Source organism: Schistocerca serialis, chromosome 1 (assembly GCF_023864345.2).
Source record: "Schistocerca serialis cubense isolate TAMUIC-IGC-003099 chromosome 1, iqSchSeri2.2, whole genome shotgun sequence".
NCBI lineage: Eukaryota > Metazoa > Arthropoda > Insecta > Orthoptera > Acrididae > Schistocerca > Schistocerca serialis.
Genome location: NC_064638.1, coordinates 1170967713 through 1171079693, shown reverse-complemented (window position 1 = coordinate 1171079693; position 111981 = coordinate 1170967713). Strand labels below are relative to the sequence as shown.

The following is a 111981-nucleotide window of genomic DNA, read 5'->3' as shown; positions in this document are numbered from 1 at the left end:
AGATTCTTGGGAATTGGATGACAATAGGATATGATCACAAGCAGGATCAGTACAGCTGAAAACGTCTGCATGCCAGGAAGCAAAATTTGATCACTCATAAAAAGCCCTGTGCAGGGAGCCGTACTTTAATTAAACTCACTGGCAAACATCTGGACAAGGAGACAGTGAAGATCCTTTGTTAAATGACTTAAGTTCACACCCACTCTAGAAATGCTAGCAATAGCACATTCTGTCAGCTTCATGGAGCACATTGTAGCTTCTCTCCCACCGAAAGCCGTAGATGTTCACCACAAAAGTCATAGAGCACCTACTAAGGTGCCAGTGCTAAGATCAAAATGGTACAAGTGAGAATGAGTAGCACTGAGAAATCTCAGAGAGGACAAAGAAACTACAGTTCTGCCAGCTGACAAGGGCAATGCTATGGTCCTAATGTCACGAGTGGACAATAATATGATGATTTTCGATCTTTTGAAGACATTGCATACAGACATAGATGCTGATCCTATGAATAAAATCAAGAGGAAAATGATGACTCTTCTCAATGAGTTATGCTTGCCATGTAGCATCATTGAAGGTTTTTAAATACAAGCAGCAGTGCCACCACAGCTATATGACCTTCCTAAGGTGCACAAGGGAAGAATTCTCTAAGACTCATAGTAATATTGGTGCACCTACATACCAGCTGTCAAAATACCTAAACTGCATTCTCAGTAAATGTGGGGAAGTGGGAATACAGTATCTGCAACTCTGATTTTTATACACCGTCTCAGTCAACTGTAGTTCCAAGATATGGATATTATGGTCAGTTTCGATGTTTCCCTCTTTATGTGAGTTCCACTTTCTGATTCCTTGGAAATAAATGCAGAAAAGATTGACAGTTGTTTTGCAGAACTTTTTAGGCACATTCTGACATCTACTTATTTCCTATTTGACAGAAAACATTATGAACAAACCAGTGGTGTGGGTATGAGTAGTCTTTATCACTGGTCATGGTAAATCTATATATGGAATGCTTCGAAGAACAGGTTAACACTTAACTATATCAAAATGTAATGCATACAGTTTGTGACATAGAAATCTTGCAAAAGTGAAATTTAAGTGTCAAAGTAGTGAAGTCTACCATTTTAAGTTCTTCGGACTGAGAGCAGATGTAAGGCTCTCCTGGAAGTATCGTATTGTGCAGATATTGAATGCACTGCGTCCGACACAAACACAAGGGTTTGTTTACTTTGCTTACTTTCAGTCTTATCTCGTACAGTGTATTCTTACGAGGCAACTGTGTGTGCTCTCCAAGGATGTTCTTAGCCCAGAAATGGACGGTCAGGCTGATCTGTGGAGTCAGTTCGTGAGCCTCATTTAAGATGCATTTCAGGTGCCATGCAATTATGACTCTGCCATCCCTGTACATTCAGGGTCATAATTAAAGTTCGTTACAAAATGCTATAAAAAAAAAACTGCTGCTCAGAATGACATCAAATTTGAATACAATATTATCAAAGAATGGGGAAATGACTGTGCTGGTGCTGATGATGATGATGCGGCAGCCTTCATTCCAAGGACTGGTTTGATGCAGCTCTCCATGCTACTCTACCCTCTGCTATCCATGTCCCAAGGAATATGATTATTCAATGTGTAAAAAGGCAGATGCATAGTTCTCACTGGCAAAGTGTGTTCCTTATATGATACTGTGTGGTTCTGTCCCATTTGTCCTACGTGCGACTTTATAACAGTTACTGCAACACATTTTGTCACTGATCGCATCAATGGTGAGGAAGTATTAGCAGTACACTGGTTTTCTGCAGATGATTATCAGTCCTAAAGCTTGTCTGAATGCTTGTGTTCCTGAATATTTTCGCTACTCTGATGTTGTCCCTATACATGGTATCACTGCACATCTAGACTTCTGTTTTGCATGTTCTTTCTTCAGTACGATTTCAGATGCAATTATGCAATTTTCTTTGCGTTTAGTTGAGTGTAATTTGCTAACCATATGTCTGCTTGTGTCTGTATATGTGCGGATGTGTTTGTGTCTATCTACCAACACTTTCTTGTTAGGTAAGTCACAGCATCTTTGTTTTTCAGTATATAATTTCCATTGTTCTTTGCTAATTCTTACATTACTGCTAGTTTATCTTTTTCAATCACATGATCTTGAGTAGTCTATCATGGAATGAAAGAAGGCCTTTTTGTGTGTTCCGGATGGCACAAAGTTTTGTGGATAACAGTGTCTGTTGTTGTCAGATTACAGTAGGCGACAAACTGGTGTTTGTGGTCCCTGTATGTTATTCGTTTGTCTAAAAAATTTACACTCTTCTCCTTGTCTATTTCCATTACAAATCTTTTTTTTGGGATGCATATTGTTGAGCAGTGTTAACATCATATTCACTTCTTCAAGAGAGCCATCAAACAGAACCAAGGTGTCATCGACGTAGCTTTTGTAATATACAACCTTATTTGGTGTTTTTTGATATTTCTCAAAAAATACTGATTCTCAATGTAATTTACAAAAATATTCCCTTGTGTACCAGAGAAGCAACTACCCATTGCAAGGCCTTTAGGCTATGAATAAATCTCTCCTGTGAAGATAAAACAATTGAATGATAAATAATAGTGGTACTAAAATTAAAATTATCTGCTGCTTCTCTACAAATTTTCTTATAGTTAGAAAAATTATCTTTGATGACTGCATTTTGTGCAATTGTGCGGGGCAAAAAAAAAAAAAAATAAATAAATAAAAAAAAAAAAAAAATAAATAAATAAATAAATAATTTACACACATTCTGGTGGAAAAAGTCATTCTCCAAACTCAAATCTGTGTATGATGTAACACATTTCTCTCCTTCAGAAACCTTTTCTTGCCATTGCTAGTCTACATTTTGTATCCTCTCCACTTCGGTTATTATCAGTTATTTTGCTGCCCAAATAGCAAAACTAATTTACTTCTTTTAGTGTCTTGTTTCTAAATCTAATTCCCTCAGATTTAATTCAACTACATTCTATTGTCCTTGTTTTGCTTTTTGTGTTCATCTCATTCTTCTTTCAAGACACTGCCCATTCCAATCGACTGCTCGTTCAAATCCTTTGCTGTCTCTGATAAAATTAAAATCTCATCAGCAAACCACAAAGTTTTAACTTTTTCTCCCCCAAACTTTAATATGTACTTCATATTTTTCTGTGGCTTCCTTTACTGCTTACTCAAGGTACAGACTGAATAACAGCAGTGAGAGGTTACAACTCTGACTCACTCCCTTCTGAACCACTGCTTCCCTTTCATGTCCCTCGGCTCCTATAACTGCCATCTGGTTTCTGTTTTTAAATAAACTTTCACTCTCTATTTTACTTCTGCTGGCTTCAGAATATCAGTGTATTCCAGTCAACAATGTAAAAAACTTTCTCAAAGTCTTCAAATGCTATAAACATAGGCTTATCTTTCCTTAACGTCTCTTTATAAAAGTTGTAGTTTTAGTATTGTCTCGTGTGTTCCAACATTTCTGCAGAATTTAATCTTCCCCACCTGTCTCATACATTTTGCACAGCAGATGGAATAGTTTTGTACTGGATGGTTCTCCAAAGGCTATCAGTAGTTTTGACAGAATGTCGTCTACACACGGGGTCTTGTTTTGACTAAGATCTTTTAGTCCTCTGTCAAATTATTCTGGCAGTATTATATCTCCCATCGGGATGTTAGGTCTGCCAGTTATGCAAAACACCATGTTTTCCAAGTACTCAAACATGTTTCAGCACCACTGTGCCATCATCAGTGTGTTTCCGTTTTATTTAATCTGTAATGTGAACTTTTTACTGAATGATTACAAAATTTGTGGATATTTAGTTCAAACAATAGTACTCACTTTTTTTTGGGTTAATACCACTTGGTGTGCATGATTTTTCAGGACCACTTGTGTATCATTTATTACAGGTAGCTTGTCATCTGTAACCAAACAATGTTGATGAGAAATTTTGTTGGGAGTTAACCTATCATCTAAATGTAATTTAGTTTGTCGCGATATTTCCTGCCTTTATTTGTTTTTACTTGTTTTCGTGTGGCAAGCCCTTCTATTCTCAGCATCGTGGTGAGGTATCGTGATGCACTCGTAAATATAACAACGTATTTTCACAAATAAGGTCATAAAAGCAGTTTGCACTTCATCAAGGTCACACAAGTTATCGTCCACTATCGAACACGCAGCGAGTAAGCAGGAACAAAAAGGAGTGATTCGATTTTTGGCGGCGGAGGGAGTTGTAGGCTGTGAAATGTATCAACAGATGAAAGCTGTGTATGGTGAGTACAGTCCAAGTCATTTTAGTGTTGTGGAATGGCGCAAACGATTCCTTGAGGAGCCAAGTCACTGGAAGACAATGCTCGTCTTGGACAGGCTCATCGTGTCACCACACAGGAAATGGTTGTGGAAATGAATGCTTGCTTTAGTCTTGGACAACCACAGTATCACTACGAACGAGATCCATTGGTTACTGGGTATTAGCATGGGCACCACCCACACCATAATGCATCGACACTTGAACTTTCGAAAAATCTGTGCACAGTGGGTTCCCCACCAACAGATCGCTGAATAGTGCAATACTCGAATGGCACTGTCATTGAGTCATCTGCAATGTTATCATGGGGAGGAGTACGGCTTTCTGTCGCATATTGTCACATGTGACAAAACATGTCACCATTTCGAACTGGAAAGCAAATGTCAGGAAACCACCATCAATGCCCAGTGTTGTCAAGCCACTTTACAGAGCCATACACAAAATATCAAGTTGAAACGCTGAGGTATGTTGTCCAATGGCTTTATCCTCCTGCATGATAATGCCCGCCCACACACGGCCAATGTGGCGAAGACGACATTGCAGCAGTTGAGGGAAACAGTTGGAACATCCACCGTACAGTCCCAACCTTTCCCCATGTGATTTTCATGTGTTTGGACCTCTAAAACAAGCTATTCTTGGACATCAATTCGCAATGGACGATGAAGTGTGTGACTGGATCCGACAGTGGCCTCATAGCTTCTTCTAGGATGGATTCAACCAGCTATTGTCACAATGGGATAAATGTGCCAACAGTTTTGGCGACTATTTTTGAATGTGCGTATTGTGTATAACTACAGTTTTCGAGTTAATAAAATCATTACCATTATTTTCCACTAGTGACCATGTTTCATTTGAATGCCCCTTATACCAAAACATTGTGCAGGAGTTAATAAGAGTGAAAAACTAAGTGCATTGTATGCAAAAGAGGTAGGAGGTGGGAACAGTGAAAAATGGATAGGTTAGAAAATGAAAGATGTGGGAAACTAAAATTGAGTGAAGAAAGGAGCAGTTACTGTGAAGAAACGCTGAGAGAGGGAATTAACGAAAATTAAAGCTACATGGGTGGTGAGAACCAAGGACCTATAGCGCTAGTTCCCACCTGCAGAGTTCTGAGTAACTGGTGTTTTGGGGAAGAATCCAGATGGCGCATGTGTAAAACAGGCACCAAGGTCACAACTGTCATGTTGTAGAGCATGCTGTGCTATACGATATTGTGTGTTGTCAGTAGACACCCTCTGCCAATGCCCATTCATCCTGACTGATAACCAGGTGGTAGTAATACCGATGTAAAAGGCTGAACAGTGTTTACCCAAAAGTGAGTATATGATGTGTCATTTCACAGGTGGCTCTCCCTTTGATAGCATGTTTTGCCAGTTACAGGGCTGCAGTAGGTGGTGGTAGGGTGCATAGGGCAAGTCTTACAGTGGAGATAGTCACATTGGTAGGAGCCATAAGGTGGAGAGATGGGTGCAGAATGAGCATAGGGCCTGACGAGGATATTGCAGAGATTGGGAGGGTGACGAAAAGCTGTTCTAGGTGTGGTGGGTAAAATCTCCGACAGAATGGATCTCATTTCAGAGCATGATTTTAGGAAGTCATGGCCCTGTCGAAGTACCTGTTTAATACATTCAAGATGAGGATAATACTGAATGACAAGTGGTGTGCTCCAGAGTCGGTTTTTGGAGGGATCAGCAGTACCAGGATTGGATGTGGTGGCCCAGGAGATCTGCTTCAAAATTAGGCTGGTGGGGTAATTACACTAATTTGATCAAAAGTATCCAGACACCTGGCTGAAAATGACTTAGATGTTTGTGGCGCCCTCCATCAGTAATGCTGGAATTCAGTATGGTGTTGTCCCACACTTAGCTTTGATGACAGCTTCCACTCTTGCAGGCATATGTTCAGGTGCTGGAAAGTTTCTTGGGGAATGGCAGCTCATTTTTCATGGAGTGCTGCACTGAGGAGAGGTATCGATGCCGGTCGGTGAGGCCTGGCACGAAGTCGGCATTCCAAAACATCCCAAAAGTGTCACGTCAAGATGCTGTGCTGGCCAGTCCATTACAGGGATGTTACTGACATGCAACCACTCCATCACAGGCCGTGCATTACAAACAGGTGCTGGATTGTGTTGAAAGATGCAATTGCCATACCCGAATTGCTTTTCAGCAGTGGGAAGCAAGAAGGTGCTTAAAACATCAATGTAGGCCTTTGCTGCGACAGTGCAACGCAAAACAACAAGAGGTGCAAGCCCCCTCCATGAAAAATACGACCACACCATAACATCACCACTTCCGGATTTTACTGTTGGCACTACACACGCTGGCAGATGACGTTCACGGGACATTCGCCATATCCACACCGTGCCATAGGATTGTCACACTGTGTACCATGACTGGTCACTCCACACAACATTTTTCCACTGTTCAATCGTCCAATGTTTACGTTCCTTACACCAGAGCGTCGTTTGGCATGTACTGGCGTGATGTGTAACTTATGAGCAGCCGCTCAACCGTGAAATCCAAGTTTTCTCACTTCCCGCCTAACTGTCTTAGTACTTGCAGTGGATTCTGATGCAGTTTGGAATTCCTGTTTGATGGTCTGGATAGATGTCTGCCTATTACATATTACAACCCTCTTCAACTGTCGGCGGTCTCTGTGAGGCAACAGACGAGGTTGGCCTTTACGCTTTTGTGCTGTACGTGTCCCTACACGTTTCCACTTCACTATCACATCAGAAACTGTGGACATAGAGATGTATAGGAGTGTGGAAATCTTGCGTACAGCCATATGACACTAGTGGCACCCAATCACCTGACCACGTTCAAAGTTCATGAGTTCCGCGGACCGGCCCATTCTGCTCTCTCGCAATGTCTAATGACGAGGTCACTGATATGGAGTAGGTGGCAGCACAATGCACCTAATATGAAAAACATGGGGATGTCCGGATACTTTTGATCACATAGTGTATGTGCAGTGAAGTCTGAGGTGAAAATGGTGGTGTATTGCTGAAAGAATCTGTATCCAAACAAATATATTTGCCTCAATTGCCAAGCAAAGGCTTTTTTTGTGTATTCTCCTGCCACTACTAGGTTAGTTATATTATAAAGTGCAGTATTTGTTATTCACTCAACCATGAACAAAAAAAATGACCTAAGGGATTATTGATGAAATATCATTCGTACATAGCTTTCTGCATGATGACAGATTTCCACTTAGTGTAGATTAGGAATTGTCCATCCCGCAATCAGCTCCTTCTATTTTGTTTACTTAAGTCATTCAGTGTTCCAAAGTAATTGATAATTTCCTTAAGAGTACAGGAAAAAACTGTAGAATTTAATAGTATTCATGTTTTCATTGCTTCATATCACTTAAGAAATAGTGTGATGGTGTATCACAAAAATGTCTAGTAGTATACTTACCACGCTGCTTGTGGTAAAAATTGTAACTGCTTGAGATTTCAGTTGTGTAAATATGAATTCTTGTACCTTTTACATGTAATTACTAAACATATATTTTAGAATGCGAAATAGAATACAAACTCTGGAGGGGGGGGGGGGGGGGGGGGGGCAGCAAATCTTATTTTGCCTCCTGCTACAGAGTCATAAGAACATTAACTGTTTTCATAATTGAAAACTTCAGACTTGTTCCGATATCAATGGCAATAAGAAAATTTTGGAATAAGGATCAAATGTTTTGCGAAATGATTTGTCTAAAAGTAAAATATAAAATAGATTACAGAAATACATGCTTTCTACATTGTGTCCAATGAATAAGTTGCATCAAATGTTTGTCTAGTCTATTCAATCTCTTACTTTATACAAATAATTTGACAAAACATTTTGACAATTTCTTTCAATTTTTTAAATTTGATTTACGAGTTTTGCTCAGAATAGATGAAATATATTTAAGTATTGGTCAGGATTCCATTATTATTAAGAGTATGTAATTTGAGAGAAACCAGAAAAGTTTCAGTTTGTGCTGTTCTTTGAAATTTATTTTATTTTTCAACAGGGAAGAATGTTATTTGCAGAGAACAACTTTTTGACACTTCATTTACATAGCTTGCAGCACCTGTTCATGAATTATTTGTTTTCCTTCAAATCATTAAGTTTTTCTTAATTACCCTGATTACTTTCAAGTAATTAAGAAAAATGTTGTGCAAAACCAGGCATTATGTTCATGAATTCGATGCTCCATTTCCCATTTTACACTCTTTGTTAGGCTATGAAAATTTGGACTTTAATCTGTTGCATAATTTCTAGGGAATATTGCTTTGCACCACTCAAACATATGACCAGAAACAATATGCCTGCAAGGAATTAAATACAGACTGTGAATGTCTACATTGTATGACTTTATATTTTTGACCAAACATTACGATAACTGAAAGAAATTAAACTGAAGGAAACGTCTGGTAGAATGTAAATAATAACTCACCAAATAGCAGACATGTTGAGTTGTCGATGGATAAGCACAAAAAAAGGAAGAAAACTTGCTAGCTTTCGGAATAAATCCTTTGTTGACCCCTCCACACACACACACACACACACACACACTAACCTAGTGCCAGGTGGACGCACAATACCAGGATCACAGCTTGCTAGGTGGACTAGGATTGGGTGGGAGTTGTGCCAAGTGGGTGAGTGGAGGGGGGAGAAGCAGGGTTGGGTGTGGCTAACTAATCGTCTCAGAGGGAGGCAGTTGGCTTGATGGGTAGCAATGTGGGAGGAGGTGGTGGCAGGTGCACGGGCGAGAAAGTAATGCATGGGTACTGGAGTCGGTGGGCAGCGGCACACGATGAAGGTCATGTTGAGACGTGGTTTGGGAGAGGGTGAAAGGATATGGGAAGCGGAAACTGTTAGGTGAAGGGAGTGGTGACACTGAGTTAATGGATATTGAGGCCAGAAGGGTTGTGGGAGCAGAGAATGTGTTGCAAGGATCCGCATAGTTCAGAAGAGCTGGTGGTGCAGAGAAGGATCCAAATGAAAGCAGCCCTTGAAATTGAGCATGTTATGCTCAGCTGCATATTGTTCTTGGTCACAGTAAGGTGGTGGCTAGTCTGGTGGACAGCTGGTTGGTTGTCATACCTGCATAAAAAGCTGTGCAGTGATTACAATGGAGCTGGTATACAACATGGCTGTTTTACTGGTGGCCCTGCCTCTGACGGGGTATGATAAATCTTTGACAGGACGGGGGAAGGAAGTTCTGGTTGGGTGAATTGGGCAGGTCTTGCACCTGTGTTTTCTACAGGGATATGATTCTGGGGCAGGGGGTTGGGAGTGTGAGTGGCACAGGGATGGACCAGGATGTTGTGTAGGTTGGATGGGCAATGGGTTACCAGTTTGGGAGGGTGGAAAGGATCTTGGGTAAGATGTCCCTTATTTTAGGGTATCATGACAGATAATAAAAGCCCTGGCAAAGATATGGTTCAGTTGTTCCAGGGTGAAATTGGTTGATGAGGGGGAGCTCCCTTGTAGCTGATTCTTGGGGTAGTGAGATTAGGGGTGTCTGAGGACGTAGCATGGGAAAAACGTCTGCAGCCTAGGTTTGGTGGTTAGTGCCCTGTGTGTGTGTGTGTGTGTGTGTGTGTGTGTGTGTGTGTGTGAAGATCCTTGTGAGACCTTCAGCATACTGGTTCAGAGAGTTCTCATCAATGCAGCCATGCCTTTCATAGGTGGTCAGGATGTTGGGAGTGATTTCTTTTGGTGTCCAAGGGATGGTTGGTGGATTTAATGTGGACAACACAACAGAGATATGGGTGAAACATCAGAGAGGTGGAGGTCAATGTCCAGGAAGGTGGAACATTGGGTTGAGCAGGACCAGGTAAAATGGATGGGAAAGAAAGTGCTGAGGTTGTGGAGGAACTGGGGATGCGTTGGCTCGGCCCTGATTGACATCATCAATGAACATAAACATTGGAGCTTTGAGATTATAGGAAAGTTTCCTCTAGATGACCCAAAACAGATTGTCATAGGAGGATGCCACATCCACTAACCATCAACAGTACCTTTATCTCAGCAGCTGTCATACCTTCCACACCAAACAATTGCTACCATACAGTCTGACCAACCACTGCCGGTGTATTTCCAGTGATGACAGCTCTCTGGCCCAGTATGCTGAAGGTACCACAAGGACATTCTCACACAGGTACTACCCCAACAACCCAATCTGCAGACAGATTTCCCATGCCACATCTTCGCACACTCTTGCACTCTCAGTTACAAAGGAGTCCACCCCCCCCCCCCCCCCCCCCCATTGTCACAAAAATCATCCTCAACTGAAACAAAATGGCCTTTGCCAGGGCTTTTATCTTTCATGAAAAGAGGGACATCCTACCCAAAATGCTTCCCACTCCTTCCAAAGTGGTATTCCATTTCCCACCCAATGTGCACAACAGCCTGGCCCATCCCTAAGCCACTACAATCTCCAATCCCTTGCCACAGGGATCATATCCACATGGAAGTCCCAAGTGCAGGACCAGCCCAATCCTCTCACCCAGCACTTTCTATTGAGCTCTGCCACAGACTTATCAACCCCAATCATGGTAGGGCCAGCTGTGAAAGCGGCATGCCATACACCAACTCTGCTGCAATCACTGCACAGCTTGTTACGTCGGTAAGACAACCGACTGTCCACCAGAATTAATGGGCTCTGCCAAACTGTGGCCAAGAACAAACTTTACCATCCAGTGGGTCAACATGCAGCTGAGCAGAATGTGCTAGATTTCAATGGCTGCTCCACAACCAAGGTCACTTAGATCCTTCCCTCTGCCACCAGCTTTCTGAACTACATAGATGGAAGCTATTCTTGCATGCAACACATACTTTGCTCCCATAACCGTCCTGGCCTCAATCATCATTAAGTCATTACCACCACACCCTTGACTCAACAGTTTCGCCTTCCTCTGTCCTGTCACCCTCACCCAATCCACATCGCCATCATCTGGTGATGATGCCCACCTACTCTGGTACCTGTGCATCACATACCTCTCCCCATTCCTAAACACCAAACTGGCAGCCTCCCTCAGAACTGCTTGGTACCCCCCCTGAATTCCACTTCCTGTCTCCTGCCTCTCTCTCCTTCGAGTCACCATACTTGACAGCCCCCCCCCTCCCTCCCCCAGTTCACCTGGTGAACAACAATCCCAGCATTGTGAGTCCAACAGGCACTCTGTGGGAGCACTGTGTGTGTGTGTGTGTGTGTGTGTGTGTGTGGGCGCGCGCGCGCGCGCGCGCGCCTGTTAGTGATTCAAAGCTTATGCTATTCGGCGAGTGGTCTCCTTTACTCCTAAATTATTAACAATTAATAAAAAAATTATTGCAAAAAATCATGATTTTGTGACAGCCATTTTTCATGAAGCCAAGTTTAGGCATTTTCCACAGAAACATTAGAATAATATCCCCTTATTACAGTGTAATATTATGGACTGGAACTCTGGAGACCACAGAATGTTTGCTTTGGTAACAAAGTATGAAGCTGTTTTACTTCTCATTGTGCATGATAAGTATTAGAGATTTATATGCAGGCTCTGACTTTAGATAAGAATCAGTCACACACAAAACAATGGAAGTCCAGGATGGAATAACAGCAATAATATGGAGAGGAGAGATGGCTATTCACCATGTACAGGAGGTGGTGAGTTGCAGACAGGCAAAGCAGAAAAGGAACACTAGAAATATTTCCACGTTTCAACAAAGTACTTCTCTGGAAGTGGAAAACTCTCACACACACATGGCCACTCTCCGGGCACTAAGGCCTGACTGTGACTGTGTCTGACATGACAGTGTAGCTAGGGTGGGTAGTCTAGCAAGAAAGAGATGTAGGGTGGGCAGGGGGAGGGATAACAGGGTTGGGTGGGCAAATTGCTAGTGCTGCCTGTGCGAGCATGCAGTGATGTGGTGGGGACAAGATAGGGCTGCTAGAAGCAGTGTCTGGAGGCTGTGCTGGAGGGGAAGTGGGATTGAGGGGGGGGGGGGGGGGGAGAAGTAAGAAGATAGGACCATGCAGGTGCATTCACAGGATAGGAGGCATGTGTAGCACTGTAATACTGAAGTGGGAGCTGGCTAGGGAATAGGCAGGTGGAGACAGGACCTAGCAAAAGATGACGCCAGGGGGCTAAGGGAACGGAGGATTGCAGGAGGTCATATGTTCATCAAAATGTCTCTGGAGGGGAAGGCAGAAAGATCAGTATTACAGAATCACACTCACATGTAAAGGAATCTTAAATGTTGATTCTATATAGATTTAGAGGGAAAGTGGCATGGTTATAGCAGAGTTGAATTGTGGCTGAAATCATTTATCGGTTCAAATGAATCTTCATAAACCATGGCCTTGTAGCAAACTGAGACTGAAATGCCACATAATATCCATCTACAGCTCTTTGACATTGCTAGTTTCTATGACTCTTGACAAAAATTCCTGTACAGAAAAACATTCTGAAGCATTTACGAAAATGGAACAAAGGTGCAGTGATTTTTTAAAATTTATTGGAATTAAGTCTACGATACAGTAAATCACTTATTTTTATAGACTAAAATATGAATAGCTTTTAGATTGTGATTTCCAAAGAGTTAAAACAATACTTTATGGAGTCAAGGAAACACAAAAATGTATCGCTTATTCACCAGTAGTTAACTACTGTACAGTTTTAAAACTAGCTGGATAATATACATATAAAAAATATCTCAAGTGGTAGCTGGCTGGAGGGGAAGGCAGAAAGATCACTATTACTCGTCCACAAGCTGAAGTGTGTTGATGTGTTCCATCACTTTTTCGACCTTTGTAGTTCTGCAACAGTTTGTCGTAAGTGATTGAATGCATGGATCAGCTCCCGTGCCTTCAAATAATGAAAAGAAAAAGGTGAAAATAAAAAGAAATTCATTGCAAATATCGCTAATTACTATGTTACTGTAATGCACATTAAGTGAGCTATTTACTTTTGGTTCTACGCTTTACTTTAGTGCTAGGAAGAATTCAGTTTGTAGAATATCACTCACGAAATGCAGAGATACACTTACAATTCTTAGCATGGAATGAAGGCATACACACTGTACTCACTCGATAAATAACATATCATATTGGTGTAATGTTTGTTGCCAGAAATGATAGTGCATATACATATAATTCATACATTGTACAACATTCAATGAGGTGTAAAATGCAACATTGATTTTGCAAGGGCATGGTGCTTTGCTGTCATTCTCACATATAATGTAGCCAACCCATTTCCTGTTAACTTTTTTACTATAGAATTCACAGTCTTGCAAACATTCACGCAATTCCTTTTCTTCTCTCATATATATATATATATATATATATATATATATATATATATATATATAATAGAGGGAAACATTCCACGTGGGAAAAATATGTCTAAAAAGAAAGATGATGAAACTTACCAAACAAAAGCGCTGGCAGGTCGATAGACACACAAACAAACACAAACATACACACAAAATTCTAGCTTTCGCAACCAATGGTTGCCTCGTCAGGAAAGAGGGAAGGAGAAGGAAAGACAAAAGGATATGGGTTTTAAGGGAGAGGGTAAGGAGTCATTCCAATCCCGGGAGCGGAAAGACTTACCTTAGGGGGAAAAAAGGACAGGTATACACTCGCACACACACACATATCCATCCACACATACACAGACACAAGCAGACATTTGTAAAGGCAAAGAGTTTGGGCAGAGATGTCAGTCGGGGCAGATGTACAGAGGCAAAGATGAAGTTGAAAGACAGGTGAGGTATGAGCGGCGGCAAATTGAAATTAGAAATTAGCGGAGATTGAGGCCTGGCGGATAGCGAGAAGAAAGGATATGCTGAAGGGCAAGTTCCCATCTCCGGAGTTCTGACAGGTTGGTGTTAGTGGGAAGTATCCAGATAACCCGGACGGTGTAACACTGTGCCAAGATGTGCTGGCCGTGCACCAAGGCATGTTTAGCCACAGGGTGATCCTCATTACCAACAAACACTGTCTGCCTGTGTCCATTCATGCGAATGGACAGTTTGTTGCTGGTCATTCCCACATAGAACGCTTCACAGTGTAGGCAGGTCAGTTGGTAAATCACGTGGGTGCTTTCACACGTGGCTCTGCCTTTGATCGTGTACACCTTCCGGGTTACAGGACTGGAATAGGTGGTGGTGGGAGGGTGCATGGGACAGGTTTTACACCGGGGGCGGTTACAGGGGTAGGAGCCAGAGGGTAGGGAAGGTGGTTTGGGGATTTCATAGGGATGAACTAAGAGGTTGCGAAGGTTAGGTGGACGGCGGAAAGACACTCTTGGTGGAGTGGGGAGGATTTCATGAAGGATGGATCTCATTTCAGGGCAGGATTTGAGGAAGTCGTATCCCTGCTGGAGAGCCACATTCAGAATCTGATCCAGTCCCGGAAAGTATCCCGTCACAAGTGGGGCACTTTTGGGGTTCTTCTGTGGAAGGTTCCGGGTTTGAGGAGATGAGGATGTGGCTCTGGTTATTTGCTTCTGTACCAGGTCGGGAGGGTAGTTACGGGATGCAAAAGCTGTTTTCAGGTTGTTGGTGTAATGGTTCAAGGATTCCGGACTGGAGCAGATTCGTTTGCCACGAAGACCAAGGCTGTAGGGAAGGGACCGTTTGATGTGGAATGGGTGGCAGCTGTCATAATGGAGGTACTGTTGCTTGTTGGTGGGTTTAACGTGGACGGACGTGTGAAGCTGGCCATTGGACAGGTGGAGGTCAACGTCAAGGAAAGTGGCATGGGATTTGGAGTAGGACCAGGTGAATCTGATGGAACCAAAGGAGTTAAGGTTGGAGAGGAAATTCTGGAGTTCTTCTTCACTGTGAGTCCAGATCACGAAAATGTCATCAATAAATCTGTACCAAACTTCGGGTTGGCAGGCCTGGGTAACCAGGAAGGCTTCCTCTAAGCGACCCATGAATAGGTTGGCATACGAGGGGGCCATCCTGGTACCCATGGCTGTTCCCTTTAATTGTTGGTATGTCTGGCCTTCAAAAGTGAAGAAGTTTTGGGTCAGGATGAAGCTGGCTAAGGTAATGAGGAAAGAGGTTTTAGGTAGGGCGGCAGGTGATCGGCGTGAAAGGAAGTGCTCCATCGCAGCGAGGCCCTGGACATGCGGAATATTTGTGTATAAGGAAGTGGCATCAATGGTTACAAGGATGGTTTCCGGGGGTAACAGACTGGGTAGGGATTCCAGGCGTTTGAGAAAGTGGTTGGTGTCTTTGATGAAGGATGGGAGACTGCATGTAATGGGTTGAAGGTGTTGATCTACGTAGGCAGAGATGCGTTCGGTGGGGGCTTGGTAACCAGCTACAATGGGACGGCCGGGATGATTGGGTTTGTGAATTTTGGGACTGGATCAGATTCTGAATGTGGCTCTCCAGCAGGGATACGACTTCCTCAAATCCTGCCCTGAAATGAGATCCATCCTTCATGAAATCCTCCCCACTCCACCAAGAGTGTCTTTCCGCCGTCCACCTAACCTTCGCAACCTCTTAGTTCATCCCTATGAAATCCCCAAACCACCTTCCCTACCCTCTGGCTCCTACCCCTGTAACCGCCCCCGGTGTAAAACCTGTCCCATGCACCCTCCCACCACCACCTATTCCAGTCCTGTAACCCGGAAGGTGTACACGATCAAAGGCAGAGCCACGTGTGAAAGCACCCACGTGATTTACCAACTGACCTGCCTACACTGTGAAGCGTTCTATGTGGGAATGACCAGCAACAAACTGTCCATTCGCATGAATGGACACAGGCAGACAGTGTTTGTTGGTAATGAGGATCACCCTGTGGCTAAACATGCCTTGGTGCACGGCCAGCACATCTTGGCACAGTGTTACACCGTCCGGGTTATCTGGATACTTCCCACTAACACCAACCTGTCAGAACCCCGGAGATGGGAACTTGCCCTTCAGCATATCCTTTCTTCTCGCTATCCGCCAGGCCTCAATCTCCGCTAATTTCTAATTTCAATTTGCCGCCGCTCATACCTCACCTGTCTTTCAACTTCATCTTTGCCTCTGTACATCTGCCCCGACTGACATCTCTGCCCAAACTCTTTGCCTTTACAAATGTCTGCTTGTGTCTGTGTATGTGTGGATGGATATGTGTGTGTGTGCGAGTGTATACCTGTCCTTTTTTCCCCCTAAGGTAAGTCTTTCCGCTCCCGGGATTGGAATGACTCCTTACCCTCTCCCTTAAAACCCATATCCTTTTGTCTTTCCTTCTCCTTCCCTCTTTCCTGACGAGGCAACCATTTGTTGCGAAAGCTAGAATTTTGTGTGTATGTTTGTGTTTGTTTGTGTGTCTATCGACCTGCCAGCGCTTTTGTTTGGTAAGTTTCATCATCTTTCTTTTTAGACATAATATATATATATATATTATTCTTTTGCTCTGTCTCTGATCAAGTGGTTTAGAGCATCTAAACAAATAAAAAAGGACAAATTTTTAATACAAATTGTGATCTATATTGATGAGAAACATGTACTCATCACTTTTCGGAGAAACTATTTTGTTACTTCAATACCTGACAACAGGTCATAGATAATTCCACACCCAATCGAAGGCGACCCTGAGCTCATGTACTGTCTCTAACCACTTCTTTCTTGATGGGGTGTATAGTGCCTCACAATCCTTCCTCTATTTTTCCCCAAAGATATCAGTTTATAGAGAGAGTGTAAGGGACACAGAACGGAACGGTTACAGCAAGGACTGGGAAGGGCCGATCAGATATCAACATAGCACCACATAGTTGTGCATTAGGGTTAATATTTATAAACATTGCTGCCCATTCTATTCTTGACTTTTTGTGTTTCTGTAGCTTTTGGTTGACTGTGCATTACATGTGAATGCGCATCATTCTGTAAAATCAGGTCACTGTCTCCATGGAAATTTGCTATCACTACGGTCCAAAAGTCTTTCCCAGAACTGTGTGTAGTAATAGCATCATGTGTGAGCACATATTCAGGCATGATTCACACCATACTGAATTGTCTCTTATGTTAACTAAGAAGTACAAATACAACTGATCTCTTGGTTTATAGTTCATTTTCAGTAAGCATCTGAACACCACCTGTAAATAAATTTGACTTCTCGTAGCCACTTTACATGTATGTTCTTGGTCTATTGTGGTGCATCTGCATATTTTTGACCATGTATCTGAATGTTTCATTAACTGGAGTGAAAGGCATTCCGCATTTCCATTTCCTGGGTGAGGCATTTTGCAGTAACAAAAAGTACCTCAAATACCTGAAGATCGCTAGACTTGCAGTCACCTACTTAAAAAATCTTCCTCTCTCTTCAGTTGTGTATTTTAAATGCTCATCTTGGCGTAATCCCTTTTTGTTCAGGAATGTAGGTCACGCAAATTGGTGGTTTTAACTGCACACACATTTGGTACCACAAGGACATAAAATAATACATATAACAACACTACAGAAAGACTATATTGCTACTCACCACATAGAGCAGGCATCTAACCACAGGCAGGCACAGTGAAAAGAATACTGTAACTATATGAGGGTTGTCCAATAGACAAGTTTACACATTTATGTCTCCACAAATTAAAATGTGCACGTGACATGCGAAGGGCTGGCAAGTTCAACTGATACTGTGGACAATGCTTACACTTGCTTATGCTGCATACTGCAGTATCTCGCTAACACACTGCCAGCTAGCATGGAGTTACCATTACAAAGTGTGTTCACTTGTGAGCTACACTCTGTCATTCTCTCCCCCCCCCCCCCCCCCCACACACACACACAAAAAACCTACGGCCTCCGGCCACCAAGGCCCAAACTCAAATTCATGTTCAACATGAGCAGCAATGTTCTTGGGTGGGTGATGGGTGTAAGGAGAAGGCACAAAACTGGAAAGGGGAGGTATAGCATGGCAGGGGTGGGGAAAGATGCTAGTACTGCCTGTTGGAGTGTGTAGCATGGTGGGAACAGAATGTAGCTGCCAGGTGCTGCACCAGAACTGTGCTGGGAGGGGGGGAAGGTGGATGGGGAAAGGGAGGGGAGAGAGGTAGAAATAGAGAAGAGGAAACGACTTTTAGGAGCATTGGCAGGATAGGAGCTGTGTGCTGTTTGCAGTGGGAGCAAGAAAGGGCATAGGTGTAGTAGTACAGGGACTATCAAGAGTTAAAGCTGAAGTGTGGGGAGGGGGGTTTACAGGAACAAAAGATTTGTTGTACGAAGAGTTCCCACCTATGCAATTCAGAAAAGCTGTTAGTGGGAAGAATCCAGATGGCACAGGCTGGGAAACAGTCAATGAAGTGAAGCACACTGTGTTGGGCAGCACATTCAGCAACTGGTTGGTCCAGCTGTCTCTTAGCTACAATTTGGTGATGACCATTCATGTGGAACACAGCTTGTTAGTAGTCATGCCCACGTAGAACATATAGCACAGTAGTTGCAGCTAAGTTTGAAGATCTCATGGCTGCTTGCACAGGTGGCCTTGCCTTTGATGTGGTAGGAGATGCCAGGGATAGGACTGGAGTATGTGGTAGTGGGAGGATGTATGGAACAGGTCTCACATCTGGGTCTATTGTAGGGATATGAGCTGAGCGGAAAGTGTTTGAGAGCAGGGCTGAAGTAGGGATGGACAGGGATATTGCATATATTGGAGGAACAGTGGTATACCACTGTGGGCAGGACAGGGGAGGAGGAGGGGGATATTTCTCATTTCAGGGCAGGATGGAAGATAGTTGAAACCCTGGTGGAGAATGTGACTCAGTTGCTCCAGTCTTTGGTGGTACTGAGACACAAGAAGAATGGTCCTTTGTGGCCAGACTGTGGGTATAAGGGGATGGCAGGTGACTGGTGGTGCAAGGTATGCAGAACTGTTTCTGGACAAGGTTGGGAGGGTAATTTTAGTCTCTGAAGGCCTCAGTGAGACCCTCAGTATATTTGGAGAAAGACTGTTTGTCATTACAGATAAGATGACCACATGTGGCTAGGGTATATGGAAGGATCTTCTTGGTGTGGAATGGGTGGCACCTGTCAAAGTGGTGGTAGTGGTTGGTAGGTTTGATGTGGAGGTGAGGTACTGATGTAGCCATTTCTGAAGTGGAGGTCGACATTGATGAAAGTGGCTTGTTGGGTTGAAGGGGTCCACGTGAAGCGAATGGGGGACAAGACATTAAGGTTCAGGAGAAATGTGGATAGCACATTTTCACCATTGGTCCAGATCATAAAGATGCAATCAATGACTTTGAATTAGGTGAGGGGTTGGAATTTTGGGTGGTTCGGAAAGATTCCTCTTGATGGTTCATGAATAGGTTAGCATAAGATGGTATTATGCAGGGGTCCATAGCTGTGCTTGGGTTTGCATGTAAGTAATGCCTTGAGAGGAGAAGTAATTACGGGTGAGGATATAGTTGTTCATGGAAACTAGGAAGAAAGTTGTTGGTTTGGAACCCGTCGGGTGTTGGGAAAGGCAGAGTTCAATAGCGGTAAGGTCATGGGCATTAGGAATGTAAGTGTAAAGGGAGGTAGCATCAACAGTGACGAGCAGGGTACCATCTGGTAAAGGAACAGGAACAGTAGAGAGTCAGTGGAGGAAATGTTTGGTATCTTTTATATAGGAGGGAAGGTTCCGGGTAATAGGCTGAAGGTGTTGATCTACAAGAGAAGAGGTTCTCTCAGTGGGGGCACAGTAACAGGCCACAATGGGGCATCCTGGGTGATTGGGTTTACGGACATTAGGTGGCATGCAAAAGGTAGGAGTGTGGGGAGTGGTAAGGGTGAGGAGAGAGGTGGACTCTGGTTCTGCACTTTGTTGGTCTACTTGGCCATTGCCCACAGTTTAGTACTGGACATTAGACTAGATAGTTTGTTCACGGCCATACTCATTCACACTGGTGTGCTGTGCTTGTAGATAAGTTAATATATGATGTTGCCAATTTGACAGTCGGCTATGCCTTCAATGGGACAAAAAATGCAAGTGACAGTTCTGGAACAGGAGGTGGCAGTCATTGGACATAACTGAAGGAATATTGATCTATGGGGCAGGAAGGGACATAGCAATGTATAAGGATACTGTGTAGTGTGTAGTTTGGATGGAGAGGGAATACCACTTTTCGGGGTGGAGGGCAAGGTGGAGAGTATTTAAAGCATGACAGGGCATGATGAGAGAGAGGCCAAGCCCAAGAGGAGAACATGATTTAATGGTTTCAGTCTTGGGTGGTACTGAGTGACAAAGGGTGCACTCCTTTATGATTGGACATCAGGTGTAGGACATGAATGTTAGTTGTCTTTGATGACAAGACACAGTGTATCTGTTTTTGGACACGGCTGGAAAAAGAGGACTTCTTTTTAAACAAAAGAATTTAATTGTGATAGCATTAAAAAAATAAGCCTTTAAGTAATATTTTTTGCATTAAATATTAATTGAATGAAGAGAAGAATTCTAGAGATACTATGAACAAAGAAAGTATTATACATTTTAATTTATGATCATAACAGAGTGCCAAATGTTAGAGTATAGTGTTACAAATTTCGAAGTGCACTAGTTCTGTGACTTTTATTTCTTCAAAATAAATAACTTTAAACGAACCTGCAGATTTCCTACCACACACACTGAATGAAGTCTCTTGAACACGCACAATGCGTGCTGATCTTGACCTCAAACAAGTTTTTCTGCCTAGTTTCCTCCTATCACACTCAGACAAATACAGCTCCCACTTCAGAATCACACCCCGCCATCCCCATCCCCCACTTGACTTTGAAACAAACTACAGAAGAGGGCCTTTTAGATACATATATAGCTTACCTCCTGAATGATTTCTTCAGATTCCTTTTCAATTTTCAGCAGAGCATAACTTTGTTTTTCCTCCTCCTTAGTAATTTTGACTTTATATTCCTCAAGTTCTTTCACACTATTTTGCTTTGTATGCATACTGTCTTCTATGTTTTTAAATTTTTGTGCAATCTTCCTAATACAAGAAAAATATGTAATGTTAAAGTTTTTAATAAAAGCACCTTAACTAATGGTGAATATTAACAATTATAATAAAAATGTGGTTATACATTAATTTCAATTAAAATCTGAAAGACAATGTTAATAACAGGATTCATTTTTCAAACATTTCCCAAATTTGTAGCCTTTAAAGCAGGCTGTTTCAACACTGCGTAACAGGGTGTGGAAGCCTGTTAGAGATCAGAAATAAGCTCCATACACGCACTTTAAACTCTCGCCAGCGATCCTGTAACGTCAACACCTAATTCACCGTTTCCGCCACTGCCTGTTGACACACACACACACACACACACACACTTTTGTCAAAGTACTGAGTCTGTGACAACAGTACAAGAAAACATGACACGAGGATGAAGTGCATTCTCTAAATGGTGATCAGGTATTTTAAAAAATTCAAACCTGTCTTCAAAAAAATTAGAGAAATTAACAAGCTACACAACTTGCTGTTAGCCCATATACCTAAGATGCCGTGACCAAAAGAATACAGAAATAGCACGCATTTTGGTTGCAGGGACTTAATGGTGACACTGGTCTGTGTCCAGTTTTTGCTTAAAACAGCACATATGTTTCTTCATGGTGGAGGTGGAATAAACAAGAATACAACAACTTTGTTACATTGAATGAAATTTGTATGCTTTTTTTCTAAACTGTGGAGCATAGAATGGAACGTATTCCAGACATCACTTCTCTTATAATGGGATGCATTTGCAACTTTTTACATGTATCAGTTTTCATCTTACATCCTCCACAGTCTCACAAAACACAGCCTTGTTAAATGCCATCTGATCCTGACAGTCTGCCATTTTTCCATGTCAATGCTACTTTACAACAGCAAGATCATGTACTCAACTTCTATAATAAGTCATGACTAGCCTTAGTGTCTAAGACAGTGCTGCATATTATGCAAGGAACACAATGAGATGAATTGCCTCAAGTACTGTTAGCACTACAGGGAAGGCAGTATTGCATTCACGGCCGATCATTGGACAGACACCATTCACTACCCTCCTTGCTCATTACAACTAAAACAATCCTGCATTTCAAAATTACGATCACAAATACAACAAGTTATATGAAAAAGTTAACTAGTGCCAAAAAAGTCACAAAATGATAAATTTACTGAAAAGGTAGAAAAAACAATCACAGCAGTCTGAAATGTCACCTAAAGGTGACAAAATAAAAATAATAATAAATATACAATTCTGGCACAATCATACCACAATACATAATCAGAAAAGAATAAACTTTGCAAATTAATACTTCAACAACATAGCTACCAAGCTACAAAAGTAATTTGACAAAATACAGCTTACAAACACCAGAACCATGCCAAGACCCACCACTGCGGAAGAACTAAGCAATGTTGTGCACCTAAAACATCAAACTTCAGCTGGCGTAGATAAAGTGTCTCTATAATCGCTCAAGGACTGTACAGACAATATCAAAGACCCTTTAGCACAGATCATAAATGAATCCTACACCACAGTTTGCTTCCCGTGTCACAATAGCATGCAAAGGCCCTGCCTTTACATATGAAAGGTGACAGAGAAAATTACAGGGTAATCCCTTTACTCTCAATTTCAAAAGTAATGAAAACTGTGATGAAAAATACACTTTTGGGGTATTTTGCAATGAAAAATCTGTGTAAGGAACAGTGTAGCTTCAGGTCTCATAAAAGCGTGGAATTAGCAATAGATTAATTTGTATATGTTCCATAAGTGCTAGACAAAGGAGAAAATATAACATATCTTCCTTGACTAAACCACTTGCTGCAGTAGACCAGATATTGAGAAATGACTGATGAATCTGTGAAACATGCTGGCGAAATTGTGCATGCAAGTCATCTGTCCACAATTTCCGAACAGTCTCAAGATTTGCCTTATATTTCAAGGACAGCCTACTTAATTGTCATTTAGAGTTTAGGTTACTGTAAGTTTTGTAACTGTAATTAAAAGGAAAGTCTAATCAGTGTTCACAAAACTGAAAGAATGGGCTCAGTTTTGACATTCAATGCTACCGTAAAGAGGAACTTCTGAATAGGATCGTGACTGGAGACGCAGGTGGAGAAGGTGAACTCTGAAACAAAGGAGCAGTCCAAACAGTGGAAGCACACTCATTCTCCTAATAAACCAAAACATTGCTTCAGATGCTATCAAACAGCAAAATAATTACAGTTTTTTGAGATCAGAAAGGAATTTTGCAACTGATTTGATAAGAGTAACATCTAAGAATATTGTGAAATCACAGGTCTATTGTGACACACAAAACTGCAAAAGTCAACTAAAAACAAACAATGTGGGATGATTACCAAAGGAATCATTCTTATTCATGACAATGCATGACCCAATCCATACAGTGAATCAAACAAAGAAAAAACTCTAGCTGGGAGATTTTTCAACATCCTCCCTGTAGTCGGAACTTGTCATCAAATGACTTTCATCTCTTCCCCAAGATGAAGCTCTGCTGGTTACTCAGCACTTCATGAATGACAATGAGCTAAGGACGGTTTCAACAACTCGTTGAAGCATCGGGCACCAATATTCTTTGGGAAAGGAACAAAGAACCTGTTGTCATAATATGATAAATGTTTGAATTTGGGTGGCTGCTTTATGGAGTCATGAACATCTAAGAAGATCCTACATTAAAAAATTATGTATTTTTTTCTTTTTTTAATGGCTAATTGGAGGTCAATTTATGAAAAGCCCTTATCATATAGAATGGTACATGAAAAACCAGCCTTGAATACTAGACTCTTCATTGTCGTCCGCCAATTATCATCTATTGTTTCAAAGCTGCTGCAACGTTTTGTATTGTAAGTACGAAAGCCATTGTGATTTGGTTAAGATGTGTGAAGCAAACATCTCAGCGAGATGTATCCCCTCCAAGAAAAAATTGCAATAGAGGATGTGTACACCCCTGTCTACCAGTTCACGTAAGGAAACATGTGACATTTTTGCAAAAACACTTCCTGGCCTTTCCATTCCAGCAGTATACATGATTTGGTGACAAAGTGGTGTACTATAGGGTCAGTTGCAAACTCACAGAAGAATCGAATCCTATCCATTCGTATATATACTGTGATCACAGATATTCAAGCATGAATGGTCCAGAACACAAAGAAGTCAACACATACATTGTCGGAAGAAGTGGACATTTTGCTTAGTTCTTGTCATCTTGTTTCACACCACATAGGGATGAAGCCCTACAACATGACATGTCCAAGAACTGAAGGAGGAAGATAACTCAAAATGTGAGAGTTACTTTATATGGCTATGTCAATGAGAATGGAATGATGGATCCGCTGCTGTATTTAATGAGCGATGAAGCCTGGTTCCATCTAACAGGACATTTGAACTACCTGAACACCAGCCACAGGTCAACAAACAATCCCTATACAATTAATGAGGAATCTGTTCATGGTGAAAGAATCTGCATGTTATGTGTCATATCAGCATGTCAGATTGTGGGTCCCACTAGTTTCAAACAGGAATTTTATGCGTAGTTGACCCCCATAAACATATGTATGCTGTCTTTCAACAGGATGGGGTGACTTGTCACATTTCACATGAATCAATCTCTCAAATTTATGAAAGATTCATAGAAAAATGGACTGTCAGCAAAGGGCTGTGGTCATCAAGTTTGCTGGACCTAACCAATCACGACTTACCTGTGAGGCAGTCTAACGGAAATAGTGTGAACAAATAACCCAATAACAAGAGGAGACTGTGGACAATATTCATAACCATATTTTGAGAACTATTGTGGCAAGAGTTGTACAAAGTGTATATCAACATGTTAGGGTGCACGCAAAATTGCATTGAAGCACAAAGAGGTCATTTTCAGCACCTACTGTTATGTAAAAGACAAGATCAATTCAGTGAAAGTAGACCTTTGGATTAGCTTATCGTTATTTCTCTGTTGTCTAATTATTAAATGTGTATCTATTTGTTGTTGTATCTGCTAGGGGTGGGCAACAATTCATGCATAATTGGCAAGCAGTCTGTACTTGGATCGGTTTTTTGTGTCACACCTTGTTTAAGGAGTGGTAAGACAATAACACCAGGAGCACTGCATTTCTTTGGTGACTGCAACTGCCACAAATGCATCATCTGACTGCCATGTTTCTGCCAACATACTCGGGTGCATCATCATACTTGACAAATGGCAGTCAAGATGCTATAGTAAACATCACGTCATCAGTAATATCTACAACTATTGACTGCAGTTGCTACAATCTGGGAACCCATAACATTTTTCACAATGAAGGACTTCATTTCAATATGATATCTCTCCACTTCTTGCACAGGATATACTAGTGAGAGACAAGCAAGCAGTACCTCAGACTGACATAAGACACTATTGTCCTTATGGATCATTCAAATCTTGAGCTGTTTCCTTTGCAGCCCATGATGAACAGTATAATGATAAGAAATTGTATCATACTCTAACAGTGAAATCAATGCTAAATATTTACCATAGCCTCTGAAATGCACTGGCCAGAAATGGCAACAAGACACTATTAGTGATATGTCAAATGAAAGAACATCTCTTGACACTGTATCTCTCTCCCTTTTCTACCTTTGTACACACATAAAAAGAATAAAAATTAAAAAATTAAAAAAAAGGTTGCTTCACCCCAGTTCCCAGAACTCCTGAAGCGTTCAGTTAATGTGCCACAGCAATGCCTTTGCGACGCGCATGGCGTCGTCGCTGGCGGCGCAGCGTTCCTGTGTATAGATCTTTGAAGGCAATTGATATTGACTTGGCTGGTCAGTTCAATAAACAACAACTGATTGGAGGTCCAAATGTGTTTCGAGGACTCCGCCTGAACTTTACATGTGGCGTACAAGCTCTGTTTGGAGGTAGTACATGGCTTACACTTGCTGTTGTATGGGGCAGTCATGCAGACTATGGTGGCCTTGAAGCGTTTCCAGATAATAACATTCTCGCATGGAAAACATGGAGTATAGCTGAGACAATTTACGGTGGATATTGTATCACAGACAGTGTCCCTTTGACTGTTCAGAGATGTCACTAAACCTGTTGCTTTTAATAGAATCTTAACTTAAAGATAGACAACAATGCACAGAAGTTGTGTATGATAATGGAGAGGTAATCGAAAAAAGAAGATCAAAGATAAGGAATATAAATTTTGGTGTGCCACAAGGCTCTATCTTGGGCCCCTTCTTGTTTATTTGCTACGTGAATGATTTCCCAAAAGTATTAGACACCAGTCATCATATTACTATGCATGCTGATGACACCTCTGGGGTTTGCTGGGCACGTAGTAATGATGACCTAAATTCAGTGGTAAAGAATTTTGTTGAAAAAGCCCAAACACATTTTGAAAAAGAAAACCTGAGGGTCAATATTAACAAAACTAATTTAATTTAAGACAAGTAGTTCAAATAAAAATACTGTTGTAAATGAGGACATTCAGGAAAATACCTGTTCAGAATGTAAATTTCTGGGGATATATATAGATGACAGACTTCCGTGGAATCAGCAAATAGATCATGTCTGTGGTAAAATAACATCTAGTCTGTATTTACTAAGGAGATTGGTTCAATACTTAGATATCGAAGCAATAAAAATAGCGCATTTTGGGTTGGTGTATCCCCATCTATCTTATGGAATTGTATTGTGGGGTGGGTGTAGCCAATACAATATAAAAAGGGTATTTGTATTGCAGAAAAGAGTAATAAGAACTATGGCAAAAGTAAGACCCAGAACTTCATGTAAAAACCTGTTTATTAAGTTTAATATTATGACTATCTATGCAGTATATATGTTTCAATCAATATTATTAGTGAAAAAAGACAAAAAAGTGACAAACAGGAATATGGAAATACATGATTACAATACAAGACAAAAATCAGACTTTCATATGGTGAGCAGACGATTGAATCTAACAACAAATACCCCATTCATTAAGGGAGCAATATTTTATAATTCTCTGCCAAACAACCTGAAACAGCTTTCGGGAAGAATTTTTAAAAACGAGTTAAAAAAATGGCTTATATTGAAGTGCCCATACAGTATGGTGCTGACATGATTTGACCTCAGGATTGCTATGTTAAATATACTTAAATGATATTTTACTTAGCAGCATGTAATCTATTTATATTGTGTATCAATAATCTAAATGTAATTATTATAACATTGCCCATGCATGTTAAATACATGTTTCGAGCTGTAAGATAAAAAAAATAAATAAATAAAAAAACCTGCCCAAAGGTGTAAACAACCATGCATGAGCATCGCCTATTACACATAGGGGGTCCGACAGCTGATCATTTCCAGTCATTCCATCAGGAAGAAGGTACATGGCTCGTGTTGTCTGTAGTTCAACCACGCTTAGACAGTCAATACCAGGGTTCTATTGCATCTCCATTGTTGCTTTGTGCCAGGAAGCACTCTCAACAGGGGAAGTGTCCAGGCGTCTCTGAGTGAACCGAAGCGATGTTGTTCGGACATGCAGGAGATATAGAGAGACAGGAACTGTCGATGACATGCCTCGCTCAGGCCGCCCAAGGGCTACTACTGTAGTGGATGACCGCTACCTAAGGATTACAGCTCTGAGGAACCCTCACAGCAACGCCACCATGTTGAATAATGCTTTTCCTGCAGCCACAGGACGTAGTGTTACAATTCAAACTGTGCGCAATAGGCTGCATGATGCGCAACTTCACTCCCGACGTCCATGGCGAGGTCTATCTATGCAACCACGACACCATGCAGCGCGGTACAGATAGGACCAACAACATGCCGAATGGACCGCTCAGGTTTGGCATCACGTTCTCTTCACCGATGAGTGCACATATGCCTTCAACCAGACAACTGTCAAAGACGTGTTTGGAGGCAACCCGATCAGGCTGAACGCCTTAGACACACTTCCAGCGAGTGCAGTAAGGTGGAGGTTCCCTGCTGTTTTGGTGTGGCATTATGTGAAGCCGACCTACACCGCAGGTGGTCATGGAAGGCGACGTAACGGCTGTATGATACATGAATGCCATCCCCTGACCGATAGTGCAACCATATCGGCAGCATATTGGTGAAGTATTTGTCTTCATGGACTACAATTTGTAACCCCATCGTGCACATCTTGTGAATGACCTCCTTCAGGATAATGACATCACTCGACTAGAGTGGCCAGCATGTTCTCCAGGCATGAACCCTATCGAACACGCTTGGGATAGATTGAAAAGAGCTGTTTATGGATGACGTGACCCACCTACTACTCCGAGGGATCTATGCCGAATCACCATTGAGGAGTGGGACAATCTGGACCAACAGCACCTTTATGAACTTATGGATAGTATGCCGTGACGAATACAGGCATGCATCAATGCAAGTGGATGTGCTACTGGGTATTAGAAGCCCTCGTGTGTACAGCAATCTGGACCACCATCTCTGAAGGTCTCACTGTATGGTGGTACAACATGCAACTTCTTGTTTTCATGAGCAATAAAAAGATTGGAAATGATGTTTATGTTGATCTCTATTCCAATTTTCTGTACAGGTTCCGGAACTCTCATAACCAAGGTGATCCTAAGCTTTTTTTTTCATGTATGTATGTTCGCAATGATCTAGTCCCATAATTCATATTGCATTTGTCTCATCATTATTCAAGGCACATAATTTAAGCATTTTCATTGATAACTGCAATTTTTGTACTATAGTGTAAGATATGATAGTTTTCAATTTCCATTTGTTATATTTTACATTTTCTCATTAAATACAAAAAGCAGAGATGTTCAATTAAATTCACTTGCAACTTTTGGAAAACTTACTTGTCAAGTTCCATCACTTTCTCTTGAGCTCTCTCCATTTTTTCAGCTAAATGTTCCTTCGAAGCTTTAATTTGTTGTTGAAGTTCCACTGCAGTATGCTTTATCCACCCTATTACTTCTTTTTTAATACTTACTTCTTCAGTCAACTTTGTTTTCTCCATTTCTAACCGTTCCAATTCCATCTCCTCATTTCTGTTAATACAAGAAAAGGATGGGTGATTAAAGACTAATTTAATATCACAAGAATAAGGAACAGTTTCGTACAGTGAACAACATTAGATTCTTCATTGTCTCCCTAGGAGCATAAAGTATCCTGCTCAGTTCATTGATGGAAGTGAATTTCCTCTACTGAACTGCAGCTGTTATTTTATCTCAAAATAGTAAAAATCTTGACCATGTTGAGCACCATAGCTGAATTCACTCTAATTTTAAGGATTAATGAAAACCACCTTGGCTACATTATTACACATTTATTGTGTTAGGAACAAACATTCTTAGAACATCTTAGGTTGGCAAGTTATGCTAAAATCATCATACACACTGTCCAGTCACATTAATGGCACAACCAGTCAAAAACTGGAGTCACCACCTTCGCAGCATGGACCGCTGTGAGATGTGCAGGAAAAGAACCAATGCATTTCTGGAAGGTACCAAAAGGGATGCGAAACTATGCCGAATCCAGTGCCACGGCCAGCTGCACTAGGTTTTTCAGTCGATGATCCGTGGTACAAACAGCCTGATTGAGTTTGTCCTACAGATTCTAGATTGGGTTTCAATCTAAGGAGTTGGGTGGCCAGCGGAGTACAATAAACTCATCCTGGTGCATGTCAAACCACAAATGTAAACTGTGAGCTGTGTAACATGTTGCACTATCTTGCTGGTAAATGCCATTATGCCGAGGGAAAACAACCTGCATATGGGGTGGACGTGGTCCGCAAGGATAGGTGCATACTTGTGTCGAGCCACTGTGCCTCCCAGAATGATGATCTCACATGGTGAAAGCCACGGAAACATTTCCCCAGCAGGTTGTTTGCTTTCAGAAATTTCACGCCAATGGAACATAAAACATGGTGCACCTGGTCAGGTAATCTCTCACCACTCAGTTGATGTCCAGATACAGGCCTGGCACACAAATTCCAGCCTGCGTCACTGATGATCCAGTAAACAAGTGCGCATGAACCAGGTGCCTGCTGTGGAGGCCCATATGTAGCAACATTCGCTGAACAGCTATTGAGGAGACACTGTTGGTAGACAGTTGCATGTCCAATCGCCAATGCACATCTCCACAGCAATCTTTCACCCCTATCATCTATGGCCTGTGGTGTAACACAGATGCCTCGAGGCCGGTTTTAATAGCACCATTTTGCCATGCACATTGGGCTTTAACCATGGCACCATGCGAACAGTTTAAAACTTAGCCATTTCAGAATTGCTTCCAACTTCAGCCTGGAAGCCTACAATCGTGTGCTTTTGGATGACAGATAAATTGCTCTGTTTTCACATTACAACAACTGCACTGTTTTCCTGCCCCCTGGACATGTTTCATACACTCACTAGTGCCGACTGCTGCCATTTGTGAGTGGTTATTGCACACTGACGTCAAACATAGGCACTGGTCACATTAATATGATTGGACCATGTAAATGGGCAGTCATATAATAGACTACAATACACAGCATGCTATGTCTGTGCCAAGTGGTCGGTAGAACGTTTGTGATTTACTTGGTCTTTAACATTACATACAATAACCAGACCATTTATATTATGGCTTTAGCACAACTTGGCAACCTGGAGCAGCTCTAAGAATGAAACTGGTTGCAATACAAATGTGTAATAATTCAACTGTATCACAGTTTTCATAATCCGTAAATAAGTTGTGTGGGGATTATACACGAGTGAAATATTAAATGCAATGAGATGTGAAAAGAGCAGCATCATCTTTTAGTTCTACACACAATTTTTTAATGGCAATTTGCATTAAAAATTGCTTACACTATAGCAACAAAATAACACCTTCTTGATTCAGTTTTGCACATATTTGATCACTGATATACCAAAAATGTAAAGCAGTGTGCAAAATATGACTAATACTACATTCAGTAACTGGTACCATGTCGTGCAGACTCAATCACTGATCTCACAACACGAGCAACAGTAGTTGCATGTAAGCGTGTTGAGGGCAGCAGGCTGCAGTTGCCACCACCGAGTTTTACTGTACGGCAGCACAAGCTACACAAAGGCTTGTTACACAGCAGGTTTCAGTCTAAAGACCATCCTTCAAGCATTCACCAACTGAACAACAGAAGCTTTTTTATCAGCTCGAGTGATCCTGTCGTTCAGCTGTAATCATTTGAGAAAGGCCTTAGTGCTGAAACCAGTAGTGTAAAAAGTTTTGTTGCAACTAGAGCTGTCATTCAATAAAAGTAGTACCGACAGTTGTGGTGCTGTGTGTCAAAGAAAAAACTGTTGTCCAAAGTAACAATCACTGAGTTTTTAACAAATACTGAATAAGAATGAATTGGTTGCAGTTAGGCTGTGACCAGTACCAAGTCCTTGTAAGAAAACAAAATAAAAGAACTTGCATACTCATACAAAAAAAGACTGGAAAGCCAAAGCCAAATTAACCATTGAATAACAGTCTGATAGTAACTAGAAGAGTTGTGAGGATTCTACATACGCCCATGATGAAATCTGTATTTTGTGACCACTGCCGTAAGTTCATCGCAGATTATTTATTGTGCTACTGAAGCTACCACCTGGTTAGCAGAGTCCACCATTTTTGAGTAACTGCTGCATGTTGACAGTGCATTTGGATCTAGCAATTCATGAAATGTATTCACAGTTGCGAATATGGACAACCATCAGATGTATAATGGAATGAAGACAATGAAAATTTATGCCAAACCAGTACCCGAACACAGATTTCCCAATTACTGGAAGCACAATCCAGGTTCGAATTCTGGTCTAGCACAAATTTTCATTGTCGTTGTTCCGTTACACAACTGATTGTTGTCCATATTTGCAACTGCAAATATATTTCATATATTTCATAATGGCTGAACCGCCAGTACTCGTTTCTTCATACATCATGCATGTCCAAAAGAACTTTCCATCGTATTTCTCATAAATGTGGACACTGCAATATTGAGGCATCTAGTGATTTTTGTTGCTGGGGCATGTGCCTGGTGTTGCAGAGAGAGTACAGTACAGACTGTGTGTGAGATAGCACCGGCTTGATGTGCTTGCTGAATGTGATTACATGAGACATGCAGTTTTGGAAGTAATGGATTCCGTATAATTATTCACACTGTATTCTTCATGTTGCAGTGTCATGTTACTCAGGTCACAAAGTAGTTGCAGGATAGAGATTAATAGATTGTCATTATCTGGCTGCACTTGCTAATGCATTTTGGTGCTAATAATCTGTGCCATATTCTGATGGTGATAAAGTTTCAGTGTGAAGTGATTGTATTGTGGCATGCGGTACTTTGCTAAAACTGAGGGTATAAGTAAATTATTTGAAATGTGTAATAAATTCAGTAATAAACCTTACAAAATGCGATCCACTAACAATTGTTCTCAATCAAAACCAGTCATTGTCCACTTCCTAATAAAGTACCAGCAAGGAATAAATATATCATTAGCTCCTTGAAATAGAGCGAAGCAGCATTATCATTTAATATAGCACACCAGCTGGTTGTGTTACAGAGTCCAGGTACAAAGCATTATTGCTATTGCATTGCTAGAGGCTTCATGCAAACAGATGAACTATCTGTCGCTTGTCGTGAAGCTGATTTTGTAGTAAATATGGTAGCCCCTGCCAGAGTGAGATAACAACAAAGCACCTCAAACCTCTAATTCTGATCTATGGAATCCTTACAAGCAACACAGTTTGGCAGGAATTAACCATCTCCATTTCTGTGTCACTGCTTTAAGTGGATACACAACTGTGGCCAGATAGCAACTGATAACAGTAAATGGAGAGAGCAAAATCATCTCGTTGCAATTCGGAGGAGATAGGCCATACACAATATTCACAGGCTAAAAAACAACAAGGCTCCTGGAGAAGAATACATGTTTTACATAAAACTGTAACAAACATACGGCTCTAAATAAGCCTCAATTCATCTTCTGCATAAGAGAGAAAATGCTATAGAGAAGATAATTACCATGGCATCTCATTACTCCCAGGAATGTACAAAACCTTGTCACCATTTGCCTTAAAATATCAGAACAAGGAGTTGAACATAAACTAGAATAATATCGCATATAATTCTGAAAATTTCAGTCAACTACAGAATAAATAATGTATCTCAAAACATTAATAAAGTAATATATCTTCAATATCCACTGTTAGTCTTTTTTTTAATGAGCAATCTCCTTTGCAGACTGGGTGCATTTTTTGCAGTATCCTACCAACAGGCTGAAGTCTGCCACCCACTTTACCTATGACTGAACCTACATCATCATTGTAACAATATTATGAAAACGATAGTTGCTACTCACCACGTAGCAGAGATGCTGAGTCAAAGACAGGTACAACAAAAAGTCTGTCACCACAGTCTCTGGCTGCTGACACCACCCTGTAAGCAGCAGCACATTGTGGGAGAACGAACCAGGTGGTGGCGGTAAGGAGCAGCCTGGGGCGGGGAGGGGGATAGCTGGGTAGGCGTGGCGGAACTGCTTGTAGGAGAATACAGGGACAAGATGGAGAGGGGGTAGGGCAGTTTGGTCCAGTCGGGAGGTTAGATGGAGGGCAGGGGTGCGAGTGGTGGGGGGAAGGGGGACGGTTAGCAGAAAAGGAGATAAATAACAAAGACTGTGTGTGTGTGTGTGTGTGTGTGTGTGTGTGTGTGTGTGTGTGTGTGGAACAGAGGGCAGTGTAATGCTGTAATGGGAACAGGAAAGGGGGTAGATGAGTAAAGGACAGTGACTAACCAAGCTTGAGGCCAGGAGGGTTATGAGAATGTAGGATACACTGCAGGGAGAGTTCCCACCTGAGCAGTTCAGAAAAGCTGGTGTTGGTGGGGAGGATACGGAAGGCAAAGGCTGTGAAGCAGTCATTCAAATGAAGAGCATCGTGTTGGGCAGTGGACTCGGCAATGAGATGGTGCAGCTGTTTCTTTCCCACAGTTCGTTGGTGGCCATTCATGTGGGCAATTAGCTTGTTGGTTGTCATACCCACACAGAATGCAGCACAGTGGTTGGAGCTTAGCTTATAGATCAAATGACTGATTTCCTAGGTAGTTTTGTCTTTGACGGGTTAGGTGATGCTTATGACTTAACTGGACTAGCTGGTGGTGGGAGGGTGTACGGGACAGGTATTGCATCTAGGTCTATTACAGGGGTATGAGCCACGAGGTAAAGGGTTGGGAGCAGGGGTTGTATAAGGATGGACGAGTATATTGCGTAGGTTCGGTGGGCGGCAGAATACCACAGTGGGAGTGGTGGGAAATGGCAGAGAATGTGATTCAGTTGCTCCTGTTCTGGGTGATACTGAGGCACAGTGGGACTTTAGGAGGTGGGGGGTGGAGGGGAAACATAAGGCACAGGACATCTGTTTTTGTACAAGGTTGGGAGGGTAATTATGTCCTGTGAAGGCCTCAGTTACATCCTCGCTATATTTCAAGAGGGGCTGCTCGTCATTACAGATGCAATGGCCTTGGGTGGCTAGGCTGTATGCAAGTAACTTTTTGGTGTGGAATGGGTGACAGTTGTCGAAGTAGGCGTATTGCTGGTGGCTGGTAGGTTTGATATGGACGGCGGTACTGATATAGCCATCTTTGATATGGAGGTTAACATCAAGGAATGTGGCTTGTTGGGTTGAGTAGGCCCAGGTGAAGTGAGCAGGGGAGGAAGAATGTGGATAGGGTATCCTCACCCTTGATCCAGATCATGAAGATGTCATCGATGAATGTGAAACACGTGATGGGTTTGGAGTTGTGGGTGTTTAGGAAGGATTCCTCTAGATGGCACTTGAATAGGTTAGCATAGGATGGTGCCGTGTGAGTGCCCATATTTGTACCCTGGATTTGTTTGTTTGAAATGCCTTCAAAGGCGAACTAATTGTGGGTGAGGATATAGTTGATCATGGTGACTTAGAAGGAGTTTGTAGGTTTGGAATCTGTTAGGCATTGGGAAAGGTAGTGTTCAATAGTGATCATGCCATGGACATTAGCCCTTTCACTGCACATTTACTCTGTAAGTATTTTTTATAGCAAATAGTGTAGATACGTCTGGAGCACTGAAACAATTAGCATATATTTACGTCTGGAGCAGTGAAAGGGTTGGGAAATTAGTGTAAAGGGAGGTATCATAGCATGAGCAGGGCACCATGTGGTAAAGGAAGAGGAACTGGAGAGCTGATGGAGGATATGGTTGGCATCTTCATATAGGAGGGTAGGTTGCGGATAGTAGGCTGAAGGTATTGGTCTACGAGAGCAGAGATTCTCTCAGGAGTGGCACAGTAACCAGCCACAATGGGGTGTCCTGGGTGGTTGGGTTTATGGACTTTAGAAATCATCTGGAGTGTGGTGAATGGTAAGGATGAGAAGCGAGATGGACGCAGGAGATATGCTCTGGAATGGGCCTAAGGATTTGAAGAGAAACAGGATATTCTGCTGGGTTTCTGGAATGGGGTCAATGTGGCAGGGTTTGTACGTGTATGATTCTGACAGATGGCAGAGTCCTTCCACCAGGTAATCCTTGCAGTTCGGAACATCAGTGCTGGAGCCTTTGTCAACAGGAAGAATTAGAAGGTAGGGATCGGCTTTTAGGTGGTGGATTGCAGTTCTTTCTGCTTAAGTAATATTAGCTTGCATGTTGAGGGATTTTGGGAATGATGGTAAGGCAAGGTTAGAGGTTACGAAATTCTGGAAAATTAGCAGGTGGTGATTTGGGGGCAGTGGGGGTGGATAACAATTGGGTGGAGGTGTAACTGAGTCAGGCAGAGTTCAACACTGGTCTTTGGTTGATTCTGATTGTGTTTCAGGTCTGTTCAGGTTCTGGATTCTGTATGGTGGTGGTGGGAGGTTTTTGAGGGTGAGGTAAATGTAGTATCTCTGGGAGGCAGGGATCATCAGCTATGAGGAGATATGTGGGAGGTTTGGAGGTGATTGTAGAGGTGGTGGATAGTTGTAGTCCAATGTGGGAGGAGGAAGTGAGCAGTGTGGAGAGTTTTCTGATGTGGCATTGTGCATGTTGTTCTAGTTCCTGGAGGGAAAGTGTTACAACCTGTGATACAGGATCCACGAATTTGGGATTGCATAGCACGAGAATTTTACGGATGGAGAGGTGGGTTTGCTAGGAGGTTGGAGCCTGATTGATATGGTTTTGCAGGACTACCTAAGTGAGGGTTAAGGACTAGTGGAATGTAAACAGATGGTGGTCATTGTGGAAGAAAGGGTAGTAGCCGGAGCTGGATAATTCGATGGTAAGGCCTCTTGGGGGGTTTCAGTGAGCCAAGCAACAATGCAGGAATAATATGTGGCACTGGGTTCTGTATTGAAGAAGCAAGGATCCAGGGTGGAGGATAAAGACATGTCAAAATACATGATTAGATAAAAGAAACAATAAGTAAAAAGAATCACAATTATAGCTTTCTCCCATTAAGGCCTTCGTCAATAATAGACACACACACACACACACACACACACACACACACACACACTCTAAACTCACACACATACACACATGACTGCAGTCTCTGGCAATTGAAACCACACTCAAACTATAATTGTGAGTCTTTTTGTTGTCCCTATCTGCAAATCAGCATCTCTGCTATATGGTGAGTAGGAACTTTCCTTCTCATTAATATTGTTACATTCCATCCTGGATTTTCCATTGTTTGATTAAACAATAAATAAAAAGATTGTAATGAGAGTTGTGGGTGAATAAGTGTGAAGAAGGGGGGCGGCAGATGTTACTTGATTAAGTGAAGTTAGTATGTGCGAACTGGAAGAGAGAGGAGAAGGAGAAAGTACAAACGAGGAAGTGCTTGCCCGCAAGAGAAAGGTTCTACAACATCTGAATATGAACATCATCCAGCCCTGTAGCGGAAGATCGAGATGAAGTGAGAGCATTATCTAGCTCCCTCATAGTAAAGGCGGCATTGTAGCATTCACGATTCTGAGAGGAGAAGGGTATCACCACTCACTTCTGATGGAGGGAGGCAGGGTGGTAATGGGTAGATCTCGAAAACTCTGCAAAATAGCAGCCTCAAGTGTTGGAGATAGCAATGGGGTCCACAACGATATCTGCTATGGTCAGGTTGGAAATTGGGAAATGGACTTGATCCCAGAGAGCCATCGGAGGTTGGCCTACACGACAGAGGAGGGAGTGAAACTGTTAAAATAACTAATAAATGAACTCCAGCTAACTTCTTTTCATGTCCCGAAGAATGCAACAACATTGCGCACACAACTCTTTAAAACAAATACAGTTTATCATAATAGAATGACTGCTAAAAAGGTGAAGAGAATGTCTCCACACAAGAATTGCACTGCCAATGGGCCGGGACATGGTAAGGTAAAGATGAAGTACAAGGTATGGAATGTTCTGTGGCAGTAAGGATAACATTTACAAGGTACTCTTTTTGGTCATCATAATTGGGGAAATGTTCATCGAAGGTCACCAGGGAGAATTAAAGCCTCCAGTCAGCCATAGAAAGCTGCCAATTGGGTTTACACGTAGGTGGGGTAGGGTCAGCAATCTGGTAGCACAAGGGAAATGGTCGCTCGAATACAAGTCAGAGGGAATGGACCACTCGAGATGACAGGCAAGCTGGGCACTGCAGAATGAGAGGTCCAAATGGAAATAGCTGTGCTTGGATATTGAAAGCAACGTGGGTGCTCCAGTGTTAAGGCAGATAAGGTTGAGTTGATTGAGGTCAGTCAAGATGGCACATCTTGGACAGGTTCTGGAAGAGCTCCAAAGAGCATGGTGTGCATTATAGTCACTGAGCAGCAGAAAGGGGGTGAGGGAGCTGACCAGTAAGCTGGAGGAAGTCTGCACTCGTCACAGTGAATGACAGAAGGATGTAAACATTGCAGACAGAAAAGGTGAAGCAAGGAAGGAAAATGTGGACTGCAACAGCTTGCTTTGAGATGGTTTGACAATGAATGTCATCTGGATGAGCAGCATGACTTCCCCATCAGATTGAATGCCATACTCAGAAAGAAATGCGAGAGATCAAAGCAACTGTATGTTGCATGGATGAAATTTTGTTTCCTGGAGGCAGAAAACAAGAGGACACTGTGATTCAAAGAGCAGCCGTAATTCCTCCTTATTAGATTGAATGCCACAAACATTCCTTTGGAGGAGAGTCATGATAGGGAAAGGGAAGGAGGGGAAAAAATGAAAGGTTGTTACCTCGGCAGCTGCCGAGTGTCGGCCTTTGAAGACTCACTGCTGCAGGGTGCAGAAGCTGGAGGATCCTGTTCCGTGAGATCTACAGAGGTGAAAGCAGTCACTGGGCCGGCCTGCGAATTCCAGGGCAGAAAAACAGTTGGCAGTGCACACTGGCAAAACACAGGTCGCAGGGTGAGAGTATCACATTGTGACACCATTCAAGAGAATCTCCGAGTAGATAAAGGAGAAGACCATTTGTCTTTCTTTGATTTCTTTGAGCCTTTGCAGTTGGGAGATGAAGGCTCAGATGTGTGTTGGCTGGAAGGACATGTGAAGTTTTCATGGGAGTATTCCTTCTTTCATTTACAGTGTGCCGGTTTTGTAGCAGGTGATTTTGCTGCCAGAGTCATAGATTTGGTGACTTGTTGCACAGCCAGAGGAGGAGAAGGAGCTGCCATGCTGAATTTACAAGTCTGCCTGGCCAGTCCATCATGGAGTGAGGCATAGCAAGAACAACACTGTATTTGCCAGATGATAAAATGCAGGGCTTTCGACTAGTGAACAACTTGTGAGCGACAAGGTACGGCAATTTTCCATCACCTGGATCTCTTGGATGGCCCGCTCATTCAGGTACATGGGCCGTTTTTGGGATGAGGCTGCATGGTCGCCATTGCAATTGGTACAGTGGGGTGAAAGACGCAGGCAATCCCCTTGTGAGCACCCTACCACAAGTTTGAACAGGACATTCGAGTGTGGTTATAACATTGACAACGGTAACAGCGCATCAGTTTGGAATGTATAGTCGGACTGTGATGACTTCATAGTTTGCTTTGATCTCTATCAAATGTGAGGAAAAGAGTGCATGTAGGCACTAGGGTTGCATTAACGTTTTTCATTACTTGATGGACTACAGTGATGCCCTAATCAGGGAGGTAAGTTTGGCTTTCTCAATTGGTAACCCATTGAGCAGCCTAGTGTAAATAATACCATGCTAAGAATTCAGCATGCGATGGACCTCGACATGAACAGGATAGCCAGGAGAAGTGAAGTTGCATGCAGTTGTTGGGCTTGAAAATCACAATTCATCTCCAAAAGCAAAGTGCCAATGTTACTTAAATGAGAGGAGGTTTTTACAGGGCCTGCAACTGCATCAACACTTTTTTAAATAACAAACGGTTTAACCATAGCAAAGGTCTGACCGTGCTCCGTATTTGATACAATGAGGAACCAAGGTGCAGCTGCGAGATTCTTGAAATCTTTAGCCTCATTCCATTTATGTTCAGTACATATTGTCTGAGATGCTGATTGGCTCATTACAAGAAAATCCCGATGACTGCCAGCATCTCTTATGACATGCTGCTCCTACCTGCCCCCACCCCCCACCCCCTACCCCCTCCCCTCAGAGGAGGGCTCACCTGCCTCCTGAACTTCTGACAGAAGGACCAACTGGCAATTTGGGAAGGTCACAGCTCAGGCAATCACCTTTCCCTGGGCCGGGCCTGTACCAGAGGGTACATGCAAACCCAACCTGTCAACCCGCAGCTGGGAATTACACACTACCAAGTCACTTACTATGTGTCACATGCTTGGGCTGGCCTTCAAGAGTGCACAGGGAGGAAGAAAAACACAAAAAGGAACCTTAAACACAGAAATGGAGGAAGGATAGGAGATGGAGAATGAAGAAAGAATGAAAGAAAAAACAGTGGAAGGACTGTTCCAATGTCAGGCTATTATAACTTTACAACACATTCCCAAAAATATCCCAGACATGTTCCCCGTGGGAGGGGAAAAAGAACAGCAGGGGGACAGACATAACAGCATGGAAAGGGGAAAGGTGCTGCACAGGCTGGGGCCCCACAGCAGCCAAGCACGAACTCATCAAAGAGTGATGATTCCCTCGGGGGAGAGGGGGGGGGGGGGCACTCACAAACATGGAACTAGCATAACTCCGAGAGGCATCAAACACCTTAAAGAGTTACCAGTTTCTAGCTCACCATGTTATTACATGGATAGTCATTATCTCAAGAGTGGCTGGTGGGGAAAATGGTGGGAAAGAGTAATGGGCATTATAAAGTATTGTCTGTGAAAGGTGTTGGAGCTCTCATGGCTCCGTGAAGAACCACTTTGATTCATACTGAAGCAGCTGTGACCTCTACCCCATACTAAGGCAGGGAACCTGTACATCTTGGTAGCAGTGGATGCCACTTCACAGTTAGTGTGGTTGATACCAAGTAGGTCGGGTACTACGGTGTGACTCCTGGCCACTTGACGTGTATATTTTCTACGTTTGGGACTCCAAAGGCTCTGGTTAGTAATAATGCACCAACCTTCTTATTCTGCGAATTCAAAAAATTCTGCTTCACTAGTGCCACATCATACATTACAACCATTCCATATTATCCAAAACCTTTTTTTCTTGAGCAGGTCAACCTAACCTTAAATATGGCCTGGTCATCTTCCAGGTTGCATACTCAAACTAAGTGGGATCAGACAATTGGATGGCTGAACTTTGCTTTCAACACTGCTATAAATGAAGTACACAAAACCTCTCCAGCTAAATTGATGTTTACCTCCCCATTCAGCACTGTCCAATCTGTGGTCAATCAATTATATCTGGCTGGAGGATGATGATTCCAACATCATTAGAATAAACTATGAAGCAACACATAGTAATATCCAGCTTGTGTACCATAGGAAGGCTTCTTGCTATAAAAAAAGGTAGGCATCCTACCACACTGCAGTTAGAGGATGTGGTTTCTCTCCAAAAAAACTTCAGCGCGCAGTCTAAAGGGGTGCAAAAGGTGTCACACACCCCTCAAGAGTGATGTCTCCAGTCAGTCAGCTTCCTGATCCAAGACCAGTCCATATGGAAGTGCGTTAGTGCACACATTAGTCAGCTAAAGTTGGGGACTGGTTACCAGGATGTTGCTAACTCTTCAGGTACTTCAGCTAACCATCCCCCACCTGTTCCACCATAAGTGGGTGGAGAATTGTGCCACACGCAGGATGTATCAGAGACTTACTTTGCTACTGATATAGTCACTTGGCAGGAACCTCTCCAACAATGGCTCTGAGCACTATGGGACTTAACTACTGTCCTCTCCAACAGGTCGGCTGCCAGCTTACAGAGAAGGAGGCAGCGTCCACCGTAACAATACCTCCGCATAAAAGAAAATTGTGTCACTGTTTATTTTAAAAGATTAATTTTATCATTTGTTGTTTTTGCCTATTTTTAAAGTTTTATCAGGTGTATTATTTAAAGAAAATAATCACTTATTGCTAATATAATGTAAATGGACAGATAAAAATTCTACTCACCAAGTGGCGGCAGGGGACCCAAATGGATTTAACTTTCACAAGCTTTTGGAGCCAGTGGCTCCTTCTTCTGATAGAAGAGTTGAAGCGGAAGGAAAAGGGGCGAAGGGAAAGGATTGGAGAGGTTTAGGGGCCACTGGCTCCAAAAGCTTGTGAATGTTAAATCCTCTTGTGTCTTCCCCTGCCCCCATTTGGTGAGTAGATTTTTTTATCTGTCCATATTATTTACAGAGTTATTCCATCATTAATTGTTTCTGGTCTACTTTAAAATTTAATTTTGTGGGTTATTTTGAAAAGTTAATTTCATTCACTTCTGTGTTTTAAGTGAATAGTTAAAAGTCGCTGATTTTTTCTTTTTCTTCCTTTCGTTTTTTCCCCTAAAGGGCTCCGGGACATTGTGGTAATCACTTTTCTAAACTTATTAATGCATTCTGGAAATTGCTTGAAATTACCTGTATGTTGAGTAGTTGACAGTTTTAATAAATTCTTAATTGATTCAAACTGTTGTGTATCTCTTGTAATGTTTACACTGAGTGTGTTTTGGTTGATTAAACTGTACTGTCAGTTTCATAAAAACTTCCACAAATGTTTTATATTTATGTATTGTGTAAAGCCATCTTTTGAGTTTATAAATAAATTTTGTTAAACCTAATCAAGATTTTACTGGTCCAACAACTTACCACTCTCACTACCGCTTCAGTAAGCTTATGTTGGACAGGCATCACATTCCATCATTTACTTCCAACAGCATAGCACAAATGTGAAAAAAAAGGAATGGGGAAATACACAATGTGGTCAGTTCTATTTTGAAATTCTACTTGTCCAGATGACTCAAAACAAAAGAGTGCAAAAAATTTGAATCAATATTTTTTTTTGTAGGTCACTGAAAAGACCTGAAACAACTATATGTGATAAACAGGTTATAAGACAGTCTTCATTGTTATCCACATTCAAGAGTTGCTCCTCCTGAAGGCATCATGAATGATACTCAAAAAAATCTGCACCTGACTGCAGAAACAAGTAGCAGGTCCACAATGAGCAGAAGGTTAATGAGGTGCAGACCCCACAATAGCACATTAATCGAAAGTAAAGAGGAAAAACATTTGATCATGACTTACAAGTTAAGCTTTCTTACCTGTAAACAGATATTAGAAGAAGGAGTGTAATATTTGCATTGGTTCTCACCTAATTTCATCAATTAATTTATTTATGTCTTTTATTTCTTCCATAACCGCATTTGCCACTTGCACACAGTTAGCCAAGTTTTCAAAATGGGATTTCTTCCGTTGCAGTCCTTCACTAATAGCATGCTCTTCTTCTTTCTTCTGCTGTTCTGTTGCCTTCAGGTTTTCTAGATTCTGTACTAATTGTGCTGGGGAGGATACGATTTGATTCTTCAGATTCTCAATTGTCTGCGCCAGCTGAAATGAAGATAGGTGAATGAACCTGCTGATATATGTGACATGCCACTATAGCATTGATAGCAGTTGTCAACATTCAAACAGGACAGCATCTGGCAAAACACATCCAATTACGAATCATTAGCAGTGACCTATCAAAACTGATCACAGAATGTTGAATAAAGATACAGAGAAACATTTTAACAGAATTAGGAAACAAATATGTTAATTACTATGAGCTATCAATTGTTACTTAAAGTAAACAGAAAAGTAAAGTAATGGATACTGAAGGCTATGATCCTGTCGAATACAGGCAAGAGCTATAGGGAACTGCTGATTATATATTGTAGTCCTATGAAGCTCTACGAAAGTTTTTCCCTGCCACGCACTGTAAAATCCAAAATACAGCCTGTTCCGCAGCTGGTGATGATGACATTGCCTTTAATCTAACAGATGATCTTTAAATGTACTGCAATTGCCAGTGACAACTGGGTATTTTCATAAAAATTTCTTACACTGATTGCATCTATAAATCATATAATCATGTAATATATGTGAAAACATTGTCTGTGGCACGCATTAGTAAGCGATACATATAAGGCAAGTCAGATTATGTGTGTACCGGCAACAATGAAATTTCACCTCCTGAAGTTAAGTAGAGAACATACATTGGTACAATTTGTAGAGAACATGTTTCTCTCAAACACACTCTTCCAGAAGGAAAAAAATAAGAAGAGAGAGTTGGCAAGGACAAAAGTACATAATTTAAATTTAGTATATTTATGAAGCAATAATGAAATATTACAGAATGTGGTGGTTTAAAGCCACTTAATATATACAAGTAATCATAACTTAAAAACTGAATACAGAAGCCAAGCTAGAAAGAAACAGACCCATCCAACAGGAAGTCAGTGATCTAATGCATTCAAGTGAATGGGTGATTGTTCATCATCTATGCATTCCTGGACCATCCAGTTGCTGAACATACTGCTTGACACAATGTGCTTCACTTCAATTACTGCTTCACAGGCTGTGTGGATCCTTCCTACCAAAACACTTTTCTGAATTGTGCATGCGGGAACAATCCCTGCAATATATACTTTGTTCCTGTACCCCGCCTGGCTTCACACTTCGCAAGTCCTATCCTCCATTTACCATCCCCTTCACTGCTCCCACTGCAGCACAATAAAGCCATCTATCCCACCAGCTCAAGCACTAGTCTTTTCTCCTCATCTACTTTTCTCCTTCTCTGCACGACCCCCGCCCACCCTCCCCCCACACACTCAAATCCAGCCAATTGCACCTAGCAGCCCTACCCTGTGTCCACCATGCCCCTGCACCCACAAGCAGCACTTCACCTTCTCCCATCCCACCCTGCTATAGCCCACCCCGCCATGCCACACCTTTTTACTCCCACTAACCACATCAAATTGGTACTCCCATATTTTATATATATCTAAAAACAAAGATGATGTAACTTACCAAAGGAAAGCACTGGCATGTTGATAGACACACAAACAGACACACAAAATTCAAGCTTTCGCAACCCACGGTTGCTTCATCAGGAAAGAGGGAAGGAGAGGGAAAGACGAAAGGATGTAGGTTTTAGGGGAGAAGATAAGGAGTCATTCCAATCCCGGGAGCGTACAAACTTACCTTAGGGGGAAAAAAGGACAGGTATACACTCGCGCACGCGCACACACACACACACACACACACACACACACACACACACACACACACACAGATATATATCCATCCGCACGTACACAGACACAGACAGACATTTGTAAAGCCAAAGAGTTTGGGCAGAGATGTCAGTTGAGGAGGAAGTACAGAGGCAAAGATGTTGTTGAATGACAGGTGAGGTATGAGCGGCGGCAACTTGAAATTAGCGGAGATTGAGGCCTGGTGGATAACGGGAAGAGAGGATGTGTTGAAGAGCACGTTCCCATCTCCGGAGTTCGGATAGGTTGGTGTTAGTGGGAAGTATCCTGATAACCCGGACGGTGTAACACTGTGCCAAGATGTGCTGGCCGTGCACCAAGGCATGTTTAGCCACAGGGTGATCCTCATTACCAACAAACATTGTCTGCCTGTGTCCATTCATGCGAATGGCAACAGTTTGTTGCGAAAGCTTGAATTTTGTGTGTATGTTTGTGTTTGTTTGTGTGTCTATCGACCTGCCAGCGCTTTCGTTCGGTAAGTCACCTCATCTTTGTTTTTATATATAATTTTTCCCACGTGGAATGTTTCCCTCTATTATATATATATATAATGGCGCGCGCGCACACACACACACACACACACACACACACACACACACACACACACACACACACATCCGGACATATACAGACACAAGCAGACTGCACTCCCCTCATTCTATGCTTCCACAGTGACGAACCTATTTTCCTTTCCCAACCTGACACCGAGGGGCCAGCTTCTGGTGGCCTGTACTCCCTCCACAACCCTGGCCCCTAAAACTGCAGTCACAGTGATGTGGCTGAGTTGTTTCCCTGTCTCCACTTCGTCCCTTGCCCATGTGTGCCTTAGGCCCAGATCTGGCAGGCTCACTGGACTGACGAGCTCAAATATGCCCTCCATTTCCCTGTAAACTAGCAAACGATGCTATCCCTCTCCCTCCTTGCCTATCTTTCTGGATGTCTACACAATATTTGGGGCCCACCGGTTTGGGACTATAGACAGGGCCAAACCAAGGTGATCGTGTGACCCCAGCAGAACCACTGAAGCTCAGCAACAAGCATGACCAAATGTTTTGATTCAGTGAATAGAGAAGGAGTTGGTAATCACAAGGCTATTACAAGTTACAGGAGAGTTATGGAAGGTAGGGAGGTATTTCTAGTTTACAAGGTTGACAAAGAATCCTTGTCTGATAGGTCTGAAGACATTTTAGTTAACAAAATGCAATATGTTGTTCTTAATGAAGAGACATCGTTGGATGTGAAAGCAGTGAACAAACATAACAGTCCTGACAACAGGTAGGTCACTTGCAATCTAGGGACCCTCCTTACTTTTCCAATCAAATCCCTACCCCCTACCCCTGCCCTCCCAGGAAGGAGGAACCAGTTCCGAAAGTGTGGAAAGTCTTTTCTACATTTGTGTGTTAGTAAGTGGAATTTTGTCTAAAAAAGGTAAGTACTGGCCACCTTTTATTTTACATTGTTCTACACTGAACTTCCTAGTTAAAATATTTACTGTGTGTGTGTGTGTGTGTGTGTGTGTGTGTGTGTGTGTGTGTGTGTGTGTGTGTGTGTGTGTGTGTGCGCGCGCGCGCATGCGTTAAAAATCACCATAAGCATTTTGTCATGTTTGGTGCACTTTGTAGTATAACAGCACGTTTTATTAAATACTCTGATCCACTACGCGTATTCATAGCAGCTAAAGATGATGGTGATAGTAGATATTTGTTAAGCAGTGAATACGAAAGAAGCAGATACTGTGTGTCCAGGTCTGTGTTTTTACAGATGGTGCATGTGCCATAACAAGGGCAGTGGCAAGCAGTCATGTGATGTGCAGCATTCACTTGCTGTATGAGATTTTATACGTATGCTTTGGCATGCCCAGTTGGCACTGTCATGAACAGCTCTGCTTAAGAGGGTTGCCGGCAATGTCAACGGGGACCCAAAACAGATGAATCACTTATGTTAAAGGGAACTTCGATGTGTGGCCTAAGGGTCAGACATTACGTACCAGAATGTTTTAATGTTTGGCTAAACTATTTTCAGATAGAACCATTGTGATCTGTCTTTGTGAGACACGAAGATTTTAAATACAAAGAGGTGCAAAATGAGAGTTTGGAGTTTATTTAGTAGCTCAAAGGAGTCATTGTGACCTAACATTTCTGTGTAATTCAGAAAGTATTGAAGTCCAGAAGAAAAAGAAATTCGTACATAGAAGTGGGTTGGAGTAGCTGGACCACCAAAACAATTTCTAAAGGTGACCAATCATCAGCAAGACTTATAACAGTTAACTGAAACACCCAACACAGTGAAAACTTACCAAGTGCAAACAGCAGCTGAAGTAAACCATAAAAAACCATCTTTTTTGCCATATGTGGTGACTGAACAGTGAAATAAAGCAGTGATAACGAGAAAATCACCATTTACTGAATAAAATACAACCAAAAGATGTCAAGAATTCTGAGGAGACATTAAAAGAATTATTACGTTGCTCCTGGTAACCAATAAACAACAACAGAGCTTCAGGAACTGAACACTTAAATTAGTCTCAAGTTTTCGACAACAATATTATCGAGATTGACTCAATCATTATTTAAAATTGTGAATAAACAATTTTCACGCAGAAGGAATATTTTATTAATGGAATATCAAACACCCAACAACATAAGACAAAGTACTTGCATTGAAAGCACAAAGCAAGACCAGAGATGTCTGTGACACACAAGAGATCACGGTGGGTTTGCCAAGGAAAATAACCAACGTGATTGCAGCCAGTAGACAATGCATCAGTGGTCATCACACAGCCGTTGACTTCAAGGCTGCATGCAGCACTGTTCTTGGTTACACAGCAGTTGCGTCGGCAGAGACCTACATCCAAGCACCTGTCGACGTCACATCGGCTACGCAGTGGCAGTTTGCAGCCAACCCATACCTAACTTTAAAACAATAACTGTCGAGATGTATACATTTTTCTTTACTTCTAATCCTAACAGTTGCATGTAACTAACCAGACAGTGATATATAAAGAGGGTTAATTTTATTGTTAACTACAGAGTAGTGAGTTATTATAATGAAGTGTAACTTTATGCCCTTGTTAACTCTCTAAGTGACCGCCAAGGCATAGAAACTTGTTATAAAAACATATTTGCGAAATTCATGCACAAAAATAAAAATTTAATGGACAATAATAGAACCTTATTTGAGGAAATTACTAATAGTAACCAAGAGGAAAATAATAAAAATAGCATTAACAGAGGACAGTGTTAATAGCAAGATTGAGGAAATCGTTAATAGCAAGCTGGAAGGTATAAAAAACAAGACTGAGGATACTATTACAGTACAATGGACAAAAATATGAGAATGTTGAAGGGAAACATTACTAAGAAAGTAGACAAGACTATTAAGACCAAAGTTATGTCAAAGTTTACAACACAGGGCAATAAAATAATAGATTTCGAAAGTAAAGTTGGTGGTTTAACAGACAATCTACCATCAGAGATACATACAGTAGAATGAGATTTTCACTCTGCAGCGGAGTGTGCGCTGATATGAAACTTCCTGGCAGATTAAAACTGTGTGTCCGACCGAGACTCGAACTCGGGACCCTTGCCTTTCGCGGGCAAGTGCTCCACCAACTGAGCTACCGAAGCACGACTCAGGCCCGGTACTCACAGCTTTACTTCTGCCAGTACCTCGTCTCCTACCTTCCAAACTTTACAGAAGCTCTCCTGCGAACCTTGCAGAACTAGGACTCCTGAAAGAAAGGATATTGCGGAGACATGGCTTAGCCACAGCCTGGGGGATGTTTCCAGAATGAGATTTTCACTCTGCAGCGGAGTGTGCACTGATATGAAACTTCCTGGCTGATTAAAGCTGTGTGCCCAACCGAGACTCGAACTCGGGACCCTTGCTAGTTCTGCAAGGTTCGCAGGAGAGCTTCTGTAAAGTTTGGAAGGTAGGAGACGAGGTACTGGCAGAGGTAAAGCTGTGAGTACCGGCCCTAAGTCGTGCTTCGGTAGCTCAGTTGGTGGAGCACTTGCCCGCGAAAGGCAAGGGTCCCCACATTATGTGAGAAAAGAGATATCATACAGAGCATGGGCAAATATTAATGATTTGCTCACTTTCATTGAAGGATTAAATACACTGAATACAGGAAAGAATGAGAGTTTCCAGGATGGTGAGTAGGTTAACAGAAATAAGGGATGGAGGGAGGCAGTTGGAGGAAGTGTCTAGTGGCTCGTGGGAAAGTGGGGAGCTGCCTGTGGGGTGCAGATAGAGGCAGCAGGTGGCAGATGGCTGGGCATGCTATTTTCCTGGCTACAGCGTGAGATAGTAGCACACAACTAGCTGACAGAAATTGGATGGGGGTATTAGGACAGGGGATGGTGTGCGAACAGACACGTGCACACACATGGGGTGACAGCAAATTACCTTAGGTTTAGATCAGGGAGGTTACGCGAACAAAGGATGTCTGTAAGGATGGCTCCCATCTGCCCAGCTCAGAAAAGCTGCTGGTGGTGGTGGTGGTAGTGGTAGTGGTGGTGGTGGTGGTGGTGGTGGTGGAGGAGGAGGAGAGGATCTAGATGACACAAGTTGTGAAGCAGCAATAGAACTCTAGTGTGTTGTCATCTGGTACATGTGTCACTCGGTAGTCCATCTTGAAAAAGGAAGTTCATTCTGAAAGATGGCAAAACTCTGTACATTTTGCTTGTATACCTATTGTTGATGCAACACTTCTGCCTTTCAGTGAGTCGTCTCCTTTATTCGTAAATAACACGTTCCCACCCGTCTGCCACCTGCCACTCTACCGCACCCCTAAACAGCCCACAGATGGCTCCCCCACTCTCCCACGACGAATTGAAATGCTGTTGAATTTTGTTTCATATTGTGTTCTCCATCAGGTATTTTATGTGAAAAAATTTCATACATTTTATGTGCAAAGTGTAAGAAAATATTATGTTAAACATTTATTTACAGATCAGTATTGTAACCATTTTGTATCAAGATAATGTGTTACTTATTATTTTCAATTAACGAAATACACATATATGAAATGGTAAAAAAAGAGGAAGAAGAATAACATAAAACGTAAAATAACAATTGAAGACATGCGCGGAAAAACAGGCTAACCCTCAAATGTAGAAACTTAGAAATAAACGTTGCCATCTATTGCTGGGTACAGGAACTATCAAAATAGACACTGGTCTCACCCTTAAATATCACTAATATTGACACCAATGTCAATTTTGATAGTTCCTGCACCCAACAACAGATGACAACACTTATCTCTAAGCTGTTACCTTTGAGGGTTAGCCCATTTTTTCGCACATCTTCAATTTAAAACATGAAACACATATAAGTAAAATAAATAAATAGACTAATAATGAATGTTTAGATATTTTAATTGGGTACGTTGAAAATACTCTGACAGCACATTGTGTATAGCTAATTTTCCAAAAATGGTACTTCAGATACCAGCTTTATTACACATGGATGTAAGTAGCTTGAAAGCTTCTTTAATTTACGTTGTAATAAAAGTTTTCAGTTTTCAAAATAAATTAATGTTGGTGAGCTACTTTGCAAAATCTCCGATTATTACAGAATTCTACTATACAGCTTTCAAGAATGTTAATTAGATATCAATTTTTATATGAGAAACATTTTTTATATATCATCATTTTGAAGATATTCCCTTTGAACACAATGTGCCAAATTACCTTTTGGTATGTGTTTTATCCCTTAGAAGTGAAACTGGGCAAACACAAAAATATACATAAATGCATTATTTTGCCCCCTCTACACACCCACTAAGTTTCAAGATTTTTTATTGACACTTGGGAATGTTTCCTTGTAAGTTACATTTACAGGCTAGTACTAAAACATTAACTATGACAGTACAAAATCTTTACAGCAATTGTCCCTTGATAATATATACCAGAAGGCATACAAATATAATCTGTTAACAGATCCACTAAAGGACGACTTATATTGAATTTTATTTACTTATGAAGGAGTTTTTTTCTGACAAATCAGGTGCCATAGATGAATAGATATGCAGTTTTAAGATCAAAAACAAAGAATCACTCTTTTGTAAACCCTATCCAGTACCTATAAGTTTGAAATCAGTGCTACAGGAAGAAATAAACAAAATGATAGACAGTCAAACAAAAGATCATAGTTTAGGTGCCAATAACAATCCATTACTGGATTGATACAGGTGGGCTTCACCTCCTAGTGAATGCACACACTAAATAGGCACATAGAAACAAAACGTGATAGACCCATGAGTATCTAATGAATGACTGCCACAGTTCGAACAAGTAAGATATTTTGGGTTGATGGATTTGACAGAAGGCTAATGGAACGTACAATTAAATGAGGATTCTAAGCAATATGCACCACTTTATACAATGGAAATTCTTATGAATTTAAGGTATTACCTTTCAGACTGAAGGACAAATGAAGCGCCATTTGTCTGAACACCAGATGTGCGGACATAATAAAACAAGCGTGATTCTTTAAGAAAGAGTGCGCCAAGGCAAAATCAAATTCATAACCAGGAAACTGGATATTATTGAAACATGAACATGTATTATAAGTATGTAAGGATATGAATATCACCAAATTGGAATAACATAAGTTATAATATAAATTTTTCCAAGAAAACAGTCTAGTTAAGAGCACAAGCTAATATTGTCTCACAGGTACTAATGACTAACATCATTAATAAAGAGTTAATCAGATGTACGAAACACTGCAAAATGAGGAAAATGTTATTCCTTTCTTATTAACACCCAGTAGAGACGTTTTCCCATTTGTTTTTAAATTAACGGAGCTGGCTGTGATGCTCTGAGTATAAGAAATAAGAAACAAAGTTTGGCTTAACTTCAGTGCATGAGCCATGGTAGGTGAAACAAAAGCAGATACGAAGCTTCAAGCTTTAAGCAAATAGGCAGGCCTGAGAATTACATGTGTGGATTTGCTTTAATACATGGAAGTAATTAGAATATAAAGAAATGTAAAATATAAGCTGAGGAGTTACATAGTTGATATCCGGGTAAGGTCAAGTATTAAATGGAGAAACCTCTTCGAACTGATGTGAGGAGAGAAGTAGAAAAAGATGACAGATGCTGTGCAATTGGTTTATAACATAAGGTGAAGTGTCCTCATATTAGGAGAATGTAGAAATGGGACATGTATAGAGAGATCCATGAGAGAGACTAATACATGCCATGGGTTGTGTACATTTATGAATGGAATGGCCTGTACCATATATTTGTAGAGAATTTGTATGGGGCATTTACACATGATTAAAACACAGTTTACAGTATCTACTCACAAAAGTGGACAAGTTATTCTTTCATGAAATTATTTACATGGTTGCAGTGACAGCTGATCACATCAGGGAAGATGTTTCCTAACCAGTTTAGACAGAGGTTTTCCTTAACTACAGTGTGGTGGGACCTTTTACATCTTCATGCATATAAATATGGAAGTTTTTCAAATTTTAATGTGTACTAATAAGAAAGGATCTACGACTCCCTTGAAAAAGGTAAACATAATAAATTAACTGATGATGGTCGAAGTAGAGAGGATATAAAATGTAGACTGGCAATAGCAAGGAAAGCGTTTCTGAAGAAGAGAAATTTGTTAACATCAAGTATAGATTTAGGTGTTAGGAAGACATTTCTGAAAGTATTTGTATGGAGTGTAGCCATGTATGGAAGTGAAACATGGATGATAAATAGTTTGGACAAGAAGAGAATAGAAGCTTTCGAAATGTGGTGCTTTAGAAGAATCCTGAAGATTAGATGCGTAGATCACATAACTAATGAGGAGGTATTGAATAGAATTGGGGAGGAGAAGAGTTTGTGGCACTACTTGAGCAGTAGAAGGGACCGGTTGGTAGGACATGTTCTGAGGCATCAGGGGATCACAAATTTAGCATTGGAGGGCAGCGTGGAGGGCAAAAATCGTAGAGGGAGACCAAGAGATGAATACACTCAGCAGATTCAGAAGGATTTAGGTTGCAATAAGTACTGGGAGATGAAGAAGCTTGCACATGATAGAGTAGCATGGAGAGCTGCATCAAACCAGTCTCAGGACTGAAGACCACAACAACAACAACAACAGGAACCAACATGTAAAGGAGTTAAATGTTACATAAGTTTAAGCAAATCTGTCTCTTTATAGAAATAATAGTCTAACAAAACAAATGATACACACCTACAAGGAGAACTCTTCAGTATTTAAAAATAAGAGGGTACACACATTATAAAAAGAGCCGTGAGGTGGTGTAACGTTCAAATATGACAACACTTACAATGAATGAAGCACATTTTATAAAATATTATTAAACATGAGCTGGAGTTATAGTCACTAATGATATGTATAAATGATGTACCTGTCAAGGAAATGAAAATATTGATGCATATGAATAAGCAATTATGCATGACATATTTAGCTTGAGTGTGGGATATGTAGTGTAACAGGGCATTTCATGAAATACCCTGGTCCACTAAAGATGATCATGATAGCAGATTTTTGTTAAATAGTGTATAAGAATGGAGCAGATACTGTGTGCCCGCGTCTGTGCTTGTACAAATGGTACGTGCACCATAACAACAAGGGCAACGGTGACCAGTCGTGTGATTCATTGCATTCACTTGCTGTATGAGGCTATATGCATGCTCTGACACTCTTGAGTTGGCGGTCTTGGATGACTGATTAGGAGGGCCATCGACAATGTCAACAGGGACCAAAAACAAATGTATCATTTTTATTTTAAAAAGAACTTTGAAGTACAGCCTGAAAGTGAGACATTATGTATCAGAATGTGTTATTGTTTGGTTAAACTACTTTGAGTTATAATCATTGTGATCTGTCATTGTCAGACTTGCAGACTTTAAATACAGAGTTGTGCAAATGAGAATTCTAATTTATTTAGCATCTCAAGTCCAAAAGAAAAGGAACATCGTACATAGAGGTGGGACGGAGTAGCTGGACCACCTAAACAATTTCTAAAGGCGATTGTCCATCAGCAAGATTTATAAGAGGTAACCGACAGATCCGAAGTGGCAAAAACATACCCAGTGCAGACAGCAGCTAAATACACCACTGCAAACCTATCTTTTCACCATACAATGTATGCAACTTTTTTACTTTCCCATCGCCTAAACTGGTAACATTTACTTTTCAAATAAAGATTTGCTTAGACAGTTCACCAGTTCTGTTGCGTGCTTCTCACAAACTCTTTTACTGTAACACTCGCACCCTCATATCACCATATCCTCATAATTTATGAGTATCCTCCAAATTCTAAACCATGTATAGTGAGGTTTTTTTTTTTTTTTTTTTAAAAAAAGTATAACATGTGATTATTATTGAATTTCAGTTGCAAATATAAGACTTCTACTATTAAATGAAAAATTATCCAAAACAATAACTTACAAAAGCAGTGATCACTATTTACCTTAATACCTTCAGTCTCAAGCTTGCGGATTTCATTATCGTACTCAGCCAGAGTTTTACTCAAGGGCTCTATGGATTCTGTAATGTTTTCTCTTTCTTCAATTAAAGTGAAAATTCTCCCTTCTGCATCATTTATTTGGTTCTTCAACTGAAAATGAATCAAATTATTAATACTTATGCCACTGAAATTATTTAACAAAAGAAGACACACACACACACACACACACACACAGAGAGAGAGAGAGAAGGAAAACCTTCCCAGGTACATAATTGATTACAAAGATCAAACACCATCTTTAAACATATTCCTTGTTACACAATTCTGTGTAACAGGAAATTTAAAGGATCCTTATAGTAGCAAACTGCTAATTTTATTAAATGCATCAATTCCAACAATGTCAGATTAAGAATGTTGACTATTACTCATTGCAAATTTAACACAAAAAGTGTGTACCTGTGCCACACTACAGTAATTAAATATGATACTTTTAGAAATCTGTCATTTTTACTCTGTAAGAATTATTAGTTCTACAAACTGTTCTTCAATGAAGAAACTGAACCTAACTGGGGATAAGTTGTTGACTACACCACATGACTGCTACGTGCACCTCATCAGAAAGATGTTTCTTCTACTTCCAATAAACTGTGACATCTAATAGTTTCAAGCATTAAATATCCATTTAGTCCATAGCAACTATGTCCAATGATGAAATTTTGATTATTTTTCAAATGTCCACAACATCTTGATAAAGTGAAATAAACATTAAATATTTCTCAAAAAACTGAATGGCCAAGAAATTGTATGCAACAAAAATATTTCTCTATGAATCATAATTCATAAGTACATTGTCACTACAATTTCAATCAACAATTTTTCCTTGTTTTACATAATATCCTTCTCGTAATTCACAACTTCCTCCTTCCACATTCAAGACCTACTTTTCATCCTGTTCTAAAATGTCTACTCTGTCCCATCTCTTATAGTTACGTTAGTTGCTCAACTAACTGCAAATATTTCTTCCTAAAAATTGCAACACAATTAAAGGATCATGTTTTTGAAAACCTTTAACTGTCTCCCATTGTGACACGTAAGTTTGGAATTGCACTCAGAGCTGTCTACAACCTTCCACTGTAATGCTGCAAAAGCATGGCACTCTGAGACGTCAGGCTCAGGCTCAATGATGCGTCAAACTTCAAACAGCAATGTTTCGACACACGGGGAAAAAAAAAGGGGTCAGAGCTCAGAATTTCATGTGACATGTAGGGTAGATTAACGATGTCACATCAGCACTAAATTGCACCACAATTCTGCCCAGTGCCACCATGGACCTGTCACGTGATGGGAAGGTCATCACACCCCTTGTTACAAAAATTTCACTTTTCCTTTTGATGTATCTGTGACAGAGGTTAGAACTGAAACACGCAGCACTGGAATCTTTTTCTTGGGGGTGACCGAGATAAACATTTTAGACACACTGCCCCTCAGAAATAGCATTGAAAGGCCTTACAGGCAGGCATAAAAGGTGTCAATGACATCATTCATTTCCTTAGGGCATTGATTCTCTCACATTTCATGCTTGAAAACACGAGTCCACAGTGTGCTGAGCAACAGGATGAAGTTCTTGACAACCATTGACACTGCTGACATCCCTGGCTGTTTCAACCCTTCCCTAAGGATATTGTGAGGCTACATCCCCATTAAACGTGATTTCTCCCCTTTGGAGTGCAACATGACTGCAATTGTTGCTCCTGTGTACAGAGTGGAACCACTAGGGACCACTCAAAACCATTCATTGAAATTTCAACATGATCCAAAGCAGCAAAAGGTGGTTATGCTTTTTCAGCCCTCCTGTTTTTCACCCTGCTGTGGCTTGGTCAGGGAGGGGAATGGGGGGGGGGGGGGGGGGTTATGACATTAACACATGCATGAATAAAATGGTAAAGGGCCCTCTTAGGACCCCCCCCCCCCCCCCAGTTCGGCAACACCCTTGGTGGCACCCACCCATGTTTACTGAGAATTTTTAAAATGCGCACTTACAGAGAAAACCTGTGAAGTAGCTCTAGGTGCTTGCATGCAAGTAGGTAGGTAACCACCTGACACCTCTACAATGCCAGCTGCCTGCCTACAAGTGCCTAGACCATTTCAGAGATTTTCTCTGTAAAGGCACATTTTTAAAATTTTCAGGAAACGTGGGTGAGTGCCACCAAGGGTGTTACCGAACTGGTGGGTCTTACAGTAACTCTTTGAAATTTCCACTCTGAATTGTGTCAATGCCACCCCCCCACCCACGCACTGGCCCGTAATCATGCCACAGGAGGGTGCAACAAACAGGAGGGCTGAAAATGTATATGCACCCTTTGCTGCTTTGAATCACGTTCATATATCTTTGATCGGTTCTGAGTGATCCCTTGTAGTTCCACACAGTAAAATAGAGCAAAAATTGTGGTCACTCTGCTCTCTAAAGTGGAGCAGTCACATTTAATGGAGATGTACCATCATAAAGTCATTAGAGAAGGGTTGAAAAGTCTGGGAGTGTCAGCAGTGTCAAAGGATGTCAAGAACATCGACCTACTGCTCATCATAATGGGAATGCCCATTTTTCACCATGAAATGTGTGGGAATCAATGATACAAGGAAACAGGTGGTGTCATAGACGTCCTTTATGCCACCTGTCGAGGCTTTTTCATCTCAATACTGAACGGTGGTATCTCTGAAATGTTTTCCTTAGCCACCCATAATAAAACTGTGTGATTTCAATGCTGGGCATCGTGGGGGTGAGATGCGAGTAAGAGGGAATGTGGAGACCTTCCCATCATGTGACAGGCCCACAGTGGCCCTGTGCAGAATAGTGGTGAAATTTACTGCCAATGTGAAATCATTAATCCGCCTAAAACATCTCATGAACTACTGAGCTCTGGCCTTTTTTTCCCCACATGTGTCAAAACCTTGCTGTTTGAAGCATTGTTGAGCCGACGGTGAAGCCGCAAGGTGTCACACTTTTGCATCATTACAGAGTAAGGCAGTAGACAGCTTTGAGCACAATTTCAAACTTATGCATCATAATGGGAGACAATTACAGAGTTTCAAAAAAGTGATCCTCTGTGTCCCACAGTGAATGAATCTAGTTTAAGGTACTTATTTACTGAAGTATCCACACCACACGTAACATCAGTTTATTAAGACTAATTACAAATACAAGAAACAAACCTGTTCCTGTTGCACTGCTAATTTTGCTGCATATTTTGACTGACAATTGATGTCATCCCTAAGTTTTTCTTTAAGAACTGCCAATTTTCTGAATTTTTCAATTTTTTCACTTGCCTGTTCAACTATCTCATCAAGTACTTCCTTTCTTGAATTTCTGAACAGGATGACATTATGGAGGATAACAACTACAGTAAAAGTCCGAGCGAGACCTGTGGAAGGCTAAGAAATTAATCTGGTGACACTATAGTAAGAATAAAAAAAACTAATTTAAAAAAATGTAATTTCTGAGCACACAAAAATTAATGTACACTATATTGGGAATGACAGGTGTATCTACAACCACTCATCACAAAGAAGCAGAAATGAGAAATGTGTAGGCAGATTTGTGTGTGTGTGTGTGTGTGTGTGTGTGTGTGTGTGTGTGTGTGTTTGTTTGGGGGGGGGGGCCACACACACGTGTTTTTGTGTGTGTGTGTGTGTGTGTGTGTGTGTGTGTGTGTGTGTGTGTGTGTGTATTTTGTCCTTCAACCCCTACTCCATAGACGAATTGAATAGGAATAGGAAGTAGCCCCAACAACTGGTACAACAGGAAGTACCCTCTGCCATACACTTTGCATGGTTTGCAGACTATCTTCATCCACTACTAGTTATCATCATTGTTGTTGTTGTCATCATCACCGTGGTAGTCAAGTATTCTGAATCGCAAAGCTCTTACTGTTGCGTTACATAATACACGAACTACCCTGTGTCAATAGTAAAATGCAATCGACAGATGATGTAAGGTTTATTTATTTATTCCATGTGACCTGATGGTACACAGTGTGTTACAGATGTCGGAAAATATCAGATAACATTGTTAACATTTATTAACATATAGTATCCTAATGTATTATATTGCAAAGATTGGTTAAGTTTACTTCACTCCATTGCTCAATGTTTTCAATTTAACATAAATAGCAAGATTACTGTTCTAGGTATTCGTTTATAGAGTAAAAACAGTGACAACAAATATGACTTCACATCTTTGTAAATTTTATGTTGTCTTCGATGGACTTAATACTAGTGGGAAGATTGTTGAACAGTTGGAGGCCCATGTGGAAAGCTCCCTTTTTACACAGTAGACGTTTGTACATAAAACATGCCGATTTGAGTTTGTCCTGGTGTTGAGTTTATGTATGTCATTTTTTACGACTCTGGAGTCAGTTGGCACTATATGGTTTCTGAAAAATTTTAGAGTCTCGAGAATGTATAGGCAAGGCAGTGTAAGAATTTCCAACTTTTTGAAGATGGGTTTGCAGGAGTCTCTGGGTTTGCTCCCAGATATAATCCTCATTGCTCTTCTCAATTTTGAATGTGCTCAGGGCAGTTGGAGAATTTCCCCTGAATATCACACCATATTTTAGGTGGGCTTGTATGTAAGTGTAGTACGCGCTGGTTAATGTTTTCGGGCTAGCACATTATTTCAGTACACTCAATGTATAACAGCCAGTATTAATTCTGGCATTTACCTTTCCTGTATGTGTATTCCAATCAGGTTTTCTTGAACCCACAGACCCAGGAATGTGAAAACAGTGTCAGTATCTACTGGCTGGTTATTTACAGTGACAAGTGGCTGAGAGTAATTTACATTTTGTGTTGTGTGAAAGTTCATAGAAGCTGTCTTTTTGGTGCTGATAGTTAATCTGTTGATTTTAGCCCAGTTGCTGGATTGTTCTGTGGCCAAGTTTACAGCTTTTTGCACAGCCTCTGTATTCTCCCCTCTGAGAAGTACAGTTGTGTCATCAGCAAATATTATTGTTTTGTATGCGTCTACATTCAGGCTCAAATCGTTAATATACAGGAGGAAAAGTAGAGGCCCCAATACTGAGCCCTGTGGTACATCTCGCTGTACATTTTTATTATGCGGTAGGATTTCGGTTATTGAGTTGGTTTGTCTGTTAGGGTATTTCATGTTGACTCTCTGCATCTGACTGGTTAGGAATTAAGCAATCCAATTGTTTGCAATCCTCTGATACCATAGTGTTCTATTTTTTCCAGCAATATTTTGTGGTCAACAGTGTCAAAGCCTTTGACAGATCCAGAAATATGCCTGTTATGGGTTGTTTCTTATCTAACAGATCTAATGGCATATTTATGCAATCATATACTGCAGTTTCAGTAGATTTGTTGCTTCTGAACCCATGTTGAGCTAAACTTGGTAAATATTTTTTTTTTTTTTCAATGAAGTCCATCAGTTTTTTGTACATTATTTTTTCAAAAACTTTGGAAAAGCAGGATGAGATTGAGATAGACCTGTAGTTATTCATATCTTTATTATCACCTTTCTTGAAGACAGGAATTACTTTAGAAAGTTTCAGAGCTTCAGGGAAAGTACCTGCCTGGAAAGAACAGTCACAGAGGTGAGTTAATGTTTAAGCAATTGTGTGCACACAATTTTTGATGACAGCTGCTTGATACCATCAATTCCAGCTGAATATGAATTTTTAACTCTGAGGGCTTTTGCAACATCATTTTCAGGGACTTTTGTAATGAAAATTGACTCTGCACATGTGTGATATTTTTGGTTTGCTGGTTGATAGTTTGTGTTAGGATTATTTTTGATCAATTTTCCAGCTATGCTCGTAAAGAATTTGTTGAAAGAGTTCACCACAACTTCGGGATTAGATATAGATTCATTGTTGAGTTTGATTTCTATGCTTGTGTGTGTAGTTTTGATTTCCCCTCTTTCCCTTTCTATAATATACCACATTGCTTTTACTTTATTGCTGGATTTGTCAATGTACTCATCATTTTGCATCCTTTTTGCCTGTCTTATCACTCTTCTTAGGATACATGTGTAGTTTTTATAGTATTCTGTTAGTTGGGGGGAAGTCACTACTTTGTTTACCTAGCATGTGGAGTATTCTTTTATGTTTGCAAGAGATTTTTATAGCTGGTGTAATCCAAGTCTTGTTTCTCTTATTATTATTTATTCTTACTGGTTTTTGTGGAAAAGCCTTTTCAAAGTGGTGGATAATTGTTTCAATAAATACGTTGAATTTCATGTTGACATCATTGGCTGCGTACATCTCTGTCCACCTTTGTTTACTAAGGAGGGCATTTAGCTTGTTCAAGTTATCTTGAGTGAAAAACCTTCGTAAAGTTTTAGGTGGGACTGGGTTTGAGGTATCTTTGCTAGCATCGACCTTTAGATTGACAGCTTGGTGGTCGCTGAATCCTGCACTGTATACTTCTATTGTTGGGTTAAGTTTATTTCTACTTGCAAAAATTTGATCTAGAGCTGTTTTCGATGTGAGTGTTATTCTAGTGGGCTCGTTTATAAGGCCATGCAGATTATAAGTTTTTGCAATGTTAATCAATGTCTCCCTGTTTCTGTTGTGGGTGAGAAAGTGTGGTGTGCGTACTGTAAGACCTTCGGTACACACACCATCAGATTATATGACTTGTCCTTCTAACGAAGTAGGCGAGCATCAGCTATATGTCTCGTGGTCTTATCGTGGCGTTTTTATCTTCTGCCGTTAGGTCAGACGATAGAAATGCCACTTGCACGCTTAGAGTAGCAGATTGACGGTGACCAACTTTAAACAGAACTTGATTAATTTTCACACACATTTATTAAAATAATAACAAGCATAGACATTGCGTAACTTGATTCTGGATGCTGTTTACAATTGACAATCTGAAGTTCCTTTGGTCTTGGTATGTTAATCTTATTCTCACATGTCTCTGATACTTGACAAAGTGTCTATACATTTCTCTTCATGGCTATGTGCAGGAATATGATAATCTTATTAGGCGCAGACTGAAACTTGAGCATAAACTGGTACAGACAAATGCAGACTAATGAAGACTGGTGCAGACAAATGCAGACTGAGTAATCGGAGGTCTGTACACTCGTTATAATACCTCGCGCGTTCAAGTATCACTGCGCGAGTGTGATCCGCGAGGAGAAAAGGTTCTATGTTAGCAGCAATCTCATTGGCTGCGTTACATATTAATACGCTGATCGGCGGAAGCAGAATTTGGTCCGTCTCTAAGGCAGCGCCATCTCGTAGTGCGGAGACGGACGAGCGCTGCGCCTATGCTGTTGTGCTTGGTGGGGCGTGCTCTAGTGGAAAAGTTGTGTACGCGCTGACTACGCGGAACTATGTACACAACAGAAAGTCTATATTAAAGTCATCACGTATAATTACATCTTGTTTCCACTGAGTTATTTTGGATAGAAACAAGTCCATTTGTAACAGAAAATCATTAATACTACTAGAGGGGGGACGGTAAATTGCAGCTACAATTAGATTTAGATCTGTAAGCTTCCTGGCTGCACATTCAAAGATCTTGTCTGCTCCTATTTCCTTTAGGGTAGGAAGTGGGCTATATTCAATCTGTTGTTTTATGAGGATGGCAACCCTACCATATCCATCATTTGATCTGGAGTAGTGTTCACACAGTTTGAAATTTGGTAGTGAGATTAACTAAACCACATCAGTGCAGAGCCAGTGATCTGCTCGACATACTACTGAGATATCACTGAGTTCACAGGTCAGCAAAATGCTTGTCATCGGTTTTGTTGCTTAAGGATGGACATTGTGATAATAGATTTTCAGGTCTGAGTGGGGTTTACTCAGGGGGCTCGAAGTCATATTTACTGTGTCACTGACCTTTAGTTTAAATTGTGCTGTATTCCAGATATGTTGACTTCTGAGCAGTTGTGCTATCCACATACACATCACATCACACTACTGCGGCATCACATTGTCATTTTGGAGGGCTGTCTCGATAATGTTCACCATCACATTATTGATCCTTTCAGGTTCTTGACCTTTTTGAGGGGTCAGGGGGTTTGTGTTTCGTCTCTGTGACTTCGTGACCCATTTGTCTAGTGTAGTTTGCACAATATGGCCACTATTACTATTTTTATTTCCCATCTTGTTTGTCTTGATCCATTTGCTTATAAGCATCTGTTTATGGTTTATGACTTTTGGTGTCTTATTGCCTCCCATAGTTGTCCGGAAGGCCAGTTTATTGCAGATAATCTCCTTGCCGCATTTGTTTAGGTGGAAAGCATGTGTTGTGAAGTGGTTTCTGGCTAGTCTCTCTATTTCAAATTCCCAGCAATTCTTTTTTTGTATGCATGTTTTGCTAAATTCAGTGCTTGTATCAGGTGAAGGTTTGCAGTATTAATTTTACTATTTAGATTATGAACATCATATCTCCCGGGTATAGGATGGATAATGATATTCATTTTGTGACTTAGAGCAAATATTGGTTCCAATGGTCCTACCACATGTTTCATCATTAGATCAAGATGTTTGTCTGTGTCGTTAGAACCCCCCATTACAATCAAAGTATTATGTGTACTGAAGCTTCTTGTCAAATTTTCTGCGTTTTTTACCACCTCTTTTAGTGGAGCACCAGGTTTTACTTTGCTTTTTACCTCGTATGAGGGCCCTAGTTTGTCTTGCAGTATTTGAGCACTGTCTCTTCCACGACTGTCACTTAATATTAGTACTTTCATTTTTTCCAAGATTTTCTTGCTATGTAACGTTCTGGAATTTCTTTCGTTTTTGTCCTTCACATATATTGGTGATTGAGCAGTTATATTCACTGGCGGATTACTCATACACTGTGTGGTGGATTGTTCACTTTGGGTTAATTTTTGCGTAAGATCTTGTGCAATGTGTAAATTGACCTTGCTAGCATCTTGCACCAGATGGTTATCAGAAGTTACAATACTATAACCACTTTCTGGATCCATTTCATGTACGCCTACCATCATGTTAGCTTTGTTTCCTGTGGCAGTTTGTTTACATGCAGATTGTGCAGGGCTACGATCCTTGGGTAACAGAAGAAATATTGAATTGAATTGATGAAAGGAGAAAATATAAAAATGCAATAAATGAAGCAGGCAAAAAAGAATACAAACGTCTCAAAAATGAGATCGACAGGAAGTGCAAAATGGCTAAGCAGGGATGGCTAGAGGACAAATGTAAGGATGTAGAGGCTTATCTCACTATGGGTCAGATAGATACTGCCTACAAGAAAATTAAAGAGACCTTTGGAGATAGGAGAACCACTTGTATGAACATCAAGAGCTCAGATGAAAACCCAGTTCTAAGCAAAGAAGGGAAAGCAGAAAGATGGAAGGAGTATATAGAGGGTCTATACGAGGGCGATGTACTTGAGGACAATATTATGGAAATGGAAGAGGATGTAGATGAAGATGAAATGGGAGATACGATACTGCGTGAAGAGTTTGACAGAGCACTGAAAGACCTGAGTTGAAACAAGGCCTACGGAGTAGACAACATTCCATTGGAACTACTGACAGCCTTGGGAGAGCCAGTCCTGACAAAACTCTACCATCTGGTGGGCAAGATGTATGAAACAGGCGAAATACCCTCAGACTTCAAGAAGAATATAATAATTCCAATCCCAAAGAAAGCAGGTGTTGACAGATGTGAAAATTACTGAACAATCAGTTTAATAAGCCACAGCTGCAAAATACTAACACGAATTCTTTATAGACGAATGGAAAAACTAGTAGAAGCCGACCTCGGGGAAGATCAGTTTGGAATCCGTAGAAATACTGGAACATGTGAGGCAATACTGACTGTATGACGTATCTTAGAAGAAAGATGAAGGAAAGGCAAACCTACGTTTCTAGCATTTGTAGACTTACAGAAAGCTTTTGACAATGTTGACTGGAATACTCTCTTTCAAATTCTAAAGGTGGCAGGGGTAAAATACAGGGAGCGAAAGGCTATTTACAATTTGTACAGAAACCAGATGGCAGTTATAAGAGTCGAGGGACATGAAAGGGAAGCAGTGGTTGGGAAGGGAGTAGGACAGGGTTGTAGCCTCTCCCCGATGTTATTCAATCTGTATATTGAGCAAGCAGTAAAGGAAACAAAAGAAAAATTCGGAGTAGGTATTAAAATCCACGGAGAAGAAATACAAACTTTGAGGTTCACCGATGACATTGTAATTCTGTCACAGACAGCAAAGGACTTGGAAGAGCAGTTGAATGGAATGGACAGTGTCTTGAGAGGAGTATATAAGATGAACATCAACAAAAGCAAAACGAGGATAATGGAATGTAGCCGAATTAAGTCGGGGAATTAGATTAGGAAATGAGACACTTAAAGTAGTAAAGGAGTTTTGCTATTTGGGGAGCAAAATAACTGATGATGGTCGAAGTAGAGAGGATATAAAATGTAGACTGGCAATGGCAAGGAAAGCGTTTCTGAAGAAGAGAAATTTGTTAACATCAAGTATAGATTTAAGTGTCAGGAAGTCTTTTCTGAAAGTATTTGTATGGAGTGTAGCCATGTGTGGAAGTGAAACATGGACGATAAATAGTTTAGACAAGAAGAGAATAGAAGCTTTCGAAATGTGGTGCTACAGAAGAACGCTGAAGATTAGATGGGAAGATCACATAACTAATGAGGAAGTATTGAATAGGATTGGGGAGAAGAGAAGTTTGTGGCACAACTTGACCAGAAGAAGGGATCGGTTGGTAGGACATGTTCTGAGTCATCAAGGGATCACCAATTTAGTATTGGAGGGAAGTGTGGAGGATAAAAATCGTAGAGGGAGACCAAGAGATGAATACACTAAGCAGATTCAGAAGGATGTAGGTTGCAGTAGGTACTGGGAGATGAAGAAGCTTGCACAGCATAGAGTAGCATGGAGAGCTGCATCAAACCAGTCTCAGGACTGAAGACCACAACAACAACAACAACAACAACGATCACACGTGGCGCTAGACAACACACGATTTCTGTTAGGCAGCAGCATTGCATTCTGAGCATGATTTACAACTTGACTATTTCTCGTAGTATGCTGTCCCGTCAAGCGCCAGTTTTTGTTACCGATATTTACGTTGGGGTTGCGGATAACGAGTTCATTGTTAGTCGATTTATTGGCTACTGCCAGTTCAAATTCATTACACTTCACTAATAGTTCTTGATACTTCACCAATAGGCTTTCATGCTTGAGGCTGAGGACCATTATTTCTTGTTTCAGTGACATAATTAAGTGATCCTGCATTTAAAAAAGTATTGTTTGCTTTGGATTCCATAGCTAGTATGATGCATTGGCGACATTTCCACTGATCTTCACTGTTAAAGTATTTCAGGTTAACTCTGACATATTTTTGTGGTACAGTTAACACACAGAATACCTCGTATAATTCTTTTTGAACATATTTTGCACTTATTACGGTCGAAATTTGTTGGAACTGCTATTTGTACACTTTTACCCAGCACCATCTTGAATTTGAAACATTGCTGTAGTTCATTAATCTCCCTGTGGCACCATTTGTATCACTGTCACAGCTCAGCATGCAGAGTACACTCCTCATAGAAGACTGGGAATCTGATGACAGTCTATGGTTGTTAACTTTAATAAAAGGCATTTTACTGTTGACTGTATACTGTTTTTTTACTATTGAAAGCAGTGATGCAGGTGGGCTTTTACTTCATCTGATGCCACATTAAGAGCATTGCCATACAGGCTTCTGTAAATAATTTCATTATACTTAATGATATGATCGAAAACTGTAGCTAATAAATAATTCTTCATCAGCAGGTGGTTCCGAAATATGATTCTTTTTCCAAATATCTGCTAGCTGTTGGACACTAATTGCACAAAATATTTTGCTATGTTTCTTTCTATGACTGTTATAATACATGAAAATCATACTTCAACTAATTTTCTCTTAAAATACAACCGGGACCTTCTAGCCTCTTGATAGGTTTAAAAATTAAATGTGAATGACCTCCAAGTCAAATAAAATTAGTACAAGTGGACTTTGAAATTATCTTCTTTAATGTTCAAATAACTCACGGGAATGGAGCCAGGTGACATCAACAACCACCAATATTTAGACAGAAGCACTCCCTGTCATTTTCAAGGCATAACTGCAGCAAGTAAGGCACTGTGCAAGCGAATTCAAAACCTTTGATTTTCAGAAAAACTCCAGGAAACACACACACACACACACACAAACACACACACACACACACACACACACACACACACACACTACCACCACCTCAAACAAAAGATGACAGACATCACAAGTTATCGATAGTGAAATTAATAATCAACGGGTGAGGCAGCATAAACTGTGTATATCTATTTATTTGCAAGCCAGAGAGCAGGATTCCATAAAGAATATAAACAAAAAGCACCATCTCTATTTATAAGTTCACTTGCTAACTTAATTTCAACAGCTTTCTCGACAACACTATCCCAAGAGATGGACGTGCACGCAAGAATTTCTGTGTTGTTAAATTCCATAGGATGACCAGTGCCAAGACAATGTTCTGCACTGGTCGATTTGCTAAGCTGTTGTAAGCATGTGTGATGTCAGATGCCAGACTAATATCTGCCAAAAACCAACAGAATTCTTCTCAAATGTAATGTAAACAGTGCTTTCTGCAGAACAAGCAAGGTTAAATTTCCGTTTTGGAGTATAAAGGATGATCTGGGCCTACAGAAAACAAGCGTTTACCACATACCATGTCAATGCGGTGTCTCACATCAGCCAGACCACCAGGACCGTTGTCATCAAGTGAAAGGAGTACAAATGGCACACCAGACTCAAACCGACTTCCAAATCAGATATAGTGGAACATTGTTTGGAGCTAAATCATTTAATAAACTATGATGATGTAAAGATTCTGACACAAACACACACACACACACACACACACACACACACACACACACACACACACACACACACAAAACAGCTGTTGAACACTTCGACAGCTGCCACCCGTTCCATACAAAGAAGTCAGTCCGGTCACTAGCCATCCGTGGTCATTGCATCTGCAGTGACGAGCAGCCCCTCTCGAAATATGCTGAGGGTCTCACCGAAGCCTTCACTGACTGTAATTAGCCACCCAACCTTGTACAAAAACAGATCTCCTGTGCCTTATTCTTCCAATCTCCAACCACCTCCCAAAGTCCCACTGTCTGGCCACAGAGGAGAATTTCCCTCGTAACTCAGTACCACCCAGGACTGGAGCAACTGAATTACATTCTCTGCCAGGGTTACGATTACCTCTTGTTGTGCCCTGAAATGAGAAATGTCCTGCCCACTACCCTTCACACCCCTCCCACAGCAGTATTTCACCATCCACCAAACCTACACATTATACTCGTCCATCCTTACAAAACCCCTGCTCCCAATCCATCCCCTCATGGCAGAGAAATGTCCTGCCCACTACCCTTCACACCCCTCCCACAGCGGTATTTCACCATCCACCAAACCTACACATTATACTCGTCCATCCTTACAAAACCCCTGCTCCCAATCCATCCCTCATGGCTCATACCCCTGTAATACACCTAGATGCAAGACCTCCACCTCCCATCACCACCTACTCCAGTCCAGTCACTAACATCACCTGTCCCATCAAAGGCAGGGCTACTTGTGAAACCTGTCATGTAAACTACAAGCTAAACTGCAACCACTGTGCTGCATTATATGTAGGCATGACAACCAACAAGCTTTTTGTCTGCATGAATGGCCACTGACAAAGTGTGGCCAAGAAAGAAGTGGACCACCCTGTTGGTGAACACGCTACCAAACATGATATTCTTCATTTCAATGACTGCTTCACAGCCTGTGCCACTCAGATCCTTCCCATCAACACAAGCTTTTCTGAACTGCACAGGTGGGAAATTTCCCTGCAATACATCCTACATTCCTGTAATCCTCCTGACCTCGACCTTCATTAGCCACTGTCATCACCCATCCAGCCCCTTCCCTGTTCCCATTCCAGCACTAAACAGCCGTCATTCCACCATCACACCCAGTCTTTTTATTTCTCTCCTTTTCTGCTACTTCCCCCCCACCCCCTCCCCATATCTCCCCTGCCCATTGTCTAACCTGCAGCATTTCACTGTCCACCACCCCCACCATACTATCCCTCCCCCTCCCTGCCCCAGCCTTCTCCTTACCCCCACAGTCACCACTTCCACCATGGACTGGTGCTGCTGCTCGCAGTGGGGTTTCAGTTGCCTCAGACTGCAGTTGTGTTTGCGAGTTGCATTTGTGTGTGCATATCGTCTATTGTTGACGAAGCCCTTAATGGACAAAAGCTTTAATTGTGAGAGTCTTTTTGTTGTGCCTATCTGCAACTCAGCATCTCTGCTATATGGTGGCTAGCAACTTTCCTTTTCAAAAATGTTACATTCCATCCTGGATTTTCCATTGTTTGATAACATCCACACCAGTGGACAGCTGTTAACATTCGCTTTCTTGGTATTTTCAATCAATCCTGAGGCCGCAAGTGCACACAGTCCACTGCAGTGGGCACTCCCCATTGTGGTGGTGTGTTCTGCATACATTTGCAGCCTCATGACGAACTGAAAATGCCAGTGAAGTGACCATTAAAAACTGTCCACTGCTGTGAAAAATCATGCACCTAAAGGGTTAAGTACTGTCTGAAAAAATCTGCACCTATATCCAGAGATGATGATGATGATTATGATCATGGCTTTGGATGTGGGGCACTCAACAGCATGGTCATAAGCAACCTTAAAAAAGGTCAGCATGTCATTAAAGTCTACTTCCCCTCCCCAACAGTACCAATAATGGCGAGGATGGTAGACTGTTCTTCAGCCACACTGAGGTATGCCCTGATGTCCGTATATAAGACATACTTAGCCAAAACACACTGAACCGAAAATGGCACATTGCAAACTTCACAGAGCAGTGGATCTTCCTGGTGGATGAGGAAACCATGTGTTTAAGGGTTGTGTCTTACACGCAGTACGGTGAGCAGCACTTACTTCCATAAGAGCGATGGGCATGAAGTCTGGCGTGCCTGTGTGGTCAATGTGAGTGACCACAGTTTGTTTTCAGTCACCTCCAACTGCTCAGCTGCCCATTGATGCAAGATTCACACGTCACATAATGAGATCACAGTGTGCAAGGAAATGACACATTGATGTACAACACCATTCCGCCATGCTTCTGTGGCAGCTTTGTTGGTATGTCATTTCCCTCTATCCCAACATGTCCAGATACCCAGTAAAAGATCACCTCTTTGCCACAGTGTTGGCATCTCTGTAAAGAGTCGTGTATGAGTTGAATCAACTGCTCTCTGTTACACATTTGATGGACAACGTGTGATGCACTGAGTCAGAACAAACAAGAAAGCTTTTATTGTGATGCCTATGAATCCACTCCAGGGTCATCACAATGCCGCACAACTCCACATCTTAATTTGTGAATTGTTTTGGGAGGCAAACTCTGAAAACCCTATCAGGGAAAACAGCTGAACAACAGAAGGCAATCACTTGTTGAATCCATCTGTATAAACAACGATAAAGCTGTGGTATGTACTTAAAATTGAAGAAAACAGAGTTGTAAAATTGTAGTCTGTAGTACAAGTTTTCTTTTTGCTGCATCAAGCTTACATTTATTTTGGAAGTCTGAAGATGCCAAGGCAGTAATTTGTTCCGTCCCTGGCTGTGTGATAGATCCAGATGCTTTGAGGCAGTCAGTAGCACATTCCCGAATGGATTTGTCGCATGGAGCCAATTCCTTAACAACTGTTCTTTTCAAGTCCTGTCGAGTCAGAAGGAGGTGTCACTGAATCCAGAGAGTCGGTTCACCAGCCTCTGAACACAGACTCTGAACTGGGCTGTCAGACTCCATGATTAACAGCATCCAACATCTCATGGTAGGAAATACGGGCTGATCCATAAACCACACTACCATAATCTAGCCATGATCTGACAAATGCCATGTAAAACTGCAGGATGTTGGACCTCCCCACACCTTTTCACTGAGCCATTTCAAAACATTCCATGATTTGAAGTCCTTTGTCCGCAGGTTTTTCAGGTGCAGAAGCCAGGTTAGTATAGAGTCAAATAGTAGGTCCAAAAAGTGCACAGCATTCTTAAAATGTAAAATATTGTCCCCCATTGTGAGCTCTGGTTGGTCAAACTTCGACAAGCATGACTAAAATTACCACACATATTCTTCTTTGATGAGAACATAAATCCAATTTTATTGGTCCAAACTTCCAGCCTCCTGACGGATAACTGCAGTCACCTCATTCGCACTGTAAGATCAGAGGAAGAGTAGAAAGCTGCAAAGTCATCCACAAACAAAGATAATTTAACAGGGCTCCTGACTGTGGATGTGATGCCATTGATAGTGACTGCAAACAATGTGACACTGAGTACACTGCCTCAAGGGACTCCATTCTCCTGAATGCAGCAATTAGACAAGGCCTCACCATGATGATATCAAAAGCACCAGTCCTCAAGGAAGGATTGGATAAGAAGTGGGAGAACTCCACATAGTTCCCATTCATGAAGTTAGTGAACAATCCTGTACCTACAAATGATGATGTATGCTTTTTTTGAGGTCAAATAACAAACAAATTAAGTGGCTTCAGTGTAAGAAAGCATCCTTTACCACCATCTCCAGTAGAATTAAGCTATCAAGGGCAGAACGGTAGTGCCTCAAACCTGACTGGGAGCAGCACAGCTGACCTCTGGATTCGAGGAGCCAGATGAGGTGGCAGTTGACCATGCTTTCCAAGAGAAGGGCTACACTCTGGTTGCTGTTAGGGTCATAAGTTCCTTGCCTCGTTTCCATAATGGAATTAATTTTATTTTTATTTATTTATTTATTGTTCCGTGGGACCACATTTAGGAGAAGTCTCCATGGTCATGGAACGAGTCAATACATGAAATTATAACACGATTGTAGAAACAGATAAAATGAAATATAAGAAACATATTCAGGCGACAAGTCGTTAGTTTAATATTGCCTCCTTCCAAGTCATGGGGTACTGTCCACCAAACCAGATCTGATTGAAACAAGATAGAAGGTGGCCTTTGGTTTCAGGGCAAAGATGACAGAGCATTGCATAATTAATCTGATCAGGCCTTGAAAAAGCATCTGGCCACGGGCAGAGCCAATTCCATTTCTCACATGGAGACTGGGAGGTTTTAGATCATCTCATTACAAGAGAAGAAGAGGAGAGCTGCCTCATTTCCACAGTCCTAGGGATCACATGGAACGCAGGGGTTTGTCTCAATGACACAGCGATGGTTGGTTGGTTTAATGATTAAAGGAGTCAAAGTAAGAAGTCATCAGTCCATACCACATGGAACAGACAAGTCAACAAAACCACATGCTGAAGACCAGTCTAGTTGCATGAAACCCACAGAGAAAAAGCGCAAGGTCTATCGTAGGTCAACAAAGTCTAGAGAAAGAAAGAAAGAAGAAATGGGGGAGAAGGAAAAAAGGTGGGTGATGTTCCCACTTACCAGAGGCACCACAGCCAACAATACACATGAAAGACTTGTGACATGGACAGGGCACCAGAAACACAGGAAAACAAAGAAAGACCACCAAGTCAAACAGAATACACAACCAAACCCAGACAACTGCTACCCATTTGGGATAGAGGAGGCAATAGGGCATCCTCCCAAACCCTCAAGTGGCCAACAAGGCTGAGAAGCCCTCTCTCAGAGAGAATGGCAAAAATCCTCATCATGAATAAACTGTAAAACCAGGTCAGCAACTGAGGCATCATCTGCCAACACCAGGCATAGCGAGTCATGAAGATTAAGTGTCTGCCACAGGGCGGCTAGGTTAGGACAGTCCAGTAAAATGTGGACCACCATCAAATGAGCACCACAGCAACAATGGGATGGATCCTCACGATGAAGGAGATAGTCACGAATCAGCCAAGTATGGTCAATACGGATGATGGAGTCCTTGCGAGACCCAACCAATTCGTGGTCTTCCCTTATTGCCTGTACTTTGTTCAGCAAAATCAGAGTATGCCATTCCGTATTCCACATCCTTGGAACTTGATGGCGTTATACTGATCAAGGTCCGATTCCAGAATATTGATCTCAAGATGTTGCTTGGTGGTAGCCAATTTGGCCAACCTGTCAGTGAATTCTTTCCCTAGGATCCCAATGTGATCTGGACCACTGGAATCTTGGATACTATGGCCAAGGGAAGGCAAGGGTAACACTGGTCAAGAGCTTGTAACTGTGCAAAGAGTCACTACAGCTAAAGGAAGCAGGAAGCAAGAGCACAAGAGATAGCTACCAACTCCACAGGGACAACACTCCAGCCATATGGAAAGCAGTAGAGTTCATTACATTCTGTGTGAACATAAGCAAAGTCATCATAACCAGCACTCATCAAGCCATCAGTATAGACTAATTCTTAACCCCTTAACATGCCAAGAATGGAGAAGAATTGGCAGCAACGAGACTCAGGGCGAGTCACGTCTTTTGGATCATGTGATTGGTCCAGACAGAGCTGTGGGTGGGAGATACAAAATTGCGGTATTCATGAGCAGGCATGGCGAGGAGGTTGTAAAGGGGAAAGGTGGAGTTTATGAAAATGGTATCTGATGCAGATGGTGATGGTAACCCCAGACCTGGGCCGCCATTGGGGTGAGGTGAATCTCCAAATCCGGAAAGAAGAGATGGGTGCTCCAGAGAGCAGTGGATGCGTAATGCACAAGCAATCACTGTTGTTGGCGCAGAACCCGCACTGTGGAATCCAGACTCTGCTAGGAGGCTTATCACGGGGCTAGCCCAAAAGGCCCCAGTTGCCAGTTGCACACCACAATGGTATATCAGGTCCAGAAGGTGATGCTGAGCCGTATGTGTGACTCCCATATTCTAGATGAGACTGGACCAATGCTGTGTAGAGTTGTACCAGCGTAGAGTGGTCCGTTCCCCAGCTGGTGCTGCTGAGGCATCGAAGAGCATTGATGTGCGACCAACATGTTTTCTTTAGGTGACGAAGGTGAGGAAGCCGTAACAACTGGGCATTAAAGATCAGTCCCAAAACATGATCTTTGCCCATACCTGCAAAGAGGGAGTATGTGACCCTATGGCAGTGAGATGTCATTCCCAACACATCTGTTTCTGGCATTTAATATGGGAACAGGCCATGGCAAGAAGCAGTTTGAAAGCCAGGAGTTGGCCAAAAGGTGGATGCCGTTTGTAGCATTGAAGGACACGATGGCGTGCTTTAATAGCATCAGCAATTACAGGTGTCCACCAATGGACCGTCTTCTGTCAGGAAGAACCTGAGCAAGAACTAATCACCATAGCAGATGCTGAAAGGATGGAATCAATCAAACTCCACACAGACTCATCAATTCTGTCACGGGGTGGAGTGGTGGGATGGCAGCCTAGGAAAAGGCCTCCTAATCCGCATTAGTGCTGCAGTGGTAATACCAGTTTCCAATCAGATCGTCGAAGTTAAGTGCTGTCAGGCTTGGCTAGCACTTGGATGTGTCACCCTTTGGGTCTGCAGAGTGCTGTTGGCAAGCAGGGTGCACTCAGCCCTTGTCAGGCCAATTGAGGGGCTACTTGACTGAGAAGTAACGGCACCGGTCACAAGAACTTACAACAGCAGGAAGAGTGGTGCGCTGACCACATGCCCCTCTGTATCCGCATCCAGTGATGCCTTAGGGCTGAAGATGACACGGCGGCTGATCAGTATCATTGGGCCTTTCGGACAGTGTTTGTTTGTAATCCACATCAGTAAAGGCCCACCAGGGAGGGTGTCCAGGCGAGTGATGCTTATAAGATAAGACAATCGGAAAATAATCGTCATTGCACAAATTGTCACGAACTCCCTATTGAATGGAGAGAAGGAATCTGGGGCTGTAGATGGAAAGAGCAATGGCTGAAAAAGTGCTGTCTGCCACACTAAAGCGTGTGGGAGCTCCAGTGTTGAGGAGGCAAAGATCAAGCCCTGCCAGCTGGCCTTCACCAATTCTGCCCCAATCAGGGCTTGAAGTACTACCCTAATGAGCATTATCGGCATTAAAATCCCAGAGAAGAAGGAGGGGGCCAGCTGTCAAAGGAGGGCAAGAAGAGTAGGAAGCATACGAGGCCAGTCAGGGGAGATGAAGATTACATATCATTACTGCAGTGTCTAAACAGATCCAAACGGCACAAATGGTTATAGGTTTGTTTGACTCACAGGAGGGCATCACAAAAATGCTGACTGACTTTGAAGACTGATGCCAAAAATTGTGCGAAAGCTTACTTGCAATGTTTCAGGAACAACAATTAGAGATTTTTATGCAGGCATTCTTCCCTTGCTCCATACATGAATTGAATGGAAAAAAATCCTAACATGTGGTACCCTCTGCCATGGACTTCACAGTATGCAGATTATGTATGTAGATGTATATGTGCCAACAGTACAAGATGTACACATTTTTTAAAAAGTTGAAATCTGTTCAAATTCAGCCAAGAAGCACTCAACACAGATTAGCAGACCCATAATGCATGGAAAAAGTTCTAGGGGAAGTGCTTCACTGATGCTTTCTTCTGATATGCAGCGAAGTGTCAAATGTTCACTTACATGAAACTTCCTGGCAGATTAAAACTGTGTGCCCGACCGAGACTCGAACTCGGGACCTTTGCCTTTCGCGGGCAAGTGCTCTACCAACTGAGCTCGGTCGGGCACACAGTTTTAATCTGCCAGGAAGTTTCATATCAGCGCACACTCCGCTGCAGAGTGAAAATCTCATTCTGGAAACATCCCCCAGGCTGTGGCTAAGCCATGTCTCCGCAATATCCTTTCTTTCAGGAGTGCTAGTTCTGCAAGGTTCGCAGGAGAGCTTCTGTAAAGTTTGGAAGGTAGGAGATGAGGTACTGGCAGAAGTAAAGCTGTGAGCACCGGGCGTGAGTCGTGCTTCGTTAGCTCAGTTGGTAGAGCACTTGCCCGCGAAAGGCAAAGGTCCCGAGTTCGAGTCTCGGTCGGGCACACAGTTTTAATCTGCCAGGAAGTTTCATATCAGCGCACACTCCGCTGCAGAGTAAAAATCTCATTCTGGTTCACTTACATCTTTCAAATAAATAATGCACAATATCGCAGTGTTCCACTGTTAAGGGTTAGTATGGCACCAAACGAAGGGAGAGGATGCAACCCAGTGCCAGCATATAGTCTAAGCCTCTCTCATAGCACCATTGAGTATTAGAGGAGGTTGCCTCTAAGTTGAGCACCTAGTGTCATTGGTGACATCCACAGAGACATAGATATGCTGGCGTTTATGTCTGTGTGTGCAGAGTGCGGAGGGGGGGGGGGGGGGGGGCTGAGAGAGAGAAACAGACAGTGAAGCTCCAAGAATGTGAAACAAGTCAAGCTATGCATTACCAGGCAGAAGCAGCCACTGTAAGGTACCTCCGTAAGATATTAAATGAGATATTATGAGAGTGTGCCTTCAAATTTTTTATTGTTTCCAGTGTCGGTTGAGGTATTCCATGTCATCCATATTACTTGGACAACTTTCCCACTTTTCTGATGCAAGTTGCAACCCTCTGCCACCAGAGGGGCCCTAATTGTAGTGCACAACATCGTGGTGTCTAACGTAACTGTATTGGTGAGTGAGCAATAGCGTGCTGTAATTGAAAACACGAATTCAAAGAGTTCGTCCACACATGGTGCACCCTCTTCTTCAGCATGACAATGCCAGACCACACCTGAGCACTGTGATATCTTTGATAATCTGACGCCTTAGGTTCACAGTTATCATTCATCCTCCGTACAGTCCTGACTTAGCCCCATCCAATTTTTAACTGTTTCCAAAACTGAAAGAGCACCTCTAAGGACTTCATTTTGATAGTGATGAAGTGGTGCAAGCACATGTTAGGTTGTGGCTCCATCAGCAAAGTCAAACATTCTACAGTGACAGTATCAATAAGCTGGTCTCTCATTGGGAGAAATATGTTTGTCATCAGCGTGACTATTTTGAGAAATAAATATGTAGACATGAAGAATAATAATAATAAATAATAATAATAATAATTCAAGAAATTAACACAACTAATCGAAATATCCATACCCAATACAACAAATATACAAAAGAAAACAGGAGAAAAAATTGAAAAATACATCCAACAGCAAGCATTACTATTACTATTACTATTATTATTATTATTATTATTATTACTATTTCTTTCTTGTCTCAGACGTTATGTCTGGTTAAAAATGGAAGGTGACGAGGACCTTGATCAAGCGTGACTTCCTTTTAACTGTACGGTATATGTTACATTGCATTTAGGAACTTTCGGGTAATTGAACATGTGTCAATAATTACAGATTTCTGTAGCTGTATATAGAAGTTTGGATGTAGCTGTATTGCATTGATGTACTGGTGGATATTGTGTGGTATGACTCCTGTAGTTGATAGTATAATTGGTATAATGTCAACTTTATTCTGATGCCACATGTCCTTGACTTCTTCAGCCAGTTGGATGTATTTTTCAATTTTTTCTCCTGTTTTCTTTTGTATATTTGTTGTATTGGGTATGGATATTTCGATTAGTTGTGTTAATTTCTTCTTTTTATTGGTGAGTATGATGTCAGGTTTGTTACGTGGTGTTGTTTTATCTGTTATAATGGTTCTGTGCCAGTATAATTTGTATTCATCATTCTCCAGTACATTTTGTGGTGCATACTTGTATGTGGGAACATGTTGTTTTATAAGTTTATGTTGTAAGGCAAGCTGTTGATGTATTATTTTTGCTACATTGTCATGTCTTCTGGGGTATTCCGTATTTGCTAGTATTGTAAATCCACTTGTGATGTGATCTACTGTTTCCATTTGTTGTTTGCAAAGTCTGCATTTATCTGTTGTGGTATTGGGATCTTTAATAATATGCTTGCTGTAATATCTGGTGTTTATTGTTTGATCCTGTATTGCAATCATGAATCCTTCCATCTCACTGTATATATTGCCTTTTCTTAGCCATGTGTTGGATGCGTCTTGATCGATGTGTGGCTGTGTTAGATGATACGGGTGCTTGCCATGTAGTGTTTTCTTTTTCCAATTTACTTTCTTCGTATCTGTTGACGTTATGTGATCTAAAGGGTTGTAGAAGTGGTTATGAAATTGCAGTGGTGTAGCCGATGTATTTATATGAGTGATTGCTTTGTGTATTTTGCTAGTTTCTGCTCGTTCTATAAAGAATTTTCTTAAATTGTCTACCTGTCCATAATGTAGGTTTTTTATGTCGATAAATCCCCTTCCTCCTTCCTTTCTGCTTAATGTGAATCTTTCAGTTGCTGAATGTATGTGATGTACTCTATATTTGTGGCATTGTGATCGTGTAAGTGTATTGAGTGCTTCTAGGTCTGTGTTACTCCATTTCACTACTCCAAATGAGTAGGTCAATATTGGTATAGCATAAGTATTTATAGCTTTTGTCTTGTTTCTTGCTGTCAGTTCTGTTTTCAGTATTTTTGTTAGTCTTTGTCTATATTTTTCTTTTAGTTGTTCTTTAATATTTGTATTATCTATTCCTATTTTTTGTCTGTATCCTAGATATTTATAGGCATCTTATTTTTCCATCGCTTCTATGCAGTCGCTGTGGTTATCCAATACGTAATCTTCTTGTTTAGTGTGTTTTCCCTTGACTATGCTATTTTTCTTACATTTGTCTGTTCCAAAAGCCATATTTATATCATTGCTGAATACTTCTGTTATCTTTAGTAATTGGTTGAGTTGTTGATTTGTTGCTGCCAGTAGTTTTAGATCATCCATGTATAGCAGATGTGCGATTTTGTGTGCGTATGTTCCAGTAATATTGTATCCATAATTTGTATTATTTAGCATGTTGGATAGTGGGTTCAGAGCGAGGCAGAACCAGAAAGGACTTAATGAGTCTCCTTGGTATATTCCACACTTAATCTGTATTGGCTGTGATGTCATATTATTTGAATTTGTTTGGATATTAAGAGTGGTTTTCCAATTTTTTCATTACTATGTTTAGGAACTGTATCAATTTAGGATCTACTTTGTATATTTCCAATATTTGTAGTAACCATGAGTGGGGTACACTATCAAAAGCTTTTTGGTAATCAATGTATGCATCGTGTAGCGACCTTTGTTTAGTTTTAGCTTGATATGTCACCTCTGCATCTATTATCAGTTGCTCTTTACATCCTCGTGCTCCTTTGCAACAGCCCTTTTGTTCTTCATTTATAATTTTGTTCTGTGTTGTATGTGTCATTAATTTCTGTGTAATGACTGAAGTTAATATTTTGTATATTGTTGGTAGGCATGTTATGGGGCGATATTTAGCTGGGTTTGCTGTGTCTGCTTGATCTTTAGGTTTCAGATAAGTTATTCCATGTGTAAGTGTATCAGGGAATGTGTATGGGTCTGCAATGTAACTGTTAAATAATTTAGTTAGATGTGAATGTGTTGAGGTGAACTACTTTAGCCAGAAATTTATCTTTTCCAGGGGCTTTCCAATTGTGAGTAGTATTAATTGCTCGAGTGACTTCATGTTGCAAAATTATCACTTCAGGCATTTGTGGTATCATCTTGTACGTATCTGTTTCTGCTTGTATCCACCGTGCATGCCTGTTATGTTGTACCGGGTTTGACCATATGTTGCTCCAGAAGTGTTCCATGTCTGTTATGCTTGGTGGATTGTCTATTTTAATGTGTGTGTTATCTATTGTCTGGTAAAATTTCTTTTGGTTTGTGTTGAATGTTTGGTTTTGTTTCCTTCTATTTTCACTTTTTTTGTATCTTCTAAGTCGTTTGGCCAATGCTTGTAATTTCTGCTTCTTTTCATCTAATTGCTCTATCACTTCTTGTTGTGAGATTTTACCTAACCTTTTTTGTTTTTTTTTTCTGACATTTCATTTCTTATAAATTGTGTTAGCTGTTCGATGTCTTTACTCAGTTTTTCTATTCTGATCTGTAGCCTGTGTTGCCATGCTGGTTTTGTGGGTTTCTTCTGTGTGTTGGTTGGTTCAGATCTCTGCCTAGTGTGTATATTTAGTGTAGTGAGTGCTCCTATATAAACCAGTAGTTGTAACTCTTCCATAGTTGTGTTTTTGTTTATTTTGTTGTGTATGATTGTGTTGATAGTTTTATTGTTGTTTCGACTTGTGGGTTATTTGGCGGTCTATGCAAGAATGGTCTGTCTGTATTTGTGTCTTTGTATTCTATATATGTCAGCTGAAATTTTTCTTCTGTATCTAACATGTGTGTCACTTCCTGTTCTATTTGTGCTTGTTCTGGTGGCTGTCTTAAGATTTCGTTTTCCTCTGACTGTTTAATTGATGCATGTTGTTCTTTGTTTGTTTGCTCTGGGATGTTTGAGTCCATTACTGTATTTTCTTCTTCTTCTTCTGATTGCACATTATTTTGTTCCAGTATTTGTTGTACTTGTTGTTTGATGTTTTCTAATTCTGACTGGGGTATCCTGTTATTTTTGATTATTACACGGATCTGATCAGCTAGTCGTTGTTCTGTTAAAAATTTTAATTCTGGGTATCTGATAATAAATGTTGTGTATACTTGTGATCTGTATCCAGTTGTGTTGGTTCCTAAGTTTGTTGCTTGGTAATAACAGAACATGAGGTGTCGATTAACTTCATCTGACCATCTCATCCTCTGTCTTTGTTTTCCTTCTAGGGTGGTTGCAGGAAGCATATCCTGCAAAACACCTCTATTTGGATTTGAATCATTTTCCAGTTGGCTAGCAGTGTCGTTACCATTGTGGGCGGGCATAGGGTTCAAGCGTCGTCCCCAACCATGACGGCGCTTGTCCGAGGCTTCTTTAGTTCTGTCCTGAACCAACTAATCACACTAAAAGGGGGGTTAGCCCTATTAGTGGTTTGTTCTTTTCGTCGCCTTTTACGACTGGCAAAACATACCGGAGGCCTATTCTTTTCCCGGGCCTCCACGGGAATTATTACTATTATTACTATTATTATTATTTCAAGAACGAGCAGAAACTAGCAAAATACACAAAGCAATCACTCATATAAATACATCGGCTACACCACTGCAATTTCATAACCACTTCTACAACCCTTTAGATCACATAACGTCAACAGATACGAAGAAAGTAAATTGGAGAAAGAAAACACTACATGGCAAGCACCCGTATCATCTAACACAGCCACACATCGATCGGCTACACCACTGCAATTTCATAACCACTTCTACAACCCTTTAGATCACATAACGTCAACAGATACGAAGAAAGTAAATTGGAGAAAGAAAACACTACATGGCAAGCACCCGTATCATCTAACACAGCCACACATCGATCAAGACGCATCCAACACATGGCTAAGAAAAGGCAATATATACAGTGAGACGGAAGGATTCATGATTGCAATACAGGATCAAACAATAAACACCAGATATTACAGCAAGCATATTATTAAAGATCCCAATACCACAACAGATAAATGCAGACTTTGCAAACAACAAATAGAAACAGTAGATCACATCACAAGTGGGTGCACAATACTAGCAAATACAGAATACCCCAGAAGACATGACAATGTAGCAAAAAATAATACACCAACAGCTTGCCTTACAACATAAACTTATAAAACAACATGTTCCCACATACAAGTATGCACCACAAAATGTACTGGAGAATGATGAATACAAATTATACTGGCACAGAACCATTATAACAGATAAAACAACACCACATAACAAACCTGACATCATACTCACCAATAAAAAGAAGAAATTAACACAACTAATCGAAATATCCATACCCAATACAACAAATATACAAAAGAAAACAGGAGAAAAAATTGAAAAATACATCCAACTGGCTGAGGAAGTCAAGGACATGTGGCATCAGGATAAAGTTGACATTATACCAATTATACTATCAACTACAGGAGTCATACCACACAATATCCACCAGTACATCAATGCAATACAGCTACATCCAAACTTCTATATACAGCTACAGAAATCTGTAATTATTGATACATGTTCAATTACCCGAAAGTTCCTAAATGCAATAAAACATATATCATACAGTTAAACAGAAGTCACGCTTGATCAAGGTCCGCGTCACTTTCCATTTTTGACCAGACATAACGTCTGAGAAAAGAAAGAAAGAAAGAATAATAATAATAATTTATTATTATTATTAATATTAATATAAAACATCCAGCATTCCACATAACACCTTCACACTATGTTTTTTTCCTTCTTTTTTCCTTTCCTAGAAAAACTTACCCACAAGCTATGCATAGCACAATACTAACACCTCTTCCTCTTTCTGAGTTCAACATCTCACTCATTATAGAGGGATGCTGACTCAGTTTTTTAGAATAGCAAATGGGAAGTTGCAGTAGAGAAAATGACCCAGAGATCACCAGTGTGAGTGTGTGTGTGTGTGTGTGTGTGTGTGTGTGTGTGTGTGTGTGTGTGTGTGTGTGTGAGTGTGTGCGTGTGTGTGTGTGTGTGTGTGTGTGTGTAATGAGTGAAGTGTTATGGAACAATGTGTGTATAGTGTGTGCAGTGACTGATAATGAGATATGAGTGAACAGTGTGGCATTACATTATTTCATAAGTTGTTTGTAAAAAAAGAAGTATTGTATAATTAGCTTATTTCAAACTGGTCTAAACTTGTAAATACTTTGGCATGTTCTATATCCCTGTAAAAAGAGATCTATGGATGAGCAAAGTAGCCACTGCTGCTGCTGCTGCTGCTGCTGCTGCTGCTACTACTACTATCACCACTAAAGATGTAGACTGTTAACAGCGTTTACTTTATTTAAAAAGCTTTTAAGAGTTTTCACATAAAAAATTCGGAGTCATTACTTTACAGCACACCCTCATATTAAAGGTTTTCTGCAATTTAAATCTACAGTCATAAACAATTCTACACAATTACCTGGCTTTAAAATATCCATCAGATCAAATTCAAAGGAAGAAGCTTCTTTCAAAATTACGGCAATTGCTGAATAAAGTTTCATAATGAACCTAAAATCTGTATCGTAATGAGACAAATGAAACTGAGTTTCACTTTTCAATGGCTTCCTTAAATTTCGAATGTCAACTCCCAAAGGCTTAAGTAATTCCTGATAAATAAAAATAACAGTGTCAGTTGACAGTTTGTGCAGATCTCGAGCACATATTGCCGAAATCTGATAATTTTTTAATATCTCAAGTAGCTTTTCCGCACACTCGCTGTCTGGCATCTGAAAAACAAGAAGGGAAACTAAGAAATATCGTGTACGTGTAATGAATAATCTGCATCATTGATAATGCACTCAAATATGAGTTTTTAAGACAATTCTAAAATGGGCAAAATATATCAACCAGATACAAACATGAGTATGTAACTAGCTGTTCACCAGCATTGCACAATTATTTATTTATCGCTATTTTTAGACAGATGAAGAAATCAAATTCATCCATAGTGCAAAATCAAAGTACAGTAATTTTATGGATTTGTCCACCCATCCATCATGTTTCAACGATCACATCAACAAGGAGAACCTTCAGGTATGTGGAAAGAGTAAAGTTAAATTAACACTACAGAAACAACTCTCAGAAATTAATTTCTATGTTCATTAAAAATAACTTTCACTACATTACTTAATACTATATGTGCTTATGCTAGTCAAATCAAACCTAGTAAATTAGTAGGAAAATTAATATTTTGTCAAAAGCTGCTGGGTCCTCAGTTATATTGTATAACTTCTGTTTATCTCTGACTGTCAGCTTAATAGTCACATGAATACAATGGTATTTCTCAAAGAAACTAGTTACCTATAATTGTACCAACAGAGTGAGTTAGCTACATGTTCCACAGATCATCTGGATTGTCCTTTTATCCAAATGCTGTGCAACAAGTCAGTTTGCATGATATAGTAACTGGCTCTTTCTAACACCCAGCAGACTCATCTCCTAATATAAATGAAAACTTTAGAGGAAACCTCAGTTCACTCATACTCAAGTTCCTCTGTCATACTGTAGTCATCGGTGGAGGCTTCAATCATCCAATTGTCAATCAGGAAAATTAAATTGCTAGTGAAGCATTATTAAAAGCCCTCTCTGAAAACTACCTAGAACAGATAGTTTGGAACCCCACTCACAACAGAAATATATTAGATCTAACGTCAACAAATAAGACTGACCTCTTTAAGCATGTCCAGATCAAAACTGGTATCAGTGATCATGACGCAGTTGGAGCAACAAAGATTACCAAAGTACAAAGGGCAACTAAAATAAGCAGAAAGGTGTGTAAGTTCAGTAAACATGATAAAATGCCAATAGTGTCATATCTCAATGAGGAACTCAAAACTTTAAGCACATGGCAGGAGTGTGTAGAGGAACTATGGCCCAAGTTAAAAAAATAGTTAACCGTACACTGAATAGATATGTACCCAGTAGAACAATTTCATAATGGGATGGACCCTCCACAGCACACAGTCACTGTAAAGAAAGAGAGACTACTGCATAATAAGTGCAAAACAAAGCATAGGACTGTAGTCTGAGAGACCCTGAATGAAACACGTATGGCTGTCAAGAGGGTGTGCATGAAGCCTTCAGTGGCTACAGTACCAGAGTATTGACAAATGATATTTCACAAAACCCAAAGAAATTCTGGTCGTACATAAGGGCTGTTAGTGGTACCAGAGTTAGGGTCCGATCCCTAGACAAGAATTGAAATTGAGGGTAGCAAAGTAAAGGGTGAAATATTTAACTAAGTTTTCAAATGTTCCTTTACAAAGGAAGACCCAGGAGAATTGCCCCAATTTAATCCTCGTACCACTGAAAAGATGAGTGTATCATATCAGTTTCAGAGGTGTTGAAAACCAGCTGAAAACATTAAAATTGAACAAAGCTCAAGAGCCCGATGAAATCGCTATCAGATTGTATATAGAATTTGCACCTGACTTAGTCCCTCTTCTAACTACACTTAAGCACAAAAGAAACTGCTATAGGCACACGTATTCAAATATAAAGATATGTAAACAGGTAGGATACGGCACTGCAGTCGGCAATGCCTACATAACACTACCAGTGTCTGGCGCAGTTGTTAGATCGGTTACTGCTCTACAATGGCAGGTTATCAAGATTTAAGTGAGTCTGAACATGGTGTTACAGTCGGCACACGAGCGGTGGAACACAACATCTCCAAGGTGGCGATGAAGTGGGGATTTTCCCGTTCGACCATTTCAAGAGTGCCATAAATATCAGGAATCCAGTAAAACATCAAAACTCCAACATCGCTGCAGCCAGAAAAAGATCCTGCAAGAACGGGACCAATGACAACTGAAGAGAATCACTCAACGTGACAGAAATGCTACCCTGCTGCAAATTGTTTCAGATTTCAATGCTGAGCCATCAGCAAGTGTCAGTGCGCTAACCATTCAACAAAACATCACCGATATGAGCTTTTGGAGCCAAAGGCCCATTCGTGTATCCTTGATGACTGCACAACACAAAGCTTTACACCTCGCCTGGGCCCAACAACACTGACATTGGACTGCTGATGACTGGAAACATGTTGTCTGGTCGGACGAATCTCATTTCAAATTGTATCAAGCAGATGCACTTGTAAAGGTATGAAGGCAACCTCATGAATCCATGGACCCTGCATGCCAGCAGGGGACCATTTGAGGTGGTGGAGGCTCCGTAATGGTTTTGGACATGTGCGGTTGGAGTGATATGGGACCCCTGATATGTTTAGATAACACTCTGACAGGTTACATGTATGTAAGCATCCTGTCTAATCACCTGCATCCATTCATGTCCATTATGCATTCCGACGGACTTGGGCAATTCCAGCAGGACAGTGCAACACCTCACACATCCAGAATTGCTACAGAGTGGCTCCAGGAACACTCTTCTGAGTTTAAACACTTTCATTTACAGCCAAACTCCCCAGACATGATCATTATTGAGCATATCTGGGATGCCTTGCAACATGCTGTTCAGGAGAAATCTCCACCCCCTCATATTCTTACAGATATATGGACAGCCCTGCAGGATTCATGGTATCAGTTCCCTCCAGCAGTACTTCAGACATTAGTCAAATCCATGCCACACCGTGTTGCGGCACTTCTGTGTGCTTGCAGGGGCCCTATATGATATTAGGCAGGTGGAATAGGTTCTTTGGCTCTTCAGTATATAATCTATTGTAGATCCCTCAAACAGAAAACCGTGCCAGGTAGTTGGAAGAAAGCTCAGATAACACCTGCCTACAAGAAGGGTATTAGAAATGATCCAAAAGACTACTGTCCCATATTTTTTATGTTGATTTGTTGTAGAATCTTAGTACATATTCTGAGCACTAACATAATGAGGAATCTTTAACAGAATAGCCTCAATGCCATACAGCACACATTCTGAAAACATTAATCATGTGGAACCCAACCTGAACTTTTCTCACATGTCATACTGAAAGGTTTGGAACAAGGTAGTCAGGCAGATGTAGTATTTCTCCATTTCCAAAAAGCATTTGATGCAGGGTACTGTACCTATGTTAATTGTAAAAAGTTAGACCATTTGAACAAGTGAAATTTGTGACTGGATTAACGACTTTTTGGTAGGAAGGATGCAAACCCTTTGGGTGTGCCCCAGGGAAGTGTGTTGGGACCCTTATTGTTAATTTTGTATAGTAATAACATTGTGGACAATATTAATAGTAACCTCAGACTTTTTGCAGGTGTTGCAGTTATCTATAATGAACGCCTGAAAGAAACTGCATAATGATTCAGTCAGATCCTGATAAGATTTCAAAGTGGTGTATAGATTGACAACTTGCTTTAAATGTTCAGAAATGTAAAACTGTGCACTTCACAAAGTAAAAAACCTGTAATCGGCCAAATCTTACAAATACCTGGCACTTTGGTTAATTAGTAGAAAGCTGGGGAAGTGCAATCAGTCTACAAAGGAGATTGCGTACGAATTACTTTTGTGACTGATTTCAGAATATTGCTCAAGTATATGGGACCCATACCAAAGACGACTAAAGGGGGATACTGAAAGTATACAGAGAAGGACAGTGCAAATTGTCTCATGTTTGTCTGACACAGGTGAGAGTGTCATAGAAATGCTGAAGAAACTGAACTGGAGGACTGCTGAAGATAGACGTAAACTATCCCAACAAAGTCTGCTAAGTATCAAGAACCAGCTCTAAATGATGACTCTAGGGATCCATATGTGAATGGAACGGGAAGAAACCCTAATAACTGGTACAATAAGGCGTATCCTCTGCATGCACTTTGTGGCGGTTTGCAGAGTGTGGATGTGAATTTGTATACATTTACTAACATTAATGAACACATTATTATTTTTCATCCTACTCAAGCCAATACTTTTTTTGGGGGACTACCAGTTTTTAAGTACTAATTCATCAGTTGAATGCACAGAGTTGTCCAGAAGAAATGGTTTTAAATTTGTTTAAAACTTGCTTCACTATCTGTCAGAAATTTTATGTTACTGGGCGAATGATCAAAAATTTTTGTTGGTGCATACTGAACTCCTTTCTGAATAACTAACAGCTTTAACAATAGGCAAAAAAGGTCATTTTTCCCCTCTAGTGTTGTAGGCATGTACATCACTGTTCTTCCCAAATTGTGATGGATTATTTATTACTAATCTCCTCATCGAATAACTGTATTGTGACAGTGCAGTTAAAATACCTATCCCCTTGAAGAGGTAGCTACATGATGTCTGTTGGTGAATACCGCATATTATTCTTACTGTTTGCTTTTCTGCAATCAATACTTTCTTTCTAAGTGATGAGTTACCTCAGAAAATTATTCTGTATGACATTATTGAGTGGAAATATGCAAAAAAAAGTAGCTGAACTTAATTGTCTGAGAAGCTCAGTAACATGCTTCTTCCAGTTCAAGTTATCAATGTGTACACCAAAAAATCTGGAACATTCTACCCCACTCACTGATTCCTGCTCATGTGCTACATTAATGGTTATTATGACTATTCGTTGTAGAGAATTAAATGTAGTGCATCTTTTCAAAATTTAGGGAGAGCTCATTTTCTGAGAATCACTTAACAATTCTTTGGAAAATATAATTTATCAACTCTTCTGTTGTTCTCTCTGTAATGGGAGTTATTAGAACACTAGTAATGTCAGCAGGAAGTATGATTTTTGTATGTAAAGTGTTAAGTGAAAGGTCATTCACATATATAAGGGATAGAAGTAGAACAAAAATTGATTCCTGTGGGACTCAGTTTGTGATTTTTTCCCCTCCCTCCAATTACTAAAATTTTCTCCATTTCTGACATTGTATTATTCAGCACAATCTTTTGCATTCTGGTTGTCAATTATGATTCAAATCAGCTGTGTGTAAGGCCATCATTTCATAAAACTCAAGTTTCTCTAACAAGGGAAACTCCCCATCATACCACATTCAGATTTAGTGGTAAGAGGGCCCAATGGATAGCCCGTCACAAACTGTACACAGATCTAGGATAAAAACAGGAAGAAGGTATACTGAACTGTGAAAAAAGAAGAAAACTCAAAACAATGAACAGTACAAGTTCAAGATGTGCAACATTTGTATTGGAATGCGAAGCGAGAGGCCGTGTTCAAATCTTCCTCATGCCTTTCTCTCCCTCCCCCCACAAAATTATGAACTGTCCATTCAGTCATTGATGTGTCTGTTCACTATATTCAAATTCATGTCTGTGTCATGGTGTGACATACGTTTGCAACAGCAAGGTGTACAGAAGAGTCCCACAGAAATACGTATCTCCTGTTTGTTCTACACAAGTAACATATGTTCTGTTTTGGAAGTATTGACTCTGGAACTGCTTTTTTGTAACACGGTTCACATCTGATTATCTGTTGTTTTCATTTCTGTGAGAGGTCCATGTGACATCTCACCTGCTCTCACTATTCACCACATTAACTTGCAACAGCAATATACCCTTACCATATGACCCATATTCTATAACCAACAAGACAGCTGCCAAGACTACAAAAGGAGAACAAAATCATTGGTTTGTTGATAGAGACACTAATAAACACACACACACACACACACACACACACACACACACACACACACACACACACACACACACACACACACACACACAAAATTCAAGCTTTCGCAACCCACGGTTGCTTCATCAGGAAAGAGGAAAGGAGAGGGAAAGACGAAAGGATGTGGGTTTTAGGGGAGAGGGTAAGGAGTCATTCCAATCCCGGGAGTGGTAAGACTTACCTTAGGGGGAATAAGGGACAGGTACACAGTCGCAGGTGTACACATATATATATCCATCCGCACATATACAGACACGGGGCTTGGCATTCCAACACCGTGACCCATAACCACAACGCCATGATTCTTGCAATGCGCTCGATGTTGCACATCTTGAGCTTGGACTGCTTACTGTTCTATTTTGCTTCTTTTTCTCACAGTTAACAGTACACCTTCTTCCTGTTTTCATGCTTCAATCCTGCTCAGGTTTTGGCGGGCTATCCAGCTATCCACTGGGCCATTTTACCACTAAATCTGAGGGGGGGGGGGGGGGGGGGCGTGATGGGGAGCTTTCCTTGTAAGAGAGTACCATGATGTGCACAGTCAAATGCCTTGGAAAGATCACAAAAATACCAACTGGCGATATACCATTATTTAAGGCTTGTACTATTTGGTGAGTAAATGTATAAATAGCATTCTCAATTGCAACCCTTTTGGAATCTAATCTGTTGCCACTTAAGTTTATGATGATTCTTCAATACACTACTTTTCTCAATATTCTGCAAATGATGTCTTGCCACCTTTCTCATGAAGTGATTGCATATAAAACTATCTAGAAAAATTTCCTATACCAGTGATGCATTGCATTTATTACTAAGAACATTACTTATTAAGCTGGAACAACTTTTCAGAATTCTGTTTCAAATTCCATCAAACCCACATGAGCTTCTGTTTCTCAGCATTTTTATAATTCTGTTACTTTCACTGAAGGGTGTCGATGCTACTTCTAGTTCCTTAAAGTTTTGTAGAATTATACTTTTAGCACATTCTTTTGTTCCTTCAACTGAACCACTTAATCCTATGTTTCCTGCTACATACAGAAAGTGATTGTTAAAAGTACTTGCAAGTTGTGAATTATCTGTCACAACACTGTCATTTAGTTTAATTGTTATGGAATCTTGTATACCGACTGGCTGTCCTATCTCCCATTTGACAGTGTCCCACATAATTTCAATCTTATTATCTGCATTATTAATTTGTCAAGACATGCATACTTCTGGGCATTGTAATGACTTTCCTTAAAATACTACAGTATTTTTTGAAGTATGCAAGCAATGTCATATCTTGGCTTACTCTGACCATTAACTAAATTTCCCTCTTCCTCTTACATGAGATCTTCTAGGTCTAAATCTTGACAAAAATTTAAATTGGAAGGCACATTTAGACTTCTTAGCAAACAAACTAAACAGCCTAGCTTATCCGATGTATGTCTTATCTGGTTCCACCCTTTGGACACCAGGAAGATAGTCTACCACAGCTACTTTGAAACTATAATTCAATACAGAATAATTTTCTGGGGAAACTCTATGAACAGCCTGAGATTACTTACACTTGAAAAGAGAATCATAAGAAACATCTGTTTAGTCCAAAAAAGAATATCTTGTTGCCCATTATTTAAAAAATTAAAAATACTAACCTTTCCCTCTCCGTACATCTACAAAATTTTTATTTTCATATATAAAAATCAAAACTCCCTTGACAATTTTCATTTCAACCTCAATTACAGTACTTGTCACAGACACAGTTTCAATCTTCCCTCTCATAATTTAAAATTCTACACTCAAACACCATTGTACGTGGGATTAAAAATTTACAATAAACTAAATAACACAAATCTGTTTAATATGGAGTTTGACCCACTAAAAAGATTGTTACTTAATACACTAGTGGAAAAATGTTATTACTCAATTGAAGAATTCATGCAGGACAGTTTGGCAATTTGAAAAGAAAAGAAACAACAAAAATTATGTATCAAAATAAATTGTTAATATATAGCATAAATTGTATTGCAAGCTGCAAAATCACTGTGTTGTAAGTGTTCTTGTTAAATTGTTCATGTCTAAAAATTCCAAAATGCCTGTTTAAATATGTTAATTGCTATAATCTTACTTTTTTAAAGTAATCTGACGTGTCTCCAGTACAAAAATCTTTGATTTGTAACTATGTTATGAGACAAATAAACTACATTTTACATTCCTTAGTTAGCTGCAGCTCACATTTTAAGGATGTTCCAGATTTTTTTTTAAAGAAAGTAACTTCAAAACACTGACAAAAATTTACTGTGGAATAAACTGAACTTCACATTAGCATCTCTTTCTTCATATACCTCCATCCCATACTACCCATTTTAGCTTAATCTTAAAACACCTTGTCCTGTTTATATTAATAAGCCTCACTGCTTTGTAAGAACCTGCCTCAGGGTTGCAGGGTGCAGGCTTGTTTACAACAAATGAAGAACTAATTATGAAGTTTCATAAGAAATGCTGCCATGCAGCTGTCAGGAATTTTTAATCTTAGAAAACTAGATAATCAGATTGCAGAAGTGGCTACCAACGTATGTTTATAATTTCTTTTAACTTAGCAGAGATTCTCCATGTTTTGCTATATGCTGGAAGAGAGTTTACGAGCTTTGAAGAAAGGCTATGAAAATTATTTTTCCACTTGTACTGCCATCACAGTTCAGCTGGAACTAACTTCTATTTTCAGTGACAGATATTAGTAAGGAGTAAATTTACTGGGGTGAGAGTAAGATTTTCAAAATTCTTAAAGATGCTGCACAGTAATCTAGTGTATTCAATGCTCTTACCAACAGTTTCTGCTGGACGAGTACTTTATTTACTGTAAGTGCATTGTTCCAAGAGAACTACATAATACAAACAGGAGTGAAAATATGCTGACATCTTTTTCTTTAGCTCAATACAATGAGAAAGAATACTACTATGAAAACATGCCAAATTGAGCTTTTCAATTACCTTATCTGTGTCTTCACTCCATTTTAACATGTTTTACACACACTGTTTCCTTTACGGTAAGGTCAACTTTATCTATTTTTTTGGTACTAACAGGTCATTTTACTTATTCGAAATTGCATAGTATGCTAGGGCTAGACAAACTGTTTGCTGTGAAGTAGTAGTAGTTCTTTTTCTTCTTATTTTGGGAGGGGAGGAGAGGATGGGAGGGGATGTTATCAGTCTTCTGACTAGCTTGATGAGGCCCACTATAACCTTCTCTCCTGTGCCAATCTTTGGATCTCCGAATAACAACTGCAACCTATGCCCCCAATTATTTGCTGGGTGTATTCCAAAGTCTTTCTCTGCAGTTTTTACACTCTACAGTTCCTTCTAGTACCATGGAAGTTATTTCTTGATTCTGTAACATATATCCTACCATACTGTCCCTTCTTCTTGTCTGTCTTTTCCATTTATTCTCTTCCTCACCAATTCTGCAAAGAATCTTGTCATTCCTTGGCTTAGCAGTCCATCTAATTTTCAACATTCTTCTCTAGCACCACATCTTAAACGTTTCAATTCTCTTCTGTTCCAGTTTTCATACTGTCCACATTTCACTACCATGCAATGCTGTACTCCAGACATATATTCTCAGAAATTTCTTCCTCAAATTAAAGTATATGTTATGATAATGACACTTGCAGGCTTCTCTTGGCCAGAAACGGCACTTTTTGGCAGTGCTAGTCTGCTTTTTATGTCCTGCTTGCTCTGTCTATCATGGGTTATTTTCCTGCTCCATAGCAGAATTCCTTGGCTTTGTCTGCTTCGTGATTATTACTCTGATGTCAAGTTTCTCAATGTTCTCTTTTCTGCTATTTTCATTACTTCCATCTTTCTTCAATTTACTCGCAATCCATATTCTGTCTTCATTAGATTGTTCATTCCAGTCAATAGATCATGTAACTCTTCTTCACTTTCACTGAGGATAGGATCATCATCAGTGAATCTTATCACTGATATGCTCTCAATTTGAATTTTCATCCCACTCTTGAATCTTTCATTTCCACCATTGCTTCTTCAGTGTACAGAATGAACAGTAGGAGCAAATGATTCTATATCTACAGGGATACTCTGCAAATCACAGGGTTCATCGAACCGCCTTCACAATTCTCTATTATTCCAATCTCGTATAGCGCGCAGAAAGAATGGACACTTACATCTTTCCATACGAGCTGATTTCCCTTATTTTATTGTGGTGATCATTTCTCCCTATGATCGTCAGTGTCAACAAAATATTCTTACATTCGGAGGAAAAAGTTGGTGATTGAAATATCGTGAGAAGATTCTCGCAACGAAAGACTCCTTCCTTTTAATTATGTCCAGCCCAAATCTTGCATCACTTCAGTGAGACTCTCCCATATTTTGCGATAATACAAAATGTGGTGCCCTACTTTGAACTTTTTCAATATACTCCATCAGTCCTATATGGTAAGAATCCCACACCGCTCAACAGTATTCTAAAAGAGGACGGACATGTGTAGTGTAGACGGTCTCCTTAGTAGATCTGTTACATTTTCTAAGGGTCCTGCCTTGGTTAGCCTTCCCCACAACATTTTCTACATGTTCCTTCAAATTCAAGTTGTTCGTAATTGTAATTCCTAGGTATTTTGTTGAATTTACGGCCTTTAGATTAGACATGTGGATGACCTCACACCTTTCATTATTTAGGGTCAATTGTCAATTTTCACATCATACAGATATCGTCTCTAGATCGTTTTGCAATTTGTTTTGATCTTCTGATGACTTTACTAGTCGATAAACGACAGCTTCACCTGCGAACAACCTAAGGCGGCTGACAGATTGTCTCCCAAATTGTTTATATAAATAAGGAACAGCAAAGGGCCTGTAACACTATCTTGGGGAATGCTAGAAATCACTTCTGTTTTACTCGAAGACTTTCCGTCAATTACTACGAACTGTGACCTCTCTCACTGGAAGTCACAAATCTAGTCACATAACTGAGACGATATTTCCATAAGCAAGCAATTTCACTACAAGCCCCTTGTGTAGTAGTGTCAAAAGCCTTCTGGAAATCCAGAAAAATGGAATTGATCTGAAATCCCTTGTCAATAGCACTCAACATTCATATGAATGAAGAGCTAATTGTGTTTCACAACAAGAACAATGTTTTCTAAACCCATGTTGACTGAGTATCAACAGACCGTTTTCTTCGAGGTAATCCATAATGTTCAAACACGATGTCCCAGAATCCTGCTGCATATCGATGTTAATGATATGGGCCTGTAATTAAGTGGATTATTCCTACTACCCTTCTTGAATATTGGTGTGATCTGTACAACTTTCCAGTCTTTGGGTATGGATCTTTCGTCGAGTGAATGGTTGTATATTATTGTTAAGTATGGAGCCAACGCATCAGCATACTCTGGGAGGAACCTAATTAGTATACAGTCTGGACCAGAAGACTTGCTTTTATTAAGTGATTTAAGTTGTTTCACTACTCCGAGGATACTTACTTCTCCATTACTCATGTTGGCTGCTGTTTTTGATTCAAATTCTGGAATATTTACTACTTCGTCTTTTGTGAAGGCATTTCGGAAGGCTGTCTTTAGTAACTCCACTTTGGCAGCACTGTCTTCAATAGTATCTCCATTGCTATCGCGACATTGAAGTCCACGCCAAATTTCGAGTTTTTGTAAAAGATCACCAATCTTGGGGATTTCGCATCAGTTTAAATTTGGCATGTTTGTTTCGCTGTTTCTGCAACAGTTTTCTGACCCATTTTGTGTACCAAGGAGGATCAGCTCCATCATTTGTTAATTTATTTGGTATAAATCTCTCAATTGTTGCTGATACTATTTCTTTGAATTCAAGCCACATCTGGTCTACACTTGTATTATTAATTTGGAAGCAGTGCAGATTGTCTCTCAGGAAGGCGGCAAATAAATTTTTATCTGCTTTTTTGAATAGGTACATTTTTCATTTATTTTTGGAGGATTTGGAGGTTACAATATTAAGTCTCACTACGACAACACTGTGTTCACTAACCCCTGTATCCATTTTGATGCTCGTTATTAACTCAGGATTATTTGTTGCTAAGAGATCAAGTGTGTTTTCACAACCATTTACTAATTGTGTGAGCTCATGAAATAACTGCTCAAAATTATTTTCAGAGAATGCGTTTCGCACAATTTCGGATGATGTTTTATGTCTATCTCCGGAATTAAACACGTATTTTCACCAACATATCGAGAGTAAATTAAGGTCACTACCAACTATAATCTTATTTAGTCGGGTACGTGTTTGAAATCAAATTCATATCTTTTTTAACTTTTCAGCAATTGTATCATCTGAATTGGGAAGTCAGTAAAAGGATCCAATTATTATTTTATTCCAGTTGCCAACAATGTCTTCTGCCCATACTAACTCACAGGAACTATCTACTTCAATTTCACAACGAGATAAACTACCTGTAACAGCAACAAACATGCCACTGCCAACCGTGGTTAGCCTATCCTTTCAGAACACCATTAGGTTCTTCACAAAAATTTTGGCTGAGCTTATCTCTGGCTTCAGCCTGCTTTCAGTGCCTATAACGATTTGAGCATCAGTGCTTTCTATTAGAACTTGGAACTCTGGTACTTTCCCAACACAGCCATGACAATTTACAACTGTTATACCAATGCTTCCTGTATCTACCTTCTTCCTGCGTTTGGCCTGCACCCTTTTTTACTGAAGCCCTTCTTGTGTTTTTCCCCAAGACCCTCTAAACTAAAACACTACCCAGTCCACACCACACAGCCCCTGCTACCCGTGTAGCCACCTCCTGCATATAGTGGACACCTGACCTATTCAGCGGAACCCAAAACCCAACCACCTTTGGCACAAGTCGAGGAATCTGCAGCCTACATGGTCGCAGAACCGTGTGAGTCTCTGATTCAGATCCTCCACTCGGCTCTTTACCAGAGGTCTGCAGTTGGTCCTGTCGACTATACTGCAAATGGCCAGCTCTCTTTTCATCTTGCAAGCAAGTCTGGCAGCCTTTACCACTTCTGTTAGCCACTCGAAACCAGAGAGAATCTCTTCTGATCCAGAGTGACACACATCATTGGTACCAACGTGAGCAACCACCTGCAGTTGGTTGCACCCTGTGCTCTTCATGGCATCCAGAAGGATCCGTTCCACATCTGGAATGACTCCATCCAGTATGCACACAGAGTGCACATTGGTTTTCTTTCTGTTCTTGGCAGCCATGTCCCTAAGGGGCCCCATAACGCACCTAATGTGGAAGCTCCCAACTATCAATAATCCCACCCTCTGTGATTGTCCAGATCTTGCAGGCTGAGAGGTTTCCACTGAAACAGGACATGTGACAGCATCTGGCTCAGCGACAGTGTCAGCCACAGACAGCACCTGGAACCTGCTGGTCAGACCAACCGGGGAGGCCTTACGTGCGACCACCTGGGAAGTCTTTCGCCGCCTGCTACAACCCAGGACGACCTCCTAATCGACCACAGGTGAGGGGTCGACCTCAGTGCGAGCAGTAACTGGGCTGGCCACTGGTGAAGACCGATTGAAGGACTCGGGCGTGCTGGATGTCCATTAGATTCCCACGGCCAGCCCACAACAGTGGTGCTCATCCACTGCAGCCTCAAGCTGTGTAACCGAAGCCATCACAACCTAAAGCTGAGAGTGAAATGTCACCGACTCGGCTTGCATCCACATGCAACAATTGCAGTCCCTGTCCGTACTAAAGACCATGGAAAAATAAACTATGCAGATAAACAGACTATCGGCATGTGCTGCGAACTCTACTGTAGGCCCTGACGAAAACGCAGGAACTTTGTCTAATAAATTAGATTAATATGCAGAGACTCAAAAACCCAACTACCGAAGCACTCGGGTGAAACTAAATAAGTCGCCCCTGATTAGCGACTTTTAATGTGTCACAAAATCGGTTTACTTTCCAACGCAAATGAAAACAAGATAACTGTGGCTGTTGGATATTAAATAAACACGCAGAAACTCAAGAAACTAAATTATTAAAGCACACAGATTATATTATAAAATTCACTCCTGGTTAGGAACTCCAGAAAGTCACAATATCGGTTATTTCCCTGCTGCTGCTGGTGTTTCAGCCAGCTACAGCTGCCTAACTGTCATCCCTGTCTTACACCCTTTTTAACCTGAGCACTTTATTCCCTCTTGGTTGTAGTACATCTTGTATATTATCCATCTTTCCCTGTAGCTTTTTCTCAGAATTTCTAACTTCTTGCACCATTTTACATTGTTGAGCTCTTTTTCTAGCTCAACAAATCCTGTGCCCATGTCTTGACTTTTCTTCAGTATTGCATCCATTATCAATAGCGATTTCAGAACTGCCTCTCTGGTGTCTAACTTTCCTAAAGCTAAACTTATCCTCACCTAGAATATTGTCAATTTTCTTTATTTGTTAAGCTTCCAATCATAAAATATTTGATATGGAAATAGCTTACTTTGCACATTAGTACGAAATTTTAAATACGTCACATAACAGTAACATTGATTCAATAACATAAATAATTTAAGCACATGATGCAGTATAATATAATAAATCACTGAAATACAATACATCAATATAAGAGTATAACCTAATATCTAGTACAATAGATAACAAAAACAGTTTCCTATACATAAGGAAATAATTTATATTTATGTCAACAGATATTCATTTACCAAAGGAAATAATTTAAATTTATGTTAGATATTCATTTACCTTCACCTATCTTGTACCCACTTGCAGTGGTCCATATTGTCTGAGTGTTGTGCTTGCATGTTCACGGTGGAATTCTAACTTTTGCCTGGTATCGTGTGTGGACTTCTTGATTTGTACATACTAAGTGGTTTTTAGATTCTGAAATTTTCTTTTATGTATGTAATTATCTCAAGAATGTACAGGCATGATAGTGGTGGTATCTTCAGTGCTTTAAAAATGGGTTTGCAAGAATTTTGGGATATGGCATTTTCAATTGCCCTAATGATCCTCTTCTGTGCTATGAAACATTGCTGACACATGTTCTTTCTGACCTACTGAAGTCAAGGCTTCAGTAACAGAGTCAAAAAGGACAGTTTCTGTTGATTTGAGTTTTCTGAACACATGTTGGGTATTTGATACAGAATGATACCAATTCACTGCCTAAGTGTGATATTAATAACTGCTTATCTGGTCTATCTAGCAGAGACTCACTCCTAGCCTTCTCGACTGATTTATTAACTGTCGTAATCGTAGTTGCTATACTGCCATGATGAATGCTAATCCCTGTTTCTATACAAACATTGTCGATAAGGTTTGGCCTCTTTGCACCTACAAAGTCTAAGATATTTCAATTGTGTGTGAGCTGCTGAGCTAGCTGCTCACGACAGTTCTCAGGAAACATGTTCAAAAGTATTTCACATGGCTGTCTATCTGTAACACCTCCACAAAGAGTCCATAGACATCCCAGTCTATACTCACTAGGTTAAAGTCGTCTCCAACTAGTATTGCATGATCTGGGTGTTTATGCGCTATTGACCATATACTTTTTTGAATGAATCTAACTGTCACAGTGGAATTGGGTGGCTGGTAAAAACATCCAACAATTACATTGGTTTCATCTACACCTGTTATGCGCGACCAGAAAACTTCATTCTCACACTCAACTTCAAACTCACTAGAGAGAATATTTCTGTCAACTGCAATGAACACTCCCCCTCCTATGACCTCTAATCTGTGTTTCTGGTATACATTCCATGACTCACTAAATATCTCAGAGCTTTCCACTTCAAGTTTCAGCCAGATCTCGGTCCCAAGAATAATTTGAACACAAGAAATTTCCTGGAGGGCAGCAAATTCAGAAACTTTATTATGGATACTTTTATTGACAGGGAAAGTGTTTTTATTCTGAACACCATTTGACTTCCCTCGCTAAATATCAACTGGTAACATTCCTCAAAGCACCTAAAACAACTGCCTAGCCTAAAAAACCTTCATGTGCTCTCCACAAGTACTTTCATACCCAAAGAGATAAGACAAGAGATTAGGGCTCGTACAGAGGCATATAGGCAGTCATTTTTCCCTCGTTCTGTTTGCGAGTGGAACAGGGAGAGAAGATGCTAGTTGTGGTACGAGGTACCCTCCGCCACACACCGTATGGTGGATTGCGGAGTATGTATGTATGTATGTAGATGTAGATGTAGTGTACCCCTGGAATATCAAGGGGAGTCCTACAAATCCCCACACAATAACACAGTTCTAGAAACTTGCAGCCAAGACCAATCACAGAGTTGACAAAGCCTTTGGTTGAGACCCTCCACTAGGCTCCAAACCAAAGGATTCCAATCAACTCTGGGAACGATACTGCAAATTGTGAGCTCTGCTTGCAACCCACACGCGAGGCCAGCAGTCTTAATCACCTCCACCAGCTGCCTGAACAACCGAGGATCACCTCAGAACCCATGCGGCAAGCATCATTGGTGCCAATGTGTGCCACAACTTGCAGATGATTGCACCCTGCTTGCTCAATAGCCGCACACTAGGCTGCCTTCACATACTGGATGAGGCCCCCTGGCAGACATATCAAGTGCACTTTTGTTTTCTTTCCAGCCCTGAACGCTGTCTGCCTAAGGGGCTCCATAACATGCCTAAAACTGGAGCTCCCAGTAATTCCACCTGTCCACCCTCTGGATGAAGGGGTGAGGCCTGGCGGCCAGTCACTCTGTCTTGAGTGACGTGAATGCGTTATCACCCACCACTCATCCTACTTTGAGGGCAGATGCACCACATCAGGAACACTAGGAGGTGCCTCGGAAGCAGAGCTCATGGGCAAAACAAGTGACACTTGAGGTGTCCCATGCAATGTGCCACATTCTCCACCACCGCTACATCTCAAGGCAACAGCGTGAAGGTAACTGACCCTAGCCAAAAGCGCATTCAGCATTTACGAACTGCAGCCAGCTCCACCTGCATCCGCACATGGCTTGCACACATACTAGCCATCCTAGCAAGACTAACTGAAGAAGTAAACTACAAAAGCAGACAAAAATCTAGATATGCGAGTTGCTACCCTCCTGATGTGTCAGCAATGAATGCTGATGCATTAATGAGCTATGTACCTGGCTGTTCAGTGAGCTACTGGATGAATTTAAACTTACAATAATGCAAGATTAAACCTCTTAAACAGAAAAACAGGCATGAAATTTAATAAATATACTACAATGAAAACATAGAAAATAATAAACACTTAACATCCCATGCTGTAGTTGTATATCAGCTGAGAGCTGGAGCCATAGAGATGACTGATCTTAGCCCAAACCTGAGAAGTAGAGGTACATAATCTGATGGTTGAAACACTGTTCTCAGCAGTCTTGTTTCCATCATTTTATTAGGTGATGGGCCTGGGCAAGGAGTCATTTAAAGGCAACGAGGTGCTCCATCAATAGGTGCTGTTGATGGCAGTGGGAAGCCTGCTTATGATCTCTAACGGGCCCTGATATTTCTGATGACCACCAAGGTATTGTCTTCCATCGGAGGAGGCCTGAAGAACAGGTGATCACCAAATCAGCTGCTGATAGAATGAGTGTAATTGTATCCTGGACTGCCTCATTGATATCTACATGTGGTCGGCAACCAAAGTTGACACTCAATACTGATGAGAGCCCATCTGGGCAAGCAACCACAGGAGTGGCACTGAGGGGAGGGACAGGAAGATCAGGGAGTGGTCACTACCACACAGGTCATCGTGAGCTCTCCAGTGGATGGACAGGGGAAGGCAGGGGCTGCAAATGGAAAGGTCAATAGCTAAGAAAGTACCGTGCGCCACAGTGAAGTTTGTGGGAGTACCAATATTCAAGACGCAAAGGTCAAGTTGACCAATACGTTTTCGAGGTCTTTCCCCTGGCCAGTGATCGTGGTTCCACCATACGAAGGGTTATGGGTGTGGAAATAATTCCAGATTAGGAAAGGAGGGGAGAGCTGAGAAACCAGTGCAAACAATATGTTCTGAGACACTTCACCATCGACGCGGAGGTAAACATTGCAGATGGTAATCTCCTGAAATGCCATTCCCAGAACAGCCACAGCCTCCAAAGGTGTATGAAGAGGCACAAGGTCACTATATAAAGTGTCCAGTGTATATGTGCAAGCTCCACCTGACAATACCCAGTATCCATGAAGGACCAGGATCCATGTTGTTAGGAACCATGTCTCCAGAAGGGCATTGCAGAAGGCAGGGGAAGTGCTCAGAAGATGTCATAGCTCTGCCAGGTGGTGGAAAAAACAGCTGCAGTTACACGGGAGAATAATGTTGTCGATGAACTGTGAGGCTACGAAGGGATCACGGAATCAGGTTATGCCCTAGATCACTTGCTGCCACTGACTGAGGGGTTGTGGTAGCAATATACATAGGTTCCGGGTTCTGTTGCGGTGTTTGAATCAAGGCCTCAGGGGCTGACAGAATAACCATCTCAGCCACAGGGGTGGAACAGGTGGGAACTGGTGGCGTGGGGGCCACCGGAATGTCATTTGGAGGACTTTTTCAAGTCCTCCTCCTCCTTACAGGTTTTCAACAATTGCGAGGGCTTCACTGAATCAGTTTCAGTTAAAGATGACGATCACTAAGTCCTGCAACCAGCAGTCTGTGGATCCTTCAGCAACAGGCTGGTATCCGGCTGTAGACTGGCGGAAACCTTTGTAGGAAGTGTCCCGAGAGACCCCTTCCTGGCAAGAGCAGCCAGAGGAACGTGATTTGTCTCCAGCTGGGAGGTGGGGATCAGTGTCCCTGGTGGCCTGTTGGTTAGGAAGCCATCGGTCCCATATTAGGCAAGGGGGGAAGCAGTAAGAGAGGAGCACCCAACCAGCAGGGGGAGAGGAGGGGGGGGGGGGGGGGGGGAGTGCAGGTTGACTGATTCATTAAATTAAGAGTGTATATGGGACCAAACAGTGAGGTCATCAGTCTCATAATTCCAAAGTTACTCACAGAAGAAAGAGGGTGCACTAAAAGAGGACGGATCCAGTCACGGGAGTCAAATTATAAAATATTGAAGTCAAAACACAAACAGTAAAAGGCACAAAAGGTGACACCAAATCTAAAAACTGAAAAAAAAAAAAAGAGTGGTCTTTCCACAGGGGAGTGGTCATGGGGTCCCAGACCGAAAGACATGAAAAGAGGTCCCAACCATAACCACCCTGCCCCTGCTCCAAGAGTAAAGCAAACCCTTATACCTGGAAATAAAAACCACTTTCAATGAGGAAACTGAGGACCAGTTCAACCATCCATGGATTGTCTGCTAATATTACATTTACGGAATCTGGAAGACTGTACTTAGCAAGAAGGGCCAAAAGAAGGGGACTTTCCACCAAGATGTGGGATACCGTCAGTCTAGCTTCATAACCACACTGTGGAGCTGGTTCGTTATGCAGGAGGAAACTGTGGGTGAGCCTGGTATGACCAATGTGCAGACAGCATAAAACAGTGGACTCCTTCCGAGATGAATGGAAGGAAAAGCGCCAAACTGCAGTAGACTCCTGGATTACGCAGGGTTTATTACTAAGAACAGTAGTGCACCAGACAGCATTCCACTCTTGGGCAAAGAGAGATTTAACGTAGATCCACATATCCGCACCTGCAATCTTGAAAGGGAACGGGGGTAAGTATCTGCTTCTCGAGCCAAACGGTCAGCCAGTTCACTCCCTGGGATGCCCACATGACTTGAGACCCAGAGGAAGACAACTGAGTAGCACGGCAAAGGAGAGAGAGAAGGGGGATGGGGGAATACACAGGGTGCATTCCAGTGAGTGGATATGGAGATCCCAATAGAGTGAGACACATGCCAACTGACAGTCCCACCCAAGAGTGGTTGTCACAAGGGAGACAACTCTGATTTGCAAAGAGGACAGGTTACACGGGATGGTCAGTGAATTGGCGACTGGCGATTGTATAAGAAAGCAGAAGTTGGCTCTGTCGTATTTGTAGAGGGGGAATCCCCACTTCTGTGAGGAGACTGTCAAGGGGACCAGTGCGAAAGGCACCAATAGCCAGATGCACCCCACAATGGTGAAAAGGGTCAAGTAGTTGCAGAGTGGAAAAAGCCGCTGAGCCATAAACCTGGCTACCATAATCTAGTCTGGAAAACACCAGAGCACAGTAAAGATGGAGAAGTTCAGTAAAGATGGAGAAGAGTGGTCGGTATGCACCCCAAGATGTGTGGGTCAGGAGGCAGAGCATTAAGCTTCTGCATGCATGTAGTCTTTAGGTGGTGAATACAGGACAGCCATGTCAGCTTTTTATAAAAAATAAAGCCCAAGAAACAGAACTGTGCTACAATGTAGAGGAGCTAGTCGCCCAAATAAAGTTCTGGATCACAGGGTGGGCTGTGGGTCAGTGACAAAAATGCATAACCTACGTTTTGGAGGGAGAAAACTGGAAGCCATGGGAGATGGGAACTTACCTTCTCTCCAGATAGATTTGAAAATGGCAATGACAAGATGTTGGCAATCCACCAATGGGTGGTTGAGCATTTGGCTATGGATGCACTCTAGCCCTGGAGCCTTGTCAAAGCAAAGGAGTGTGGCACTGGGGAATTCTCACTCACTGAATGGAGCATTATATGGCTCTAGGTAATGCGTAGTGAAAGGTACATGAATTCATTCTACCCACTACTTGAGGGCACAAAATGCAGGCTGATGATTATTAGCTGCAGAGGCTTAAGCTTAATACAGGGCAAAATATTCAGCAACAGCATCCGGGTCAGTGTAGACAACACCATGCAAGAAGATACCAGGTACACTTCTGCAGCACTGGTGGCTATAGAGACAGCGAACCTTTGCCCAAACCTGCGATGGAGGGTACGTTGTCCAATGGTAGTAACATAGCATTCTTGTTTCTGTCGTTTTATTAGGTGACAGCCTAGGAACAGAGCTGTTTAAATGCAATGAGGTGCTCCATTGATATATGTCGCTTGTGGTGTTGAATGCCTGTCTGCAATTTTTGAAGTCCACCAAGGCACTGTCTTCCAACAGGAGGATCTCAAGGAATAGGGAGTCCCTAAGCCTGCTGCCAATATAATGGCTGTGGTCGTGCTCTGGACAGCTGCATCAATACCTTCATGTGGCAGGGTGCTAAGGGTTACAGCAGAGGCAAAGGCATCCCAGTCAGCATTGTTCAGATGGACGCCCAAGTGAGTGATGCTGAGGGAGGAACAGGATGAATGGAAAATGATCACTATCACACAAGTCATCATAGACTCTCCAATAGATGGAGGGATGAAGACCAGGGCTGTAAATCAAAAAATCAATGACCGATTGAAATCCACGTGACACACTGATGTGTGTGGGCACACTTGTATTAAAAAAAATAATAATAATATAAACTCTGCAAGTAAACTTCTCAACAGCTTTACTGCGACCATTGGTTGTAGTCCCACCCAACAAAGAGTTGTCAGCATTGAAGTCAAACAAAATGTGGAAGGATAGGGGGAGTTGAAAAATCAGTACAGACGACGTGTTCCAACACACTAGACCATCAGGAGGGAGATACACATTAACAGAAAGTAAAATAATCCAGACACATTCTCACACGAACAGCCACAGCCTCCTAAGTAGCATCGAGTGGCACATGTTTACTGTAGACAAGAGTTCAGGCTATACATGCAAACTCTGCCAAATGCTGTTGTCATAATTGGCTTTATTATTAAAGTAGCCCCAAAAGCTGCGGAAGGGAGGGGGGCTGCAGACCTAGGAGCCAGGTTTCCTACAGGGCATTGCAGGAAACAGGGGAAGCGCGTAAGAGATATCTTAGCTTAGCCTGGTAGTTGCAGAAACTGCTATAGTTCCTCTGGAGAATCATCATATAAGTATCCTGTGGGGGCGTGAAGGGACTAAGGAGGTGCGTCATTCCCCAGGGTCGCCTGTGCCACCGGTTGCGAGGATACGGCATCAATACACATCAGTTCTGAATCAGGTTCTGTGGAGGGATCCAGTGCCACAGAGGCTAGCAGGAACTCTATATTTGGCACAAAGTTGGAACATGCACAGTATGATGGCATGGGGACCACTGATATCTCTGTCCCTGAGGTCATCTTTTTTTACCCCTCCTCCTCCTCCTCGAACAATTTCAATATCTATAATGGCTTGTCTGCCCCAGTTTCAGGGACAGAGGAGGAACGTGAATCCCTACAACCAGCAACCTGTCGCTTCTTCAGCCACTGGCTGGTATCCATTTGGAGATCATCAGAATCCTGAGAGGGAAGTGTCGAGAGAGAAGGAGGGCCCCCAACCCCCTAGGGAGGGTGTGTAGTCAAGCGGCCCTGTGGGCCCGACATACAAGGCGCAAAGGGTGGGGGTACTGATGCTAGAGGGGAAGACGACGACGCAGCACAAGCAAACGTCACTGTCATACGTACAGGCTGCAACAATCTTATTTCTTCTTGGCCTCATGATATGTGAGATGATCACGAGTCTTGTATTCTTGAATTTTCTTTTCTCTTTGGAATGCAGTGCAGTCCAGTAAACAGAGGGAACAGTGCTCCCTGTGGGGGTGGGGAGGGGTTGGAAGGAGTGGGGGGGGAAGAGGGATGGCATTAAAGAGCAACTGCCCTCCACAACCCATACAGACAGGGCTGAAGCACCAAATGGGAGGGGAAACATACAATTTCACATTGCATCCATATACCACTACCTTGAACTTTTTAGGCAACGAGTCACCCTCAAAGGCCAAGATGAAGGCTCCAGTATCAATCACATTGCTCTTTGATCCCCACTGGACATGATGGACAAAATGCACATCCCGTCATTTCAGACTGACATGTAACTCGTCATTGGTCTGTAAAAGGAGATCGCGGTGAAGATGATACCCTGTTATTGAAGGAGGGGGTGGGGAGGGAGGGGGGGTGAAAGTTGTCACCTTGCTTATCACAGGCAAGCAGTGCCCACAACTGAACTGGGTATGCCATTTTAATCAGAAATGAATCACTTTTCATTTTTGAAAACACTGCTACTTCCCCAAACCTGTTCTCCAGGTGTTCAACAAATAATAATAGCTTTGGGGCCAAAAAGGAATACCCATTGGTACCAGAATAAACTTAGTACTGGCAGGAGTATTTCTTGCCTTGACCAACAACCTCGCTGCAGTGGTAACACTGGTTCCTGTCAGATCACAGAATTTAAGCTTCGTCAGGCTTTGCTAGCACTTGGTTGGCTTACTGTCCAGATCTGCTGAGCATCATTGGCAAGCGGGGGCCCTCAGCCTGCCAGACCAGTTTCTTCAGTATCTCAGTTGACACTCTGGGGTGCATTCAGCCTCGCGATGCCAATTGAGGAGCTACTCGACTGAATAGTAGCAGCTCCAGTCAAATAAAACCATCACAACGACCAGGAAAGTGGTGTGCCGACCACACGCCCCTCCTATTCGCATCCTCAGTTGAGGATGACACGGCGGTCGCTTGGTCTCAATGGGCCACTTGTGACCTGAAGACAGAATGCTTAGTGCTCAGTTGACACTCTCCCATTCATGCTGCCTTTCTCTGTATACTTTCAATATCCTCTATTAGTCCTCTATGGCAAGGAACCCACACATTTGAGCAATATTCCAGAATGGGTCGAATGAGTGATTTGTAAGCAATCTTCTTTGTACACTGATCACACTTCCCCAGTATTCTACCAATAAACCGAAGTCTAACACTTGCTTCATTCACAACTGAGCTATGTGATCATTCCATTTCATATCCCTCCAAAGTGTTACATCAAGGTATTTGGGTGAGTTGGCTGTTTCCAATTGTGACTCACTGATATACAGTCACAGGATATATTTTTTGTTTTGTGAAGTGCAAAATTTTACATTTCTTAACATTTAAATTAATTTGCCAATCTTTGCACCTGTTTGAAATATTAACAGGATTTGACTGAATATTTATGCAGCTTTTTTCAGATAGTATTTCATTACAGGTAACTATCATCTGCAAAAAGTCTGAGGTTACTATTAATATTGTGCACAAGCTCATTAATATACAACATGAACAGCAAGGTTCCCAACACATTTCCCTGGAGCACACCCTTAGTTGCTTCTATATCTAACAATGAGCTTCCATCCAAGATAACATGTTGTGCTCCCTACCAAAAAGTTCTCAGTCCAGTCACAAATTTCACTTGATACTCTGTATGAGCGAATATTTCACAATAAGTTACTTGGGACTTTGTGCTAGGCACGATATCCATGACAACTGCAAGCTACGTAAGGGGCGAATGCTGCAGAGTATCAGTATAACTGAAATGGGATTCAATCCAGACCAGACAACTCATTTGTTTTCAACTATGTCAGTTACTTCCCCGCACAGGGACCCCAATTACTATGTCCTCCATATGGGAGCCTGTAAAATAGTCAAATGACAGTATGTTTGTATGATCCACCTGAGTGAATGATTTCTTAAATGCAATATATAAAACTTCAGTTTTCCTTTTGCTGTCCTCTATTGTCACACCAGTCTGGTGGACAAGTGACTCGATAGAAGCCTTAAACCCTCCCAGTAATTTTATGCAAGACCAAAATTTTCTCAGATTCTCAGCAAGATCTTTTGCTAAGGTATGACAGTGGCAGTTGTACACTCAGCACGTCAATGTTTTTACAGGCAGACGAATCTCTACTACCCCTTGCTTGCCGTCACCTACACTTTTTTCAATAACTTCACAATTTTGTTATTAAACCACAGTGGGTCTTTTCCAACCTTAATCCACTTGCTCAGCAAATATGTCTTCACAGTGTGATTTACAATCTTTTTAAACCTTGATCATAACTTCTCTACATCAATCATAATGGAACTAAATGACAACCTTTCATTGTCTAAGTGGGACACTAATAACTGCTTTTCTGCTCATTCTAGCAAAAATACTCTCCTGGCCTTCTTGAGTGATTTTTTAACAATCATCATTCTGTTATCATCATCACTAATCCCTGTATCTATACTGGCACCATTGGCAAGAGCAGGCCTGTTTGTAACTACAAGATTTCAAATATGTCCATTATGTGTGGACTGTCAAACTAATTGCTTAAGGCTTTTTAGAAAATTGTGTTCGAAAGTACTACATAAGATTGAATGTCCATACCATCTGCAATGAATCCATAGAAATCCCAGTCTATACTCGATAGGTTGAAGTGACTTCAGACTATTGCATGATCTCTTTATTTCCATGCTACTGAGCATATTTTCTTTAACTTATTCTAAATTTGAATAATTACAGTTTTTTAAGTGTTGGGAGAGACGAGACAGTCTGTGAAATAGTCCCTGAAAACTACATTGAACAGATAGTTTGGAACCCCTACCATGAAGGAAAAACATTAAATCTAATGGCAACAAATAGACCTGACCACTTTGAGAATGGCCACATCAAAACTCTTATCAGTGATCATGAGGTAGCTGTAGCAACAAAGATTACCAAAGCACAAAGGGCAACTTAAAAAAGTTGATGGATTTATACGTTTGGTAAACTAGATAAGGAAGTAGTAGGCTACTGTCGTATATCAGTGAGGGACTTGAAACTTGCAGCTCAGAACAGGATCAGGTACAGGAACTACAGCTAAAGTTCAAGAGAACAGTTCACCACACACTGAATAGACGTGTCCGATAGAACAATTCAATAAATGGTGGAAGACCTTTCATGGTATACAGTCTCTCTAAAGAAACTCCTAAAGAAGCAGACTACCAGGTAATAGGTGTAAAACAAAGCAGAGAGCTGTAGATATATAGAGGCTGAACGAAATGCATTTCATTGTAAAGAGAGCAATGCATGAAGTCAGCAATGACTACCTTAGCAGAATATCGGCAAAACATCTTTCACAAAACTAAAAAAAAATTCTGGACATATATAAAGGCTGTTAGCGGCACCAAAGTTAGTGTCTAGTCACTCGCAGATGAGACTGCTATAGGAATTGAGGGTAGCAAAGCAAAAGCAGAAACATTCACTCATTTTTCAACTATTCTTCTAAAAAAAGAAAGCCCAGGAATATTGCCCCAATTTAATTCTCGTACCACTGAAAAGATAGTGAAACAGTTATCAGTGTCAGTGGCATTTAGAAACAGCAGAAAATGTTGAAATTGAATGAAGCTCCAGGGCCCAATGGAATCCCTAAAAGATTCTATTTTGAATTTATGGCCGAGTTAGCCCCCTCTTAACTGTAATCTGCTGAAGACCACTCAAACAAAAAAACGCACCCAGTAGCTGGAAGAAAGCAAACGTCACACTAGCAGAAATGATGTATTGAACTACCTTTCAATATATTTGATATCCATCTGTTGCAGAATCTTGGACCATTCCTGAGCTCAAACATAATGAGGTATCTTGAACGGGATGACCCCGTCCATGGCAACTAGCATGAATTCTGAAAAAAATCAATCATGTGAAACCTAACTCTCATTTTTCTAATATGACACACCAAAAGTCATGGACCAAAGCACTCTGATGCAGCGTTTCTCAATTTCTGAAAAGCATTTGACTTGGTTGCACACCTACAGTTATTGTCAAAAGAATAATCATATGGGGCATAAAGAGATATTTGTGACTGAGCTGAGAACTTTTGGTAGGGGGATGGATCATGTTATCTTGGACGGAGAGTCATCAACAGATGCAGAACTAACTTCAGCAGTGCCTTAGGGAAGTGTTGGCACCCTTCCTGTTCATACTGTATACTAACGACCTTGCAGACAGTATTAATAGTAACCTCAGACTTTTTGTAGATGATTACCTATAATGACGTACTGTCAGCGAAGCTGCATACATAGATCTTCATAAGATTTCAAACTAATGCAAAGATTGGCAACTTGTTTTGAATGTTCTGAAATTTAGATCTGCGCAGTTCACAAATCGAAGAAATATAGAATACTATGACTATAATATCAGTGAGTCACACTTGGAATAGGTCAACTCATACAAATACCTGGTTGTAACATTTTGCAAACTGTACATCACATAGGTTCAGTTATGTTAAAAGCAGGTGACAGACTGTGGTTTGTTGGTAGTAGAATACCAGGGAAATGCAATCAGTCTACAGAGAAGACTGCATAGAACACACTTTTGCAACTCATCATAAACTGTTGCTTAAGTGTCTGGGGGACATGAACAGGACTGCCATGGCACGTCAAATGGACACAAAGGTCAGCATGGTTCTTCACAGGTTTGTTTGACCCATGGGAAAGGCACGAAGATGCTGAAAAAAATGCTCTGCCAGACGCAAATTGTCCTACATGAAAACCTACTTAGAACCAACTTTTAAGTCCTGAATCTAGAAATATATTACAAGCCCCTATGTACCACCACCAAAGGGATCGTGAAGACAAGCTTGGACTAGTAACAGCACACAGAGGTATTAAAGCAATTATTCTTCCAATTATTTACATGTGAACGGAATGGGAGAAAGCTTTAATAACTGGCACAATGGGACATGCCTTCTGCCAAGCACTTTTTGCAGGGTACAGATGTAGAAACATGGTTTCACTTATAGGTGGGGCATAAGAATTAACATACCTTGACACAAGGTTGACTATGGGATCAAAATATGTGTTAGATGGGTCCAAAAGACTACATTTAAGCAAAAATGAAACACCACTGCACTGCTTTTTCTGGGGCTGGGGGCACCTACCATTTTTCTGTCAATAAGAAAAGCCATCAAATACCTGTCTGTGACCATGGGCAAGTTAGCACATCCAGTCACACAACATGCTGCTCAGCACATCATGGTCACTAGATGGTTCAAAACCTGTGCATTTGGTTCCATATCCTCTTTCCATCCACCTCTGCCACAGCTCGCACCATCTCATATGGCTATGTGTACTCCAGGACTCAAGTTTCTTTTTACTTGAAATAATTTCTAGTGCTTTCTTCTGGGGAAACAGCACACTCATGCTTTAGGAAGGAGCAGCTCAGACAGCCAACAGATAACGTGACTGTGGAGCAATACAGAGTTTACTGGTTCCATGTATTCCATTTTCAACATTTCCCAAATTGTTCAGGAAGCAACAATATTTTGACTTTCGCAAAGTTATTCATAATGTGTAGTAATAAATTAACATTATATTGAACAGTTCCTCTACTACCCAAAATTATACAATTCAATCATTATGTAGTCACACTTTTCTTAAACTAATACACTACTTAGTTGGCACAGTAAGAGCAAAAAGGCGTCCATTCGTTTAGTGAACAATGCTGTAACATCTGAAAACTGTATTTGCACCTCCTGATTCTCATAGGAGCCCTCAAGGGGGAAAAGGGGCACTTTCCACCTCCACCTCCCCCCCCCCCCCCCCATTCACCCATCCTTGGAATCTGGAATACAGAATTTTTATTCGAATGCAATGAATGGATAAGCATCAATTCTCTGGGATATATCTTTGGTGACACCTACAAAACTTAATTCTTATCGCATGACACTTTTAGAAATAGATCAACTATTTTATATGAAAAATGGTAATTTTAGTGTCTTGACACCTCATCCTCCCTGTCTGGATGAATTTCTGCGGACGCCAATGCTGATGCTTTTAACTTTGTACAGGACCGTGTTCAAATACGTGATAACATATCCCAACCTCTACATTAAACAGCTCACTGTATAGATGTAAACTATACTCATCATCGTAATTCGGTGGCAGAGAGCAGCATCACACCTTTACCCACACTACATCCTTGGCATAACTGCAAACGCCTAACTAACATCACAGTGTATCCGCGTTTCGTCGTCACTGACAATGGACACAAACCGATGTCCCATTGATAACACGAGGAGAACGTCTTAAGCACGTTGGTAGACAACACATAGCCGGTAAGGCAGATTGCATATACGAAATTCAAAGCTCTGTCGTTTTACTCGCAGTCATAGCAAATTCGGTTTACAGCAATATCAAGTAATTTAATGTCTACAACTCATAAAGACAAAAAAACGTTGAAAAAACACTTGTTAATGATTCAACACACATAAAATCATTATACCTGAATCATAATGTCAAAGTGACAGCACAAAGCACCCACAACATAAATAGCGTACACAACTGATTCGTTAGTCCCGCGCTTTTATGAAGCGTACTAAGATTACGTATATACAGAGAAAACACACTTCCACAGAAATTGAAAAATTGCAAATTTCAATAACCACCTTTCCAAGCGACAGTTGAGGTCGGAAAAGGACGCCGTCTCCAGATGAAAATGTGGTGACTGATCAATTGATTTTCGTTTCTTTTTCTCGGCGTACTGTCCGTGGAACAGCATCCAACTCAGAAAATATCAAACTACTGAATTGCAGATTCGAATATCAATAATATTAGGAAAAGAAAGGTACTGTAAAGATGACATCTTGAGAGTTGCAGGCAGGCACAACGAAAAGCCTGTTACAATTGGCTTTCGGCCCAAGCTCTCTTCAGAAAAGAAAATAAAAGAAAACACACACTCACACTCTCACAAGAGAGCACACCTTACACACATATGACCGCCATCTCTGGCAGCACCAACCGGAATGCAGCTGTCACGACGTGCGAAAACAGCAATCTGGAGTTGAACGGGGTAGGGGGAAAGACATCAGGGTACGTGTGGGGGGGAAGAGAAGAACGTTTTCTGGTGGAACGTGCAGGGCCTAGATAGAGGCATGACA

The 111981-nt window shown here is 41.1% G+C and overlaps 1 protein-coding gene across 3 annotated transcripts; it reads right to left on the bottom strand.

Annotated features, from left to right (window-relative positions):
- Positions 1 to 12786: 12786 nt before the first annotated feature.
- On the bottom strand, positions 12787 to 111693 carry LOC126459605 (uncharacterized). 3 transcript variants are annotated; one of them, XM_050095872.1, is made up of 8 exons: positions 111490 to 111693; positions 82244 to 82550; positions 57536 to 57744; positions 54329 to 54475; positions 42939 to 43174; positions 29091 to 29282; positions 21091 to 21253; positions 12787 to 13153 (listed from the first exon to the last, which is right to left on the bottom strand). In XM_050095872.1, exons 2-8 carry the CDS (start codon positions 82548 to 82550, stop codon positions 13082 to 13084), a joined length of 1326 nt encoding a protein of 441 aa, XP_049951829.1. In that variant the 5' UTR covers positions 111490 to 111693; the 3' UTR covers positions 12787 to 13081. The 3 variants fall into 3 exon arrangements, with proteins under 3 accessions (XP_049951829.1, XP_049951828.1, XP_049951830.1); XM_050095871.1 differs by lacking the exon at positions 111490 to 111693 and adding an exon at positions 111327 to 111416; XM_050095873.1 differs by lacking the exon at positions 111490 to 111693 and adding an exon at positions 108615 to 108635.
- Between the last annotated feature and the right edge of the window lie 288 nt (positions 111694 to 111981).

What these genes read in the sequence shown, in the direction of transcription:
- LOC126459605 (XM_050095871.1), bottom strand. An exon ending in GATGGATATTTTAAAGCCAG is followed by an intron (nt 57,745 to 82,243) that starts GTAATTGTGTAG and finishes AGCCTTCCACAG; the next exon opens with GTCTCGCTCGGACTTTTACT. An exon ending in CTGAAGAAATCATTCAGGAG is followed by an intron (nt 13,154 to 21,090) that starts GTAAGCTATATA and finishes CATTATTTGAAG; the next exon opens with GCACGGGAGCTGATCCATGC.